This window comes from Pezoporus wallicus, unplaced genomic scaffold, assembly GCF_028554395.1.
Source record: "Pezoporus wallicus isolate ANWC-B61680 ecotype Strahan unplaced genomic scaffold, APGP_CSIRO_Pwel_v1 contig_6364, whole genome shotgun sequence".
NCBI classification, from domain to species: Eukaryota; Metazoa; Chordata; class Aves; order Psittaciformes; family Psittacidae; genus Pezoporus; species Pezoporus wallicus.
Window position 1 is genome coordinate 1 of NW_026639198.1, and position 117589 is coordinate 117589.

The 117589-nt window shown below is 52.0% G+C and overlaps 8 protein-coding genes and 2 pseudogenes across 16 annotated transcripts; 6 read left to right on the forward strand and 4 right to left on the reverse strand.

Annotated features, from left to right (window-relative positions):
- The first annotated feature begins 7973 nt into the window (after positions 1-7973).
- Positions 7974-31421, forward strand: LOC130601656 (transcriptional repressor CTCF). Of its 3 annotated transcripts, XM_057413862.1 has the most exons (12): positions 7974-8068; positions 10169-10249; positions 18720-19509; positions 20175-20345; positions 21394-21527; positions 22951-23071; positions 23908-24057; positions 25270-25430; positions 25847-26029; positions 26392-26527; positions 28697-28864; positions 29853-31421. In XM_057413862.1, the coding sequence occupies exons 1-12, from the start codon at positions 8015-8017 to the stop codon at positions 30032-30034; spliced, it is 2331 nt and encodes a 776-aa protein (XP_057269845.1). In that variant the 5' UTR covers positions 7974-8014; the 3' UTR covers positions 30035-31421. The 3 variants fall into 3 exon arrangements, with proteins under 3 accessions (XP_057269845.1, XP_057269846.1, XP_057269847.1); XM_057413863.1 differs by lacking the exon at positions 10169-10249 and having other exon boundaries at positions 18717-19509; XM_057413864.1 differs by lacking the exon at positions 10169-10249.
- A 5330-nt stretch (positions 31422-36751) lies between these two features.
- CARMIL2 (capping protein regulator and myosin 1 linker 2) lies at positions 36752-60391 on the forward strand. Of its 2 annotated transcripts, XM_057413871.1 has the most exons (40): positions 36757-37198; positions 38303-38394; positions 38544-38594; positions 38804-38863; positions 40067-40188; positions 40868-40965; positions 41535-41605; positions 42200-42273; positions 43194-43269; positions 43346-43434; positions 43776-43870; positions 44219-44305; positions 44540-44649; positions 45017-45094; positions 45420-45496; positions 45586-45690; positions 46150-46219; positions 46403-46484; positions 47481-47577; positions 47882-47939; positions 48436-48608; positions 48802-48870; positions 49493-49586; positions 49662-49757; positions 49928-50056; positions 51028-51141; positions 51276-51451; positions 51901-51988; positions 52366-52482; positions 52936-53002; positions 54071-54372; positions 55990-56093; positions 56464-56860; positions 57085-57204; positions 57498-57534; positions 57707-57775; positions 58492-58776; positions 58925-59032; positions 59340-59450; positions 59530-60391. In XM_057413871.1, exons 1-40 carry the CDS (start codon positions 37117-37119, stop codon positions 59682-59684), a joined length of 4485 nt encoding a protein of 1494 aa, XP_057269854.1. In that variant the 5' UTR covers positions 36757-37116; the 3' UTR covers positions 59685-60391. The 2 variants fall into 2 exon arrangements, with proteins under 2 accessions (XP_057269855.1, XP_057269854.1); XM_057413872.1 differs by lacking the exon at positions 57085-57204 and having other exon boundaries at positions 36752-37198.
- On the reverse strand, positions 60270-68173 carry ACD (ACD shelterin complex subunit and telomerase recruitment factor). Of its 4 annotated transcripts, none has more exons than XM_057413876.1 (14): positions 68097-68173; positions 67284-67413; positions 65968-66092; positions 65280-65370; positions 65049-65110; positions 64821-64865; positions 63895-63929; positions 63362-63525; positions 63090-63177; positions 62899-62979; positions 62372-62542; positions 61456-62159; positions 61014-61087; positions 60270-60816 (listed from the first exon to the last, which is right to left on the reverse strand). In XM_057413876.1, exons 2-14 carry the CDS (start codon positions 67389-67391, stop codon positions 60756-60758), a joined length of 1809 nt encoding a protein of 602 aa, XP_057269859.1. In that variant the 5' UTR covers positions 67392-67413; positions 68097-68173; the 3' UTR covers positions 60270-60755. The 4 variants fall into 4 exon arrangements, with proteins under 4 accessions (XP_057269859.1, XP_057269857.1, XP_057269860.1 ...); XM_057413874.1 differs by having other exon boundaries at positions 63090-63174; positions 65031-65110; XM_057413877.1 differs by having other exon boundaries at positions 62372-62470; positions 65031-65110.
- Positions 68174-71911: 3738 nt separating this feature from the next.
- On the forward strand, positions 71912-73726 carry LOC130601659 (C-factor-like). The gene is given in 6 exon segments (XM_057413870.1): positions 71912-72127; positions 72467-72518; positions 72697-72884; positions 73141-73173; positions 73175-73300; positions 73424-73726. Coding segments are annotated over 6 exon segments (654 nt in total). The 5' UTR covers positions 71912-72064; the 3' UTR covers positions 73616-73726.
- A 669-nt stretch (positions 73727-74395) lies between these two features.
- On the reverse strand, positions 74396-78453 carry LOC130601674 (C-factor-like; annotated as a pseudogene).
- Positions 78454-82633: 4180 nt separating this feature from the next.
- AARS1 (alanyl-tRNA synthetase 1) lies at positions 82634-97331 on the forward strand. The gene is made up of 20 exons (XM_057413888.1): positions 82634-82812; positions 83435-83623; positions 84848-84993; positions 85781-85972; positions 86413-86557; positions 87390-87535; positions 88096-88204; positions 88302-88452; positions 88817-88941; positions 89715-89859; positions 90492-90670; positions 91224-91337; positions 92106-92312; positions 92886-93070; positions 93501-93609; positions 93976-94089; positions 94369-94488; positions 94957-95043; positions 96644-96757; positions 97102-97331. Exons 1-20 carry the CDS (start codon positions 82669-82671, stop codon positions 97285-97287), a joined length of 2907 nt encoding a protein of 968 aa, XP_057269871.1. The 5' UTR covers positions 82634-82668; the 3' UTR covers positions 97288-97331.
- A 70-nt stretch (positions 97332-97401) lies between these two features.
- EXOSC6 (exosome component 6) lies at positions 97402-98904 on the forward strand. The gene has a single exon (XM_057413900.1). It carries the CDS (start codon positions 97469-97471, stop codon positions 98345-98347), a length of 879 nt encoding a protein of 292 aa, XP_057269883.1. The 5' UTR covers positions 97402-97468; the 3' UTR covers positions 98348-98904.
- Positions 98905-99686: 782 nt separating this feature from the next.
- On the reverse strand, positions 99687-105967 carry LOC130601672 (RNA-binding Raly-like protein). 2 transcript variants are annotated; one of them, XM_057413903.1, is made up of 7 exons: positions 105915-105967; positions 103227-103305; positions 102005-102055; positions 101599-101747; positions 101149-101262; positions 100819-100976; positions 99687-99931 (listed from the first exon to the last, which is right to left on the reverse strand). In XM_057413903.1, exons 1-7 carry the CDS (start codon positions 105949-105951, stop codon positions 99926-99928), a joined length of 594 nt encoding a protein of 197 aa, XP_057269886.1. In that variant the 5' UTR covers positions 105952-105967; the 3' UTR covers positions 99687-99925. The 2 variants fall into 2 exon arrangements, with proteins under 2 accessions (XP_057269886.1, XP_057269885.1); XM_057413902.1 differs by lacking the exon at positions 99687-99931 and adding an exon at positions 100114-100172.
- A 976-nt stretch (positions 105968-106943) lies between these two features.
- Positions 106944-112115, reverse strand: LOC130601669 (C-type lectin domain family 18 member A-like). 2 transcript variants are annotated; one of them, XM_057413898.1, is made up of 12 exons: positions 111653-112115; positions 110979-111233; positions 110211-110435; positions 110047-110144; positions 109501-109622; positions 109302-109409; positions 108485-108577; positions 108261-108367; positions 108020-108149; positions 107846-107942; positions 107643-107734; positions 106944-107484 (listed from the first exon to the last, which is right to left on the reverse strand). In XM_057413898.1, the coding sequence occupies exons 1-12, from the start codon at positions 111686-111688 to the stop codon at positions 107447-107449; spliced, it is 1401 nt and encodes a 466-aa protein (XP_057269881.1). In that variant the 5' UTR covers positions 111689-112115; the 3' UTR covers positions 106944-107446. The 2 variants fall into 2 exon arrangements, with proteins under 2 accessions (XP_057269881.1, XP_057269882.1); XM_057413899.1 differs by having other exon boundaries at positions 110979-111070; positions 111653-112113.
- Positions 112116-115217: 3102 nt separating this feature from the next.
- Positions 115218-117589, forward strand: part of LOC130601670 (fibulin-7-like) — a 3066-nt pseudogene continuing 694 nt past the window's right edge.

A 117589-nucleotide genomic window follows, 5' to 3' on the forward strand; every position in this document is an offset into this window, starting at 1 on the left:
CTCGCCGACTTAGAGCGAACCTCTGTGGGGACTGGGCCCGGCGCCCTCCACCCGCTGCCTCCCTCGGCGTCTGGCCGGATCCTGACCGCAGTGCGGTGGCGGCGGCGGCTGCGTGTCCCGCTCCTGCCGGCCGCCGCCTCGCTGCGCTGCGTGTGCTGCGGAGTGAGAGGCGCTGCGAGGCGCAGAGCGGGACTCGAGCTCCCTCTGCAAGGCAGGCTGAGCAGCGCCATGCAGCACCGGGACGCGGGCACGGCTGGGGGGCGCCCGCTCTCGCCGCGCTGCCCGACCGACAGACATCCCCCCCCCCTCCCCACCGTCCAGCTCCGCTTCTCGCCGCCTTCGTGTCCGGGGAGCGGGTGTCCCGGCCCCCCCCCCCCCCCCCCCCCCCCCGGTTCCGTTCCGATGGGCTCCCGCGGTGGCTTCATGCCGCCTCGGCGTGTTGGGGAGCAGGGGCACACTGGAGCTGCCACCGACCCGGTGACAAGCTGTGTCTCTTGCTTCGACATGGCCCAGGCCGCAGGGGCTCCGAGGCAGCCCTGAGACGGCCGCAGCCGCGCTCCCGGTTAGGGCCGGAGCCTGAAAGCGCAACACGAGCCATGGGTTTATTCCCTCTATTGCATGGGGGGGTGGGGTGAGGGGGAGCACAAAAGCCGGTTCTTTTTGTGATGGAGAAGAGGAAATCGCACATACTCTGTGTCCAAGCAGCTTGCTTTTTGCTCTACATCAACTGAAGATTTCTTCAGTAAATGTGTTTATATGGTGTCAGATTTGGCCTTGCCTTAGGTTTACGAAATGACTCTGGTACAGCGGGTTTGTCACGTTGTGTGGATCCTTTTCTGTTCAGTGTAATCCTTAGGACTTGCCTGTTTATGAGAACAAGCTTGCTTTCCTGTTCATGCCTTCCTATTTTTGTTTTTTATCTAGTCTTCCTCCCTTAAATAAATTAAAGGCTGCTCTTCACCTCCTGCCAGTTACTGAATTCTGGTAATACACTCCAGAGGGGTTTATTAGAAGCATCTGAAATACTGTTTACCACTTACAATGCACGTGGTTTTTGTTTCAGTGTAGGAAGTATGTAAATCTTTTCTCATTCCAGTTCAGTCTGCTTCTGCAGAGTCTGTTGAATCTGCAGGAGTCCATTTGGCGTAAGAAATAACTCCATATTGTAATCAAGCTGCTGTTCTTGCTTAAGCCTTACCTAACATTTTATTTCAGAACAGAAGACATCATTAAAACTGGAGGAAGGAGCTATTTTAGCATAAACGCAAAGCAGTGTTGGGGGGTTTTAGGTTGATATATTTTTTTACTTCCAATTTGCTTTTCTTCTGGATGTACAGGGCTAGCTCTATTTTAATGTCCTCCCTACTTACAGTATACTTGGAAAGGTTGTTAGGATGCACAGAATGGCTTTACTAATGCTCTTGAAACTGAGTTCCTACAGCCTCAAGTGGCCCTGCAGCTGAAATAATACAGTGAGGCTCATCCAATTCGGGCACAGCTTGTAGAAGTGTCACTCCAGCTTGCTGGCAGCTCCTGCCTGCAGCGCTACTGAGGGAAAGAGCTATTTCAAGAACTGCTTTCCTTAGTAGCAGGCTGTGTCTTGAATATGAACCGTGGCTAATCTGTGTTGTTCCCAGCTCTTGTGCTTGCAGGTTGATACCTGCCTGATGCAGTGCCATTGCGCTTGTCTTGAAAATGCCAGAAGCTGACCCGTGTTTAGTCAGCATTTACCAGGAAAATCTAATTATATGTGATTACTGACTTCCTGAGACATTTCTGTGTCTTCCTTCATCTGCATTTTTTCTCTGCCCCTTGTTACTTTGTGTCCAAGATCTCCTGCTTTTCTGATGACGGTTTTTGGAAGTCAGATACTGAGCGTTATTAAGTTCATCTGCCCTCTGAGAAGAGCCGGGCTATTCCTTGCTCTTATGCCTTGTACTTTGGCAGATTCCTCATCACTTGTGACAGCAAGCTAGCTGTTCCTCATCACTTGTGACTCCTTGCGCTCTTCCTGCTGTCTGAACAGTTTTTTGTACATCATCTATTTCAAATACATTTATCAAATATATTTCCATAAAAACTCTATCCTGGCAACTCTTGCTTCTCTTACTTCTTCTTTACAAGCGAGGGAATGCTTGAGGGAGTAACAGCATTAGGATTGCAAATGCTGCTTCCTCCTGTGCTTGTACATGCTCTAGAAATATATGTAACAGAAATGAGCAGCTACTGCTGCTAGCTGCACCACTACCATCCATGAAGGCTCACACAGAACTGCTGGCCTTCAGCTTCCATGCTGGATCCGCAAGAAACCAAAGCTTTGACTCTGGTTGTTTTGTTTTGACTTACTGAATGCTACTGATGTGTTTGTCTAACTTTAAAATTTTGTTCATCCATCTCGCTGTAGTTCAGATGCCCAGTACAATCTTCGTTGTACTCAACCTTGAAATTTCAATATAATATGAAGCTCTGCTGTTGTACAGTGCTACCTGCCCTTAAAGATGCACACAGGTACAGGAAATGTCCCTTTTTTCGATCAAAGGTTACATTTACGGTTCATAAAAATGGTTCAGAAGATGGCTTTTGTTCTTTCAGGTTTTTTGATGAAGCTTAGAAGTCCTGACTGTAGTTGTTGCCTTTTTTGTACTGAAGGATACTTGAATTTCATTTAAAACACTGTTCTGCTGCTTGTCCCGCTTCTCTCCAGTAATCATTATTCTTCCGGACTTAAGTGAGATATGCTTATTCTAGACATATTTAATATGAAAACTAAACAGTAGCTGTTCAGCTGAGTGATCTCAATATTTTCTGATTAACAAAAATAACCTTGAAGGGTAGAATAAACATGAGGTGAGTAGTGAGTTTTATGTTTCAGATTGTATCAACATTCAGGTATTTATATGCTGAACAACTTTGTTTTGGTATCTGAATTAAACCTAAAGTGAAGTTTCCCTTATTTAGGTTATGAAAACTTGGAAGGTGTCAAGTCTTAATGTCTTTCCAGTATGGTTCTTAACAGGTGAAATACAGAAGTAGCACAGAGACAGCTCTCAGGAATGGCGCAGTTAACATGTGTTACTTAGGGGAGATCTGTGCGATAGAATGGATTCCTGAAGAATTATTCTTTAACTATCCCTATGGATAAAGTTGTGAGTCCTAAATGTTTAGAGTTGCATTTCTTACATAAAGCTTTTAGAGGCCCTTCAGTTCAAGCCTTCCCACTTTTTGGTGTCAGCTCCTTGAGGATTTCAGTGTGCGGTGTGGAGGTGATCTTAAGAGATGAGGTATGTTTAAAAGCACTAGAAATGCAGTGATCAGTTAGGGTGTGCTGACCAGGTAACACAGGGGAGAGCTGCTTTACTTGTAGCAGTGCAGCAAGCTTGGACTCAGGCTATTTTCTATACGCTCCATAGTTCAGGTAATGTGCATAATTGTTTGGTCTGTCAGCTATCAGTGTCATCTTATTTTTTGCCATAGCAACAAACTGGTGAAGTGTCTAAAGCCTCATGAGGCTTTTCCTGAAAAGCTTCACTCAGATGTCAAGAGACCGTGAACTAAGGTCAGGTTCTACTGAAATTCTTCTTTTACCTCCCTTCTGTTTTTCCCCAGAATCTAAAACTTTTTGTTGACATCATTGAACTTGTCAAATTCTAACAAAACAGAAGCCAAATCACAGATTGTTTGGCGTGTGAAAGACGCCTTTGTCTGTATTAGTATGCTTCATGATTATAAGCCTGTATGTGTCTCAGACACATACATCAGAAGGTAAAGTAGCAATCTCTAAACTAGAGGAGAAAGTAGCTTGGTTCGATTCTGTAAGGAATTCTACTTGCCTTTACTGAGATAAGAAAGTAATCCTTGCTCTCTCTTTCAAGTATTTAGTTAGGTTGCTGTTCGGCAAGATTCTGACATAACTCTGTGGTGGTGTATTTTGTTGTTTTGCTTTGTTTTATTTTTAAATAACTCCAAAACCAAACATAAAAAACACCCCAAACCCTGCCACCAGAGTACATTGAGAGGTGAGAGAGATGTTTGCCATGGCCAGTGCATATTTTTCCCCACTTTTAGCATTGGAATATCCCTACCTGTAGTATTGGAAGGGATAATGTTCAGTTGATGCACTTTGGAACACTAGGGAAACTCCAGGAGGTTGGAGAAGTGCTGGTGTATCAGTCTTGAAATGGAGTGGATAAACATGGCAGCTAGTAGTGTATGGCTAGTGCTTTATGGTGTTAATACATCTGTAGCTTACATTTTTACCAGCTCTCCTATTTGTTCTTAGTACAGGATTGAGTTAAGGAGAGGATGTAATTAATCCTAGTAAATAAGGCTTTCAGGAAAAAGGCTTGTTAAATTAATTATTTGACTTTGTTAAAGGTATTCCTCTTGATGCTGAGGGCCATAGGGAATACAGAAAATTGCTACTGAGTATCAGTAAATGCTGTTCAGGAACCATCCAGGGGTCTACAAGTCTGAATAGTTTCTGAGTATGTTCAGTAAAAACTGGTAATGGCTTGTCACAATTTGTTTTCATTCCTGATTTTGTTTTGGCAAAATGTCTGTTGATTTAAAACTTCAGCATGATGAAGCTGTGGTTCATGGAGAGGCAATCAGCGCAACAGTGTAGCCATTGCTATCCTCAGGTGAAGTAGGTGCATTGGGATGTGTGTGCTAAGGCTGCTGTGGAACAGCTGTACACCTGGGAGTTCGGCAGTTCAGCTGAGATTAAGTCAAGGCACATGGTGTCCTGAAAAACAGTGGCTGAACTGTATTTTGGAGTCACAGTGGATAAACAGCTTGAACATTAGTTTCCAAGGTGATTCTGTGACATTGGGGCTAGTGTAGTTCTCAAATGCATTAATGGAATGAGCAGCGTTTCTTGCTTTTGTGGGGTGAATTGAAATTATTACCAGCACACTGTGTACGTTCAGGCATAAACATTTTAAGAGCCCCCACATTACTGTCTGCAGGGGGGGACTGATCTCCAGTTTGATGGAGACCTAAGTAAGTGACGTGCGGTGAAGTAGTAAGGATTTACTGTGCAGCTTCTTGAAAAAACTGAGAGGTGACTTGACCAGAGTCTGCAGGTAACTCCTGGCAAGACAATACTGGATATTAGTGGGCTTTTTTTAATCTTGTTGACAAGCACAACAGGAATTTATAGTTTCAAAGATAAGTTCAAATTAAAAGTCTTAAGTTTTTCACAGTGAAGGTGATTAACTGCTGGGTTATGATATGAAGAGCAGCTGTATATTTCTGAATTTCTTAACAACTTTAAATCAAGATAGTGGGAAAAAAAGTCTGAAAGTTGCTTCAGGCAGCTGCAAGGTACTGAACTTCTTTTGTTTCATTTATGTTTAGAGAACTGTGATTCATAAGAAGTCAGACTTGGTGATCAAATGAGAGATGATCATGCTACAGAAAAAGGATGGGGAGCAGCTCCTCTTTCACCAGCTTCCCTCTTTTTTTAACAGACATAGACTTAGGACTTTTCCTTAGAAATCTAGAACATGATCAAGCCATAAATCTTCTGGAGAAAGCAAGCAGGTATTGATAGCTGTATTGGAGATCTCTCAAAATAGTGTCCCATCTATTTAGTCCAGATATGTGACTGTAAAAAATCCTGATCTGTGAATGTAGTATTGATGAGGTGTTGGTAGGTTAAATGTTACTTCTTCTCTGCAAGGGCATGGTGGTGGCTTGTGTTCAGCTTGCTGTCTACCAAGCAGCCCCGGGACCTGGTCGGCTGTGCTGCTCTCCAGCCAGCCAGTTCCAAGCCTGTATCACTAAAGGAATTCTTCCTTCCCAATTCACAGCATGGAAAATTCTCAGTGGGGTTAAAGCAAGGTGATTTTCATTGACTCCCCTTCAGAAAATATACCTCTGTAAAACCATTTAATTTTTTGTTAGATAAAATTTACTGAATTATATGTTATATTGTATTCTTATGTATGTGTGAAATTACTTTTCATGCAGTGATTCTCATTTTAAAGTGAATGCCAGGTAGGATACTGACTTAATCGGGAATGAAGCTGGGGAGAAAAAAGCTGTGGAAAAGGAGTAAACAGTACTTCCTTTTGAGCTCTGCCAGTGCTTTGTATAGAGACCTGACACAAGTGTTTGACACTTCAGAGCTCTTCAGAATGTCATAGTGAGTAGCCTGATGGGCTGAGCATCTCTAGGTGGAGATTGCTGAAAGCTACAAGTACTTTTCATGTATCACATGTTAATATTGTGGGAAGGGGAAAATGTAACCTTGAGAACTGTCTCGGGTACAAAGCTGAGCTGCACATAATCCATGTGCTCCTCTGGATGGGAGTTTCAGCAGAAGCATCTGATGATTGAGTTTGGGAGCTCTGGTTTCTTGAGGCTGTTGGTAAGGAGGCAGATAGGGTAGCTCTGCTGCTGCCACTTGTGATTTGCAGCAGCTCAGACTGTGTCCACTCTGCTGCTCAGGGGTATGGTTCCTAGCACTTGCATAACAACAGCTTTTTAGGTAGATGCGGTGAGTTTTGTGGTGAGCCTGCAGCTTGTAGGGGGAAGAAATGGGAGAAAATACACCACAGTTGATAGAAAACGTGTTTTGGTAAGAGACTGTAGGTTCAGAAATGGATCATAAGGACCAAAGCTTGAGGTCCCTAATCCCATGGCTGGATGTTGGGATAGGGGTGCTTAACTACAGACAGGACTCATTTCTCTCTCTACACAGTGTTTCCTGCTTGAGCTTTTGGAGACAGATTGCTGGACTAAATGGACACTGATCTGTACTTGTAGGGCTCCTTTTTTATGTTTGTGTTGAAGAAGGGACAGTTTTATTTCCCAGCCTATTGATAAAAGCTAAACAAGTGAATTTACTTTTGATGTGTTGGGAATAATACCAAAGCATTTAGGGAAGTAAAAGTCATGGCTTCCCTGAATATGAAAGGAACTGTTGTTACCTCCTCTCGTTCCAGTTGTATACTAGCAAGTAGATCACCAAGTAATGAGGTAGTCAGCTAGATTTGCTTTGTGGGGGGCAACTAGATGCAAGTGGCTGTGGAAGAACTGCAGCTCTGAGTTTAAGCCTTTGTGGGCTTAACATTTTGGGGTAAATGGAGGCTTTCTGAAAAGGTAGTTGAGATCACAAGTACTTATGGCAGCGTTTGGATATTTGTAAGCATGTTTTACTCTCCTGAATCAGAGCATTTGAGAAACACTCCTGTGGAGCTGCTTACTGCTTTTGGGTTTGCAGCATGTATGCACACTGAGGACTGAAAAATATTACAGATGAGAAGTAATGTACTAGCTTGTAAATGTTTTAGTTCTGTACATGTATTTTAAGGATAAAGTAATCCTTAATTGATATCCTTAATATCCTTAACTGATAAGGATAACAAAGGTAGCTTTGCAGCCCTGCTATAGGCTGTTGCATGGGCTGGTCTTCCTCAGGAAAACAAGGTTAAAATCGTGTTAGAGCTGGTTTTGTTATTTTGTCAGTAGTGCTACTTGTTTCATTAACCGTACTGAAAGAGATATACTTGCTCTAATCTACACCCCTTTAACAGTAAAAGCTGCTTTTGTGCTGTGTTTTGGTATTCTGCAGCACAAGAGATTAAAACTAGCTGAAGTAGGTATAACCAGCTCCAAAATGTCATGTTGCACTCTTCACTTGACATGAGGCATACAGAGGTTTAGGTTATATAACTGAAAATGCTAAAAGAGTTTGAGAAGAGGTAGAGAGAGGTGTTTGTAAAATGAGTTCATTCTTACTCGTGAAAAGTATTAAAGCCAATTAAAATACTTTTGGGTTTGTTTAAGGCTTTTTCGGTAAGTGAGGAGGTCCTCAAGCAGTTATCAGTGCTGCTCTTAGAGTTGCGGGGCTACATGTTTTCTGTTAAACAAGCATTACACATTCAAACAGTGCTTTCCCCTCACCCCCTTCTCTTCCCTTTTTCTTTTATGTAGTTTCACAGTACAACTCATCTCTTCTGTTCCAGAGTGTGTTCTGACATCAAGAACTGCATGAAGAATAGCCAACATGAAGAGAGCAAATCAGTCCAGGCAGAAGTGCAGAAGCGTCAAGAACCTAAATGTAAATTAAGGGGCTTAAAGTGTGGTACGCATTCCGTGTGAGGCAGTACTTTCCTGACTGCTTAAAGCTTACACTGTGCTGGGAGAAACTCCCTGGGCCTGCTTCTCTCGTGCCTGGCCTAAATGTTGGGCACGCCAGAGACCTGGTCTGGGTAGAAATAAGTATCTTTTTGGCTGGGTGAGTTCTGGCCTAGATTAGTTTTCTGCCCAATTAGCTGCAATCTTAGAAATGCTTGTGCTAACGTGAGGGATAGTTGGGGTGACATGGATAGGAACATGTGGGCAGCTTTAAAGCGGAGATGGCTTCTCTGACAAGAGTGTGTGTTTGAAAATGAGGCCTTTTTTCCTCGAAGGTCAAGTGCCTTTGTTAGATTTTTATTTTTTATTTTTTCTTCACCTGCTTTGAAGGTCGATTTTAATGGCACATTTTAGGGCTCAGTGTATGATAATGCGAGTCCAGATTAATTATGTGTGTGCTTAAAATGTATTAAACTAGGAACTTTCGCATGAAGGCCACTGTATAGTGTTCACCTGGGTTTGATTCTGTTTGTGTCTGTTCCAACATTTATTAATTTGGATAAACTTCTCTGTGATCTGTGATTCCAAAGCAAGGATAGCTTAGGCTCTAGGAGTTTGTCTAGTCCACCTCCCTTTGAACAAAGCTCTCTTGGAATTTCCTGTCTGTGCTGCAGCAACAGTAAACTACACCTCTACGTTGGATAGCCTGACATTAAGTTTACTAAGCACTGACTTTAGTTTTCCTTACATGCATCAGGGTGTAATCTGTGAGATGACTCACAGTTCCTGCATGGGCAGCTGTTCATGGGACCCATGTCACCATCCCAGGGATGAGCACATCCTGCTGGTCTGATTTGAAGCCTGAATTCCCTTGTCCAGGCAGAGTGTCACTACTTAATAAGTAGTGACAAGAAGATAAAAGGAGCAGCTGTTCCTCAAAAGGTAGTTCTTGAATACTCATTCATCTAGATGAAGCCTTAGAGGAAAAGAAATACCAAACACTTGTAGCTTATTATGAAATCTAGAATGCCTGAAACTTGTTGCATTGGTCATCTCTTTCTGGGTATGGAATCAGAAGCCAAAGAATCCTGCTCTGGTCAGACTGATTTTGAAGAAACATCTTTTTTTGCTGTTAGCAGTTTGCTAATAGCCTAAATGAAAACCTCGGTTCATGTGTGATGGGAAAAATGACTGCAGACACTTGTTGAGAAAACTATTAACCTTTTCTAGTATCTGCCATCAGTAGTAAACTTTACTTTTGGTGGCAGTGGATTTTACAGGCTGTTTTAACCTGAAATAGTTTTCCTTTGTTCTCAGCTTATTACCTGCAAGTATTCCAGTGGTCTTCTGTGAGCTCTTTCATCACTTTTATATTATGAAGAACTTTAAAAGGAGGGACTGATTACTTTTATGATCTAGCATCAGTTGAAAAGAAATTCCTCTGTGACTGCTACTTTTAAAGTGTAAATCTTTCTGTATTTTACACCTGATAAAATTGCCTGTTTGTCCTTCTGAAATGAATTGTCAGGTTAGCAAAACAGAATAGCTTTCTTAATAGATTAAGAAGGGAAATATTTCCCCAGAAATTAATGATATTAAAATGTTTCATTCACATTTCCCCACTTTAACTAGAGAATTCTGTGTGTGACTAAAGAAATAGCTCATCTGGTGAGACTGCACTAGCAGTTATTGGAAGAAGTAGGGAAAAACTGAAATTTAAAAGAATGTTAGCTAGGAATGGAAGGAGAAATTAAGGAAGAAAGAAACAAGTTTTAAGAACATTTACTAAAATTTTCCCTACTACCTTCTCAATAAAATTTGAATTCTCCAAATCTAAAGGAAAAACAAGGAAAAAATGGTTCTTCCAGAAATAAAGCTGAAAAGCTTCTACCAGACTGTTTTCTTTATTAAGGATTACCATGTCAGGTAAAGTTAGTTATAGCCCAGGTGAATTCAACATGGGTAGGATTTGTTATTGGCAGCTGCAGGGTGGTGGAAATTGATGTGGTGTGAATATTTCTTCACAGTGCAAGTTTGAGGCATTTGGCATTGTTACATGTTGACATTTTCCTCTCCACTGCAGGCTACAGTTTATTACAGCAGAACTCGCAGGATTAGTTCTGGAGGAGCTGTGACCATGGGGCCTTTACCACTTTACCACCAGGTTTAAGGATTAAGGCGGACTTTGTGATGCAGACAACTGAGAGATACGGAGTTGAATTTCCTTCTGTCTTTCTGGGAGACCCTGTGTACATACTCCATTTTCGTGTGTTGCACGTATTCTCTCCCCTGAGTTCTTGATCCATAGTCCCAGGCTAACTTTATCCTAAGTAATTGCAGAAAGTCACTTGCTGACTGAAAAATAGGGACCAGTGCTGAATGAAAGATCTTACCACTTTGAACTGTTTCATGAGACATGCTGTTAGAAAGAGGTCTGCTCTGCACAGGAGCAGCAACTAGGAAGATTATTTTGTAGGTAGGAAGGAGGAGGCTATCATGGCAGGAGGAGGCTGGAGGCAGTTGTAGAATTGTCACAGGATGCTTTTTGATCCTATTTCTACATCAAGCTGACTGTGGGTAATGAATGTCTTGTAGCCATGGAGATGGTGACTTGACTAGGCCCTTTGGAGCTCATAAGGGTAGAAGGTAAAGATCGCTTTGGTAATGTCTGGCCGAAAGCAAATGTTATCAAACATCTTTCAAACATCTTCACATAAGCAGAAGTAAAAGGTAACTCTCATTCATAATGAACTACTAATTGAATAAAAGTGTGTGGGTTTGATCACAGTTAAATGCTATTGGATTTAAACAGGAAGGCACCCACAAACTGGCTGTGACCCAGAAGGCTGCAGGATTGAGACAGTAATTGACCTGTAGACTGGGTGGGTGGCAGAATAACATGGAGGGGAGGGACACATCTCAGTATAGCCACCTAGCTTTGGGACACAAGGTTATACTGGTGCTAGGGTTTGCTCAGAGCTTTAGGCTGGTGGCAGTTTGAACCTGCTCCCTTATCTCTGCCCAAGCATTCCTGCAGGGAATTGGATCAGGAACATGTTCTAACATAGTGAGCTGGTTTTCTCTGCATTAGTTTTCAGCTGGTATGAGTTGATCAAGTTTATTCTGGTGAGTGAATAATTCTATCAATGCGAAGGAAGGGGAAGGGGAGAGCAGCTCTTTCGGCAGCAGAGCTGCTGTTTCCTGTCTTACAGGGATTAGGAAGCCATTATGGGAGTTGAGAATCTGGTCTTATATCTGGTTGATGCAGGGGGAAGGTGGATTCCTCTAGATGGTAATTTAGTGTAGGGATCCACTTACAAACTTTAAATCACGCTCTGGAAAGACGTGCTCTTCTCCCTGCCCTATTTAGGAGAAGACACCTCAGGCACAGACACCTTGGTTAGATAACCACCAGCAGGACTTCACTCGTTCATCCCTTCTAGGTTTCTTGCTTATCCTTTTCCTTACTCTCTCCAAGGTGCTAAAATATTTCTCAGTACAATTGCTTAATAGCCTTTTTTTTGTGTTTGTGTGTTGTTTTTTTTTTTAAAGCTTCAGTAGCTGTTTGTGAACTAGTATATTTGAATTAATTGGTTGGGTTTAGTGCCTATGTTGTAAGTGGCAAGGAGGAAATGAGAAAACAGCTGAAGGTGAGCATAGAAATTACAGCCACTGGATATTGAATTTAATGCAGTTGGCAAATGAAAGCTTTAAGTTTCCAGCATGAGAAAGTTGCTTAATATAAGAAACCTATCCCAGCTTCTTCCTTTTTGCTCCATCTTTCATGTTTTGCGTGTAATAGCACTGAAAATACTGTACTCCCATGTTGCTCACAGGATGCTGCGTGTTCCTTTAAGCTTTATGAGCTTTATCAAGTATGTTTCACATTTCTAGGCTTATCTTTAAAATGAAAAAAAGTGAAAGTTGGTTCCTAAAGAAGTGAACACAAGATTCTTAAGCTTTTGTTACAGCTATTATTTATAATTGGATGCTGTTAGTTATCTGCATTTCTGCGAGCAGTTAACAGGAATGGATGAGACTTTAGTATGAAATTTTCCTCTATATAATCTGACTTCTGGACAGCCTGTGGGTCTTTGGTTTCATGCACAACTTAGATTCAGCTGAGCCTCTTCTCTTGAGTGTTGTACATGGCTAAGCTACTCCTAGAACCACCTTGAATTCAAAAGCTTTATAGCTGTTTGTGAAGTGCTGAGACCAAGGTAGCAAACTCTGCCTGGGGATGCATAGTCCTGCTCGGAGCTCTTCAGGCATCTTCCTGCCACTTTCCACATTGTGTCAGGACTTTTTGACTGGAGTGCTGCACCGTGTAGAGAACTATTGGAATGGTTTTAAACCAAGAGTGTGGACCTTTGAGAAGAGGTCGCACATCCAGCTAGTTCATGTTCTGGATTTGATACTGCTTCTGATACACCCAGTAGATTAGGAGCAATTGCAGTGAATATTGAGTAAGAGCAGTGCTGGGAAAGGCTGTACTTAGTGCTTTGTGGTTTATATATGTCTGTTTGCTTTAGAGAAAGCTGTATTTGTGCCATGTTCATCTCTTGTCAGGGAAGCCCTGCTGGAGGAGATGGGAAGGCTGTCTACCTTTTAAACTGCTCTGTCTTTGACTGTGCTTAGTTGAGAGGCTGTTCAGAGGAAAAATATGACTGTCTCACAGTGGGGAAGGAGAATGGCCAAATTCTTCTTCAGTAACTTTGCATCTGCTAATGTTTTTAAATACTTAGACATACATACTGACTGCAAGAGCGGGGGGGGGGAAGGAAAAAATACCTGTTTGTCCCATTGGATTTTTTTAATCTTTAAGTGTCAGAAATACTGAATAACTCTAGTGTTTTAGGTGAAGATTTTGCTTATTCCTCTCTTCAGTTTTCAAAGTTTCCTAGGACATGCAGGGGAAACATAAGTCTCCCATGTTTTAACACTCCCATATCAATTTTAATAAGTGGCAAATCCGGAAGTGTCAAAGCCATTACAATTTTGGAGTGGGATGTGGATGTGGGTTGACTGAATTCAAAGTCTGAATGTGTTGCAGGACTGCTTTTGGAGTTCTGTTGTGTTTGTTTTTTTTTTGTTGGTTTTTTTTTTTTTTGCTTGCACTAATGTAGCTGCTGCTATTTGCATTATTTTATGAATGCCAAAAATTTGATAACATTTGGCTTCACTGTTTCTATTGATTTTTATTTGGTTTCCTCAAGTGAGCTGTACATTACAGCACTAAATCTACTCTTCAATTGCTTTGCATGTCCCACAGTTTTTCAATGAGGCTGTACTTTGGCAGAAAAATAAACATTTTGCTGTTATTTGGATCATGAAGCTTGATGCAGTTCAGGGTTTGTTTTTGTAACATTGGCTGAGAGGCAGGCAAACGCCTCCTGATGACAGTAGCTTTATAATAAATAACCCATCTGAAAGAACATGCGGCAGCCATCCTAATCTATAAACATTCTTCTCTGGGTTTGTACTGTCTGCACTGGTGTTTGCAGCAAGTTGTCTTCAATGCTTCTCCAAGGAAGATTAAAGCTGTTGCAGACTGCAGTAATTGAACGCTGTGTTTCACAGTCTTTTTCTTTTGATTGTTTGGTTTAGTTTTATCAGCCGTGTTGTACTGGAAGCTTTTTTAAATCTTGTTCCTGAATGTTAAAGAAGCTGAAAACATTCAGGCTGAGTGTTTTGCTAGTTTAAGTGTAAGGCTTTTGAAGGGGACCCAGAATGGCAAAATGTTTTGTAGTTGTGCTGCAGTCAGTAGGCCTCTTAGCATTGAATTACTTTCTCTTGAGCAACCTTCTGACTCCTGTCATTGGCATAGTGTCAGTTGTGTCAAATGTGCACCCCCTCTTATTTCTGCCTGTTTAATTTTTACATGAGCTGCCTATAAATTATTTGAGAAATCATAGGTCTGTTGTTAGGACTTAACATTTTACGTGGCTCGCTGCATTGTGACAGAGCATTGAGCTGTGACGCAGTGTTTAGTGACAGTCTCTCTCATTTTACTTGATGGATCCCATTGGGCAAGCACAGGATCATAGTATCATAAATGTTGTGGGTTGGAAAGGGTCTTAAAGACCATCTAGTTCCAACCCCCTGCCACAAGCATGTGTGCGAAGACTATCTCAAGCTGGGAATTTTGATGGAGATTTCAGTTGTTGGGTCTTTCCTTGGTCACTCTCATTGTAGAAGCTCTTTGTTTTTTTCAGTCTTGATTTACCAGATCATCTTCTGTTAACTTCCTGCTTTGTTTTCCTTTTGAGATTCAGTCACTGTGGAACTAAGCTGTTGGTAGAAGGTACAGTAACTAGTAGGAAGAGCATTGAAGATAAAAGCCAGAAATAAAAGACTAGGAGAATGACAAGATACGTATTTGGTTTTTATTCCTAGTGTTCCATGATAATGGTCTTAGTTGTAGGAAACAACACGTCCTCTGAAAAAGGTTTCCAGTATTTTGGAACTCTGGTGGCTCATTTCTAGGAGTGTAGATCTCTAAAAATTGAGGAAGATCCACTTAAATTAAAATTGCTGAAAATGGAAAATCCTCAGCAAGCTGCAGGATCCTGTCCAGTGAGTTGGTGGCATCTTCTGGTGACTCCTCCAGGAAACATAAAACCTTCCTCTATAACCCGCTTTATGAAAAAGGAGGATTAAGGTAAAATAAAAAAAAAACCACAAAACAAAACAAACGCCAAAATCTTTAAAGCAGAGTGATTTAGAACTGACAGGAGCAGGCAGTGCAACCCTTGCTGCAGCAGGGATGGTGTATTTTCAGAGAGCTTATTTAATAGGGAAGGGTCCATGCTTTTTGCCAAGCTCTTTTTCCTCTCAAGTTTAGAAGCCATCCTGTGTTTCCCAGTTGTAGCCAGAAAATCCACACTTTCCTGGGAAGAAATCTTGGCAGCTCGGCATGAGTTTTGAGCTGGCCAAGACATCTGTCAAGATTCTTGTGTAATTTCTGTGTCTTTATGATACATTGTTAGTATAACTTGGAGAGGTTTGTAGTTTTCTTTAAAATACTGCGACATTTGCCCTAGTGGCAGGAGCCTGGTTTTAAAACAGTAATTTTCATATTAATTTACTGAAAGGAACAGCCTGTAGTGCATAGCTTGAAGTAAATGCTTGTCCATATGCTGAAATTTGGAGTACTGGAAGTGAGTCAGAATAAACCAGAAGGAATGTAATAGGAAGTGACAGGAGGCTGCGATGTGGGAGGACACCCAGTCTTAGCTAGGTCTGAGCTTTGGGTCTGGCCTTCACAGAAGTATGTGTTGAGGACAAGAAGAAGTGGCTTCAATCTGCACCAGGGAAGGTTTAGACTGGAGATAAGGAACAGTTTCTTCACTGTGGTCAGGCATTGGAACAGGCTGCCCAGAACAGTGGTGGAGTCATTGTCCCTGGAAATGTTAACAAACTGTGTAGTGAGACAAGGAGGCACAAAAGTACAAAATGTAATCAGTTCTAAATAATGTTAAGTTTGATGGCTTTGTACTGGAAAATAACTGTGGTGCTTGCACGTAGTTGACATAGTGTCAGGACCTTAGCACAAAAGGTGTGAGAAAAGCAGAATAGAACCTGGGGATGGGGAGTATCTGGGACTAGCAGATGTCCAGGGTGGGCACAGATAAACTAACTGGTAAGTAAAAGGACAGGATGATTGCTCCGTTTGGGTGTTAATAAACCCATTAAGCTGGTGTAAGCATCTACTGGGGAGTATCCTGGACTAGCAGATGTCCAGGATGAGAGCAGTTAAACTAACTGATAAATAGAAGGACAGGGTGATTGCTGTGTCTAATGTTAATTAAGCTGGTTATGAACATTGTTGAGAAAAACGACCCTTAAAGACCACTATCACATTTTTGTATGCCTGCCAGAAACTTTCTGGAAAATGATGTAATAGGCTCAGTGACCATATAAGGATGACCTGTATAGCAGTTCAGGGACACACGTTAGGAGAAGATATCCCCCGTGTCTCCCGGCGCAGCAGTAAAGAATGCTTGCTTGTCAACTTGAAACTCTGTTGGCGAGTTTGTTCCTGGAGTTTTTTCCGAATCAGTAGGCAAGGCCTTTAGTGACATGGTTTAGTGGTGGCCTTGCAGTGCTGGGCTAATGGTTGGCCTTGATAATCTTGGAGGTCTTTTCCAACCTGGTTGATTCTGTGATTCTTTGGGCAGTGATGCGTATAATCTCTGGAGTAAGAGGTAAGTGTCCCTTAGATCAGAGAGGGAGCTGGAAGAAATAGAGGTGTCTTAGTTTCTTTACTGAATGCTTGTAAGAGTCCTTTCACTTCCACACACATGTCCAGCTCCATTGTGAGCATCCTTTAAATGAAGTCTTGCCTGCAGGCATTTCTTTGGTATTGGTGCAAGCCTGCATTCCTTGGCTGGCAAACTTCCCTCACAGCAGAGCCACATGCTGCAGTCTTCAGGTATGTGAGTGACCCATTCCTTGGTGAACACAGGATTTGCTGGTGTGCAAGTGTGTGATGATGCCTTTCTGCTGATTCCACTGGAGTGGCTTTTGCAGGTAGAGGACACTGGCAAATCTTGGCCTGTTGGTTGGCTTTAAGGTGAACCTAGGCTCATTGCCAACTTTGGTACAGGCAATAGATGTGAAAGTCCTTACGAGAGCCCACTTCTGCTCAGAGCTGCCTGTGCTTGTGTGAAGGATGCCGATCTCTGTTCCTCTACAAGGCACCAAAATGGGTGCCAAAAGGCTCTGCAGATGGGATTTTGCTGTTTTTTCCCTTTCCGCCTTAAATCTTTTGCTATTACTCCTACAGCTATTTACCGTATTCTTATTTTATTTATCTCTGTCCTTCCTTTTCAGAGACTTTTGGTCACCTGACAACACTTTTCTCTCTCTCTGAAAATATTTGAGATAATTGAAACACAGTTTGCTCTGATTGCAGTTGCTGTAGGGCAAAGACCAGCGCTCTGTTTGGATCATCTGCTGGCTAGTGTCGAGTACTTACATCATCCTGTGTACTTTAGCTGTTTGTCCATATGGATTTGCTCTGACTTGACAAGCTGATGGGCGGTGGAGGGACGGAGACTGGATCCCTTCAGAGTGCACATGGAGCCATATGTCGGTATTTTTGGGTGTCTGGTGCCCTCTGGAGACTGCTGCTGCCCACAACAGGATGAGTCGAGACTGCTAGAGTAGATGACCCTAGTCTAAGCAGGGTGCAGAACAATGAGCTGTAGTGGTATCACGGCAGAAGTGCTGGGCACTAGAAGAGGCAGTAGAGCAAGGACTCTAAAAATAGTAACAATTACAGGTCTTGTAATTGTGATGAAGACTGACACTGTGTTTTATGTTTGTGTATTACAAGCTTGTGTGTTTCTGGAATGAGAATGCAAGGTGAAGTGTAGATACTTGAAAGTAGTGTGGTGTGAGATTCAAATGCTGAGTTCCCAAGACAAGTTCAACAGATTCTTTTAGCTGGTCCGAGAGGCCAGTCATTTTCCAGTAGGAAAATATGGAAGGCTCTTACCAAATCAGGATCAGGGATCAGAACTTTATCATAACCTTCGTAAGGAAACTGTAGTTTTTGTTACTTGCTTCAACAGTAAAATTGATCTTTAAATTTTAACAGTTAAGTGAGGATTATAATAAATTGTACCTTAATGCAGGGAATATATTTGATATGGTGGTGGAATCTGCTTTCATTTTCCCAAGTAAACCACCTGAAACAGAGGTAGACTTATGAAATGCTCCTTTACTATAATCCTTCTTACTTTAATTTGGGGGGAGAGGGGAAAATAGCTGCTGAATCATAATTTCTTCTAGCTGTGATTACTCTTGAAACAACCTTCCTGCGGAATGAAAATACAGGAGTTTCATATTTTACCCTGACTGCAGAGAATAATGCTGGATGAGGAGGAAAAAAACCTCAACCTTATGCTTGTGTGCACCAAAATGCTTAGTCTCAGTATTGTCGATTTGTGACTACATATAGATTTTTGCCCAGGTATCATGAGAAATCATTGAGTCCATATCTGAGTCCACATCGTTTAAATTGAAGTAAAATTTTACCTGAGCCTTCTCTGCCTGTTGCAGCTCACTCGGCCTGAAGAGGGCATCGTGCAGCATCCTCTGCTTTGGTGCTCAGTTCTGTGCGCAATGCTTTGTGCTTTTTCTTCCTGAAAAAGTTCTGCAGTTCTTGCGTGTCACGCTTTCTTTAAGGTTGGCTTTTTTACTTTTAAAAGTATGTTATTTTTGTGCCTTTAAAATTTACAGCCAAAGACTACCTCTGATATTGCTAAGCTGTGTGAAGTGACAAGATCAGTAAGGAATGATACTGCTGTACCTCTTGCTTGTGGGATTTGTGGTCTTTGAGAAATTGGAACATACATATCAATTTCTTTTCCTTGCTTTCCTTCCTTTCCAAGAAACTGGTACAGTTTTCTCACTTCAGGCAGCATTCTGTGATTGCCTTGGTTCCCAGTGCTCATAGGCTTGTGGAGACTCTAGTTCTCAAATCCTGCTTCTGCATATGATGACAACACAATACTGCTGATGAGCCCATTGCTTTCAGTTAGGCTGCTTGTCCCTCTGTGGGGTTTATGCAGTTGTTGAGCTCCACTGGGTGGTGTGTGGCATTCATTCTCTTGTTTTTACAGCAGGAAGGTGAAATGGAAGGTGAGGCAGTCGAAGCTATCGTGGAGGAGTCAGAAACTTTTATTAAAGGGAAAGAGAGAAAAACCTATCAAAGGCGCCGTGAAGGTGGGCAGGAGGACGATGCTTGTCACATACCACCAAACCAAGCAGATGGGGGTGAAGTAGTGCAGGATGTCAACAGTGGTGTGCAGATGGTGATGATGGAGCAGCTGGATCCAGCTCTTCTTCAAATGAAGACTGAAGTAATGGAAGGTGCAGTGCCTCAAGAAACAGAGGCCGCAGTGGATGACACGCAGATCATAACGCTTCAGGTTGTTAATATGGAAGAGCAGCCTATAAACCTTGGGGAGCTTCAGCTGGTTCAAGTACCTGTACCAGTGACTGTACCTGTTGCCACCACGTCTGTGGAAGAACTTCAGGGAGCTTATGAAAACGAGGTTTCCAAAGGAGGCCTCCAAGAGGGAGAGCCCATGATATGTCACACCCTCCCTTTACCAGAAGGCTTCCAAGTAGTGAAAGTGGGTGCAAATGGTGAGGTGGAGACACTGGAACAAGGTGAACTTCAGCCACAAGAAGATCCCAATTGGCAAAAAGATCCAGACTACCAGCCACCAGCCAAAAAAACAAAGAAAAACAAAAAGAGTAAGCTTCGCTACACTGAGGAAGGCAAAGATGTGGATGTCTCTGTGTATGACTTTGAAGAGGAGCAGCAGGAGGGTTTGTTGTCTGAGGTCAATGCAGAAAAGGTGGTGGGCAATATGAAGCCGCCTAAACCAACAAAAATTAAAAAGAAAGGTAAGCTCCCTGTCTGCAAGTGGATTTTGAAAATGTGTTTGTTATGGTGGGACCCTGCAGGATGATTGAAGTGACTGAGAGGTGCAAGTGGGAGGAAAGCCCAGTGACACCTAGTCTTTATACAGTATCACTCGGCTCTCTTGTTTCTTCCATCTCTCTCCATCTAGGCTATAAAGGAGCTCATTTTTCTCAAGCAGGATGCTGTGGCACTTGTGTTCCCATAGGACTGCAACTGAAAAGGGTTTTCTCTTTGCTGCAATACATATGTAAGAGTTTGTGTACACGTGGAACCAACAGTATCATTAGTTATACTGTTATATATAATTAGTTCTGTGGGGTTTTTCTTTACCAATTGCTGGGGAAGGTAAGATGGTGCAAAATGCAGCAATAGGTATGTTTGACTTTTCTTAAAGCTGTATGTTAAGGAGCCCTTTTTAGAGCAGAGAGAGAACACTGAGTGCTGGCATGCATACTGATGAAAATTGAAGCCAAGCCAGCCATAGACGATGACTGTTCTGAAGGATAAGCAGTTGGATTTAATGATACATGCTGGTTTCTTGTGGTAGTGACACCTCCAAGAATCTTTTATTTTCCCTGCTGATCTCTTGTGTTACGCAGTAGACCACAGTACTGTCAAGGGTAAAGATTATTTCCTTCATGGCTAGGTGTAAAGAAGACATTCCAGTGTGAACTGTGCAGTTACACTTGTCCGCGTCGTTCCAACTTGGACCGCCACATGAAAAGCCACACTGATGAAAGACCACATAAGTGCCATCTGTGTGGCAGGGCTTTCCGGACAGTCACATTGCTGAGGAACCACCTCAACACTCACACAGGTACTCCTGCTTTTGCACACCTTGTTTCTCTAGGATCTGCTCTGTCATTAGAACAGAGTGAAAACCAGGATGGATTTATCTCAAATCCAGTTCCTCTCATGGAACAGGCTGAAAAGGAAGAAACCATATGAATGGCTTGGGTTGGAAAGGACCTTAAGCTCATCCAGTTCCAACCCCCTGCCACAGGCAGCACACCTTCCACTAGACCAGGTTGCTCCAAGCCCTGTCCAGCCTTGCCTTGAACGCTGCCAGGGATAGAACAATTTCCTTGGGCAGCCTGTGCCATGTGTCACCACTTTCACAGGAAAGAATTTCTTCCTTATATCCAACCTAAATCTCCCCTGTTTAAGCTGGAACCCACTGCCCCTTGTCCTGTCATTACAGTCACTGACGAAGAGGACCATGCAGTGCTGTTGTTTCTTATACAAATGAAGTTGTATTCTGCCTAGCCAGGTGAGGTGCAGAGTTTGTCTAGTACACAAGTATAAAACTGATCTTGGGCGTGATCAGACATCACCTGAAGTTGTAGAGATGTTCCATTTGTCCTGGGCATTAGTACTTGTGTTATGAGCTTTGTGTTGCTGCTGCTTGCAGAAAAGTAAGATGAGAACAAGACTGGAGCTAGACATAAAGGAATTGAAAATAAAGATAAACCTCTTAACCCCAAGGAGTTGATAAGAAACTGGACCAATAAAACTTATGACTAGGAACTGTAGCACATTTCTGTTGCTTCTTACTAAAGCTTCTGGCCTAAAACTACAGGTAATTGAACTGTAATTACACTTAAGGTGGTTGTAACCTTTCTGTTGAAAGAAAAGCGTAATCTATATCCCTTGTTTTTTTTTCTGCATGCTTAAGTCTAACTAGGTGGATTGAAATTTATGAATCATCAAGCGACAGAAAAATAAGGGAGCTTTTCCTCACTGAAAGGGTATAATGCCCTACTATTTTCAATCCAGTACTTAAAATATGGGACAGTTTGGGATGTTTTTTTCCTTTTATCACTAAATCTCAATGTCACTGTCTCTTCTTTTGCTGCAAACATTAGGTACTCGCCCTCATAAGTGCCCAGACTGTGACATGGCCTTTGTGACCAGTGGAGAGTTGGTTCGGCATCGTCGCTACAAACATACCCATGAGAAACCATTCAAATGTTCAATGTGTGATTATGCTAGTGTGGAGGTATGTTGGTTGCTACAGTACTGAAGACTTCCTTGGAGGCTTCAAAGCTTGTTCACCATCTGTTAGACACTCTGTTCTTAGCTGTTTTTTCTTTGGTGCTTTGCTTCGAAGGCTCTGAGCAAAAGAACTTGTAAATCAGGTCTGCTCTTGGAAGCCAGTGGTGGGGTTTCCTCAGTTAATGAGAGAACAGTTTGAGAACATTTATGCACAGAAATCCTGGGTGATACCCATTCCTCCTTGGAGACAACAGTTGTTGTCATTGTTTCTTAGATTACTTGGCCTTTAAGGTGATTGCAGGAATTGTTATGTGCTCTAAGCTGAAGCAGGCAGCCATCTCCTGCTACATCTGAGTGCTTTCAGACTAAAGGTGAGGCCTTCCACTTTAGAAGTATGCCTTTTTGCACATAGTCTGTTTATGTCAGTAAGCTGACTGTAGCCAAAGCTAACCAGCATTTGTCTCAATGCTGGTGAAAAGTAGCTTTGCTAATACTGGGTGATTGTCACATTTATTCTCAATGAAGCTTCCTTGAAAATCACGTGTTCCTTGAAAGCTACTAATGCTTGCCCCTGTGCAGCATTGTTTCCTAAGGACAGCTTTTATGTTGTGATAGGAAATTTGAGCAAGATGATGAGCAACATAATTTAGAAAGAAAAAGGGATGTCTGCAGTGGAAGAAGGCTGCAGTGGGAGAGCTGGAGCAGGGGCTTTTTTTCCTACCCACACTGTGGCTGCAGTGCTGTATTTTGAATGCTGAATAAATTATGTTGTTGTGGTTTTCATAGTATGAATTAGGAAAGAATAACCAAGTAGGCCCTTATGTGAGCTCATGCTGCGTTTTGTAGACAGAGGTTGATGGTTAGCATCAAGGTCAGGCTGGAGCAGAGATTGCATTAACATTTGTGTTCAGTTGCATTTGTACCTTCTAAATAAAAGCAAAAGAGGAAAGGAATTAAGTCATTTTGTTGATTGCAGAACTAGATTTTTGTTCTTCTGGGTAACAAAAGGATTTATCAGGTTTCTCAAAGCAGCTGGAGAGGACCCAGTGAAGCACCTGTGGAGAAAAATACCCTGTGCAGGGCAAACTGATCTCCACAATGTTTCATGGGGTCATGCTTTTTCTCAGAAAACTTTGTTTCTCTCCAGGATGCTTTCTAATTTTAACATGTTTTAAAATGCTGAGATGGTTGATAACAATACTCTAAATTGAGCTGCACTGAGTGTGAGGCAGGCATCAAACAAGGCTCAGAATGAGGTTGGGAGGTGGAGTGGGCAAGGGTGAGCGGCTCTGCAGTGTGAAAGTGGCATTGAAACGTTTGGTAAAACAGGGTAAAACCAGACTGCCTTACCTCCTGACTGATTTCTGGTATTTTGGTGATCTGACCTGCTCCGCTCTGCTAAATTCAGTCTTATTCTTGACTTCCAGGTTAGCAAATTGAAACGCCACATCCGCTCTCACACCGGAGAGCGTCCGTTCCAGTGCAGCTTGTGCAGCTATGCCAGCAGGGATACCTACAAACTGAAGAGGCACATGAGGACCCACTCTGGTATTAATGTCATGGGATTTTAGTAGCAATGCTGAAGCTGTGTACAATGTGTGCTAATGCTTAAACAGCAGAAGAAATGCTACTTAGTAGCATTTAACATGCATGGTAGTTTAACATAAAACCTTTTTAGAGTCTGCAGCTGAACAGTATGCACTGTGATTTGTAAGCACTAGTAAATTCATAACCTGCACTGAGAACTGAGCTTAGTGGACTCTGATTTCTGAGTTTGACTGTGAAGTGGTAAAATACAGGCACTTGTGGTAGGAACAGAAGAAACTTCTATTACCAGTGTTTAGCTTCCAGCAGAATATTATAGCCATTTGCAGTGTCATCTTGAGTGTACTTGCAAAACTATCTCATGCGTGTTAGTAAAGACCTGAACTTTACCTTCAATAGATATAAGGATGGTTTTAGCACAGAATGCTACTGGCATGCTACATTAACCAAATTGCTAAAATTGAAGGGAGGGGTGAGGAGGAAATGCCCTTGCGTGTATACATGAGCGTTCAGAACCTCCACCTCTAAAAAACTCTGATTCCACTTGTGTCTTCTGGCAGCATGCTTGTAGGTCTTAATGCATTTCTGAGACTAAAGGGTAATAATTTAACTCATTTCCTTAAAGACTGAACTCAAGTCTCTTTGCAGAAAAGAGCATGCTGGAGCTAAAACCTCTAGAGAAAGACACATAATTGAGCTCTTTTCTAGAGTTACTATTTCTATCAATTAGCTGTCTGTTCCAAGTTCTGGGAGTTTGTTTTGTTTGGGGCTTCTTCTTGGTGAAGTTTCTTTGTAACAAAAGTATTATATGTTATATATTGTCCTATTTTTTTGTGAAGGAGAGAAGCCGTATGAATGTTACATCTGCCATGCTCGCTTCACTCAGAGTGGGACCATGAAGATGCACATTTTGCAGAAGCACACGGAGAATGTGGCCAAATTTCACTGTCCTCACTGTGATACTGTTATAGCGAGAAAGAGTGACTTGGGTGTGTATCTCACAGAAGTGTCTCCAGAATTGCAGCTCACATAACCCAACTGCTGTCTCTTGTAACCTAATACTTGTGGTAACTGTACAATGTGAAGCTCAGGCTTAGATGTGCGGCTGGTAATACACCCTCTTAGCTAGCTTGCAATAGCTGCTGTGAAGTAATAACTTTCCGTTTCTTCTCATTACTTGAAAATGTAGCATGTTTTCCAAGCGTACAAGGCAGGCTACTGTTTTCAGCCCATAGGTGCAAGGCATTTATTGAACTTGGACTGAGATGACAATTGCATATGGATTGGGGTCTGAATAACCATAGAATCATAGAAAGGGTTGGGGTTGGAAATGCCCAGAGCAGCTGAGGAGAAAGAAGAAGCCACAGTTTGGCAGAACTTTCTGTCTGCGAGCAGAATATCACCCAAGTAATGAGAAGTCAGGCTCCCTTCCAGTAAAGGCAAATGTAACTTGCAGTTTGTGAGGATGGCAGTCAGTTGATGTCAGGAGCAAATATGCTGATTTACCACAGAGAAAAACTGATGCTAGCTATGATTTTTTTCTTCTAATAATGCTTTAATGTAAGCTAGCTTGTGCAGCTGTGGTATGCTCATGGAGGATTTTAAAGAAATCACTAAAACCTCTGTTGGGAATTATCTGCTGGTATCCCTGTTGCCTTCTAGCCCTGTCACTATGACTTCTAATCTTGCAGGAAATCCTGCTTCCCCCATTGTATTAGGTGGTCTGTGGCTGTATCCAAGCTATTCTGAGTAGTCTTAAACATAGATGAGGCCCTTAGTGACATAGTACAGTGGTGGACTTGGCAGTGCTGGCATAAAGGTTGGACTTCATGATTTTGGAGGTCTTTTCCAACCTGGTTCATTCTCTGATTCTGTAACAGTCCACAAGGCACTGTAGACTGACAATAACACGTTATCAAAAGCAAGTGTATTGTACCAGCAGAGTTTGTGACTAATAACCAAACCTAGAATCCTGTGGAAAACCTTGGAGTTTTCCTGCAAACCGTTTCTGTTTAGAAATTATGTTCGTTGCTCCTAATTACAAGTCTTTTAGGTCTTTAGTTGCATTCCAAATTAACTATTTCACTTTTTTGGCTTGAGCTCAAGCCTGTGTGGAGGGATGATCCCAGAGGGTACTTTAGGCTGATCTTACCTGCTTGGAAAGCTGTGGTGGTTAAAGCCTCTGATTTGTTTGCTCTCAGGTGTCCACTTGCGAAAGCAGCATTCCTACATCGAGCAGGGCAAGAAGTGTCGCTACTGCGATGCAGTATTCCATGAACGATATGCCCTTATACAGCATCAGAAGTCTCACAAGAATGAGAAGCGCTTCAAGTGTGACCAGTGCGATTATGCGTGCAGACAAGTAAGCTGGTGGGAGTGGTGTTGGAATGGGAGCTGCAAATAGGAGGTGGAGATGTTGGCTGTTAAGTTCGACAAGCTGTCAAGATCAGATCAGCTCTCTAAACCTGTGTGAAGGAAAGCTCAGTGGCATTTGCTTCTTGATGTAGTGCTCCCCTATAGAGAAGTGTCTCCTAAGCCACAACCTTGATTTACCTGTTGAAAAAGGGGTAAGAGTCTCGATAGGATGGAAGTAGCTAGTACAAAATATGCCATCAGTAAGGATGTTCTCACATTCCTGTGGAACCATCCTTTCCTTGATATTGAGGAAAATGTTTTGGCCTCCTTTAAGCTGAAAACTTCGTCTTCTGTATCCACGTCTTGAATTCTCATGCTCTTGAATTCTCATGCTGCTTATCCCATTTTGCTTGTCCCTGTCAGGAGCGGCACATGGTCATGCACAAACGGACCCATACTGGAGAAAAGCCTTACGCCTGTAGCCATTGTGATAAAACCTTCCGTCAGAAACAGCTTCTTGATATGCACTTCAAACGATACCATGATCCCAACTTTGTCCCTGCTGCCTTTGTTTGTTCCAAGTGTGGCAAAACATTCACTCGAAGGGTAAAGGAATACATGAATTGTGGGTGGAATTGGGGTGGAATGAGGCTTTTAGTCAAGGGGAGGGTAACATGGAAGGGAACAAAAGGAAAGGCAGGAGAGGCAAAGAGCACAGTATTGATTAAATACAGCATTTTTTGCAGAGAGGAAAAGGGGTATAATTCAGAGGTAGTAGTAGCACATACTCACCTTGACATCATGAGCAATGTGAAAATACAGCTTTATTCATAAAAGTTAATGTAATTTACCCCCCAAAATAAATACATAAGTTACCAGAAATGTGCTTGAAAATACAGAGCCAGAATATCTGTTCTTGAATTCAGTGCATGTTGTGTTTTTTATTGTGTTTTTAATCTTCTGAGTAGAACACAATGGCCAGACATGCTGATAACTGCTCTGGCCTAGATGGTGGGGAAGGAGAGAATGGAGGAGAGACAAAGAAAGGCAAACGTGGCCGAAAGCGAAAGATGCGGTGTAAGAAAGAAGACTCTTCTGACAGTGGTAAGAAACAGCTCAGTACAGTATGAGGAAACAGGCCTGAGATTCACTATTAGTTTGCCTGTTCTGCAGGTTGGTTCTGCACTTGAAAGGCTTTTATCTAGTTGTTAAGCATAAAAAATTATAGTGAGGGTGGTGAGACACTGGAGAACACACTGCTTAGAGAAGCTGTGGCTGCCCCATCCCGGGCAGTGTTCAACGCCAGGTTGGACAGGGCCTGGAGCAGCCTGATCTAGTGGAAGGTGTCCCTGCCTGTGGCAGGGGGTTGGAACTGGATGAGCTTCCAATTCTAACCATTCTGTGACTGCCTGTGAGGGGTTGTACAGATTCTCTTCCAAGACAAGTAGTTGAAAAAACAGGGTCTGATGCCCTTTGCTTTGCTGTGCAGTTGCTGCCCTTCCCACTCTTCTGTTTGTGAAACTCTCTGCTAATGTTTTCAGTATCCCTAAAGAAACCCTGTGTTTCTGTGGTGCACTGCTATGAAGTACGTGCTTCCGCTTCACTCCTATGGGATGGCATGTCCAGACAATGCCCATTGCTGAACTGCTTGACCGCTTCTGTGGAGGAAGGCTTGCAGTGTCCAAGAGAACAGTGGAAATAGTGCTGGCAGTCTGTGGACTGTTACAAAAGGTGTGCTGAGGCAATTAAAAGGGTCAAGGAGCTGGTGGTATCTTCCTTCATGGCTGTGTTTGCATGTATGCTGGTATTGAGGAGATGGTTTTGGAGGACTTCTGACTTCCTGAACAGGATGCCAGAAGATGGATTAGGTGCAGTTTTTAATAGGGTGGCTACTGTAAGCTTCTCAAGAACAGAGATGTGACAGGCTGTTCCAGCAAATAATGATCCCCTTACCTGTAGTACTGTCTGTGAAGAAAGAACTTTGGCATAGTCTTCCTCCTAGCAGAGAGATAACTTAGTCACGTCTTGAACAGGAAAAATCTAAGTAGAGTCTCGAGACCAGTCAGTTCTGAGATGATTTTGCAAAAGCAGTGTTGCTGATTAATTAGTCTTTCATCTGGAGTGCTTTAGGTACTTAATCAAGGAGTGTAGGTTGGAAGAACAGAGATCTTTCTGGCTAGAGAATGTGCATCTGAAATTCTTCTGTGGCACACAGGTTTTATAGGATGAGTGTGGTCAAATGGCTTGTTCAAACCTTGACTATAGAATTCAGTGCTTAAGCTCACGTTTGTATGATATCTATGACATTTGACAAAAAATGAATACAATCTGTTGAATAAAGCATTTGTAACTTTTTAATTTAAAATATGAAAATATCTTGGAGGCAGAAAGCATAAGATAACTACCTTGATGGAAGTTATTTTAAAATGTGGGATTCTCGAGCATCTGATTTTTAATATCCGATTTATAGGCTTTCTGGGAATTAGCCTATTCTAAAACCCGCAGTCTTGTTTAGTTGATGTGGTCTGGGTTCAGAGCAGTTGTTTTGGAGAAGTTAGTCAGAAGTCATGCTTGTTTGGTGAACTGAAAGAATCCCTTCAGCCTCAGATGGGTTGACCCTCAGGAGCCATTTGATACATGTGAAAAGTTGACTAGTGTGAGTTGAGTAGTGGTGAGGAAGAGGTCCTAACCAGGTTTCTAGGAGAGCTGCATTATCCAGGGGTATGTTTCTCTCACAGATCTGCGGTTTCATTTTTTTTTTCCCCTTCAGTCAGATAAACAGAGTGTGCCTTATGCAGCGGCTCTTTTATTCATGAGTGAAGCCATTCTTCTCTGCTGTGGACACCCTTCCAAGTTTTAAGTGCCATAATTTTGCTGTCCAAACAGTATTCCCCTGTTCCAACACCTGTTACAGCATTTTGTCTGTTTTTGGTCTTGCCCCAGATGTTCTGATGGGCCTTGGAGTAGTCCAGCAGTGTAGTGTTTTTTTCCCCTCCTGCCATTGTCTCTGTGAGCTCCTTTGTGGATGTGCAGAGGAGCTGCTTTCCTGTAACCTAACAATTCTGTTTGCTTTTGCTTTCTGAAGGACAACTTGTTCTCTCTAATGTGTGGGTGACAGACTAACAGTCTGCCACCAGTACAGGTCTTGGTTACTGCCTTTGTCATCAAAGTTCACTCCTTTTGGATGAGGATTTGTGGATGGTGGTTCTCTGTAGATGGATAGTTTCATTCTTGTTTAAACTGCAGACTGACTTGATACCATGTTTCTTACAGAGGAAAATGCTGAACCAGATTTGGATGATAATGAAGATGAAGAGGAGACAGCAGTAGAAATTGAGGCTGAACCAGAAGTTGAGCAAGAGGCTCCTGCACCACCTCCTAGTAAGAAACGAAGAGGAAGACCACCAGGCAAAGCTGCCACCCAAACAAAACAATCCCAGCGTAAGTCACTAACCGAAACATGTTACACTGCTTGCTTGAGCTGTTTTTTCCTCAGATTTGGCAGCTTGTAGGAGAACTGCTCCCCTCAAGTGAGCTTATTGAAAAAGTAGCTAACTGTAGTTGTCTCTCTGCTAAGAGCTCACCTTCCATGTGAAATTTGTCGCAAGGGATTCCTGGTTATGAGGAAACACGGGCTAAAAGGAGAGGACAGTGTTTTGTTAGTATTATTCCATTTTAGAGATGTGCAAACTGCTCACTTCGTTTTGTGTGTTACAGTGTCTCTACTAAGTGTATACTAAGTGTATACAGTTCCTGGTAAAGCAGCTATTAGTCCATTCCCTGTAGTATTCGTACCTGAGGACACTTTTGTAGGTATTATCACGAAACAACATGCTTCAGGCCTGTAGTTCTGAGCACAGCATCAATGCAGATGTTGTTTCTACTCTGCCGTGTTTTCTCTGTAAGTCTAGAAATCTGTAACTGCAAAGTGAGTAAATGAATTCTAGGAACAAAGCAGGAAGAGCAGATTCATTTATTTGAGGGATAGTGGCTTCCCCAGCAACTTGCTTGACTGCTCAGTGCTACAGGCATGGTGTATGTCCTACCTGGAATTACGTTTTTATGCTGAATTCACCACTATATTCCCCTGAATTTGAAGTTTTGCCTTATGCCCATACATTGCTATGCTCTTGTTTGTTGATTATTTGGACAATGGTTTTTGTAGAGGAATATCTTAATATCAAAAGACATACTGAAGCTTCTGTAGTGGTGGCACATCTTCATTCAGGGTGAAGGAAGTAGATGCTTGATGCTTGAATGAATGAGGTGAGTTAAATCACTGATGTGGGAATGTGAGCTGTGGGCCTTTCCATGGAAGAGTCTCAAGTGTCTACTGAGAAGTTACCTGATAAGGCTTGCAGGCCAGCTTTGAATCACTTTTAAAACCCTATTGCTCCTCCCATTTCCCCTTTGTGTTCTGCCCTTCTAGCTGCAGCAATCATTCAGGTTGAAGACCAGAACACTGGTGAAATTGAAAATATTATAGTTGAAGTAAAGAAAGAACCTGATGCGGAAACAGTAGAGGAAGAGGAGGAAACTCAGCCTGCTGTAGTGGAAGCTCCGAATGGAGACCTCACTCCTGAGATGATTCTCAGCATGATGGACCGGTGATGGAGGAAGACCACGTTGGCTGACTGAACTGGCCTGGGCTGTGTTTAAGCGGCTCAAATCTATTTTTTTCCTTTTATCTTTTTTCTTGGCTTTGGGAAATGCACCAGTTTAGACCATTTTACCAAATATACTGGGAAATAAAAAGTTCAAAATGATGTTAGAATGTGATTTAACTAGAACTTGCTGTTTTATGTTAGCATTACAGGATCACGGAACATTAGGAAATACTTTGGAGTCCTTGAGGGTTTACTGTGAGATGCTTGATTTAGTTTTGCTCTGAACTGCATTGTAAAGCTGGTCCAGGGGCCGTGGTTACATGCATCGAGTTTTAATACAAAAAAAGCAGAAGCCTTGACTAGAGTACATGGTAAACCACTCCGGACTTGCCCTTCCAGTTCCCAGAGTCCTTGAGCATCTTTCTCTCCATAGTGTTTTTAACTGTAAATGCAGACTTGGGAGGGTTCTAGACTTCTAAAAGGTTTTTTGCTTTTCCCCACTGACTATCTCCGGTTCTCCAAGTCGGCTGCACACAGTAGTTTTGGCATGCTCCAACTGGTTTCTGTCCTTACTATGCTTTGCTTTCTGCAAAGCATTTCTGTAATGGTCAAGCTTGTAAATAACTTTTTTTACATTTTAATCTTTTTCCATTAATTAAGAGGTATGAAAAAATACAGTTAAAATAAACACCATTATTTTAATTCTTTTCAAACTAAATGACAAGACAAATGGATAGAGTGTAAATGTTGGAAAAGCTGTTGATAACCAGTCGTGTAGAGAAGAGACATACCCAGACTATTGCTTGCAGATCAAGAGAAGCCCACACCTAAAATCTGGTTTTGAGGCACAAAAAAATGGCATTTGGAACATGGATAATTAACAACCTTTTTGAGTTACGATATCACAACTACATTTTCTTTGCTCTGTCTTGTAGTTGTATTTAGTGTTTATGAATCCTATGTTAAGGCGGAAGTGGTGATTTCTAAGTGGGTCACTGCAGCCCTCCAAACCTGGGCCAAGGAATTTTAATAGGTCAGTAATTCCACAATTTTGGATCTCTTGATAAAGACAAAAAGGAATAATGTGAAATACAAATAATGCCTGTATATGAACCGTCACATGTTAAAATATGTAAGCTTTTTATAGAGCCTCAGTCTTGCTGATTTCAAACAAATTTTTCTTCTATGTATTGCTTTTAAGAGAGCTATCAGTTTAGCTATCAGACTCTAGGTTGATGCATTTTTGTACTTAGCTGTACTGTGTGATATTTTTCATTATTTTAGGAAGCCAACATGGGGAATAAAAAATACTGTTATAAAATATGTAATGGGGTTTGAAAGCTGGGAAGGAAAATATACTGCTGTACAGCTAATAAATAATAATGGATTAACATGTGTGCTCACTGCCTGCTTTCTTTGTGGCTGTTCAGGGTGACCTAGCAGTGATCTCCAGACTGCAAAGCCGCATTCTGTGAGCAGGGAGCAGCTCTTCTCTCACCACCATAGGCCAGCCTACACGTAATCCAAGTGTCAGGGCTGTGGTGAAGCCAGGGCATGGTCCCTGTTCCTTACACTACCTCTGTTGCATAGCGGTAGAGAGAGCTGAGTTTGCTCAGCTGGGGCTGTGTGAAGGAGTTTATAGTGGAAAGGCGTTGTAAAATGTCACCATTTGTAGCTGAACTGGAAATGGTATGGAAGTTCTTGTTGCTCTTCATTTTGCTTATGTGCAGCTGATGGTTTAAATAGCAGGAATGTTACTTCCTTTTCATTCTGGATGGATACTTAGGTGCAGCTTCTCTGTTGTATCTTCTTAGTTACCTGTGAAAGCAGCTGAGAGACAGCTGAGAGTAAGCAGTTGGGTAGCTATACACTGTTAAGTTCAGGGTAGTACCTCTTGTACCACTGGCTTCAAAACAGGAGTTGCTGAAGATGGCACAGCATGACTTAAAATAAAATCATTAAAATGAAATCAGAAGCACTAGAGTTGCTAAACTTAATTTTCACTACAAACGTGAGAACTAGAGCGGGTGGCCCTGCACCTGTGTGAGGCTGTGGTACGTGTTACTAGTTGTGTGTGTGCAAGACTATGTATTTAATTCTAAATACATAGAGTTGGGGTTGTTCAGCCTAGAGAAGAGAAAGCTTTGGGCAGACCTTAGGCACTAGGAGCTGCTGTAACAGGGCTGCAAGAAACCTGAAGAGGGGCTTTGGACAAGGGCCTGTAGGGACAGGACAAGGGGGAATGGCTTTAACCTGACAGAGGGGAGACTGAGATGAGATCTTAGGCAGAAGTTCTTCCCTGTGAAGGTGCTGAGGCCCTGGCACAGGTTGCCCAGAGAAGCTGTGGCTGCCCCATCCCTGGCAGTGTTCAAGGCCAGGTTGGACGGGGCTTGGAGCAACCTGGTCTAGTGGAATGTGTCCCTGCCTGTGGCAGGGGGTTGGAAGTGGATGAGCTTTGAGGTCCCTTCCAGTACAAACCATTCTATGTTCCTGAGGGATGGTTCTTGAACTTGCCAAGAAAAGCTGCCTGCAGGTTGATGCCTGGGATCCTGTTTCAGCAGGTGGGTGAGGTAAATGTCAGGGCTGCTTCTGCAAGGAAGGATAAATCCTCGTGTGCTTTCTCCGCTGCACAAGGACCTTGTGTACTCACATCCCAGAGGTGCTTCAGACAGGCAGTGCTCTGAAGGAGATGTGGTTTTGGGTACTTTTAGAGCTAGGGAGGCTTTGTGGTGAGCTGCAAAACTAAAGGTGTCCTCGGATCTCCGGTAGTGTCACCATCATCTCTTAAGCACTGTGGCTCAGTCCACCACTGACAGTGAAGGATGCTGCAGTGTCTTTGGTTTGGCTTTGTTTTAACTGGTGACCTTTGATAGTGTCCCAAAGAGGTGTCACACATGCTCTGACCTGGTCTCATGATCTGCATTGAGCACTGCTGCAAGACAGCACAGCGGCTTGTACTGTTGTACCCAGGTCTGAGTGAATCCAGGGCTTGTATTTTCAGCTCTTGGTATTCAGAGAGATGGTGGGCTAAAAGAAAGAGAGTCTGAGAGGTCTATTTGCCCAAGGACCACAAACGTGGTTGCTTTCAAGTAGTCTTTGGTCTGCTGGTGGTGTGTTGTAGAACTTGGCAGCTCCTGCCCTGCCAAGCACAACCCACTGCTGCAGCAGGCCTGAGAAGAAGAGGCTGGTCTCCAAAGGGGCCTCTGGAAGAAACCATTTCTAAGGACCTTTTTATGGTGGACTGCTTTTTGAACCTTCTTCAGAGACCCAGGCAAGGGTGAGTGGGGATTGGAGCACTCACCCTGTGGCCATTGTCTTCTTTTGCTCAGCCTAGTGTGTTATTTGGTGGTCTGCTCAGTTGGCCTGGTTTCTTGGTGTTTGCTCAGTCAATAGTCCTGCTATGCAGCCTGGTTTTTATTTGAGTTGGGCTGCGACCAGTATCTGTGCTTCTGTGCCTTTTGCAGGCTTCTGGTTTGCACTTGGTGGAGCTGCTCTGTAGAGGTGCAGAGCAATCACAGTATCACAGTATCACAGTATGTTAGAGATTGGAAGGGACCTCAAAAGATCATCTAGTCCAATCCCCCTGCCGGAGCAGGAACACCTAGATAATGTTACACAGGAATGCGTCCAGGCGGGTTTTGAATGTCTCCAGGGAAGGAGACTCCACAACCTCGCTGGGCAGCCTGTTCCAGTGTTCCGTCACCCTCACTGAGAAGAAGTTTCTTCTCAAGTTTAAGTGGAACCTCTTGTGTTCCAGTTTGTACCCATTACCCCTCGTCCTATCATTGTTTGCCACTGAGTAGAGCCTGGCTCCGTCCTCGTGACACTCCCCCTTTATATATTTATATACACTAATAAGGTCACCCCTCAGTCTCCTCCAAACTATAGAGACCCAGCTCCCTCAGTCTTTCCTCATAAGGGAGATGTTCCACTCCCTTAATCATCTTAGTTGCCCTGCGCTGGACTCTCTCCAGCAGGTCCCTGTCCTTCTTGAACTGAGGGGCCCAGAACTGGACACAATATTCCAGATGGGGTCTCACCAGGGCAGAGTAGAGGGGAAGGAGGACCTCTCTCGACCTACTAACCACCCCCCTTCCAATACACCCCAGGATGCCATTGGCCTTCTTGGCCACAAGGGCACAGTGTTGGCTCATGGTCATCCTGTCGTCCACTAGGACCCCCAGGTCCCTCTCCCCTACAGTGCTCTCTAACAGGTCGTTCCCCAACCTATACTGGAACCTGGGGTTGTTCCTGCCCAGATGCAGGACTCTACACTTTTCCCTTGTTATATTTCATCAAGTTATTCCCTGCCCAGCTCTCCAGCCTGTCCAGGTCTCGCTGGATGGCAGCACAGCCTTCTGGTGTGTCAGCCACTCCTCCCAGCTTAGTGTCATCAGCAAACTTGCTGATAGTACTCAATTCCCTCATCTAAATCGTTGATGAATATATTAAATAATACTGGTCCCAGTACTGACCCTTGAGGCACTCCACTAGTTACAGGCCTCCAACTAGGCTCCGCCCCATAGACTACAACTCTCTGGCTTCTCTCCTTCAGCCAGTTCACAGTCCACCTCACTACCTGATCATCCAGACCACACTTCCTCATTTTAGCCGTGAGGATGCTGTGGGAGACTGTGTCAAATGCTTTGCTGAAGTCAAGGTAGACCACATCCACCACTCTGCCATCATCTATCCACCGTGTTATTTCCTCATAAAAGGCTAAGAGATTGGTCAAGCATGACTTCCCCTTGGTGAAGCCATGTTGACTGCCCCTCATAACCCTCTTACCCTTGATATGCCTTAAGATGGCACCAAGGATAAGGTGTTCCATCACTTTCCCAGGGATGGAAGTGAGGCTGACCGGTCTATAGTTACCCGGGTCCTCCTTCTTGCCCTTTTTGAAGACTGGAGTGACATTTGCTTTCCTCCAGTCCTCAGGCACCTCTCCCGTTTCCCAAGACTTGGTAAAGATGATGGAGAGCGGTCTAGCAATGACTTCCGCCAGTTCCCTCAGCACCCGCGGGTGCATCCCATCTGGACCCATGGATTTATGGATGTCCAGATTGCTCAACTGTTCTCTAACCCATTCCTCATCGACTAAGGCAAACCGCTCCGTCGACCTGACTTCATCTAAGGTCTCAGGGGTACAGGGCTCTTCAGGACTGCCCGCAGCAGAGTAGACAGAGACAAAGAAGGCATTCAGTAACTCTGCCATCTCTGTATCTTCTGTCACCAGGGCACCCATCCCATTCATCAGTGGACCTACATTGCCTCTGGTGTTAGTTTTATCTGCCATGTATTTGAAAAAGCTCTTTTTGCTGTCCTTGACCCTTCTTGCCAGGTTTAATTCTAAGGAGGCCTTAGTCATCCTAGCTGCTTTCCTACATCCTCTAGCAGCAGCCTTATATTCCTCCCAAGCGGAATGTCCCAGCCTGGTCCTGAGGATGTGGATACAGGGCAGTGTCTCATGTCTGAATGTTTATGTGGACAGAGCAGCCCTGCTCAAGCCCAGTGATGGAAAAGCTGTGTCCTGGACCATGAAGGAAAAGCCAGGGCTAGCGTGGATCGAGGGAGCATTGCTGCCTCAGCTGATTGCTCGGCCTGGCTGCCATCTCTGGCGCTTGGGCTGCTCTCCTGAGGCCGTGTGGAGAATGGCATCAGAACGGGGGGGGAGGGCTGAAGCCAGCTCTGAGTGACTGTTGCAACTTGCCAGAGGCTCGTTTGACTTCCAGAGGTTGTGAACTCGCCATGTTAGACCAGCTCCTTCCACATCACTGAGCACAGGTCCAAGACTGCTTCTTCAGCCAGTGTCAGATTGAGGTTTTGCTGATGCCAACCATGGCGTGTTTTCTTCTGCCTCACTGCAGGAAAACTAACAACATCTGCTACTACTTTGTCTTCACATCATTGTAGAAATGATTCTCCAGGTGAAGAGAAGGCAGTTGTATATCGGGGACATCTTAGGGAGCTATGCAAAACCTAAGGAGGTCTTCAGCAGGAAGTCAGGCAAGTGTGGTAGGCAACCAATGTGGATGAGCAGGAAGAGGAAAATGAAACATGCAGAAAAGAGAAGGGGGGAAACAGGCTGCTCTGAAGGCACAGATGTTGCATGAGCATGCAAGGATGGAGTTGACCGAACCAAAGCTCAGCTGGAGTTGGACTTGGAGAAGCATATGAAGGACGGAAGAACAGCTTCTCTATTAAGAAGGGCTTCAGCAGCAGCAGGGAGACTTCAGAAAAATGCTGAGAGCAGATCTGCTGCTGCGCCCCAGTAGCTTCCTGAGCCTGGCAGGGCAGAGAAACCCTGGGTACAGTGAAGTCCTGCATGGGGCACAGGACAGCTTTCTGCTCCACTCTGGAGTGCTTCTGGCCTTTGCCTGGTCCAGAGTGGCAGCAGACTGGTTGATGTGTTCGCTCCAAAGAGGCCACCAAGTCTTTGCCCCTTGTGTTTGCTTTGGGGCAGCAGCTTTGTCGTTTTGACATGATACTTGAGTCACTCCTGCTATGGAGAAGCTGTGCCTGCAGTGGGCACCAGCACCCAATCCCATCACAGAATCCCAGACTGCAAAGGACCTTAAAGCTCATCCAGTTCCAGCCCCCTGCCATGGACAGGGACACCTTGCATTAGACCAGGTTGCTCAAAGCCCCATCCAACCTGGCCTTGAACACTGCCAGGGATGGTCTCCCATTGCAGATGCCTGCTGTGAGATGGTGGGGCTGGGCTGGAAAGGGTAGAGCTGTTCTTTTCACACCCTTTTCACACTTCAGGCAGAACCACCTCAGGGAGCTGCAGGACAGGGTTAGGCCATGGACCTGGAACTGTTGAAGGCTGGCACCATGGGGAAATGCTGGTCTCCTGGCTGGGAGGCAGCAGTGGGGTGTCCTGCTCCTCCGGGTGAAGCTGCACTGAGAAGGGCTGGGCAGCGATGCCAGTGGCTGTGGGCACCATCGCTTTCACTTTGCTTCTTTGCTCAGGCGGCAAATCTCATATGACGGGGCAGGAAGAGGCACTGAGTGAGCATTGGGAGGGGGAGGAGGCACCTCCGTGCTTCCTCCCAGCCAGCGCCTTCCCCACAACGCGCAGGGATGCTGCTGGGAGCCCCGCATCACCCACACCCTGACCGAGCCATGGCCGCATCCCACAGAGCCATCCCCACCGAGATCCAAGGTAAATCATCGCTGTTGCCAGGGCATCATGAATGTGGGCAGTGTGGTATGGGGCCTCCTCAGCCCAGGTTTGCTGTGCTGGGGGTGGCAGAGATGCTTTCCGGTTCCTCAGCAGCAGCAGCTGTGGTTCAGGGGGGTCCAGGCAGGGTGTGAGGCACAAGGGCTGCTGTTGTTCTCAGAGCTCGTGTTGATTTTGGTGCTTGGGCCAGAAGCATCCCTAGATAAGCATCCCTGGCTCCTCAAGGACGTGGTTCTGCACAGCTGAAGCTGTTGTGTTTGTGGGTGCAGCTCCCTGGGGAGGGACAGCCTCAGTTCCCCAGCAGCACAGGAGAGGTGCAAAGTACCCTTGCTCCTGGCATTCTCTCCTTTGGTTGAAAAAGCAAAAGTTCTTGGGTCCTGCAGACTCATCAACTCCAACAAGGGGTAGGAAGGAGCCAGATGGCTGTATCTCCATGATCCAGCTCCACCATGGTGTGCTCCTGGGATGTGTGACTCAAGCCACTGAACACGGGGGCTCAGCGTCATGAAAACCTGTTGCTTTGGATGGTGATGGGCAGTTATGGTTCTAGTCCTGTTTCTCAGCTGGGAATGAGAAGAGGTTGCAAGCAATACTCACACTGGTCCACAGTGACTGGTTTGTAGATATGGAGAGGTTGGTACCATGACCGCCTGTGCAGGTTGCATCCCCAAAAACTGGAGATGCAGAATAAATCTCTGGGTGCACTGTGGGGAGGAAGCACTTGGGTGCAGAGTTGCTCTCCAGTGGTATATTTGGGAAGGAAGGAAGAGAATCCAGGATCCTCCTGTTGCTCAGCACCAGCTCCCAGTAAGCAAGGCAACATGTGAGTGTAAACCAGTGGCCCCAAATCCTTGTGCTTGGTCATGGCTGCAGAATATGACGGGGAGGTGGATTTATCACCTGAGTGGTAATCAAGACCCAAACCCAGTATCCAGTGTGGCTTAGCTGAGAGAGCAACCATCAGGTGTGTGTGGAGAGGGGTTGATTGAGGTGGGGTTGCAAGGGATGGTGTCCCCAGGGACAGCAGGGCTGGCAGGAGAGGAACAGGGGTGTCCCATCACTTCATGCAGACATTGATCTTCTTAGAGGGCATCACCGCCTTCCTGGGGACAAAGGAGGTGCTCCTGGTGATGAGCGTCCAGCTGCAGGTGAAATCCAAGTATGACGACTACATCTTGGTATGTGCAGAGTCTGGCCTGGCTCCTGCTTTCCAAGCTTCCCCAGGCCAGCTCCCAGCCATTCCACAGCTGCAACAGGGGCCAGGGGTGGCTCCTGTGTCACCACTGTCTCTTGTGACTCCAATGTCACACTGATATCCCCTGCCTAGGTGCTGACGCCCTGGCGAGCCTATGTGCTGCCAGTGACACTGCCAGTGAGGGTAAGTGATGAGTGGGTCCCAGGAGGGTCTGGGTCTGGGAAGCCCCCTGGATGAGGATGAGGATGGGGTGAAGGGGAAGAGGGCTGATAAAGGCTGGGGGGCATGGCCAGGCACTCCTCAGGCCATGATGAAGGGAGGGAGCTGAGGTGCACTGTTGGATCCGCCTTCTCCATCAGTGCTGGATCCAGTCCTGCTCCTCTCACCCACAGGTTCACAGCAGCTTCAGCTTCCTGGAGGTGAGGGAGATGACAGTGCAAGAGCCCAGCTTGGTGAGTGCCACCAAACACTGGGACAAAGCCCTCTGGGGATCCACCACCCGCCATGGCAAACCCTGAACTGGAGCTCACTGAGGAGCCTGGGGCTGTCCTGTCTCCCCATTGCACATCAAGGGTCACCAGTGATAACCTGTGAGAGCTCCACAGGGTATTTATCTCTGAGACACCCCTAAAGAAATCCCCTTATGGCCTTGCCATGGGTACCATCTCAGGGCTGGAGGTGCAGGGAGGCACTCACGGGTGCGGGGGTGAGCGTGGGTGCCTGTTCCCCTCTAGCAGATAGTGCCTGACCGTAGCACCTCAGCTCAGCAGGGACAAGGTGACAAGCTGCTGCTGGCTTACAGAGGCAAAGACAAATTTAGCAGGAGGGTGTTTTAAATCCCAGTAATCCTCTTAGGAGGAGGCGTGAGCAGGGGGCAGAAGTAGCATGTGGGAATTGTGGAGGAGAGGAATGGGTGCCCTGGCTTGGATGTGTCAGCCAAAACAGGGCCATGGTCCTCCTTAACCTCTTGTCTGTCTTCTGCTCATTAAAGCCTCAGGGGCACCCACGGCCCCAGCCTCCAAACAGGGTTTCTGCTGCATGGCTGCAGGGGAGAAATAAAGGGGAGCTGGGTAGAGAGTGAGGGGTGCTGGGGGTGAGAGCCCAGGGTGAATGGGGTGAAGACATTGGCTGGGCTATGGAGAGCCCAGGGGTTGTTACCCTGCAGGCAGAGCCCCAGGCAGCGGTGGCAGCTCCATCCTCCAGTGATGCCAGCAGATAACTCATCCTGCTCCCACACCTCAATCAGCCTGTAATTAAATCAGGGAGCGTGTTGCCATGGGATTTTTTTCCTGGTAGGAACTAAAGAAGTCTCAAAACCCAATTAGACAAATTCAGGGAGGAAACCTCTGTCCTCCAGCTGAGGCAGGGTCAAGGCTATTCTCACCCTGCTGTCTCGGGCTGCTGCTGCATTAGCTTGGCTTGAATTTGGAGGAGGTTTCTGCCTTATTGCAGCACATTTTGATCTCTTTGATGTATTTTATCTTAAATTCTTGGTGCTTGCAGCCTCACCTGTGCTCAAGTGCACAGGTGGGGTTTATAAGCGGCGCCTGAGTGTTTGCAGCAAGGAGCTGGTGGCTGTCACTGCTGTGTCTGGGGGCTTGGGGACACTGTGCTGCCAGCTCACTTGGACGTCTCCCACCCTTTGCACCCTACAGGTTGTCATAGAAACAGATACAGCATCTCATGCCTTCCAGTTCATGTCCTCTGATGATTTGGAGCAACTTGTCATCCATGTCACCATGTCTCTTAAGAAGGTCTTTCCAGACTCATCTCCTGGGTAAGGGTCTTCTGCTCCTCAAGGGTAGTTGTGCAGGTACCAGAGCAACTTCTTTGCTCAGAAAAGCCCCACATAGGGTGTCATAGGATCATAGCATCATAGATTGGTTTGGGTTGGAAAGGACCTAAAGATCATCCAGTTCTAACCCCCTGCCATGGGCAGGGACGCCTCACTCTAGACCATGTCAGCAAGCTCCATCCAACCTGGCCTTGAACACTGCCAGGGATGGAGCGTTCACCACTTCTCTGTGCAGCCTGTGCCAGGGCCTCACCACCCTCACAGGGAATATATCTAACCTATATCACAGGTTATATCTAACCTGAATTTTCCCCATATGAGTTTGAACCCATTACCCCTTGTCCGATCGCTACACTCCCTGAAGAAGAGTCCGTCCCCAGCATCCCTATAGCCCCCCTTCAGATACTGGAAGGCTGCTACGAGGTCTCCATGCAGCTTCTCTTCTCCAGGCTGGACAGACCCAACTTTCTCAGCCTATTGATGGGTTCAAACTAGCCCCTTTTAACAGCAGAAACCCCCTGTGGTGAAGGCCAGACCCTGCTCCCTGATCATATCCAGATGTTTCTGGCAGCCCTACACACAAGGGCTGTAGCTAAGCATAAAGTGGTGGGGATGCTCTTCTCCTAGCCAACCATCACACACCCCTCTGGTCCTTTCCCAGGACACTGCTCAAGAACTTCCCACCCAATCTGTATGAGAGGATCCAGTGGATCACGGACTCACTGGAGGAGATGCTGCAGAGCAGCCCTGCACCCTGTGGTGAGCCCCCAGCACCTCCCCGTGTTGTAGCACACTGAGGGCCATCACAGCTCAGTGTTCATCAACATGAGCTCTGCTGTCAAGTTATCCATGGTGGCTTAGGTTAGAAGGAGCCCTGCTAGTGGGATCTGGTCCCCACCACTCCATCCTATGTGGCAGGAGCAGGATTGAGAGGATGTAGTTCCCCAGAGAGGAGCAAGATGGCTGTGAGGCAAGGTTGCTTGGTGCCCACCCATGAGGACATGCAGCTGTGGATGCTTCACCTATCTTATACAGCATGGCTCCAGAGCCAGAGGCTTTTCCTGGAGCTTGGTATGAAGTAAGATACCTCCATTGTCATCACAGCAATGCATCTTGCCTGGTATCTACACAGATCAAGGAAAGCAAGATACAGCCCCCTGGGCTGTGGAATCACTTTTGGGCTAGCAGTAGACCACACAGGACACTCTGGTTTCTTTGAGGAGGGAAGGGAGAGCTCCCACCATCCCTCCTCTGCTTCATGCTCCTCCCAAGGGTCTCCTCCATGTTCCCACTGGAAGGTCTGCCACCAAACTCCCTTCTCTCTGCAGGGGGGTTCTCGGAGACCTATGCTGCTCTGTGTGATTACAATGGTTTTGCTTTCCGCGAGGAGATCCAGTGGGTAAGCTCTTCTGTCCCATGGAGAAGAGCTGGTGGCCGTGTGTCACTTGGTGGGCAGGGAAGCAGGATGCTCATGGGTGCCTCCATTCAGCAGCCTTATGCAGTTTTGCCTGGCTTGAGTTATCTCTGATCCTTAGTGGGGTGGAATCAAAGTGCAAGTGGGAATGAGATGCTTTGGACCAAGTTGTTTCCCAGACTGCCACTTAAGGAGAGCCCCTGGAAACCTGTGGCCTTGCTGGGTGTCCCTAGCAGAGGAGAACCCCTTTGGGACCACGCCATGGCAGGTCTTCCTCTTCCTCTGGGACATTGACTGCAGCCCAACTCTCCCTACACCCCATTCCCACCAGCTTGAGGGTGCTTTGCGTTCTGCTGTCCAGTCCCTACGAGTGGTCCAGCACCCACCAAGCCATGCCACTAACCTGGGACGCATGCCCTGCCAGCAACAGCACCAGGGTGGGGTTAGGCTCTGGCTTTATGCAAGGGGCTCCCAGGGGAGGATCCCCAATGGCTCAGATCTCTCCAGTGACACTGGGCACACAAGCCCTCCCCACCGTCATGTGCTGAGCCTGATCCATGTGTCCATCCATCTGAGCAGGACGTGGACAACATCTATCACAGCCAGGACTGCCGAGAGTTCAACCTGCTGGACTTCAGCCACCTGGAGAGCCGGTGAGTGCCCTTCTGTGCTGCCCATGGATCCCATGCCACACCAGCACTTGTCCTCATCCTCCCTACCCATGAGAGGGGTGCCCAACTCAATCCTCTGCTCATGCTAGAAGCTTTGTTCACTTTATACACTTCAGGCCCACCCCATCTGCAGGCTCACCAAATGTGGTGAGCCCCATCCCATGAGGCTATGGTCCCAGCAGGCTGGGCAGCATCACTCTTCATTTTTAACATTTAATTAAGCCCATGAGCTGCTTGTGGAGGTGAAACCCAAAAGACACGGCAGCTTCTTACCACTCGTGGCTGTCAGGGTTTCCATATGCAAAGCAGTCAGTGCTGCCCACCCCCAGCACCCCAGACATCTGTTACAATCTTATAATGATGCAACTTTATGATTTTAACAAAATAGATAACAGATAATCTTATAGCAGAGCCATGAGCTCAGGCAATGCCCAGTGTTGTCCCCATAGAGCTCTCAGCCCCATCGCCATCCCAAGAAAGACGGAGCAAGGACTCAGCTCTGCGAGAAGACAGCGGCGGGGCTGGAGTCGAGGTTCTGGGCTGAGTGTTTTGGGAAACAGGATCTGTGTTCACCTAGCCAAAAGGAGATGGTTTTAGAGGTTTCTTTGGACCAGGAAGTCAAAAAGAAACTTGTTTCCACCCAAGCAAGACCTGTATTGTTCTTTACATGCAATTAAAAAGGCCAGAAGCATGAAAATAGTTTGATTTATTTTATTCTCCCTGAGGGAATAATTTGGGGAAGCTGAGCTATGTTTGTGGGCTGTTTTAACCACGTGGGTCCCCAATCCTGCCCTATTGAACACTGTATTTGAGCATCCTGAGGTTGGGTATCCTGGGGCACCCATTTGGGACCAGGCTTATCCTAGCCTGGCCCTGACTCTCTCATCCTTGTCACCCTGCAGAGACGTGGCTCTGAGCGTGGCTGCTTTGTCTTTCAACCTGTGGTTCACCAAGCTCTCCTGCAAGGACTTCAGGCTGGTACGTGCCAGTGCTGTGGCTCTGGGCACACTGGAGCTGTCCAGGTTTCCACAAGGGTTCCCTTGTCCTCTGCCAGAACCAGGAGATCTCGGAGCAGCTGCTCTACATGCTCAGCAAATCTGTGACGCTGGAGGAGCTGGTGCTGGAAAATAGCGGATTAAAAGCGTAAGCAAAGGCGTCGCAGGGTGGAGGACCATGGTCTTGGCAACCTGGAGATGGTCCCCTCATGTGCATGGAGTGGAGAGGTCCATGGACCTCTGTGCTAGGGGGGGTGTTGGTACCTATCCCCTCCAAAACATGCTCACTGGGTGCAGAGACCCTGGAGGCCAGCAAACATCACCCACCCTTGGAGATGCTCTGCTTTCTCCTGCTGGCTCCCCAGATGGAGGTGGTTCTTCCATGGGGGCAGGAGCTGATGGCACATCCCCAGAACGATGCAGGGTTGTTGGCCATGTGTCCTGGAGGTGGCTGTACCTTGGTCAGATGGGTGACCTTTCTCCCCACAGGGACTTTGCACAGAAGATGGCCCAGGCACTCAGCAACCATCCTGACTCTGTCCTGCACACAATTAACCTTGATGGCAACCAGCTGGAAGACAGAGGTACCCAACTTAGAAACACAGAGTCAGCCAGGTTGGAAAAGACCTTTAAGATCATAAAGTCCAACCGTTCCCCAGCACTGCCAAGGCCACCACTGAACCATGGCACTGAGGGCCTCATCTACATGGTTTGTGAACACTTCCAGGGATGGTGACTCCACCACTGCCCTGGGCAGCCTGTTCCAATGCCTGAAAACCTTTTGGGGAAGAAATTGTTCCTCATCTCCAGTCTAAACCTCACCGTGAAAGCTGATGCTCAAGTCTGGATCCCAGCAGCAGTTTCCCCCTGCCCTCAGGCTGTAGCTTAGGATGTGATGCACACTTACCTCAGGGCTCTCTGCTCCTTCATAGGGATCGCTGCCTTCAGCCGGCATGTGGAGAGGTGTCCCAAGGGTCTGCAGAGCCTCAGTTTGGCCAGGACGATGCTCACTGCCAAAGGTAGTGCCCAGTAGCCCGCTCACTGCCTCTGTGCTGGTGGAAGGCTGGGCACGGCAGCAGTTGGGGTGAAGCTGGCACCAAAGGGTTGGTTAAAGGGGCTGCAGGAACGCACTGGAAAGGGCATCTTCAGGGATGCGCTGTCCTGCTGTAGGGAAGTGCCCGTTCCTTTGCTCCACGGCTGTCCCCATTGCAGGGGACTCATGGGCATTCATCTCTCCTCCTCTCCTTGAGCAGGGATGAGCATGTTATGCAAGGCCCTCGCAGATAACAAAGCTATCGGATCCTCCCTCCGGCACTTGGACCTCTCTGGAAACCCTGGCTCCCTGGCTGGGGATGACACGAGTGTGAGTGCTGTGATTGGGTGACACTGTCAGGGCTGTGTCCCCAGCATGGTTTGGATGGCTTCAGTCTCCTGGGTCTGCATCCTGCCTTTCAGCACCCAAGGGATGGGGAACTCACATTCGCATCCCCTCCTTGCCCACCCCAGAGCAGCAGGGGATGTACTGGGGACATCCTGCTGCATTTGCTTGTGGGAGAGTGGTAGATGGAGCCAGGATGTGAGCAGTGTGGGTCTGGGTTCCCCCGAGCCAGATTCATCCCTGTGCTCTGCAGGAGAGAGAGGGCAGGCTGGAGATGAGATTTATGGGCTGCAGGAGGCTGGAGGGGGGTTTAGGGTCCTGGGCAAAGCTACTGACCCCTCTCTGCCCACAGAAACTGCAGAACCTCCTTCAACAGTGCCACTCACTGTCCCATCTCAGCCTGGCCTGCACGGACTGCCCCTTGGATACTGTGAGTACTTATGGAGAGGGTCCCAGCAGTGATCCATCCCCAAATCCATGCTGTGCTCCTGGAGGTGCTGCCACCCCATCCTGTTTGACACAGGGCTGTGGTTACAGTGTGTGTGGGGGGCAGCCCAATGATCTCCCACTTTGTGCCAACTGCCACGGGCAGGCTGGGGGTCTTGGGACTCAGCAGGAGAAAGAGGGGAGCCCTAGCATGGGGCAGACCCCTTTAGCATCCCTGATAGCTCACCCCACGCCATTCCTGGGCTGTGTGAGGGGCTGGGCCTTCGTCAACACAGCTCACATCATTCCCCCCCCCCCCGCCCCAGCAGCTCTTTGGAGCCCTGGTCCACGGATGCCACACCAGCCTCACCCATCTGGATCTCTCCAAAAACGTGTATTCCCACAAGTAAGGCCCTGGGACAGCAGGGAGGGGACTGTGGTACCCAGGTGGGTGCCAGGTGGCAGATGATGCCACGCTGTGCCCATCTTTTTCAGGAGGGTGAAAACCACCTCCTCTGGCATCAAGGAGTTTTTCAGCCAGGCCTGCGCCCTCAGGCACGTCTCCCTGGCTGGCACCAAGCTGCCAGCAGATGCTGTAAGGTGAGAGGGAACTATGGGTCCACGAAGGGGAATGGATTCAGGGTGAGCATGGTCTTGCAAAGGGAGCACACTCTGCATGTTAAGAGGGGTGGTGAGGAGGATGGATGAGGCAGTGAGAGGGAGAACTCTGGGAACAATGCTCCAGGAGAGGTTTAGACTGGATGTTAGGAACAATTTCTCCCCCAAAGGGTGGGCAGGCATTGGAACAGGCTGCCCAGGGCAGTGGTGAAGTCACCATCCCTGGAAGTGTTCACAAACCGTGTAGACGAGGTCCTCAGCGGCATGGTTTAGTGGTGGCCTTGGTAGTGTCGGGGAGCAGCTGGATTTGACAGTCTTGAAGGTCTTTTCCAACCTGGTTGATTCTATGACTTTGTGATGTCTTCTCCAGCACCCGCTCCCACCTCTGGTGCTGATGTTTCCGTTGCTTGCACTGATGAGTGGCTTTGGTGGCTTTTCCAGGGCACTGCTGCAAGGGCTGGCGGACAACAGCCACATCAGTGACCTGCGCCTTGATCTCAGCAATTGCGAGGTGAGAGCCAGCACCCATAGCCTAGCTGGAGGGTCCTATTGTGGTGCTCAAGGAGGTTGCTACCTGTGTGGGAAGCTCCATGCCCCTGTCTGCCGTGGGGCTGGGGTGACCCTCCCGATGGCAGGATCTCATTTGCAGGGCTTCCACTTCCCCTTGTACTGATGTCTTGCTGTTTCTCCCAAGCTGAGATCAGCGGGGGCACAAGTCATCCAGGATCTCATTCCAGTTGCCAGCTCCATCAGTGACCTGGACTTGTCTGACAACGGTAGGTTGCTTCATCCCCACCTGGGGGAGGATCCCCTCCATCTGCAGGTTCAGCCACCATGGACCAGCCCAGACCCGGGGGCACCTTGAGAGTTTGTAGTAGTCCCCAGGGAAATGGGTAGGGTCTGCTGCACTCATTGCTTCTTGACAGCACTGACTAATGCAGCATTAAGCTGCACTTATCACCTGTGAACATCCTTCCACAGCAGAAGCTGCAGCACTACAGGCTGTGTCTCATGGGGATCAAGGCACCCAGTGGCCAGCAGTGGGCTCATGCCTGAGAAATTACCACCTTATCAGGCTTTTATGGTTCTTAATCCCAAAACCAACCTTCCCCAAGGCAGGCAGTCCTTACATGTGCACTTCTTCCTCTGCTGATGTCCTTCCCAGCATGCCAAGCCTCTTCCACCACTTTCTAGAGCTGCATCCCACGTGGGGAGTGGTGGTGGTGGCCCTGGTTTAGGGGAAGGTGTCTCTGTCTGTGGCAGGGGGTGGGAACTGGATGAGCTTTAAGGTCTCTTCCAACACAAACCAGTCCGGGATTCTATGAAGCTCTTCCCACTACTCTGCAGGAGTTTGCAGCCTCTACTGATAACCTTGTCCTATCATGGCCTCCAAAACCATGGATGAGTAATCCTAATCACAAATATTACCTCTACCAGCTCCTAATCTGAAAGGCCCCAAACCTTAAAGCCGACCATGCAGCTCAACAGCCAGATGGCTCTAAGAACACTAAGGTTTGGAGTCCTTCAGAAACCTGTTCATACCAGCAGTGCTCCAAAAGCTCACTCCTGTACCCACAATCTCCATCCAACCCTTGCCAAAATATGCTTCTATTTGTTGCCTTCCCAGTAGATAAGCTCTGTGCAGGAGCGACAGTCCTGTATGTGAGTCTTGATGGCTCTGCAGGTCTCCTACAAGGGACCACCTTGGTGTCACCTCTGTGAACTGCTTGGAACATCCTAACATCCTGGTGAGTTTCTCCCGTGTCTCACAGGCTTTGACCCCGACATGGTGACACTGGTGCTCTCCATTGGCAGAAGCAAGTCCATTAGGCACGTGTCTTTGGGGAAAAACTTCAACATCAAATCCAAGTAAGCACAAAGCTGCAGCACAAGGGCCAGGAGCCATCCTGGCACCCTGCCCCCACCTTGACTCTCTCTGCCCATGGGCTGATTGGGAATGCCAGGGATCATGGTCCTGCCTGCTCCAGACCAGTGGGGAGCCTGGGGCCACGGGGGCTCCATCTCCTGCTCCTGGCACAGTCCTCATGTGATGACAGGGACATGTCACAGCCTTGGAGCAAGAAGAGGAGAGAGGATGGAGCTCTGCCTGCTCCCCTGTGATTGGGGGTATGTGGGGAGATGCATGTGTAACCTCGCCTTGCCTCTCCCACAGGGAAGGGCTGTTGGACGTCCTGCACCGCATTGTCCAGCTCACCCAGGAGGATGACTGCGTAAGTCCAGCTTGTCCTCAATCACCCCATCCTGCATCCTCTGTGCCTGGGTGCTGTCCTGATCCCTCCCAGCACAGGCTGAGAGCAAACCTACCTCCCTCCTGCTGCCATTCAAATCCTTCTGCTCTTATTCTCCTGGGTCTGAAGCAGATGCTCAGACAGAGAAGCGAGAGCAGTTCCTGTTCATCTGAGAAAGCGGGAGCCTGAGTCTGGCTGAAGGAACAGAGGAGATGCTTGGTGTAACCTGGCTACAGCCCAGCTTCCCAAAAAAACCCTCTTTCCTCCTTGCTGCCTGCCAGGGATCTGAACTAAATCCAGGGGGTTGCCTCAGCACCCATCACTATCCTCTTTCTTGGGGTTCAGTGTGACTTGGGCTCTCCAAATCTAGCTTCAGTTGCCTGCACCGGCTGCCAGACAGGGATGCTGGCTGTGTCTGCAGGGGAGACATGTCCTGATGTGCCCTGGCCACCTCTCCCCCTCCTTGTCCCCTTTCTAGCCCCTCCAGTCCCTTTCAGTGGCGGAATCACGCCTCAAGCTGGGAACCAACGTCCTGCTGAGTGCCCTGGGCAGTAACACCAGCCTCACCGCTCTGGACATCAGCGGCAACGCCATGGGGGACACAGGGGCTAAGATGCTAGCCAAGGCCCTGCAGATCAACACAAAGCTCAGGTAGTTTTACAGCCCCTTCCAAAGTCCAAGTTTAGGTTTTGCATATCAAGGTTCAGATTTTTACCCCATTTCTAGGCTTTCTTGTGCCTGGAGTCAGCCTTGGGCTCACTATTCCTGGCTCATCCATGGATGCGCACCCTCCTTGGGGCTCTATGGGTGCAGGCAGGGCTCACTCAGGTCCTTCTCTTTGCAGGACTGTGGTTTGGGACAGGAACAACACAACTGCTCATGGGCTCCTGGAGGTGGCTCAAGCTTTGGAGAGGTAAAGAAGGAGACGCTTGGTCCTCATGTTTTGTATCACCATGCAAAAGAACCTATGGTACCAGGATGTCACCATCCACAGGGCCTTTTGCCCCTTGAAGCAGCATCATGCAGTGTACAGGTCCCAAGGGAGCTGGTCCACAGGTTCGGCCTTGCAGCCAGCAAAGCAACCTGCCACCAATTTGGTGATGACACCTTCATTACCCACCTCAGGGTCTCCCACGGCTCTGCATCCTAACCCAGCAGACAAGGCAACCCTCAGCAAGCATGGGGGATCTGCTGTTGGTGAAGATGTGACACTCCCCTCCTCCCTGTGCATGAAAGATGGGTAGAGGTTGTCCACCTGCCAAATACACCATCAGATCTGGTGTCTGGCCATGCGAGTCCTCTAAAGGTGTGAATAAAGAGGGATGGATGGAGAACCTGGGCAGGTGGTCACTGCTACCCTGTTGGGGTTTGTGATGGCAAACCATCACCAAATCCATCTACAGGGCTGGACCATGGGGCAATGTCTGGGCTGCTTTTGGGTGGAGTGTTATGTCTGTGGGGACATGTACTGTGGGGATGAGCCCCATGAGGCTGATGGAGGCTCATCATGGCCACATGAGGCTCCCCTCCTACAGGAACTACACCCTCAAATGCATGCCCTTGCCAATGAGTGACATGGCACAGGCATACCGCAGCCATCCCGAGAAGACAGAGCAGGCTGTGCACAAGGTAGGGGACATGGGCTGGGGGACATGGGGCTGGGTGCCCCAACACCCACTGCTCATGGCCTCCTGCCCACTGCAGCTCCAGTCCTGCCTGACAAGGAATCAGCTCCGGCACCGGTTGCCTGTGTGCACCTCACGGCCACAGAAGGACATCCTCACCACCTCTTCCGAGCAGGTTTGCATGGGACCATATGGTATCCCCAGTTATTAGGCAAGGATGCTCTGGGGGGCTGCAATCTGTCTGTGCCCCTATTGCCCCATCACTACATCCTCTGGGAAAATGATGGTGAGGAAGGGAAGCGGCAGCGCTGCTCTGGGTCATAACGCAACCTCTCTGAACTCCAGATGGTGAATGAGACCTGCCTCAGTGTGCAGAAGCATGTGGACATGCTCAGCATGTGCGTAGGAAGGGAGGTGGAGGAGGACATCGTCTCTGCTGAGGAGGCTATCAGGAATGCCAACCTCTCCGTCAGTGTGAGTCTGCTGCAGCAGAAACCCCACAGCAAACCCGGCTTTCATGTGGGATCGAAGTGGGATATCAATTAGTTAATGACGTAATTAACCACCAGCCACGGAACACCAAGACCCTCAATGCCCCAGATGCACATCACCAAGGGCAAGCTGTGAACTTCTGAGTCCCCTTCAAGAACAAGGCCCAACATGTCCTTCATCACCTTCCCCCAGGGACATACAGTTGCATACACCCCCTGCGATTGGGGTTTACAAATGCAGTCCCTCTTCAGCAAGAGCCCCCACCCTGCTCATGCACCCTCCATAGGAGAGGCGGGTGCTCCAGCTTTGGCACACCCCAAAACCCACAGATGCCCATACTGGTGAGAAACTCTCCCCACATCCCAGAGGGGACCCTCCTTGGGACCCCCTCATCCCACACTAGATGGGCACAGTCCAGTGATGAGGATGCTCTATCAGCCCATGATGAAGGCCACTGCATTGGCTGGGTGGCTCCTGGTGCTGTCAGCCCTGGGCTGATCCTCCTGATTCCACTTCTCTCTTCTCATCACACCTTTGCCTCCTCTGCTTCTCTTCAGACCACCTCCTTTTCTTTTTTCCCAACTCTTTTGGTACCCCACTGGGTACTTAATCCAGTGGCGATGATAGGATTTAAGAGGACAGTACTGACGGTGGAAAGGTGGTGAAAAGAATGAGAAAGGGTCTCCCCTGATGTGGGCAGCAGCATGGTTGCATGAAGGGGCTGAAGGTCAGTGGGTAGTGGGGAGCAGCTGAGGGTCCATCTGGGGAACACAGGGACCCTGAGGGGCCATGATGCCCAACCCTGACCCACATAGAAGGTGGCTGGGTCTCCCCAGTTGTTGTAGACAATGTTCTTCCATGGGGCAGCCACGGATATGGGCTGTATATGGAAGGATGGAAAGCAAGAATGAAGTGGCATGGGATGATCCACACTGTCTCTCTTCCCATGGCAGATCCTGCCCCTCTTGTATGAAGCAGGAAATAGCCCATACCAGAACAACAAGCTGCAGCACAAGCTGGAGTGTCTCACAGAGGAGGCATCACAGACCTGCGGCCAGGAAATCCAGGTGGGACCCCTCAGGGAGCTGCCAACAGCATGGGATGATCGTTGTCCTCAGCCCAAGGATAAGAGACATAGCATCTCCACATGAATCCTGATAGAAAATATACCAAAACCTCCCCTTTCCTCCCCAAACTCCAGGCAATCATGCAGGCAGTGCTGGACACGGTGCACAGGCTGTGCCCAGCTGTGGTGCAGAAGAGCAAAGTCAGGGACCAGCTGGTCAATGCCATGTCAGAGAGGATCTACCTCCAGGACCACCTCAACCTCAGCACTGTCCTGGACCAGATGGTCACTGATGTCTTCAGCAAGCTGAAGTGGGTGATGTGCGGTTCTTCATTCTCACTCGGTGGCTGGCTCTCACCCATGGGTTTAGATGAGGATTTGAGGAACTCCATACCAACTGTTCCCTTCCTTATGTGATGGTGTGCTGGGTCCTGCTGCTATGTTTTTCCAGCTGTGGTTTTGCTTCCTGTTTGGATCTGGTTCAATGTTCCCTAGGGAAGTCCCATGACATGATGTTCCTGCAGGCACACCCCTGTGGCTGTCAAAGGGGAGCCCTGACCATAAATGAGGGGATGCACTTGCGTTCTTCACCCCAGACAGTACCTGCTCCCATTCCTGATCCCAGCAAGCAGGAGCCCATGGTGTTACCCTGGGTGTCCCTCTGAGTGCATCCACCCAGCAAGGCTGTCAGTGGGGGGGCTCACCCTGTGGCTTGCAGGGCTATGGGCGATGGCCCTGACACCCTTTTTCCTGCTCCCAGTGAAATCAAGCTGTCTGTCACCTCCGCCGTGGCTGACTGCATTATGGATGCTGTGCTGGGAGATCTGATCACTGCCCAGCGCAAACTGGTGAGCTGCCAGCACCTCGGCAACAGGAAATGGGATGTGGGATGTGGGTCTGGGTACCCCAGCATTGCCCAAGCACCAATCACTGTTATGGTCACGGATTTGCTGGCTGGGAAGCAGGACAATTCCCACTCAAGTTGGTTTTGCTACCAAGTAATCCTCTCCTGGTGCAGTCACAGCAGCATTAAGGTCCTGAGTGAAGCCACCACATGGTGGGGGGTGCCAGGGTGAAGCTGGACACTGGCTGCTCATGCCTGGGGCTGGCAGCCTGCTAATCAGGCCTAAATCCGCTCACAAATCCCGGCCACAGGCAGGGAATGGAGCTGCACGAAGCACACAGGGCGGCTGGGGATAATCAAAGTACTTCCTAATGGTTTTAGGTGGAGAGCTTCCCCAAGCAGGGGCTCAACCTCCCCACGCTGCTGCCAGAGCTGGCTGAGGATGATGCCGTGGCACTGGCGAGGGGCAGGAATCCTCCTGACCCTGCTGCAGAGGAGGTAGGGTCTGACCCCGCTGCCATTGCATGATGCCTGGCTATAACCGCCTCTTATCCGCCTTAACGGATGATGCCAGGCTTAACGGGGCTGCATGTACCGCCAGCACCCCCCTAGGGCAGTGCCAAGGCAATTAGTGCTGGGAAATGGCACTGCTGGCCTGCCCAGCCATGCTGCCTGCACTGCTGGCAGTGGGAGCATGTCCTTGTGGTGGTCCAGGCTTTTCTGGTTGCTTTGGGAACTGGGATCCAACCTGGCACAGGGTTCTGACCAGAAAAGCAACACATCTAGCATCATGTGTGGTTTCAGTGCTGGACCAAGATGAAGGGATGCAGCCCTGGGGGTGATGGAGGGGTTGCACCCATCCCTGTGGCTCTGGTGCACCATGCCATGGATGCCACTTGCCATGGCCAGCTTGCCAGTGCTGAAGCCACCAGCACCCCTCTTTCCTTGCAGTACAAGATGGCCCTGCGGAGGAAAACCAAGCATTTCAGGAGCATCCGGCCCACGCCAAGCGTAAGAAGTAAGGTCACTCTGCAGCTTTCCCTCTGACACAGCACAGGGTGTGCTGTGCCATGGCCACGGGGTGTGACAGAGCAGGGGGGGCCAGCAGAGCCCCATGATGATGGGCAAGGCCCCCATGGTGGTGAGCAGAGCCATGATGATGCTACAGGCAGCGGGCAGTGCCTGGCAAGGGTCTGCCTGTCCCCTCTGGGGAGTCTCTCTCAGTGTTGTGGTGTGGGTCCATAGGCAAAGATCACCTTGAACCTGCTCTTCTGCTGGTCTTGGGGGTCAGCTAGCAGTGGGGTCCCTTCCCATAGGGAGGGGGTGGGAGGTTTGTCTGTGGCATCTCCCCCTTACCCATCACGGATCACCCTGAGCATGGGCTTCACCGAGCCACCCAGCACCCTGGGACCCAGCACAGGGGAGGAGATGGTGCTGCTGATGCTGCCTCATTGAGCCCTGCATGCCTGGGGGGATTTAGAGGGGCACAGGTAATGAGCAGCTGATGGGCAACTTTGGCTTCTACGGGTTTTCCCTGTGATGTGTGTTTGGCTTTGGCTGAAGCAGAGCTTGCACTGGACCCCCATGCCTGGCACCTGGGTTTCCTCTGGTGTCCCCAAGCCCAGCAGCATCCTGCCTCCCATCCGCTGGGGGGATGAGGAGCTGCCTGCAGAGCAAATGGTTGTGCGTTGGTGGGTGCTGCTCCTGGGGCCAGCACTGGTGGTACTTGCACCACACAGTTGCTACTTGCTGCAGGGATTTCTGCCCGAGCATCTCCCCTCCCCCATCCCCCCAGCATTCTTCCTCCTCATTCCCCCACCATCCTCCCTCTTCCTCCGCATCCCCCCAGCATCCCATGCACACACACTTCCAGGGACCGCAGCAGGAACCATCCCTGGCTACGCCACAAAGCCGCTGTCCCGGAGCAGCCACGCAAGCTCTGGCTGGGTACGGCTACGCTCCGTCCCACGGCACAGCCAGGGCCACGCTGACCCTCCGCGGGTGGGTGAAGGTGATGATGATGGTGACGATGATGATGAGGCCTGGAGAGGCTGGTTGCCAACCGGGACCCTCTCGCCCTTGGTAGGTGTCTCGGAGCTGGAGCCGGCGGCAGGCAGGGACGCGAGCGGGCTCCGAGCTCACCGGGCGCCGCCGTCGCTCAGCCCCGCCGCGCCGGCACGCCCTGCCTCCACAAAGGATGCTGAGCCTGCGAGCGGCTCGCTCCCCTCCACGCAGCCTGCCACCGCCGCCACCAGATCCCTTATGGACCTGCCGACCGCCGCCGGATCCCTCATGGACCTGCCGACTGCCGGCGAGAAGCTGGAGCATTGCACCAAAGCCAGGCCCCGGCCCAACCGCCGGCATAAGCAGCCGCCCAGCAAGCCCAATGTAAGCAGGGAGCAAACCGTTGGTAAGGGTGGATTTTCGGGGGGGGGGGGTGTGGGGGGGTGTCCCTTCATTTTGTCACTTGGGTGGGTTATTGCAGCTGGTATTTGTGGCAAGACAGGGAAATGAGATGCGGGAAGCTGCCGCTGGTTTATTATCCTGCATTTCGGCTGCTGCCGGATCCTCCTCGGGGAAGGGGGGAGTCCAAAAGCATGGGCAGAGGGAGCTGGGAAGGGGTGAGGAAAATCCTTCATCCCCTTTCCTGCTGCCCACTGGGAGATGCCAGCCGGTGGGAGCAGCAGGGATGGAAAGCTGCAGAGTTTGGGTGCAGAGGGGCCAGTGCCTTCAGCAATGGCTTCAGATGCTGCTCTCCTCCTAATTTGCTCCCCCTCATCAAAAACCATCGTCTCTCAAGTGCCAGCAGCCACTATGGCTCCTGATGATGCTGATGTGGGGCTCTGCAGGACACAGCAGGGTGGATATACACCCCCCCCCCTCCCCCCCCAGTCAAATGTTGAGCACTGGGGATCCTGCTTTTTCAACCCCCTTCCCCAGGAAAAAGTAACTTCTGGGTGCAGTCAGTGGAGAGTCCGGCTCCGTCGCTGTCCCCAGGGCTGGATCCTGCTGGCATTACCTTGTCACTATGCCACCATGATGCAGCTGGATCCTTCCACCCATTGGAAAGCCCTGGCTTGTATGGCTGCAGTAGTGCTTGCCCTTGGACAATGGTGGAACCACAGGGCCGGAGGAGAGGCAAGAGCCATTTCTTGCTTGGGCAAGCCTTGAGCAAGGACAGGCTTTGACAGATGCAACATGACAGGGAGAGCAGATCTCAGATGGCTGGAACAGCTCCTGAGCAGCATCAATCCAGCCATAATGAAAAGTCATTATGGATTGAAATGCCACCGGTGGTGGAGCACTTCCATCTCACCCATAGGGAGCCACCAGTGCAGTGCCACATGCCAGGGTGAGGCAGGTGCCATGGTGGAAGGCTTGGCCCATGCTTTGCCATGGGGAAGGAGTGGGTAGCCTTCATGCAGGTGGTGTTGGCACTCCAAGGTTGGACTTGAGGATAAGCACCAGCCTGAAGGATGCAGATGTGGGTCCACACAGGTCACATGATCCATCAACCACAGCAGCATGGGTGTCCCTCCCTTGGAGCACAGATGGAGAAAGCATCTCTGCCAAAGGCTTCTCCCATGGGGACAGTGGGGTCAGAGACCTGGCCCAGCCCTAGGACAGCTTCAGCAAGTTTTACCATCATGTGTCAAGGAGAGGAGGAGGCACCTTACCTGTGTGTAGCACAGGGGTGCCTGAGCATGTAGGAGTGCCATACATGTGTGTGGAGCCACCAGCACCCTACAAGTGGCACCCAGCAGGGTGCAGCAGGCTATCAGGCAGGGCAAACAGTTGTCAGGAGCTCCTGATGCCCCAGGGATGCAGTAGGATGATTAGAGTTGGGATGCAGCTGATAACACCATGGTCTGGCTTTCATGCTGGATCCACAGTGAGACAGAGGGTGCCAGCACCCATCCTGCACGGGCACTCACTTGTCAGTGCACAGGTATGGGTGACACATGTTCATGTGTGGAAGTCTCTGATAGCTGCACTTGCTCTCAGGTGCAGCCCGTGGCCTGTGAGAACAGCGAGGACAGGAGCATCACCCGCGTGGATGAGGGGCTGGAGGACTTCTTTGGCAAGAGACTCATCACAGGGGAGCTGCCGTAAGCCCAGGGGGTGCTCAGGGCCCCGCACCCATCCCCAGGGCTTGGACAAGACCCCTGCCTTCACCTTCCCTGCAAATGGTCCCAGTGCCAAGGAGATACTGGGGGAAACATCGCACTCAGGGGCACTACCGAGGGCAAGGCTGATGGGAGAGGGCTGGGATGGCAGCCATGGGGCAGAGAATGTGTCCAGCACCCCATGGCCATAAGACTGGGAAGGCAGTGGGGCATCACCTACAGGGTCCCATGCTGGGAACATCATCTCAGGTGGGATTTCCAGGGTCTAGATCCATCCCTTAGAGGTGGGAGGGGATGAGGGAAGGAAATGCAGCCCAGAGTTCACCTTTCCCAACGCTCCATCTCCCTCCAGCCCCACGGCTCCAGAGACCTGCCCTGGATCAGCCCCGCTGGCTCCCTCCAGCTCCCGCACCCTCAAGAAGAAAATCGGGATTTTTTTTGCCTTCAAGAAACCCAAATCCAGCCGGGGCTCGAAGTGTGAGAAGGACCCCGAGGGCGCCCCCCGGAGCAGGCGCTCGATGCTCAGTGACATTTTACGAGCGCCCAGCAAGGCGAGCGAGGCAGGGAAGCCCCTGAGCAGATCCGAGGAGGGGGAACTCGCTGCCGAGCCCCACACAGAGCCTGAGCACTGCCAGACCCCTGGCTCTGCCCGCCGGATCAGGCCCAAGTACTCACGGGAGGGCAAATCCCAGTCACTCATACTGCTGTCCGGGGAGGATGAGGACGCACTGGGGGTCAGGCAGGACAAGGTAAGCACCGCCACCGAGCCACCGCTGCTGCTCCGCTCACCTGGTGGGTGCTGCTTCCAGGCAGACCCAGGTGGTGGGGTCTGCCAGGCACCACATGAGGACACTGGAGTGGTGGCTGGGTTGTGGCCATGCCTCCATCACTCAGGGGTATGGCTGGGGCTGGGGACCTGGGTGGGTGCTGTGGTGGGTGCTGTGCCTCTGGCAGGGCTGTGTGTGTCCTGCAGAAGAGGCAGCTGGAGAAGAGCTACGGGGAGCTGCCCGGCTCCTTCGAGCAGCGTGTGCAGGTCATGCTGCACCGCATCGGCATCACCAAGGGCCAGGCTGCCGAGGGCAAGAAGCAGCAGGTAGGTAGAGGACAGATCCTGCACCCAAAGGGTGGGTGGAGGCGGTGGTCCATGGGGTGGGGGTGCCTGTGCCGCTGCTGCCCGTGCCCTCTCTCCTGTCACCTAACCCTCTTCAAGGGGAACGAAATATGGACTCCCGCTCACTGCATGGTGTCTGTCTGTCCCTCCTTCCCTGTGTGCACCCATCCCCTGCAGCCACCCCAGAGCTCAGCAGCACCCTGCCCTCTGCATCCATCATCCCTGAGGGTAATGCCACCCTGACCCCCCCTCACCAGGTTTCTTTCCCCTTGCAGAGCAAAGACAGCGAGATCAAGAAAGCTGGCTCTGATGGTGAGGAGTTGCATCCTCCCCCCGGCACCCAGGGTGCCCTGGCACCCATGGGTGGGCACGGGCATGTCCCCTTGGGCACCCAGCTATGGGCCCCAGCACTCCCTCTCACTTGGTGCTGGTGGCATGGGGCAGACCCAGGTCACTGATGCTGGCTTGTGTCTTGTGCTTGCAGGGGATATTGTGGACAGCTCTGCAGACTCACCCCCATCCCTGAAGGTCCGCACGCACTCTATGTCCACAGGTAGGTCACTGAAGGGGGTTATGGGAGGGTCACACCCGCCCCCAGAGCAGAGGGGTCTATCCCCTCTGCTAGCACCAAGGAGTGCTAATGGGGACTGCTGGGCACAGGCATGGGCATTTGGGCAGGGACCCACCCTTGGGACAATGCCCAGTGCTGGTGACGGTGGATGGAAACCCAGTCCCTGGGGTGGCTGCATACTGGTTCCAGCACATAGGATGATCCCATCCCCTGGGGTCTTGAATCCTGTGCTCAGTTCTGGGCCCTCAAGACAACAGAGACACTGAGGTGCTGGAGCGGGTCCAGAGAAGGGCAGTGGAGTGGAGAAGGCTCAGGGGTGCCTGTATCGCTCTCTGCAACTGCCTGACAGGAGGATGGAGCCAGGATGTGGCTGGTCTCTGCCCCTAAGGAGCAAGGGGTAGGACCAGAGGAAACAGCCTCAAGCTGCACCAGGGGTGGTTTAGACTGGATGTTAGGGACAATTTCTTCCCCAGAGGGTGTTCAGGCATTGGAACAGGCTGCCCAGGGCAGTGGTGGAGTCACTGTCCCTGGAAGTGTTCACAAACCATAGACGAGGCCCTTGGTGACGTGGCTCGGTGATGGCCTTGGCAGTGCTGGGGAGCAGTTGGATGTGGTGATCTTGAAGGTCTTTTCCAACCTCACTTACTCCATGGTTCTATCCTTACCGCACACCCGTGGCTCTGTCCCACCCCCCACAGACACACCCTTCCACAGCCCGGCTGCCGTGGTGGAACCCCAGCCAGCCTGGAGACCCCTTGGGAAGCTGCTTCCCGCTGAGCCGCAGGGCACCAGCTCCCAGCAGCCCCGGCATTCCTTCATCCTGGCCGATCTCAGCACGGTGCCGGAGCTGGGGCCCCGGGAGGGCTGGAGCAGCAGCCTGCCACGGCTGGGTCGAAGTGTGCCAGTGGCCTTGCCACGCAGGGTCAGCCACGGCGGGGAGGCGGGGGCCAGCAGCCACCTGCCCACACCACCCGACACTGAAGGTAAGGATGTATGAGCCCATGGGGTCCTTCTTCCCACTGCTGGCCTGTTCCTTGGAAATGATGGCAAAAAGGGACCCAGCACTGGGTGTAGAGAGGTCTGCCAGTGAGGTTGGGGTGCTGCAAGCTCCCCATTCCCACTGCTTCTCAGACAACCAGTTGACGCCACGGCTGGCAGTGCCATGGGGGATCGGCCGCCGAGCTGTGTCCATTCATGAGGAGCAGCTCAGGGAGCCTGAGTGCCCGGCGGAGCTGGGAAGTAAGTGGGGGCTGGAGTAGGACCACGAGCACCCCTCACACCCCACCCACACCAGAGGAGGGAGGTGCTGGCTCGGTGGCATTCTTTTGCCTGGTGGTGCTACCTGTCCCAGCTCATGGGTGGCCATCCACGGTGCTGGGGTGATGGATGATGACATCATTAAACCGGGAAGATCACATGGGAGACTTGGCACTGGGATTGGCTCCTGCAGCAGCCTGGCTGCCTGAGCTCTCAGGCAGAAAGGGGGAAAGAGTCAAGCAATGGGGCTGGGTGACCATAACGTGGGGCTGGGTTGTGTCTCTCCCAGTGGGCAGTGTCCCCCTGCGCCTGCGGCGGTCACCTGTGCTCAGACGAAAAACAAAGCATGAGTCCCTCCCGGAGCCAGACAGAGAGCCCAGAGTGTCCTTCAATGCTGCAGGTGAGATAAGATGCTCCCCTCAGTTGCAAGGTTTGGGGTACAGAGGGTTCCTCTGCACTCACACCAGCACACTCCGTAGGGGCCGCGCTGCAGGACTGGCCTCATGCCGGCCTAGAACAGCTGCAGGCTGGAGCAGGCACTGCCGGCGAGCGGCCACGAACTGTTGGGAATGCACAAGACTCAGCAGCCATAGACCAAAGACCAGGCCGGGGGCAGCCAGCCCTGGGACAGTGAAACGCCTGCATGCTACTGCGCTGCTCCCAAGAAAACCCTGCAAGGAAGCACACTGTGCTGGGGGATTGGCAGCTGGGGCGCAGGAATGCTCCATACCAGGCCAACAATGGCATCACTCACCTTCTGCTGCAGGGATGGACATCACCCATGAGGACAGTGACACCCAGGGACTGTGCCAGAGCCCTCAGGATGCTCTGAGCACATCACCTAAGCAGATGGCCTCCTCTACCGCTGCAGGGGTAGCTGGTGGTTTTAGGATGCAGCCACTTTGAGTACATGTTATCAGGGCCCTTTCACCACCACAGCCCCAACCCCACCAGGTACCAGCCCCTCAAGACGCAGGTTTCCATCGGCGGGACCATGACCCACAGCATTCCAGCATGCAGCCCAGTGCCAGCCCCACAGCTCTCCCAATTGCACCAGCATTATCTCAACACCCAAGCAGCTTTCTCCTGTGTTGACCTCCGCTCTGGACCAAACCCATTCCTTACACGGATATTTATGACAAAGCAGAAAGATGCTTCTTTTTTGTTTAGTTGTTTTGGGTTTTTTGCCTTTTTTTTTTTTTTTTTAATACAAGAGCTGTGTATTTAAAAAATATACAATTTTTATTTTTCATTTCTACAGCATAACCCTGTGGGGTATTTTTTGTAATGAACAGTGCAGGACCCTATGGAAGCCCACCAATAAAACATCCAAACTCCCTTGCTGCCTTCGGAGCGGAGATCAGATTGGGGGGCTGACAAACACAGCTCTGCTGCGGTGGCACTGTGTCACCACTTGTCCCCATCTGCTGTGCCAGGGAGTTCTGAAAGGATGGAGAAGGTGAAGCGGGAGAGGGGAGCCAGCACCCCTGAATGGGTGCTTTCCCCCATTCTTCAGCACTGAGGGTGCTGGCCTTTGACAGGTCATGTCAACAGAACCTCTACAGCCAGAGCCTCTACAGTCAGGCCAACCCCACTCAGTGGGCCCCTTGGGGACAGGGGTCCTGGTCCTCCATCCTTCCTCCAATTGCTCTTCAAGTTAGCAGCCTTAACTTGAACCAGTGAAGAAAGGAAGGACAGGCTGGGCTCAGGAATCCACATCCTCCATCAGGACCCAGCAAGCCCACTTCAGCATCACCTTTGAGATCCTGTGAAACCACAGCAGGGGAGCCAGGTTGAGAAGGGACCTGGCTGGGGACATGCCACCACACACCGGGGCAGCCCAGCAACAAAGGGTAAGGCAGAATGTGGGGACCTGCCACAGGGATGCAAGTGGCATTGCCTGCATACCATGGGACCAATCGTGGTGGGGACAAGGGATGGCCACACAAAGTGTGTCACTGACCTGATAGATCTTATCTGCTCGCAGAGCTCAGGGCTCGGTGCCTCATATTTGTACTGGAGTGGCTTCTTCTTGTACTGCAGGAGTGAAGGGGAGGGCGAGGTTGGTCACAGAGCCCAGAGCACAGCCCCAGATCCCAGGAAAATCCTGGAGCCTCTCCCTTACTTTTCCTGCTCTTCCAATCTTATTTTACCCAGATAGCTAGAAGATCCTCCAGCAAGTGTTGGATTCCACCCAGCTTGGGCTCAATCCCATCCTCACCCAGTGCCTCACATCCTCCTTCCATAGGGCTGTGGCCACCATGTATTGACAATACCCGCCTTCAACTCCTCATCCCCAACAGCCAGGTGAGGAAAGGCCTTTGGGGATGGACCCCAGCAATAGGGGGGACCCAGAGAACCTCCCAAGGCTCCCTCCTCCCCAGGGAACCCCACCTCATCTTTACCGGCTGCAGAGCTTTGCGCTGCACTGCCTGGGAGCTGGGGCCACTCACTACAGCTGCTTTCTCCTCCTCCTCCTCGAGCTCCTTTCCATGCTGCATCCCTGTCTCCTCTTTTCTGCTCTTCTTAGCACCCTGTGTGCTCACAGGCTTCAGCCTACTGCCCATCTCTGTCCTCTTGCACCTCCGGGCACCTCGGGGATGCTGCTGCTCATGGTGGGCTGGCTGTATTTGGCCATCTCCTTCCAGCAGCTTCCTCCTGGCACCCACAGCACCTCCTCCCAGGAACCTGACACAATCCAGACCATGCTCCAATGTATCTGGAGGGAAAGTGGTGACACTGGAGTCTGCCTGCTCCTGGTGAGGCATCCCTTCGGGCAGGGCTTGCAACCAGCTGCTGGGCAAGATGGGAGTAACTGGAGAAGGAGGCGCTGGTGTTGCCTTAGAGCTCCCCAAAACCTGTGGTCCTTGGGAAGGACTGGGGGCATCAAAAGCTGCCTCCATGGCTGATGGTGCCTGTGTGGTGCTGGTCTCCACCAGACTGGCATTGCCATAGTTGCCAAGCAGGGGAGAGGAGGTCTGCACTGGCACTCCTGGTAACCGGCCCTGAGAGGATTCCTGACTACACAGCTCCAATGAGTCCGAGGTGTTGCTGTCAGCAGCCACATCTTGCTTGGTCTTCAATGGAGGGCCTTGTGAAAGTGTCTTCTCTGGTAAAGAATAAATGCATGGTCAGTTTGGGCAGGAGAACACTGGAGCTCAAGGATGCAGGCACAGGCCAATGGGAACACTACAGCACTACTTTTTAGCCAGAGAAAGCAAGGCAGCAACCAGGATGAGCTACATCCAGGATGAGTCACGCAGTGAGAGGAGAGGTGCTGTCTCGGGCCAGCAGGGTAGGCTGGGTGGCATGGGGACTCACCATCTGAACAGCTCATGGTCAAACATACTGGGGGGAGCCTGTCCCAGGGGGTGTCCATAGATCCCTCCGGGCTCTCCGACAAGGCCGTTGACGCGACAGCTGCAATGATGAAGCTGGGGGTTGACTTCAGCAAAAAAGTTTGATCTTGGCCCACTCCCAGCCTTGTGGTGGCTACAAAGAACTGTGCACAAGCTCCTGCAGCTCCTTCTGCAGCAAAGCTTGGTGACACAAGCCTGTCCTGGTGATGAATCAAGCTCCTGCACTTGGGCAGACTTGTCCTCTGTGATGGCATCAAAGGGACAAAATCACTCGTGTTCACAGCACAACAAACCAAAGCTGCTCAGCTCAGGAGGCTGCAGGAATGGGACCATTCCCTGCCTGCTCAATGCAGGGCTGTGAATCCTGGTCTGCCAAAGACCTGGCCAGGCCAGTACCTCCTCTGCTCAATCCAAGGAGAAAATGGGCTGAGGGAACTGCAGAGGAAACTACAAAGAGACTGGATAGGATGGGGAGGTCTCACTACTCACAGCTGGGCTGGGATATGATACTCAGCTCAGTCAGCCCCATCCTGCCATCACCACTCTCCCTGGGAGTTGCTTCACTTGTCTCTGCAATGAGAAGGACATTGATGGTCACATCCCAGAGCTGGAGGAAAGGGAGTCATCTCCCCACTGAACTGCCCACCCACATACCCTGCAAAGGAAGCCACTGCACTGACCTGCCCTGGAAGAATCACAAGCAACTGCCCCCTCCTCAGGAGGGACCACCAGGATATTGGCCGGGACCACGAAGGTGTCCTCACCCTGCTGAAATGAGACACTCTGCATGGTTCTCGTTGGGCAGCTTACTTGGGACACAGGAGCACACCCATAACTGGTGGCTGAGCCCACCTCTCTGCTCAGCAACCCTCCAGCTCTGCCCTCCTCTCACCCTTCCAAGCACCACGAGCTGTCACAGTGCTGCTTCAGGTGTCACAGTAGCCAGACTCACCTCTTGCTTGCGCGCTGCCTCCCACTGTGTGACCTGAACCTCGTCCTTCCCTGTTGCCGGTATCATCTTGGGCACCCCTAAATCCAGGCATTCCTCAGCACTTTCCTTCAAATCCTCCAGATGGTTTTGTCTTATGGCATCAATCAGCTGAGAGATGGATGACTCTGGAACAAGAACACATGAACATCGGTGAAGAACACACCTTAACTCAGGCAAGCCTCCCTTACAACAGCTTTTACTCTGCTGCATGACTGCCGTGTGCACTAAAACCTGGTGAAACACAAAATTCTGCATTTTCTTTGCTTCTAGAAACTCTCTCCTTTCTCTACACAGGTCCTGGAGCAGCAGCAGGTGTGCAATGGCCCACACTGCTTTAGCTGTCAGCACTATCTTGACCTGCTTTAGGGTTAGCAATGTTGCCTTGTGAGATCTGGTCAGGTTTGTGCTACCCTTATCTAACAGGGACCAAGGTAAGTAAAGCAGAGACACCCACCAGGCACGCAGAACATCACATGCCCCCCATACCTCTTTACCTGAGCTGGGGCTGTCACTTTCAGGAAGATTCCTTCTGCAATAACAAAGATGACAAAACCAGGTTAAGGCTGAGCACATGCAGGCCAAACAGCCCTCTGAAGCTCTCTCTAACAGATCAAGCACCCTGGCTTGAGAGAAGCAGCTTGTGGAAGTAATGGATTCCCCACTGGGTGCTGGATCTAGCCACCAGTCTTTGCTCAGGACCAGGATTTCCCAGGAATACCCATCAGGAAGCCTTGCTCCTGAAGACAGACTGAGACTTGTTCCTGGAGAAAAGAAGCTGCATGGAAAGCTCATAGCAGCCTTTCAGTGTCTGAAGGGAGCCTACAAGGATGGCGGAGAGGGACTGTAGCGACAGCACAAGGGGTGATGGGTTTACACTTAAACAGGGGAGATTTAGGTTGGATACAGGGAAGTTCTTCCCTGTGACGATGGTGAGGCCCTAGCGCAGGGTGCCCAGAGAAGCTGTGGCTGCCCCATCGCTGGCAGTGTTCAAGGCCAGGCTGGAAGAGGCTTGGAGCAACCTGGTCTATCAGAAGGTGTCCCTGCCTGTGGCCTTTAAGGTCCCTTCCAACCCAAACCAGTCTGGGATGATATGATTCTACAATGGAGACCTCTGTGGGTCTCCAGAGTTGGGTTTCCAAGCATGAAGACTGAGCTGTGTGGGGCTCACCTACCCAGCCACGCAGCCCATGGCTGGGAGGAACAAGTTTCCTACAGGTGTTTCTTCCCAGCTCAGAAGAAGAGGCTGGGGATGGAGAGCCCTCTGCATGGTCTACGTGGCTCCGTCACATCCTGTGCTAGGTTATCCATCAGCTGCCATAAACTAAACCTGCCCTTGCCAGGCTGCAAAAGCCTCAGCCAGAACCATGCTCTTGTCATGGTACCTGGATATGCTCCCCAGCAGTGGCGAGCCCATACTTACAGCCAGAGCTTCTTTACCTTCTGCATCACAGAAGGCTCCTTGTTCCTGCAGTAAGAGAGAAGCCAGTTACCAATTCCCTTTGAATCCTTCACAGCTTGCAATGGAGATAACTCCCCTTTCAAAGAGCAGAAAGTCCCCACCACAACCAGGTCACAACAGGACTCCCAGTGGGTTGAAGAAGCCCCCCCGGCGCCAAGCTCCCCACTGTACCCGTCAGATGACTCCAACCTCAGCTTCTCTATGGGCAGCACGATGAACTTCTGGACCCGGAGGTAGAACTCACAGTCCTCCTGAGGGGAAAACAGAGCCCATGAGTCACCTGCAGTCCCAGCCCTGCTCCCTCCTGCCCCAGCTCAGGAGAGAGAAGAAAGGCCACCCATCACCTGCCTCCATCTCCTGGGAGCAGGTAAGTATGCAGGAAGCCAGGAATAAGTTGCTTCCACTCATAAGAGAACTCACCGGCCTGGCTTCCTCCTGGAAACACACTGTGTACTTCTGTAAGACAATAATTCTGCAAATGAGGCTGGGAAGTCTGATTTGCGTGTGGGTGCTAGAAAAAGAGCAGAGCAGGAACATCTTGGAGAGATGAAGAACGGAGCTGGATCATCCAGACACACAGAGGAGCTGCCCCAGCAGTTACACCAACTACATCAGGGCATGGATGAGACAATCAGATAGGGGTTGCACTACATGAGCTTTGAAGGTCCCTTCTAACCCAGATTATTCTAGGATTTATGCTGGAACACACCCCAGCATGAGCGTCAAGGACCAAGGGCTCCTGGCTCCTGCAATTTATTCCTTGCTGCTTATCCTTGGCTCTAGGGAAAACTGATGAAGAAGCAGCCCAAGCTCCCATGTTAATGCTCTGGTTCCTTTCACAAAATCCACAGGCTCTTTAGTCCTTTCTAGTCACATCTACATGTGCACCGCAGCTTCTGCCATCACCCCCTGCCCATCCCAGCCCGCCAAAACCAGAGCACCGAGCATCAGTCTTCTGGTTTCCCTCCCTTGGCAGCTCTTTCATGCAGACTTCCCACCCTATGATTGCTTTTGCTTAACACAACCTGAAACAATGCCAGGCATAAGCCCCACTAGCAGCTGTGGAGAACCACTGTCCCAGCCACAGCCTAGGCATGGTGGAACGCACTTTTTCTCTGACTGCAGAGCTTCGGCTGCAATGACCACACGGATGTAGTAGGACCCATCTGAGACCTGCAGGACAGCATCTTGGACAGCCTCAGGTTGGCCTGGCACAGTTGAGTCACACAAGACCTATGAAGAGATTGAGGAAGGGAGAAAAAGAAATGTCACTTACGTACTTCCCTGTGAACAAGGCCAGGACACACAAGCCTGGCTGAAAGTCCAGAGTCTTGGGAAGGAAGGTCACCAGCCACTATGAAGCCAAGTGGTTTTTACCCAAACCAGCAGCAAGAATCCAGGCAAAAAGGCTCTGGGCAGGTTGGGGACACATGCTCTTCTGCCCAGCACAGGGAGACAGAGCAGCAGTAAACAGTAGTATCACGACAGCTGTTCCCTTCTGAATGGTGTAGCAACCCTGAGCCTGTATTAAACCATGTCCATACTGGGTCAAAACAACCCCTAAGGGAAGTACTAAACTGCTCCTCCAGATCTCAAACCTGCCTGTTCTATGGGCTGGGAGCTGTGGATCAGTCCTGGCCTGTTCCAGTCCCTCCAGCAATAGGCTTCTCCTGGTACCTGCCTACAACTTGGTCACAGACATCACATACGTCATCCACCTGACTGGTGACGCTGGAACATGATGCACAAAGAAGGAATGTGAAAAGACATATACCATCATATAAGAGTGCCACCTTCATTTATAAATGGTGTGCATATGGTCTTTCATAGCTTCCCACCAAGCTAAAAAGATTAATCCATCATAGAATCATACAATCCCAGACTGGTTTGGGTTGGAAGGGACATTAAAAGTCATCCAGTTCCAACCCCCTGCCTCAGGAAGGGACACCTTCTGATAGACCAGGTTGCTCCAAGCCCCGTCCAACCTGGCCTTGAACACTGCCAGGGATGGGGCAGCCACAGCTTCTCCGGGCACCCTGCACTAGGGCCTAACCACCCTCACAGGGAAGAAGTTCTACTTCATGTTACTTACTGTCAGGGCCACCCATCAACTGGCATGGTACAAGGAAGGAAGAGATGCAAAGAGGAGGAGGAAGAAGGCAAGGCAGCCTGTGAGTGTGAGGCTAGGAGGAAAGATGAGCTTGGCGACCACAGACATTTCAGATGAAAGCAGGTCATACCTACCAGAGGTGCAGAAGTTAGAGAAAGCTGCCAAAAATGGGCAAATCAAAGCTCCTCCAACTGAAAATGAGGGATTCCGAGGAGGAAGGGTCACCCAAACAGACACCAAACCGGGAACCGCTGAACCCTTCCAGGAATTAGGATTTCAGATGTTGGAGCACTTTAGTCCCTCTCAATACTCACCCGCAGCACCTGCCCAGCCAGGAGATTCTCACTGAGATCCATCTGTTCGTAATTCAGGAGGAGGTTGTTGACCCAAGGCTGCAGGGTGTAGACTTTAGGAGAAGCCATATTCTTGTTCTTGTACACAAACCTGAGAGACAAGGGAAGAGGCACCAAATCATCAAGAGCAGGACACAGCAAAGCTCCATCATCCCAGTAGTGATTTTGCACCTCAATTACAGCCACAACCCCAAGAAATGGCTCCAATCCAGCCCCAAGCTGGACACCCATTCTAAGAGAGCTGTGCTGGGTGAAAAATGGGGTTGATTGAAGAATAGGGCTGTTAGGCTTTGTTAGCTTCGATAAGCTTTGCCAGAACCACCTGGTGGTTACTGATATGACAACGATCCTGAAACAAAGTGATGAAGAAATAACCACCAGGGGTCCCAAAGCCCACTACCACATTTTATTGCGTATGCGGGAAGAATTCTCCAGGAGTATGATGTAAGGTATGTAATCTAATGAATATGTATGTTTAAGGACAATGTAATCACAGCCGGGTTGATGCTAGGATGAGACACGCTAGGAGGAGCTATCCCCCATGTCTCCCGGCGCCGCAGTAAAGAATACTCGTCAACTTCAGCTTTGCAGTCGAGTTCCGGGAGAGCTCTCCGAATCACGGGGAAGATGCGCTGCCGTGGGGAAGCGCGTCCTGCAGCACCCACTCCTAGCCTTTTGCCAGTTTCCCGCCAGGTCAGGACAGCTTATTTTCCAGCTCTCCCCATACAGCTGATCATCCTCACCAGTAGTTATTTTCCTGTGTCCAGAACTTACCGGTCACTGTCCTAACCGCGAACGCGGGCAGGGGACACGCTTTGCTGGAGGAGGACCATGCAGAGGGCACGGGCAGGGGCAGGGTTGGTGAGGTCCCCTCTGTCCTTACGGCCCCCCCAGCGCGGCTCCAGCCGCCGCCGCCACCGTTGCCCTGCGCGCCAAGCGGAACCCGGTCCGCGACCCGGAAACAGGAAACGGGGCGGGGCGCCTCCGAGCGCGCCACTTCCCCTTCCGCAGCCCGGCGCCCTCCTTCTACCATCCGCACCCAGTTGCGCAGGTGCGTCGGTATGGTGGTCCGCGTCCGCGTGCATGTCCGCCGTTCCCTCCCTTTGTGAAATACGAACTCACTCCTCTAAACGAAATATCAGAGTTTTATTGAGGGGCAAGGTCAACGAAGCAAAAGCCCCAGCGCTGGGCGCATGACCGTAGCCAGAGGCACAAGCGATTAGCATTTGTTACAGGTTTATATACTTTCCCTATTGCATTAGTGACATGCATATTCATAATTCCCACGTATAGGCAGGGAATATTATAACTAACTCCCGGAACTTCCTATCATAAGCCTCCTCCTCTTGGCGTCTGCAACTGCTCTCCGGTGACTGTGGGCGGGGGTCTTGAGGATGACGTAAGCAGCCTTCCTCGCGGCGTACTTTTCACCTTTGGCACAGTCGGACGCCCCAGTAACCACACAACTACCTGAAACCGGCCATATCTGTAATTCTTCTGATAGCTGGCAAAGATTTAAAACAGCGTGACCTTCCTGCAAAATTGATTGCAGGATAGGCAGACGAGGAGCATCCCAAGCTAGCAGATGTTTGGGAGGCTCTGTCTCTTAACTGATAACTAGAAGGATGGTGTGAAATAACTCATTCATGTTTAGTGGGGCCGCTAAATCCCGTTGTCTCATCACAGGCTTACAACACAAACATTCCTCTTTAAGGCTAAAGATACTTTCAAAGACTAGTGTGAAACAATTAACTCATGTTTAGGGGGGCCACTACATTCCACAGACTTACAACATAAACACTGCTCTCTTTCCACAACCTAAGTTAAGCTAAAAAGTGCTTTAACTCTATGTTCTCCAGGCACTAGATTTTCTTATATCGAGTCTTCCTGGCCCGTCCCCTCCTTCCTTTTGCCTTTACAAATTCTTTTGCTATGTGACTCCGTTTTGCTCAACAGTTCTGGCCCTTTTTAACTTGTTGTCTAATCTTGTGTCTTTAGCGAGCTTTGTTTCTGTTATTGTAAACTGGTACAGTTATATCCACATAACCACACCTATGATTTGCGAAAACCAATACATTTATGTGTTTATGTGTGAGTTCGGAGGCACAGACCCAGAGGTAGAGTGCAAGCTGGATCATTTATTGCAAAGATTACACGATATTTATATGCTTCCAAGCAATTAGCCAAGTACATCTGTGCTTGCCTTGCGGTTACATAGGTGAAAGGTCTACCTGATTTTCCTATCGACATCCTCTTTCCAGTTCCAACGTCCTTGTGCCTTGCCAGTTCCAGCATCTTCCAAGTACCAGTCAGGGATGGGTCACTCTTAATTGCCTGCTGTAGTTCCTCCTTCCCATGGTCTCTGACAGTTTCAGTACATTCCAACCCCCACATTTATCACACTGGCAAAGATTTAGAACAGTGTGACCTTCCTGCAAAATTTATTGCAGGCAAAACAGGACAGGCAGACAAGGGGTATCCCAAGCTAGCAGATGTTTGGGAGGCTCTGTCTCTAAACTAACTGGTAAGTAGACGGATGGTGTGAAATCATTCATTCATGTTTAGCAGGGCCACTAAATCCTGTTACGTCACCACAGACTTACAACACAAACATTGTTCTTTATCTTCAACCTCAGTTAAGCTAAAAGTACTTTAACCCTATGTTTTCCAGACACTAGCTTTCCTCGTATCAGTGTATGTGTCCCCCACCAGCACCACACACACACTTTTCTTTTACCTTTACCAGTTCTTTTGCTGTGACTCCATTTTGCTCAAGAGTTCTCGCCATTTTCAACTTACTGTCTAATCTTGTGTCTTTAGCAAACTTTGTGAACTCATACAGTTATATCCATATAGCAACACGTATGATTTGCGAAAGCCAATACATTTATGTGTTTATCAGACCATTCACGTCTGCATCCCCATCACTATCCCTGTTTGTAACCCTATCCCCATCTGTATCCTTAACCTTATCCACACACCCATCCCTGTCTGCATACCTAGCCCTGCTCACATCTGCATCCCCAACTCCATCACCATTCCTATTCCCATTCCTATTTGCATCTCCAGACCTATCCCCATCTGCATCCCCAGCTCCATCCACATCTGTATCTCCATCCTTGTCTACATCCCCAACAGCATCTCCCTCCTTACTTGCATTCCCAACTCTTAAGAGCACCCCCAACACCATCCACATTCCCAGCCCCACCCTGACTTGTATTCGTATTTGCATCCACAATCAGATCTACATCTTCAACTCCATCCCCATCCCTGTTCCCATCCCTGTCTATCCACAGCCCCAGCACACAGCAGGCTCCTCATCTTCCAGGCTTTTCCTGGGCACACACCCTCTTTTCCCTGTTGTTTGTCTGACATTCTGTTGTCGCTTCCCAATCAGTGGCTCACACGTGATGCCAAACCACCTCTGCAACACTTGCTTGTTTTCACATTTCTTCCCTCCGCTCTGGCTTCAACAGTGCTGAGCAGCCCCAGGCTCTCCCCAGGCAGTCACCTGCCTGCTCTGCTGCTGTTAATAGTCTTAATGACCTAGAGAACATCTCCTAACTAGCGTAAATATATCTCCTGAGAAGTTATGAATGTTCCATCCCTGGCAGTGTTCAAGGCCAGGCTGGACGGGGCTTGGAGCAACCTGCTCTAGTGGAAGGTGTTCCTGCCTGTGGCAGGGGGTTGGAACTGGGTGAGCTTTCAGAACCCTTCCCATCCAAACCAGTCTGTGATTCTGCTATTACAAATGGTCTGTGCAGAGTCTGAGAGCAGGAACCACCATGGGATGCTCATGGATGTTCATCAGCCTATGGAGACGAGCATGTGGTGCTTCTCAATTGACTTTAAGCACAGCCGGAGCTCATGGTGGATCTTCAGGCCTGTCCTGACACTCCTGTACCACTAGTCATATATTTTCCTTGGAAAGCAGCTGGGAAATCAGTCCATCACTGCCTCACTGCTGCAGGAATGAGCTGGGACTACCCTGGGATTGGGTATCTCTCATCTCTTGTGTGTGCCCTGGGGGAGGAAACTAAATTTTATCCTTCTGTGACCTTCACCACGTAAATACTACAGCTGTGATAGAGCAGACCCTCAGGGGTTGCTCATGAGGATTTCCAAGCAGTGCTAGTGGGGTGCTGGTTTCTTCAACCAGAACCCCACCACTAGGGTGAAGGGACACTCACATGTCCCAACTGCTCCATCCCCACCCTGCCTTTGGTGTTCCACAAGTTAAGGCCAACAAAGTGCACTGCGTGGGGTCAGCCTGTCACTCTTGCCTGGCTGACATGGGGCAACGGGAGGGACAGAGCCTTGTGTCCCATGAAGGATGGTGCCAATGGCAAGGGGCATCTCGGCACAGGAAAGCAGGACATGTGGTGGAGCAGGGAAGGTACAAAGGGCAGCTTTCCAGGTATCCTGCCCAGGGCACTCCCTGCCTGGGCAGGATACTCTGCTCCTTCTGTGTCATTCCTTGGCTGCTGGTAAAGGTGGACCATGGATATGGACCGTGGCCAAAAAAAAATGGGGTACAGGCCGAGAATTTCCTAGAGGCAAGGGCTGATGCAAGCCCTCATGGGAAAAAGTGAGATAACCCAGTAGCAAAAAGCAACTGCGGAGTCAGGGTGAGAGCAGTGCAGTAGTGACAGAGCAGCACTTCAGGGCTTCGGATCCACTCAGTGCTGGTGACTGGGGCCAACCGGGGCATCAGCCTGGGGCTGGTCCAGCACTTCCTGGGGATGCCAACCCCCCCCCAGTGGGTCTTTGCAGCCTGTCGGGCCCCCACGGAGCAGCGGGCGCAGGTGAAGCTGGGCTGGACGCAGCGGGCGCTGCTGGGGACGGGGCACAGGCTGGAGCAGGCAGGGGCTTTGCCAAGGAAGGGCTCCAGCACCGGTGGCACAGGGCAGGGGTGGGACACGGTGGCACTGTCCGTGCATGGGATGTGCTGAGGGGACAGTGGCCCCTGGTGTGAGCAGGAGGCATGGAGCGCTCACCATCCGTCGGCAGGAGCTGGAGCAGGGAGCTGGGTGCGAGGCGAAGCAGGGATGGAGCCGTAGCAACACGAACTGTGCCTGGGGAAGGCTGAGCCTGTGCGCAGCCCCTCCTGCCCTTCCATGCCCACACGACCCCCTCTCCTGCAGGAGCTGCAGCGTTTGGCCTCCAGGCACCGAAACCTGGTCATCATCCCGCTCGGTAGGTGCCCCGAGCCGGTTCCTGCCCCGGTTCCCCTCTCTGCCCAGCACCACAGACCTGGCGAGTGCTCTGGTGCTGTGCACCCAGAGCTGGGAGGCAGCCGTTCCTCTGGGGACACCAGTGCTACCATCTCCAAGCCAGGATGTGAGGGTCTGAGCTCCCTGTGTCGGCTCTGCAGAAGTCACCGACCCTGCCAGCATCAAAGCGGCTGCAGCCCAAGTCGGAGAGCGCTTGGGGGACTCGGGGCTCACCCTCCTCATCAACAATGCAGGAATGGCGATATTGAATACACTTGATAAGGAGACACTGGAGGACATGACCCACGTTTACACCACCAACACGATTGGGCCCTTGTTGATGGGCCAGGTGAGACCCTCGCCCAAGCTGAGCTGTCCCGTGGCAGCACCAAAGACTGGTGGGAGGGGTCCTGCCCCTGCTCCATGTGATGAGAAGCTTGTGGAGCTGTGGGCTGGAGCACAGAAGCTGGAGCCTGGTGGGCTGGGGCAGTGGGAAGAGAAGGAAGGATGCTCCAGTGCTGGTGCCGGCGCTGACCGCTGTGGAAGGAGCTGGTCCTGTCCCCTGTGCCACCTCCATGTGTGCTTTTGTCTCTTTCTCCCTGCAGGGCTTCCTGCCCTTGCTGAAGAAGGCTGCCCAGGGACAGCCCTGGCTCACTGCTGAGCTGCAGCAAGGCAGCCATCATCAATATGTCCAGTCACGGAGTTTCCATCTCTTTTCCTGCTGGTTGGGATCTAATGCAGATTGTCTCATACCGCTGCAGCAAGGTACCACCATGCTGTACTGGGGACAGATTTGCTTCCCCTGCCCTGTCCCTGCCATGGGGTCTGCACGTGACCCCTTGCTGACACCCTTGTCCTCCACTGCCATCCCTGCCCTGTCTGCTGCAGGCTGCTCTGAACATGCTGACCAAGTTCCAGTCCTTGATGTACAAGGAAGATGGTGTCCTCTGTGCTGCTCTCCACCCTGGATGGGTGCAGACTGACTTGGGGAGCTCTCCAGGACACCAGTTGGAGTTTCACCATGGCTGGTCAACCAGAGCCCCTGTGCTCATTCTTCATGGGAGCGAGCTGCTGCTCTGAGCTCCTGACCATGACCTCCCTGCCTGTCCCATTGCTGCCGGGGCATCTCCCCCTGCCTTGGTACTGGGTGCCTGGTACCCCCGTCCTCTTGACTCCCTGCTCAGTGCCCTGCTGGTGGCTTTCCCTTTGTCCTTGAACAGCAACTTACCCTGCTCCAGGGCAGCCTTAGCCAGGTCTCAGGCATGGCCCCACAGTCCCCAGTGACAGTGCATGAGAGACTACAAGGGATGCTGAAGGTGCTCTCCTCTCCTTCTTTTTGAGGAGACCGGCACCTTCCTGGACTGGGAAGGGAATGTTGTTCCCTGGTGAGACGCCAGCCTGGATTCTGGCAGCTGGGCCCTGTGCTGCTGCTCCCACCCACCCCACATCCTCAATAAATCCCTGCCAAGAGCCACCAGCTTTGCTGTCTGCTGACAGCTATATGGGGCAGCCCCATCCTAGGTGCCCAAATCCTTATCCTGGTGTGTTGCTGTGCCCACTGTGGCCCACCCAACCCACAGCTGTCTCTTGTGTCTGACAACGGAGCTGGGGCAGAGCCCCTGCCCCAGGAGGAGAGAGATCTTTGGAGCATCCATGGGGCTGCTTTTCCCCCTTCCCAGTTGTGGGACATCCCAGGGTTGTGTGTGCCCTGCCTGAGATCCCCAAGGCGCACAGGGAGCAGCTGCCTTCTCCCCTCAGTTGGGAGATGCTGTGGTCAGAGGCCGGACAGACAGACACACAGTGCTCAGGCTGTTGGTGGGGAGGTTGAGGCTGAGGATGCAGATTAAAAACAAAGAGGCATCAGCTCCCGGTGTTTACAGAGGTGGGGGTCACAGGGGGACTGCAGGGCCACGTGTGGGGTGGGGAAGGGAGAAGAAGTTGTTTCCCACACCCTTCCCATCTCGCTGGCATGAGGGTGAGCAGAGTGACCATGCAGAGGGGTGAACTGGTGAGTAGGAGGCTACAGCATGGGCAAGAGGCAACAGTCGTCTGCCTGTTACCAGGGCAGGCTGGTCCCTTCCCAGTCGAGGAAGGCTCTGGAAGTGTCCTGCGAGAGGCTGGCCAGCACAGTCAGGATGCCACGCATGCTGTGCTCCACCATCCGCGGTGCCTGCAGAGGGGACAAGGTGCAGCATCAATGCCATGGGCTGTAACCAGCATGGAAAGCAGCCAGCTTTCAGAGATGACCTTTAGAGAAGCTGCATGGAGACCTCAGAGCAGCTTTCTAGCATGTGAAGGGGGCTGCAAGGATGCTGGAGAGGGACTCTTCATTAGGGACTGTAGTGATAGGACAAGGGGTAATGGGTTTAAACTGAAACAGGGGAGATTTAGGGTAGATCTTAGGCAGAAGTTCTTCCCTGTGAGGGTGCTGAGGCCCTGGCACAGGTTGCCCAGAGAAGCTGTGGCTGCCCCATCCCTGGCAGTGTTCAAGGCCAGCTTGGACAGGGCTTGGAGCAACCTGGTCTAGTGGAGGGTGTCCCTCCCTGTGGCAGGAGGTTGGAAGTGGATGAGCTTTAAGGTCCCTTCCAGTTCAAACCATTCTATGTTCCTGAGGGATGGTTCTTGAACTTGCCAAGAAAAGCTGCCTGCAGGTTGATGCCTGGGATCCTGTTTCAGCAGGTGGGTAAGTGTCAGGGCTGCTTCTGCAAGGAAGGATAAATCCTCGTGTGCTTTCTCAGCTGCACAAGGACCTTGTGTACTCACATCCCAGAGGTGCTTCAGACAGGCAGTGCTCTGAAGGAGATGTGGTTTTGGGTACTTTTAGAGCTAGGGAGGCTTTGTGGTGAGCTGCAAAACTAAAGGTGTCCTCGGATCTCCGGTAGTGTCACCATCATCTCTCGAACACCGTGGCTCAGCCCACCACTGACAGTGAAGGATGCTGCAGTGTCTTTGGTTTGGCTTTGTTTTAACTGCTCTAGTGGAAGGTGTCCCTGCCTGTGGTAGGGGGTTGGAACTGGATGAGCTTTAAGGTCCTTTCCAACTCAAACCATTCTATGATTCTATAATGATCCTGGGGAGCAGCACCCATAGTGCTCATGGGGGTATTTTATTTACTGCCACAGCTCTGCTGTTTTTGCTGGGTTTGCAGGGACAGGGCTGGTTATCTGTGCACTTGGCACACTGTAGCTTGCTGCCTGTCTGCACCGGGAGATGGTCCTGAAAGCTCACAGCATCACACAACATCCCAAAGTGCTCGAGAGCTGGAGGCACAGTGGGGGTCTTGCTGACCATACCCTGCACAGCCCAGAACCTTCTCTGTTCCCATGTCGGTCTTCACCCAGCCAGGATGGATAGCTGTGCACAAGATCCCCCTGTCCTGGAGCTCCGCAGCCAAGCACCTTGTCACCATATTCTGGGCAGCCTGGAAGAAGTAGTGCCATGCCAGCATGACCTGGGGTATGGGTGGGCTGGAAGGGGGACTTTTCCCAGCCACAGGGTGGGAAATAGGACCTGGCCGTGGGGTACAGCATTGGCACAACCTCCTTGAAAGGCTCAGTCCTGGGTCCTGCTGTCTTGGTCTCCAAGCTGACACTTGGAAAACCAGGCAGGGTGTGTGTGACCCCTCCACGTGCCCTGGGCATGCAGAGCATCCCCAGCACTGTCCCTGGCTCCTCACCTCACTGGCACGGTATGGGTACATGGGGCCTGGTGCACACCAACGCACAGCCCGATGGAGCCCAGCTTGGTGGAGACGTTGATGATGGCAGCCCTGCTGCAGCTCAGCCCCTCTTGCCCTGAGCCCTTCGCTGCCTTCTCCAGGAGTGGCAGAAATCCCTTGCCAAAGACACAGATGCTCTGTTAACATGGGACAAGCCTCGAGCTTGAGGTGCGCCCTGGAGGTCTCTGTTGCAGACCACGGGAGAGACACCTCCAGCAGAAGGACAAGGGAGGGGAAGGATGCCCCAAGGAGGGTCCAGGCTCAAGCCTTTCCTTTCCCCAAGGAAAGAGCAGGAAGGAGCTCCAGATAGAGAGCAGCAGAGCACTGGAGATGCTGGGGATAGGCTGAGTTGCCTCCCTGCTCCTTCAGGTGGGTAGAGGCGACCCACGGTCCTGGTCTTGTCTCATCAGTTCTACTCATTTGAGAGAGCCAGAACCCACCCAGAAGCCACCTTTGCCATGGAGAACATCTCCCCAAGCAGGAGAAACCCAAAAGGTACCCTGGCAACCTGGAGGGGCCCAATGGCATTGGTGGAAAACACAACATCTCCTGGGAATCCAGAGAGTGCAGCATGGTGTGCGAGCTGACACCCGCGTTGTTGATGGGCAGGTTCAAGATGGTCCTTCAGATGAGACCCCACAGCCCGCACGGCCCCATGGATGCTGGGCAAGTTCACAGTGTCTGCTGGGGCAGAAAGCAAAGTGGAGGAGAACTCCAGTGGTTCAGCTTCCTGTGCCTAAAACAGCTACAAGAAACCCGGAGAGGGGCTTTGGACAAGGGCCTGTAGGGACAGGACAAGGGGGAATGGCTTTAACCTGACAGAAGGGAGACTGAGATGAGATCTTAGGCAGAAGTTCTTCCCTGTGAGGGTGCTGAGGCCCTGGCACAGGTTGCCCAGAGAAGCTGTGGCTGCCCCATCCCTGGCAGTGTTCAAGGCCAGGCTGGATGGGGCTTGGAGCAACCTGGTCTAGTGAAAGGTGTCCCTGCCTGTGGCAAGGGGTTGAAACTGGATGAGCTTTAAGGAGCTTTCCAACACAAACCAGGCTGGGATTCTGATTTTTTTCAGTTTGTGGTTGGCTTTTGGGTTTACTTTTAAGGAAGTGCATCCCCTCCCAGGTGCTCACCCCATTGAAGTGGCCATTGTCGATTTAAAAGGAGTCATCTAGACACATTCAGGATCTGAAATGGACTGGTTTGACCAACATTAAACTTTATATATTGTCTTTTAATAACCCTAGTACACCACCAAGCCCTTTAGAACCATGTGTATGGACATGCTGGAGTATGGTTTTGCTCCCATGCACATTTCACACACACAGGTGTTTTGCAGGTGCTAATCTGATGGGCCTGCTGGATTGGAGAGACAATCACAAAGGTGGATTTTTTTTTTTTTTTGGTAACATCAAACCATCGTCCATTAGTGCTGGGCAGCTAATTCTTTCAGGGCCTGGAAACAAAGTGATGGAGCAAGAGAGGAGGTTAGAAGTCACCAGCGGCACGGCCCTGCTCCCACCCCAACTCCCTGGCCACCCCAGCTCAAGCTGGGCCGTGGTGGCTTCGCTTTTGTCAAAGTGTGTGGAGCTATTCTCTGGGGTCAGGGCATCCCTGTGGGCAGGAGGAGAAGTGTACTGCTGGGCTCAGGCACTGCCCCTGTCCTGGGTGATCCCACTATGGAGAAGGGGTTGGTTGGCCATGAGCATGGCCAGAAGGACACGGGCACCATGTCTGAGGATATAGGTACCATGTCTGCTCCTCCAGCCTCATCCCACCCAGCTAGGTTAGGGGTTGGGGGTTATGAGACCCCACCAGAGCAGCCCTGTCCCTAGTGCCAGACTAACCCAGCCAGGGCCGTGAGCTGGCAGGCTGCAGGGACCGCACATTCCCACCACCTGCCCCATTCAGGACCATCCCCACGTCCCACACCTTCACTGACCTTCCCTCGTGGCCCGCCGGGGTCACGGCATGTGGCGAAGATGTGCTGCGGGGGCCGGGGGCTGGCAGCGAGCTGCCTCACGAGCTCCAGCCCGATGCCGCGGTTGGAGCCTGTCACCGGGACGCTGCGAGCCAGCGCCGCCATCCCTGCGGTGACACACTGCGGGACTGGGAGAGGAGCCGGGCACAGCCCAGCGTATGGCTCCAGGCGCCCATGGGGACAGGGACGATGCCAGCAGCAGCCCTGGACCCTCGCCTGCCCCAGGCACAGCCAGGGTGCCAGGAAAACCCCGCGCACAGGGCTGGATGGCTCCTGTGTCACACAGTCCTTCCCCGCTAAAGCCCCAGCTCCCAGAGGCACTGTAACAATAGCAAACAATAGCAGAATTGTCACCTCTAACAAAAGCTTGGAAAAGCACTTGGAAACACCACCAGGAATAGGAAAACAGTTCCACATAACTGTGGCTGGTAATCTTCCAGTCTGAGGGGTGAGTTTGGGATGGCTGAAACCAGGGATGCTAATCCAAAGCCCAGCCCAGGAAGCACAGGAAGAGCATTTCTGACACTGGAAGCTTAACTGGTGCCAATGCTTTCACGGAGAGAAGATCTTCAGCTCCCTGCAGCCCTGACCACCCGCTGCTGCTGCGCCAAGCACACAGCCATCACCCTTCTCCTTCCTGGAGGACAATGCTGGATGCTCCTTAGCTCAAGAGGTGCCTGCAAAGCCAAGGCTCCTGTGGCACAGACATGCTTGGGGGCATGGATTTTCAGGAGGCAGAGGTAAGGTGCCAAAAGAAACTAAGAACTACCATGTAAAAAGCCTCAGCTGAAACAGAAGAATTGGTGAAACCTGAGTTTAAGGGGGGTAAGGAAATAAGAAGTAAGTAGTGGGGAGGGGGCTGTCACACCTGAATGTGCCCAAAGGGACACATCTGTTGCCCAGCCTCACTCAGCCTGGTGGAGGGGACAGAGCTGACTATTCCCCAAGTATCTGAGTGGTTCCAGATCTGACAGTCACCAAAGAAATACCCAGACCAGCAGCTGGGCAATGGTGAAGGGGCTCCCACTTGGAAGGTGTGTTTTCAGGGGACACAGAGCATGGAGGGGAAGCAGCAGTGATGTTTCCTTCCCTCTTGGTGGGCAGACTGCAGCCCCCATGAGAGGTAAGCATGCTGGGTATGGATTTGGATGCTGTTAGACACAAACCCACTGTAGCAGGCATTGCTGAAGCTATAATCATCTGCCCAAGCAATTGTGCGGCACAGACCTGCCCGCTCCTGCTGCTATGTGCACACAGCGTCCAGAGCTGCATTCCCATTAGGAGCCAACAGGACTGGAGTTTCCACTTTTCCTTCCAGGCTCCTTGGTAAAGAGACCAAAATAAAGTGAAGAGGGCTGCCGGCCAGCATCGAACTGGGAAGGCAAGTGCAAGTAACCTTTGGAAAGGGCTAACTGATGGCAAGAAAGGCCAAGAAGGACAGAAGCACAGACATATTCATGGCTCAAGAACCACTGCTTGGGCAGAAGGGATGCTCTGGGGAAGAGAGGACACCAAGCCACCAGATCCCAACACTGCAGAGGCACCTGGGGACCACTCATGTTAGAGAGGACTCTGCTCCAAGAACTCTCAGGAGGAGCAGGGTCACCAGTGACTTCAGATCAGGTTAGCCAGGGGTTGAACCAGACCTCACAAACCTGCAGGGGCCCCACAGTCTTCCTGAGCTCCCTTTTGAGACAAGGAGGCACAAAAGCACAAAATGTAATCAGTTCTAAGTAACCTTAAGTTTGATGGCTTTGTAATGGAAAATAACTGAGGTGCTTGAAGGTAGTTGACATAGTTTCAGGTCCTTAGGACCTTAGTACAAAAAGTGTAAGAAAAGCAGGAGAGAAAAACAGGACCTGGGGATGGGGAGTATCTGGGACTAGCAGATGTCCAGGGTGGGCACAGATAAACTAACTGGTAAGTAAAAGGACAGGATGATTGCTATGTCTGTAATGTTAATTAAGCTGGTGCTTCAAAGACTGCCAGAAGTGATGAAGATTGTTGGGAGAAGTAAACGACCCTCAGCGACCACCACCACGTTTTTATATGCATGGGGGAAACTTTCTGGAAAATGATGTAATTCATCCGTAGCCTCATGAATATGTATGTATGCCCAGGGACTATGTAAGGATTGCCTGTGTAGCAATACGGGGACACAGGCTAGGAGGAGCTATCCTCCGTGTCTCCTGGCGCTGCAATAAAGAATACCAACTTGTCAACGTGAAACTTTGTTGGAGTGTTTGTTCCTGGAGTTTTCTCTGAATCACTTTCAATGCTTGACAGTGATTTTTTTTTTTGTCAGTGTGGCACCCACCACATTTCACTGTATGACTGTCCTCACAGTGAATTTTTTGTCAACATGGCACCTCCCCTGTTTAGGTGCCCTTGGATTGCATGTCCCTACCCCATCAACTCCCCAAATGTATGACTAGAGCATGTTCCTAATGAGTGACACCCACCCCCCTGCACCTCTTAGCCATGACCTTGTCCTCTCAGACCCATGCAAAGGCACTGTAGCCATTACATCCCACAGCAGGGAAGCTGACAGGGCTTTGGTCACTACCTGCAGCAGCCACCATCCCCAGCCAGCTCCCTGCCCTTCACATCCCCTCCTTAGCTGCTTTTGCAGCCCACTGCTGTCCCGATACCAGAAGTGAAGGACCTGGAGCACAAGTGTGATGGGGAACAGCTGAGGGAACTAGGGAGGTGGGGTGATGGTGTGTGTATTAGTCTGGAGAAGGCTCAAGGGTGCCTGTATCGCTCTCTACAACTGCCTGACGGGAGGATGGAGCCAGGAGGTGGCTGGTCTCTGCTCCCAAGGACTAACGGATAGGACAAGAGGAAACGGCCCCAAGCTGCACCAGGGGCGGTTTAGGCTGGATATTAGGGTCAATTTCTCCCCCAGAGGGCGCTCAGGCATTGGAACAGGCTGCCCAGGGCAGTGGTGGAGTCACCATCCTTGGAAGTGTTCACAAACCATGTAGATGAGGCCCTCAGTGCCATGGTTCAGTGGTGGCCCTGGCAGTGCCGGGAACGGTTGGACGTGAAGGTCTCTTCCAGCCTAGCAGACTCCACGGCTCCGTGACCCTACACCAACACCGCAGCAGGACTCGCACCCCCAACACGGCAGCTCCCAGCGCCCCTTCGCCGCCGCCGCCGCGTCACGCGGGCGCCGCGCCCCGTCCCCCATTGCATCAGCCGGCGAGAAGCCCAACCCCCGCGCCGAGAGAGGGGAGGGGGCGGGGCTTTACCCGGAGCCGTGGCCGCGCAGCCAATCGGGAGCTGTCGCACGGCGATGAGCTCAGAGGGGCGGGGCGGAGCGGCCGCTGCGGAGGAGCGCATCTAGGGGCTGCGGCAGCGGCAGCGACAGCTGCGGAGGTAAGGAGGTACGGCCTGAGGGGAGGGGAGGCGAGGCGAGGCGAGGCGAGGCGAGGGCGGAGGGACGGGGAGCGCAAGCGGCAGGCAGGCCGGGCAGGCAGGGCGGGCGGCAGGCAAGGGGGCCACGGCGGACAACGCGAGGGGGAGGGGGAGGGAAAGGAGCGGTGGTGTCGCCGTGCTCAGTGCTGGGGTCAGCCGGGGCCGCCGGGGGATGCGCGTCTGCCGGCTGTGGTTGGCTTCTCGCAGGGCTGCCGGGCCCCCGCTGCCTCTCGAGGGCACTTGAGACCAGATGGAGTCTGCTCGGAGGCCCTGCTGCTCCCGGCAGCCGCTGCTGCGCCGATTCATTCCTTCGCTGCTCGAGTTCTGCCTTCCCTCCTTCATGCAACGCCTCGCTGGCCTTGGTACAATGAGGAATTGTCCCTGCACTAGAGCAGGGTGGGGGAAGCTTGGCCCTTCAGACGATCGCATTGCGTTCCATCGGCAGGGTACAGCTTCGTGTACGCTCTAGGCTGTACAGGAGGTGTCACCCGTCTGATGTGTGTGCGGCAGTGTGGTTCCTCTCCCGGGAAAGCACCCGGGCACCTCTGGAGTGACCCTGCTTTGAGCAGGAGGGGTGGATGACGTGATCATTTCCAAACCCAGCCCTTCCATAATCCTGTGATTTAATCACCTTGAATGGTTTTAGGACTTGGCGATCCCCCGCCATGTCTTCAGCAAAGCAAACGCAACCTTTTACTGAGTTCAGTATCCAGGTGAAATTGGTATTTTAAAGCCACATGTTTTCAAAGGACAAGTAACTTGATGTAGAGAGCTCTAGAAGTCGGGGAGGAAGTTTGCAATCGGGCAGCACTGTTTGGGACAGGCTGATGGTTGAACTGAGGAGTCAGTGACAGTACTTAACCAGTGTGAGGAGACCCATTCAGGAGATGGAGGCAGTGATCCTGATGTTACTTCTCGAGCTGACTGACAACATGTAAGAACCTTATTTGTTGTTCCTTCAGACTGCACCAAGGCCTTGCTACCTTCCGCTTGCTTTGGACAGCTGTAACTTGCAGTTTCAATATGGAGACTATGCTAACAGCAAGCCAGATCCGGCAACAGTTTATTGACTTCTTCAAGAAAAATGAGCACGTCTATGTGCACTCATCTTCTACAATCCCCCTGGATGACCCCACACTGCTTTTTGCCAATGCTGGTATGAACCAGGTAGGATTCCCACTCTGGTACTGTGGTCCTTATGGACGTGTCCTGTATCAGTTGACACCTGTGAAGCTGTTTTATGTGGAAGACTTATTGTTTTCTCCATCTTCCTTCTGGTCACACAGAGGTGATTGGTGTGTCTGATGAAGCCCACTGTGCTCTTGCAAAACTGGCAAGAGTGCTGGAAGAGGTTCCTGTGTCTGCTGGGATGACTGTGCAATAATGGGAGCACTGCCAGTCTCCCTTCTTTGACCGTTTGTACTACAGCTGGTCCTGGCACAAATGGCTGACAGCAGTTTTAAAGAGTGGCTGAGGCTGGGCTGCTGAAAAAAATTACTTTCTTTTGTCTTTGTTGGCTGGGAATCTGTCTGCTTTCATTCCCGTTGGAGATCCTGGGGTTTGGTGTACTCCAGGAACATGTGTGTATGTAGGAATGCTAAGCTCTAGGCAGTGCTGCAGTCTCCTCACAGGCAGGAAATAGCAGGCTTGTTTCTGAAAGCTGCCTTGGGTGTATCCAGGCTAGTGGTAACATGACATAGATAACACTTACCTCCTTGCTGTTGCTTCCAGCATTTGAAAACAGGCTCTTGGTGGTTATCTTGATTGCCCTTTTTTTCTTTCCTTTCAGTTCAAACCCATTTTCCTCAACACTATTGACCCGTCACACCCACTTGCTAAACTGAGCAGAGCCACCAACACTCAGAAGTGCATCCGAGCAGGCGGCAAGCACAACGACCTGGATGACGTTGGGAAAGATGTCTACCACCACACCTTCTTTGAGATGCTGGGGTCCTGGTCCTTTGGGGATTATTTCAAGGTAAAATAGACCAGGTGCAACTCTGAATCTCTTGCATGAAGTTACCCGTCTCTGAACTCAGCAGTTGCCAAGAAGAAAGAGAATATCTTGGCCCAGAGCGGTTCCTAAGGCACATGTGGCTCCTTTGGAATTAATGAACTTGGAAGTTCTCCTGAACCTGCAGAATGTTTTGAGATTAATTACTTCGGGCTTACAAAGCTGATTATATTAATATTGTGGTTTAAACCCAGCCGATAATTTTCAGCACCAGTAGCTGCTCGCTCATCCCTCAATTGGGATGGGGAGAATAGAAAGACTTTAAACCCGACTGGTTTAGATAATATCAGTTTAATAACTAAAGTATAATATAATACTACTAATAATAATGATAAGGGAAATTATAAGGGGAGAGAATATAAAACTTAAAGGGAAAAACCCAAGAAACCCAAGTGACACATAAGGCGATTGCTCACCACTCACCAACCAATACCCAGCCTGACATGAGCAGCGATCTGGCCTTCTGGTTGACTCCCTGCAGTTTACATACTGGGCATGATGTGCTGTGGTATGGATGTGCTAGCCCCTTTGGCTAGTCTGGGCCAGGTGTCCTCTCTGCTTCCTCCTCTCTTCCTGTGTCCCTCCTCACTGGCAGAGCATGAGACTGAAAAGTCCTTGATCAGGGTAAGTGCTACTGAGTAACAACTAAAACATGGGTGTGTTACCAGCATTGCTCTCACACTAAAGCCCAGACGCAGCACTGCACCAGCTACTGGGAAGAAGAAAGATAGCTGTTATGGCTGAACGCAGGATAATTAACTCTGCCAGTTTGGACTCTTCAGGCAGAGGTTTTAGTGGCTGTCCTGTGGGGACTTGCATGTGCTGAGAGACAATGATGGACCTTCAGACAGGAATGATCATAAAATAATGGTGTCCTTTCCCAAGCTCCTTGATAATACAGTGTTCGAATTCAGAAAGATAGTGTTGAGAACACAGAATAAGAGCTGAATTAAAAGGCTTTTGAAGGGGCAGTGAGCATGCTGAGAGTTAACTTATCTGCCTCTGGAAAGCCACATGAGATGCTTCTCATGACCTATTTGCTCCATATATTAATCTGCTTCCTTCTTACATCAGAAGTCTGAAAGTTTTTGGCTGTTCAGCTGCTGATACCTACAGTAGCCAGTACTCTACATGTTGAAGAGAAACTCTTCTTGTATTCACTTGCTGACCTCATCTTTCCTTCTGCAGGAACTTGCTTGTAAACTGGCACTGGACCTTCTCACCAAGGAGTTTGGCATCCCTGTTGAAAGACTCTATGTTACTTACTTTGGTGGAAATGAGGCGGCAGGACTGCAGCCAGACCTGGAGTGCAAGCAGATCTGGTTGGATTTGGGGTAAGGCCTGAGGAAGGTGTGTGTCTTGTTGAGCAATAGTCAATCAAAGAAAGATGGTGTGTATTCTGTGGCAGAGCACATGTAACAGGAAGTTTTAACAAAATCAAAGGATCACAAATGTTTGCAGGGTGGTGGTGCTGCAAAACAAAAGGGAAGTACTGGTATTAGCTAGAAGATACCGAGAGCTTTCATTTCAAAATCTCTTCTGTAAGCTTAAGAGCATAAGAAGTGCCCACTGGGTCAGATCACAGCACACTGTGCTTCCTCTAATGCTTGAGAAGATGCTGTTTTTACAAGAGCAGGCATGCCTGACTGCTGTGCAGTCCATTCACCTCCTCTCCCCCCAGCATCCAGTCACTGGATTAACTATGTTAGACGGCTAGCCATCTATTCCCTTTAGCTTCTGTTTGGGGCCCTGCTCCTTCAGAGTGTGTCTGATCCTGTTTTTCTGAATCTGAGTCATAGTCTCCCTCCCAGCCTTGTACGCTCAAAATTGAAGAGTCTGACTCTTTTCTTTACTCTCTTCCTAAGGTAGCTGTTCCATTCAGCAACCCAGGAGCTCTCCCTCCAGCTGGGACAAGTGTCAGGTGCCAGTATTGACTTGATCCTCCTCAGCAGGAGTCATGAGAAATTAGTCCTCTTGGATTAGCCTCTCTCAAGACTCCTGACAGTTTATCAGCTCATCCAGGGAGTTAGTGAGCTGAGGTTTTTCTGGTACAGTTCTTAGTTTGGGAAATTCTTGCCTTGCTGTTAGTGTCTCTTTTTCAATAGGAATTTCTTGCTACAGGCTGGCTGAGGGCAGGATTCTGCCTGGCAATATGAAGGATAACTTTTGGGAAATGGGAGACACGGGGCCCTGTGGCCCTTGCAGCGAGATCCACTATGACCGGATTGGAGATAGAGACGCTTCACACCTGGTCAATCAGGATGATCCCAATGTCCTGGAGATCTGGAACCTGGTGTTCATACAGTTCAATAGGTGAGCCAGACCTGTTTCCCTCCCGAGGCTGCTTCAGCTCAGATTCTGTATTCTTTTACCTTCCCCTGGTTTGCTTGCCATTCGCTTTTGTCCAGGATCTGTGCGCTTTGTGATGCTCTGTGCCCTGACTGTCCTGTATAAAAGAAGCTGGTCACACTGGCTTTGGGGACAGACTGGAAGTATTTTCTTAGTTATCTGCCAAGAGTTCAGTAGGGCATAAGTGCCATCCCACTTGGGGTCTAGATTGTCACTGCGGGTCTTGTTAACTGTATTTTATCAAAGTTGTCCTTTGTGTGGCTTGTGCATGGGCTCACATCATAATCTTGATGGCACAAAATCTCCTGGAGATGAGGATTTCCTCATGGGAATCCGTGGCGATGGGGTTTCCTCTGCAGAGCCTCCATCCATCACAGCTCATCTTTCTTTCTGTGGCTGGGCAGGGAAGCTGATGGGGCACTGAAACCTCTTCCTAAGAAGAGTATTGATACTGGGATGGGCCTGGAGAGGCTGGTCTCTGTGCTGCAAAACAAGATGTCCAACTATGACACTGACCTTTTCCTTCCTTACTTTGAAGCCATCCAAAAGGTACGAACTGGGGGGGTTGTGTCTGGGCCTGACCCAGCTGCCTCCATTCCCTCAATCACTGAGGAGATGCATGGGGTGGTTGGGCAGGGCAATTACATCTGCAGGTCTCTGCTTCCCTGGCTGCTGGGAGCCCCAGGGGATTGTACTTTCCTGAGGATAGGAATGCAGGCTGGCACATGGGACATACTTCCTGGGGAAAGTACAGGACAATGAGCTATGTAGCTTTCCCAAGTGTTTCTGTGAACAGTCCTGGTGTGCAGTCCTAGGTCCTCTCCCAAGGAGATGCTCTGCAGTCCTGTATGGCCAAGTGCCATCTTTGTGCCATGTGGAAGAGCATGTGATGCTGCTAACCCAGAATCAGAGTTTGTCCTCCAGTTACCCACCTGGAACACGCTGATCTATAATAAATCCCTTTAGAGAGGAGGTTTCTGCCATAGACCATGACAGTTTGCTGTAGAACATGACTTGGAGGGCCATGTTCCTTGGCTAGGCAGGTTATGCCAGGACTCTGGTCCTCAAGCCAGTGTGCACAACAGATGATTTCCCTGTACTCATGTTCCTCTCCCTCTCTCTTGTGTCCTGGACTCTAAATGTTGAGATAAATTGGGTTTGCTTCCCTCTGGTGTTGCAGACCCTGGAAGTGCAAGCTGTGGCACCATGCAGAGTCTCTCAGCTTTCACTTCACTTTCCAAGGGAGGCATGCCTCCTGGGTGGCCACAGGCAGTGGAATGGTGGGTGGTTCGTGAGGCACTTCCCTGTTGTTTGGCCATGTTGCTGGTCCCCACCATCCTGAATTGCGCCCTTTGCCCACCACCTTCTCCTCTCTGCACAGGGCACAGGTGCCAGGCCCTATATGGGGCAAGTTGGTGCTGAAGATGCTGATGGAATAGACATGGCCTACCGTGTGCTGGCTGACCATGCACGGACCATCACACTGGCCCTTTCTGATGGGGGCAGACCTGACAACACTGGCAGAGGGTAAGAAGGGAGCTGCTGCGATGCTGCCGCTCCCATTCTGTTCAGGATGGCTTCCCCAAGGGCACTGGGATCTCCAGGATGTCTTTGAATTCATCATTGAAGCAGTGGATAGCAGAGTGTGGGCTTGGTATATTTGGTGCTTCAATCCCTGTAGTAAGGTCTGCTCAAAAGGGCAAGACACACAGGTCTGAGGGTTCTTGTGCTTCCCAGTCCTGTTCTGTCAGCCCCAGAAAGGATCACTGGACAGACAGGCACAAAACCCTGCTCGGTGCAGTGCTGCTGTCAAAAAAAAACCAGTGAAGTTTGGGCCAGGGGGCTGTGCTGTGGTGCTGCTGGACTCACAGGACGGACTCTTAAGCACACAATCTGGGTGATGGAGCTGGAGCCTGGCACCTCACCTCTGGCTTGCTGCTGCTGTGTGCAGCTGCTTGAGAGAAAATGTGGTAAGGGAATCCTGTGCTTTTGGTCCTGGGAAGGGGTGCTGATAGGTGGATGCTGGTGGATCTTCTGCAACAACTCAGAGGTGTAGCATGTGCATGAGGGACTCTGCTGTCTCCTAGGTACGTGCTGAGGCGGATTCTCAGACGGGCTGTGCGCTACTCCCATGAGAAGCTCAATGCCCCCAAGGGTTTCTTTGCTACTCTGGTTGATGTGGTGGTGCAGTCACTGGTAACTCCTTCCCCCACTCCACTGTATGTCCTGAAGACTTCCTCTGCCGAGACGTGCAGATCTCCATGCTGAAGGGTTAATGCTCTTGCGCCTACAGGGAGATGCCTTTCCTGAGCTGAAGAAAGACCCAGATACGGTGAAGGATATTATCAATGACGAAGAGGATCAGTTCCTGAAAACACTCAGCAGAGGGCGTCGTATCCTGGACAGGAAGATCCAGAGCCTGGGAGACAGTAAAATCATCCCTGGTAAGGCTGTGTCATGTCTGGGTGCAACAAAAAGCGTTTATTATGTGTGACAAAGTTCAGGATCAAAGTTTGACAAAGTTTGGTTGGGAATTGAGAGATGGTGGAAGGTGTAGGGGGGTGTAGTTGGAGTCAAAAGACCATCTCTCAGAGCTGCCCCCCACATCTCTCTTCTGGCCTGTGTTCACTTGCTCAGGTTTCTCAGCTGCCCAGACACACAGCATGACAGTGTGATCTTTGTGCTGTCAGAGAAGAGCCTTTTAGATGTTCACCAGAGGTTTTTGCTGTCCTACCATGGTGCATAGCCAGGGAAAGGAGCAGTGTCTTGTGAAACATGGGTGCTGACTGCTCTGCTTTTTCTCTGAAGGTGATACTGCCTGGCTGCTGTATGACACCTATGGCTTTCCTGCGGATCTCACTGGGCTGATTGCAGAGGAGAAGGGCCTTGTTGTGGACATGGAGGGCTTTGAAGAAGAGCGGAAAAACGCACAGGTAGATGGCAGCTCCAGGGGAAGCTGGTCTCTGGGTGGGCAGGGAGGATATCCTTTATAGTCTGCAGTAATGAGTTTGTTCCTTTCTTACCAGCTCTGCTCACACCTTGTCTGTCCCAGCACCCTGGAGGAAAGACCAGGGCACAGCACCACAGTTGTTGTGGGACATGTCTTTTCTGTGTGACTGAGGCTGATTTTACTCACTGTGAGGCCCAGGGCCTCAAGCTCAGCATTCAGACAAGAGACAGCAAGAGTGCTCGGAGCACCTCCCCACTGTCTGTTCTGGATTGGTAATTTTGAGACTTCCCTGTCTGAGGAGATGTGGGTAGGCAGGCCGGTAGCTTGGGTGCCTCTCCTAATATGTTTTCTGCAGCAGCAGGGAGTGGCATTGGCCAGCTGGCTGGGTACTTGCCTTACCCTTGTTGGGCTCAGGCCTGCTTTGTCTGCATGCTGGTAGCACTAGAATAGCCTGCTGTGAAGCCAGAAGACAGGAACACTCCAACTGCTGGCACACAGCTCAAAGTGCATGCCCCATCCCTGGCAGTGTTCAAGGCCAGGTTGGACAGGGCTTGGAGCAACCTGATCTAGTGGAAGGTGTCTCTGCCGATGGCAGGGGATTACAACTGGATGAGCTTTAAGCTCCCTTCCAACCCAAACCAGTCTAGGATTCTACGAAGTGCAAAAATGAGGAGCTGTCAGGAATACAAGTGAGATGTGGTGTGCATGGGCCAGTGCTGAGGTATTTTTTCTCACTTTGGTGCTTGTCGTTTTCAGCTCAAATCCCAGGGCAAGGGTGCTGCAGGGGAGGACCTCCTCATGCTGGACATCTATGCCATCGAAGAGCTAAGGGCCCAAGGGCTCGAGGTGACCGATGACTCGCCAAAATACAGCTATACTTCAGATCCCAGTGGTACCTACGGTATGAAAAAACCTTCACAGAATCATCCTCTGCTGCCAGACCTTTGCTGGCATGTACCTCAACAACATCCCCCTCTGGGCTCACTTTTCCCAGGATATGGAGGTGGGAGTGGAAGCATGTGCAGGTGAATAGCCTGCTTGTTACTAGTCCAGCAGGGAAGGAGAAGGACAGGCTGTTCAAGGGCTGCAGATCTGTTGTTGCCAGCTTGAGGTGATTCCTGTTCCCTGCAGCTTTGTGTCTCCACACCCCGATGTTTGTGTTTCTCGGCTGCTAGTTTGCCAGTGTTCAAGAGACTGCAGTTTCTCCTGGGTCCGCTAGAGGGTCCTTGGCTTACTTGCTCTGGCTTTTCCTGCTAAATCTTCCATTGGGTGGAAATTCAGGAGGCCCCGGCTTGTGTGCTGCTGACTTTTAGTGGATAAGTGTGGAATGAGGTGACAGACCCTGCCTTGGAGAGCACTGAATGAAATTCCCTCTTATTCAGCTAACCGTTGCCCTAGTTCTTTCTCCTGCAAATGTGGTAGCTGCCATGAGCTCCTGCAGTAGGTGGGAGGTGTTGCTATGAAATTCTGCTTCTGTGTAGTGTCTGCAAGGTTTTTCTACTTTACTTATGCTGCCTTTTGTCCTGGTGACAGATTTCGGGAGCCTTGTGGCCACAGTGAAAGCCATCCGCAGGGAGAAGATGTTTGTGGAGGAGGTATCCACTGGTCAGGAGTGTGGGATAGTGCTGGACAAGACCTGCTTCTACGCCGAGCAAGGCGGGCAGATCTATGACGAGGGCTACGTGGTCAAGGATGACAACGGCAGGGAGGATGTGAGTGGGCCTGTGAGCCTTCAGCTAGACTTGATCTGACCTGGGGCCTGGGCAGAGGAGGAGAATGGGCAAGGCAAGCTCGGGCAAGGCAAGCTCCAGCAATGCCCTGTCTGGCAGGTGTCAGGCATCGCACAGGTTTCCTTTCCAGGGATCCAGTGTGGCACAGATGTGCTGGAATTTGTTCCCCTTGCTTCTTGGGGAGCTGCACTCTGTGCTGCAGCATCGGGCTGTTGCCAGAACCTGTCCTGTGGTGGTGGTGTTGGGATTGCTGTGCAGGACAGTGCTTTCCAGCTGTGATGGGAAGCTGAAGTGGGGAGCTCTTTCAGCTCTCCTGTGTCCCATAACCGTGCCCCATAACTGTGCCCCATAACCATGCCCTATCTTCATTCACTTCTCTGCTTTGTGGCCATGTGTGCTGTGACTGGGTGGAACTCAGCTTTTTTCTATTGGACACAGCTGAGACCTGTCCAGTTGCAGCTCAGACATCTGGCTGGACTGTGCATCCCTCTTTGCTCTCCCTCTCTGCTTACAAGGTGCCTTTCACTCTGTACAGAAAACAGAATTCACAGTAAAGAACGTGCAGGTCCGAGGAGGCTATGTGCTTCACATAGGAACTGTGTATGGAAACTTGAAAGTAGGAGATCAGGTCCATCTGTCTATTGATGAGGTGAGTTAAGACATAGCGTAACACATGGGCTCATTTCTTTTTTCCCTGGATTTTGCCCTTTTCGTTGGTGGTGCTCTGGGGGGCTGGTGTTTCAGCCTCCTTTTCCTACAGCACAAGGTACAGGCAAGCCGTGTGGCCTTTCAGTCTGGCTGTCTCAAGACCTCTCCTGCTTGTGTTTCTCCCACCACAAGGCAAATAATGCCTTGGAGCCAAATGGCTTAGACCCACACTCGCTGGGTTTTGCTGAGCAGCAGCAGCAACACATTTTGGATCAGGACTGGGATGTAGAATGTGTATGATACCCGCTGTGTTTTGAATGACAGTGGGGAGTCTGGGCTGCCTGCCCAACTCCAGACACTGCTCCCATGGTCTCAGCCTGCTGTGTGCATGCTGGGTTGAGCCTAGTCTGCAGAATGCATTTCCCCTCTCCCTAGAGGCAGCATCTTTGGAGCAAGAGGGAAGGCTTCCATCTTGCAGTGCTTCTCCCTGCCGAGGAGCAGAGGTCTGTGTCTGTGACCTAGTCTGTCCTTGGCCTCTCTCCAGACAGGCCCAGCAAGGGGGCTGCTAAGAAAGAGTCATGCGCAAATTTGGTGGGGAACATCCTGCTCCCTTAGCTGAGGCTCTAAAGCAGCAAGTGTGATAAGTTCCTCTGCTCTCAAGCCAGTTTAGGTTTCTCTTGGAGCAGGACATTGACCTCCGCTTGTGCTGCTAGAGGTGATGTTGGCTCCACAGTGCAGGATCCCATCTAATAGTGGCTTCCTCCATCAGACGAGGCGGAGGCCAGTCATGAGCAACCACACGGCCACCCACATCCTCAACTTCGCCCTGCGCTCCGTCCTGGGGGAGGCTGACCAGAGAGGGTCGCTGGTTGCACCAGACAGGCTGCGGTTTGACTTCACAGCCAAGGGAGCCTTGTCCACCCAGGAGATCAAGAAAGTTGAAGGGATTGCCAACCAGATGATTGAGGAGGCAAAGGTGGGTACAGCTGCCAGGTTTGATATGCTCAGGAAAAGTCCACCTTTTGGGTGATCTGGGGTACTGGGAGGTCAGCCCAGCAGAAGTCTTCTGAGCTGCCAGTGCAGTCGTGTGCACAGATTGGCGTCACCTGAGATGGAAAACTCCATGTGGATCAGTAGCAAGCCCTCTGTAGGGTCAGAATATTTCCATGCCTGTGCTAGTGTTGCATTTAGCTACAGGAAGTTTGGCAGAGTAGTTTTGCAAGGGTGGCTTCATTTAGTGTACACGCGGCCACCCCATGATGTGTCCTCAATGGTGAGAGCGTTGCTTGTGTGGTGCCAGAGCAGATGTTGGAGGACCCTGTGCTTAGCATTAGAATGTACATGGGGAGCCTGAGCAGGCAGTGCTGTCAGGAACTTTGAAGGTGAGGTGTCTCTCCAGTGACTTTGGGTTTCCTGCAGCTCAACAAACAACAGCTCAGGTAAGGCACTTTTGGAGGAAGCTCTTTTGGAGGAAGTCGGGATTCCCTGGGCCCTCAGTCACAACTGACAAGACTGGCTCTTACCTGCACCCCTTTCCTGTCCTCTGCAGACAGTGTATGCCCAGGACTGCCCTCTTGCAGCAGCCAAAGCTATCCAAGGACTGCGGGCAGTTTTTGATGAGACCTACCCTGACCCTGTCCGTGTGGTCTCAATTGGCATCCCGGTGGAGGAGCTGCTGGCCGACCCCTCTGGCCCTGCAGGCTCCATCACTTCAGTAGAGTTCTGCGGGGGCACGTGAGTATCTGGAGAGGCCAGGGAAAGTGGCAAGGTGGCTGGAAAGGCACCCCTGTGGAGCCTGAGCTGTGCTGTGAGTGTCTGCTGGCCACACCCAGGGCAGATCTGGAGGTGGTGGTGATCATGATGTGCCTTTGCATTCCACATTTAAAATCAGTCTTTGCAGGCAGGAAAAATCTCTGCCTGTGCGCTTCCACTGCCCACACGCAGTCGTTGACAGTACAGAAACAAAGCCTTTGCCGCCTTTGCCTTGCTTACTTGTTTTCAGCAGCTAGGTTGGGGTTTCTGCCTGTCCCCATGCTTGCTTCCTGTCCTCATGCTTGCTTCCTGTCCCTGGCACGGTGGTTTTCTTGCTTCTGTGCCAGTTGCTGCTGAGGTGAGAGGTGGACTTGTGTCTCTTATTGTGAGTCTTTCTGGGTTCTTTCCAAAGGCACTTGCAGAACTCCAGCCACACTGGGCCTTTTGTGATTGTTTCAGAAGAAGCAATTGCTAAAGGCATCCGGAGGATAGTTGCAGTCACTGGAGGCGAAGCTCGGAAGGTGAGAGGAAGCAGGAGAGATCCTCTGGAAAATCCCACATATTAACCATGTGCCAGGGTTCCTTTTGTTAAAATTTGTGCAGTATCCCTGATGGGATACTCATTGCAAGGGTTCATGGGGGAGATGACTTTCTCTTTATGGAGGAACTTAGCATTCCTTCTGGCAAAGAATAATCCTGGGGCCTGTTTGCCAGCGTCACACCCTGGTTCTGGTCACAAGCTGCCTGCTTTGACTCTGCTGCTTCCTGAAGAGTTACTGACCTCCATCTGAGGGCTGCATCATTCCTTGCCCCTTCTCATGAGGTTGACAAAAGGCCAGGATGCTGCATCTCCCTGCCTGACTTTAACTGAGATTCTATTCTGCTAGGCCCTCAGGAAAGTCGACAGCCTCAGGAAGCTGCTGTCAGCCGTGGAGGCCAAGGTGAAGGTCCAGACAGCTCCCAACAAGGATGTGCAGAAGGAGATCGTGGATCTCAGTGAGGTGAGGATGGTATCTGTGATCTGCTTCCCCAAAGTGAATGGCACCTGGATGACCAGCACTGGGTGGTATTAATGAGGCCCAAGTTCAGCTTCCTGCTCCTGTCCACACCATTCTGTGTCCTGCAGGTGCTGCAGTCAGCACCTCATGCCTGAGGCTGGGAGAGGAGGGGAGCTTAGTGGGCTCTGCTGTTTGAGGCACTTGAGGTTCATGAGTGTGGTGCAGCATCTCCTGTCATGGTCACCAATACCTTTAACCCTCTCCACGACTCCTGTTTTGCAGACACTGGCCACTGCTGTTATCCCACAGTGGCAGAAAGATGAACTGAGGGAGGCTGTTAAAGCACTGAAGAAAGTTATGGATGACCTGGACCGAGCAAGCAAAGCTGACATTCAGAAACGAGTGAGCCCTGAAGGGAATAAAGGACAGTGCAGGAGGGCTGCAGAGGGCTGCTTTGGAAGCTCCACTTGTGTCCGGTGTGGAAGGGAACCAAGCTATGGGAATGTCCCTCATGCATTTCAGCCTTCCAGCTTATTCCAGAGCATGGCTGCCTCCATGCCTGTTTCCTGGGTTGAAATGCAGTGTTAGTCTTGGTATCTGGGGTGTTTCTGCCTTAGCAGTGCCCCTGGGGGCAGGGTTTCTCCTGGATCCCATCGGATTTTCCTGGAGGAGGGCTCAGAAACAGCACTGCTGCTGCCTTGCAGGCCACACACCCTGCCTCCCAGCATGAAGCTGCTCCAGGCTGGGCTGTGGTGTGTTTGGGCACCTTGGGAGTCTCTGTACTTTCAGGGAAGTTACACCTTCACCCAGGTGGTTCTTGTGTGCATACACCATGTGTGTGCTGCAGCATCTGACCACTGTTGTCCTCAGGTGCTGGAGAAGACCAAGCAAGTCATTGAGAGTCACCCTAACCAGCCACTGGTCATCATGGAAATGGAAAATGGAGCCTCAGCAAAGGTAAGGGAAGGTCTGATCACTCCTCAATGACCTTCCTCATGCCTGAGGAGCAGTTGGGTGATCTCTGCTCCCTGGGGGAAGGGTGGTGCTGTGTTACAGAGCTGGCGCTCTTGCTACCTGCCAGCCCTGAGCAGTGACAAGAGGGAAGTTACACGGGGGCTGTGGCATGGGGGACTCTTGGCCACTGGCTGAGCTTCCATACCTGATGGTGGGCAGGGACCCCAATAGAAACGGCACTGTGCCCTTGCTTATCCAACAGCCCTTACAACACGTAACAGGAGGGCTTAAGGAACTCTGAGCTGAAGCTCTGCGAAGCCACAGATGCCCTGCTGGATGTGGCTGTTGCACATCAGCTGTGGGAGTGGTGTCCTAGGTTGAGCATGTGCTCCCACCTCCTGGGCATTGCCTGCTGCAGCAGAGCTCCAGTTCTTTCCAGCGAGGGCTGAAATTGCTGCTTCTGTCCTCCTTGCTGAAGAGGCTGATGGTGCCCTGAGGTTGGACTACTCTGGTTTTCATGCCCTTGCTCTCTGTAGCCATCCCCATCTCTATGGTTTCAGTGCATCATTCTCCCTGGCAGAAGGGTGTATCCCATCGACGGTGGTGCTGTGAGCCCCAGCTAGAGCAGCACTGCTTTGCCTTTGGAGGGCCCGGCCCTGAAGCTCGGTGCAGCATCGTGTCTGTCTGCGCTAGATCTCCCTGGGATGGATAATGGGATGCATGGGTCCCCCCGGGCTCTGCAGTGTGCCTGCTGTGCTGACCAACCCTTGCAGCTTCTTCACACTGCATTTGAGTCCTCCAGACCTGCTGCAGAGCAGCTGCTCCCTCCTCTGGGAGCCACTTTCCAGGACACAGTGTTTTTCCCTCCAGCCTTGGCATTAATTCCGCCAGCTCCCAGATAACTGAAGATGGGAAAATGAAAACAGTTCCTTGCAGTAGTGAGGGGCCACAAGCCCTGGCTGTGTCTCCTGCCCCAGCTTCTGCCCAGCAGGGATGTGAGGGTCTCTTGTGTTGGAGAAAAGGAATACTGCAGGACACTGCTGGCTGGTTAAATGCAAGTCCAGAGCCCTGAGGTCTCCATGGAGGCTGGAGCCAGGGTGGGAGTGCAGGGAAGGTGTGCTGTAGGGATTGTGAGTCAGAGGAGGCCACGGAGATGCTGTGAGGGCTGGGGCAGCTCTGTTCTGGAGCCAGGCTGAGAGAGCTGGGCTGGTTCAGCCTGGAGAAGAGACGGCTCCTTAAGGGAAGACCTTAGAGCCGCTCCAGTGCCTGAAGGGGATACAAGAAACCTGGAGAGGGGCTTGGGACAAGGGCCTGTAGGGACAGGACAAGGGGAATGGCTTTAATCTGCCAGAGGGGAGACTGAGTTGAGCTCTTGGGCAGAAGCTCTTCCCTGTGAGGGTGGTTAGGTCGTGGCACAGGGTGCCCAGAGAAGCTTCGGCTACCCGGTCCCTGGCAGTGTTCAAGGCCAGGTTGGACACAGGGGCTTGGAGCAACCTGGTCTAGTGGAAGGTGTCCGTGCCTGTGGCAAGGGGGTGGAACTGGATGAGATTTGAGGTCCCTGCCAGCACAAACCAGGCTGGGATTCTGTGATTTTGTTCTACAGGCCCTGAATGAATCTCTGAAGCTCTTCAAGACTTACTCCCCCCAGACTGCCACCATGCTCTTCACTGTAGATAATGAAGCTGGCAGAATCACCTGCCTCTGTCAAGTGCCCCAGGTAACGCTGAGACACTTGTCTCTGCCTTCCCTGTTACTCAGTGGAGGATGCACAGCCTCCAGGCTGTCACTGTCTAACGCTACACAGCCAAAACTCTTGTGGGTTTGGCAAGAGCCACAACCCGTGTGCTTTGGGTTTGTTGCCAGGCTGCAGAAGACGGGGAGGTGCGATCTGGGGAGGGGAGGAGCCAGGCCTAATGTGGTTGTGGGCATGGCAAAGCTTTTGGGGGCTGTGGAGGTGGAAGAGCCTTTCCCTGTGGCATCGTGCTCACGGTTGCCCTTCTCTCACTGCTGGCGGGGTTAAGGTTTAACTCCCTTCATTTTTCTTTCTTTTTTCCTGCACAGGAGACTGCAAATAAAGGCTTGAAGGCCAGCCAGTGGGTGCAGGAGGTGTCGGGCCTGATGGACGGCAAAGGCGGGGGCAAGGACGTCTCTGCGCAGGCCACGGGAAAGAACGTGGGGTGCCTGCGGGAGGCCCTACAGCTCGCCACGGACTTTGCCAGGCTTCGGCTGGGCGAGCAGAAGAACTGAGCAGGGAGGAGGCTCCCCGGGCCCCACTCAGCACCCCATGCCCTCCCCCTCCTCCCTGCTGCCCACGTTTCCTCCCAATAAACGCTACGCGCCCGAGGGCTGCCGGTTCCCGTCTGCTTTGGGGGGGCGGAGCGGGCTGGGCTCCTCCTCTTCCTGCTGCGGCTCGCGTTGCGTGGCGGTCATGCCGGTGGATCACCGCCGCCTGTGCGGCCCGGAGGAGTCGCGTGCGCCGGCGCTGTGGGCTGCGGTCTGCGGGGCGGCTGTAGCGGCGGAGGATGGTGAGGAGGAAGGTGGGGATGAACCCCCGCGGGACCCCTGGGCCCTGCGGCCGCTTTTCGCTCGGGCCGCGGTGCTGAGCCAGGCCGACGGCTCGGCCTACGTGGAGCTGAGCGGCGGCACGAAGATTCTCTGCGCCGCATGGGGCCCGAGGGAGGCGCCCGAGCCCCCCACGGCGGCGGCAGCCGCGGCGGCGCTGAGAATGGGGCGGCTGCAGTGCGACTTCCGCCGGGCGCCGTTCGCGAGCCGTGGGGCTCGGCGGCGGCCGGGCTCGACGGTGGAGCGGGACGCGGAGCGGGACTTTGCGGCGGCGCTGCGGGCTGCGCTGGAGCCCGCGTTGCAGCTCGAACGGTACCCGCGGACCCGGCTGTTGGTCAGCGTGCTGCTCCTGCAGGACGAAGGCTCCGTGCTGGCCGCCGCCATCAGCGCCGGGGCGCTGGCGCTGGCTGACTCCGGGGTGCAGATGTACGACCTGGCCGTGGGCTGCGCCCTGTGCCGCGGGCCCGATCCCTCCGCCTCCTGGGTGCTGCAGCCAGAGGAGGCCGAGGAGCGGCGGGCCGCGGTCCGGCTCACCGTGGCCCTGCTGCCGGCCCTCAACCAGGTATCGGCCGTGCAGGGCACCGGCAGCGGCAGCACGCCCGAGGACTGGGCAGAGGCGCTGTGCTTCGGCCTCGACGCTTGCTACCGCCTCTACCCGGTGCTGCGGCAGAGCCTGCTGCAGGCCACCGGCCGCCGCCGCGGCCGCCGCCGCCGTCGCCGTGCCACCGCTGCCAGCACTGCCTGAGCCCCCGGGGGCCCGCGCTGGGGATGGGGCTGTCGGCTGGAGCCCATCCAAGCTGCCCTCGGGGTTGCCAGAGATCCCTGGTGCCTGTCTGATCCACACCTCATGCTGCCAGAGACACCCTGAGCTGGCCCTTGAGCAGCCTGAGACCTCTCAGAGCTTCCCACACAGCCAGAGGCTCAAGAATCTTGCCCAGGGACACTGGAGCTTGTTGCAGGAGACCAGACACAGCTGGTTCTGCAGGACACAGACAGCCCCACACGCTGCTGGAGACCCCCAGAACCAGCCTCTGTGCTGCCCCACACTGCCAGACGCTGCCTGACACCTCCCTCCAAGCAGCTGCCTGCACCACAGGACCTTGCACTCATCCCGGAGCAGGCCCAGGACCAGGGCTGAGACCTTCCACCATGACCATCCACAGAAGTCAGGGTGCAGGCAGCATGGGGCAGGAGCCATGTGGTGGCACAGACTGCACATCCCTCGGACCTCCTGCAGCGCTTGGGGGTGGTGAAGATGTGTTTTGTTGGGTTCTTCTTAGAATAAATAAGCTTGTTCTTATAGGAGTCTTCTGCCTGCATGGCTCTGCTGAGGCCTCTGCCAGTGTGGGCAGAGGAAAGATGCACTCGTGACCAGCTGCCAGGCTTTGGGATCACCCTGCTCTGCTCCCAATGTCCTTCCTCAAGGGGGGGTGTTTGGGGCACTGCTTTGGGGTCTGGTTGTTCGTGGGAATGGGTGGATGCACTGGGCTGGTGGGGAATGTGCTGGTTTCCATTGAGAAACAGGCAGAGCTGTGCTCCTCCTGCCTCTGGGTTGAGCTGGGGAAGACAGCATCCCAGAGAGCCTCCAGAGTCAGGCAGCCACCCCAGATTGGATACAAAAAGCCACACATGTGGTTCAGACAGTTAAAAACTTCATGAGAGTCGAGTAACCAGAGAAAAGAAATACAAATTCTTTTTTTTTTCCAACACAATACACTCTTACCAGACAGAGCAAATCAGAAACACAGAACAAATTCCTACCAGTGAGAGAAGGGTGACCTAGGAACTGGGGACACCAGACTAAGATGGGGAGTGTGGGGAAGGGGTGGACTGTGACTTGGGTGCAGGCAAGGAGCCCTGGCAGACCTGCTGCTGCTGACCACAGATGTGACCAGTGGGCAAGAGCCATGTGAGAGCAGGGGCAACAGGGAGCAATTGGGTTTGCGTTGCCCTGCTGCTGGTGTTGGAGTTGGGCTCAGCACCAGCCTAAAATTCCACAAAAGCCCCTTGAGTGGTCTGCGGGTGGTCCCTTCTTCCTCCATTCCACAGTGGGATGCAGTGGCTCCTTGGGCTGTACCTGTGCCTGCTGAACCTTTTCCTGGTGTGGATCTGCAGGGTGGGCTTGCCTTGGTGGGCAGGCTGGATGTGACCTGTGCCATAGGGGTTGGGACCCCTGGGGTGCTTTCTCTGCAGATTTCAGCACCCTGTGGGTGAGGAGATGCTGGCAGGCAGAGCAGCCAGGATTTGGGATGCTCCTTTGGGATAAGGTCGTTTTCTTCTTTTCTTTTTTCTCCTCCCTTCCCACCCCAGCCATGTCTTATCCCTAGGTCTGAAAACAGGAGGAAAAGAAAACCCAAGCACACTTGAACACAAAGAGTCCTCTGGCCATGGCTGGGAGATGGAGCTGCTGGTGGCAGGGCATGGCTGTGCTCAGAGCAGGCACCTCCCCGGCATGTGTGGCATGAGCTGGAAGCCTCAAAAGAAGTAGGAACACAAGATGGAAAGGGAGGGAGGCCTTGGCATCCCAGTGTGCCTACTGGCTCCTCTCATGGTCCAACGTGAATTTTTACCTGCAAGGAGAAATGCAGAGCATGGCTGCCCTTTGATGTGTGCCAGCAGTGGGATCAGACCCCTGCAGCCAGCTGGGGGATGTGAGTATGGGAGCAGACGCTTGGAGAAAGGGGATTTGTACTCCAAAGGGGGTTTTGCAGCTGCTGCTGCTGAAGTAACACACACCGAGGGGGTGGCTGCAGGGGGCTTGGGGCTGTCCTGGAGACACGGGTGGTTGCACCCTAGCACACAGTCAGGACAGCTTGGGGGAACCTGATGGAGCATCAACTCTGCAACCAGGTATTCTCCACCAGGGCACAGGCTGCCAGCAAGCAGGGATGAATTTTAGGAGAGTAGACAGCACAGCGCAGGACAAGGGCCTGTAGGGACAGGACAATGGGGAATGGCTTTAACCTGACAGAGGGGAGACTGAGATGAGATCTTAGGCAGAAGTTCTTCCCTGTGAGGGTGCTGAGGCCCTGGCACAGGTTGCCCAGAGAAGCTGTGGCTGCCCCATCCCTGGCAGTGTTCAAGGCCAGGTTGGACGGGGCTTGGAGCAACCTGGTCTAGTGGAAGGTGTCTCTGTCCATGGCAGGGGGTTGAAACTGGGTGAGCTTTGAGGGCCCTTCCAACCCAAACCAGGCTGTGACCTGTCCCCACTCTCACCATCTCCTCTGTGTCTGTGCTCTCCTCTGTGCTGTCGATGTTGCGCAGGTCACTGTGCCCATCAGCTCCCCTCCCCTCCTGTCCCTGTGACCACTCTTCCACTGGGGATGGTGACTCTGGCCCTGTCTCTAACCTCTTCCTCTCACTCTCCTTGGACCCTGCAAGAACAGAGACAGTAGAAACTAGGGGTACCTGTGCAAACATCCACCCTCTCCCCATAGGGTCCCCTTGTGCCAAGGGGCTGGACCCTGTCGTCCCAGCCTGGGGAAGGGGGCTGGCACTAGGAATGTGCCACGTGGGTGCCGGAGGGTCTGTGGCCTGTCCCCTCACCTGCCAGCCACTCTCTCCGCTGGTCCATGTGATCCAGGCTCTCCAGCAGACTGTCCACCTGTGCCTTGATCTGGCATAGCTCCCCCTTGATGGAATGCAGCTCTTCAGCCTGCACTGCAGGGGAAGGAGCTGTTAGGATCCCACCTGATTCTGCAGCACACCTGGAACGAGGGGACACAGCCCTCGGCAGCCACCTCTGGAGCATCTTCCTCTTCAGAGCACCCTCCCCACCCAGCATCCCTGGGGAACATCCTTGGAACAGCTCCATCCTTGAGGAACAGAGACAGGTCCAGAGGACAGCCACCAGCCCAGGGCAGTCCAGCCTGTGTCTGCTGGAGCTGAGGACTCACAGCGGCAGCACTGAGTGGGACCTCTGGGCACCAGCAGTGCTCTAATGCACCGAAACATGAGGGCTGAGCCTTCTCTTCCTCCCAGTCCCATCACACTCACACTTTGTCCGTTCCACCATGGAGCTGGTGCTGCTCCTGGCCTTGCGCTGTGGACTTGGGCTGCTTTTTCCCCCTGTTCCCATGTGAGTTCGTCTGGTCTTGACTGGGATGCAATTAATAAGGGGAGGAATCTTCTGATACTCATACACCCTGCAAGGGCACAAAAGTACAGCTTTGGAGGAGCAGCAGCCCCTGCCAGACAAGAAAGCATCTCTCAGGGGCCCTCTGTGGTGAAGAACCCCTAACCTGGGCATTGCCCACCCCACACACTGCTCTTGCCCCATGTGTTCACTTCCCAAAGCCTCCAGCCTAGGGATAAACACCACCAAGCCTCATGAAAGCAGGGTGATGGATGCCCATGGACCAAAGCCACATGTGCTCAGCACATCTCTCTCCTGGATGCTCACCGGTATGGGAAGTCATCCCTGCAGAGATCGTAATCCAGATCGCAGTTACTGCTGCAGGAGAGGGAGAGGAGAACAAAAGTCACTTGCTCTGCAGGGCCATGGGTGCTGTAGAGCAGCCACTTCTAACAGGGGCACCCACCCACCTCCATCCCCATCCCTAGGGAGCATCCTGGAGGATACCACACAAGCTGCAGCACACCCCGGGGACTCCTGGCTGTGCCCTGGAGGGGTTTGGCCTAGAGACAAACCAGAGTGTTTGTGGGGATGGAGGGAGCCCCCGAGGCAGAGCCAGCAGGCTCTGCTCTCAGGAAGCTGCATTCCGAGCCCCCTGATGTTACATTTCATGATCCAGGGCTCTGCGTGCTGCCAGCTTGCTGAGCTCCAGATTAAGAAGGGATCTGTCAAGGGAGAGCCTCCAATGCAGGCAGCTGAAGTGCCGGTAATGAATCATGCACCGTGGACCAGGAGCAGCGGGGAGCAGGAGGAAAGATGCTGAAGCTCATTTTGCTGCTTCAGCTCTCCCAGAGTCATGAGGCGTGGGATTAAGCCAAACTCAAGGGGAGACAAAGCACCCAGCTAGGGACACAGCAAGGGTTCTTCCTGGCTCAGCTCATGCCTCAAAGCATCCACTGAAAAGAGCCAAAGCAGCGGCTGCCATGCCCTGGGGCCGAAGGGACCATCGGTCCCTGTCCTGCCCGTTCTGCATCCCTGTGGCACCATGGCAACAGGCAGAGCATTTAGTTCAATCAGGGCTTCACAAAAAGCTCTAATGAGACAGAGACCAGCTCCCTCTCCTCCTCACCACGCGCCTGCCAAGCCAGGGAGCTGAAAGCCCACAGGAATGGGGACTGATCTGCTACCACCACCATCATCTACTGCCATCACCAGGGCCACTGCCACCACTGTGTGCTTCTGCAGGGGTGTCTGTCCCCTGAGGAACAGCACTGAAAGGCCAGAACTACACCAGCATCAACATTTGTAATGTGTGGAGACCATGGGCACTTCTCCCGGCACCTTCAGATGGGGAAGAGGGACCTCTATATCCCATGGATGGCAACCAGCAAAGGCTTCAGCCACCACCAGTGTGTCCAGGCCCCATCAGGATGAGGCAGAGACATCCTGCAGACCCGTGTCCACCACCACATACAGGCTGGGTTTGGAGTGATCAAGAACAGGGGAGGAAGAGGAGCAGGATGGGACAGACCCCAGCCCTTGCACTCACTGGTACAGGCTGCTGCCATGCTGCCGCTTCTGGCCCAGCCTGGCCCGGCTTGGCTTGGGCTCTCTGGCCATGTCCAGATCTGAGGAAAGACAAAAGAGCAGGATGACCAGTGGGAAGAAAAATGATGTCAACACCCTACCCCACACTGGCTTCATGAGCTACACTCCTTTCCCAGCTGGAGATGTCCCACTCCAGAGCATGAACCACTGTGTGCAGTTCTTGTGTCCTCAGTGTAAGAAGGACATGGAGCTGCTGGAGGAAGTCCAGAGGAGGGCCACAAGGATGATCAAGGGCAGGAACACCTCCCGTATGAAGACAGGCTGAGAGAGTTGGGGCTGTTCAGCCTGGATAACAGAAGCTGCATGGGAACCTCATAGCGGCCTTCCAGTATCTGAAGGGGGCCTACAAGGATGCTGGAGAGGGACTCTTCATCAGGGACTATAGAGATAGGACAAGGAGCAATGGGTTTAAACTGAGACAGGGAAGATTAAGGTTAGATACAAGGAAGAAGTTCTTCCCTGTGAGGGTGCTGAGGCGGTGGCACAGGTTGCCCAGAGAAGCTGTGGCTGCCCCATCCCTGGCAGTGTTCAAGGCCAGGCTGGAAGGGGCTTGTAGCAACCTGGTCTAAGGAAAGGTGTCCTTGCCCATGGCAGGGGGTTGAAACTGGATGAGCTTCCAACCCAAACCATTCTGTGATTCTGTGATCTGCAGGATGAGCTAGAAGATGTCAGTTCTTTCTAGATTTAAGTTTTTGTGGAGGATAGGAGTGGCCCAGGGTTGTGTCAGGACATGGAGCAGCTCTGGCTGTCCCTGCAGCAGCCCCATCCCCAGGAGCCTGCACCCATCACAGCTCCAATCAGAGCTGCAGAAAACACCTCTGGTGTTTCCCACCACCACCACCGTGGTGAATCTGCTTTTCCAATTGCTTTCTGGGTGGTTGGGCCATGTTTCCAGGAGCCTCAGGATGCTGGTGAGCTCTGCCCACCACGGATGGGTGCCAGGGATGGAGGGAGCCCCGCTCCCAGCTGCATCCCACTCCCAAAGACTGCCAGGACATCTATGATGCCGAGATGCAGATGATGTCTCCAGACATGCACATCACACCTCCCCAGTGATGCTCTTCACACCTTCTCTGGGATTTCACAGCCAGCACCAATATAAGCTGCAACAGGGAGGTTTAGACTGGATGTTAGGAACAGTTTCTCCCCAGAAGAGTGCTCAGGCATTGGAACAGGCTGCCCAGGGCAGTGGTGGAATCACCATCCCTGGAAGTGTTCACAAACTGTGTAGACGAGGCCCTCATTGACGTGGTTCAGTGGTGGCCTTGGCAGTGCTGGGGAACAGTTGGACTTGATAATCTTGAAGGTCTTTTCCAACCTGGCTGATCCTATGATAAAAGCCAGCTTTAATCTATTTTCTGAGTATACATTTAAGAGCCACCTCAAGAAATGCTTTGCTAACATCTCCACATACTTAATTATTTGGGGGGCTCAAAAACATCTCTGACCTCTGGGGTATGAGACAGTGGGTAAGATGCTGAGGGCTCCCTCTTGCACACTCCCCCTTGGCCACGGTATGTGCGAGGCACCACTGACAGTGCAGATACCGCTGCACCAGGAACCCCGAGCTGAAGCTTCTTGGGTCCTCTGGGAACACACCAGCTCCTCAGAGAGCTCTAGACTGCCCCAGGAGCATGCACACTGGCCACGGGTCCTCTCAAGCCCTGCATCTGTCAGAGCAAAATCCCTCCAATCCCTGCTGAGGAGTGGGCTTCCAAGCTGTAAGAAGCTGGCACTTGTGTGCTTTCCAGGTCTGTGGTGAGAACCCACAGCCAGTCCCACACCCCAGCCCCTGCGTGCCCTCCAGAGACACCGCACGCCTTGATACCCATGTCTGTGCCTTTTGTGATGAGGTCTGGGGGCCAGCTCTGCTCTGGGGTGAGCTGGGGAAGGTGCTCCATTTACCCTGTAATGCTGGCACCCATTTCTGTCCCCAGCACCCCAGGGAGGCGAAGCTTGCTGCTGGTGACACCCCTCTCTACAGCCCATCGCATCCATCCAGCAGAACCCCCTGCTCCCCTCCCTGCCAGTGTGACAGAGAGCTCAGCACCCCAGCCAGGGACCCCAGGGACACTGGCACAGGCCACCTGCACAGAGGGCGCTGTCCTGCTGGGGCAGGGGACCTGGGACAACAGGGCTTCGTCACCCCAGGGGCATGGGCCTGTGTCTGGGCTCCTTTCACTGTAGTGGCAGAGGGACATTCTGCTACTGGGAGGACATCCCTGTCCTGGGAGGGAATGGTGTCAGGGTCATCCCGGCACTGGGAGGACATCCCTGTCCTGGGAGTAATGGCACGGGGAAGACTAAGCATGCCGGTACCGGGAGGATATCCCAGCCCAGGGGAGGTACTGGTACCTGGGTGGAGGCTGCTTGGTACCCGGAGGAGGCGCGTGTCCGCGAAAAGGGACCCCGGCACCGGCCATGGCCCTGCCCGGAGGAGGGCTGTGGGCTGGGGGGACGAACGTGCAGCAGGAGATTGGCTGCGGGGCGACACCCCTGCTCCGGGCTGGGCTGCCGGCGAGCATGCCGGTGCCGGAGCATCCCACGGGAAGGGGTGTGTGAATAGGGCCGGTGCCGGGGGCGTCACCCGGCGGAGGGGGTGCAGGGCCGGCTCTGGGTCGGTACTCACATCTCCAGCCCGCGTCCCCGCTGCCGAAAAGGGTCATCCCCCCGTGGACCCGGTACCGGCACCGGACTGAGCTCGCCGCCACCGAGCGGGCCCTACCACCTCCGGGGGCGGGCAGGGGGACGCGGGCCGCACCACCCCGACACGGCGGGGTAGGGGAAAGGGGAGGAGACCACGCCCCACCCCTTGCGCAGCGATGCTTTGTTGCAGCACCGCGCCTCTCCGTCCCCATCCTCACATCCATCCTCATCCCCATCTTCACCCTCATCCTCGTCTTCATCCTCCTTCTCATCCCATCCCCGTTCCTGTCCCCATCCTCACCCTCATCCCCTCATTATCCCCATCCTCATCCCCATCCTCGACCCTCTCCTTATCCCCATTTCACCCCCCTCCTAATCCCCATCCACATCCTGTCCTTACCCCTATCCACGTTCCTGACCCCATCCCTGTCCCCATCCCCATCCTTACGATCCTCATTCCCATCCCATCCTCATCCCCTCCTCATCCCTATTCCCATCCCCACCCTCAGTCCATCCCTGACCCCACTCCATCCCTGTCCTTGTCCCCATCCCTGGCTCCATCCTTCCCTGACCCTGGCCCTGTCCTCATCCCCATCCTCCCTGGGCTCTTTACCCCACCTGGGACCTCCAGCCCCCTCTGACATGCTGGACTCTTGCCCTCCTGGCTCAGTTGTACCCAGCTTTGACCGGCTCCCTCCAGCCTTACAGATGGTGATGAGGCTCGTCCCCTTCAACAACACCCACCAGCACCAGGGGAACACACTTTGGGCCAGCATATGGGGTGCTGCAGCCTGGGGCTGGAAGAAACAGCTCTTGACTAACTCCACCCCCAAAACACCTCCAAGGTGCTGGAGACATGAGCCCAGCCAAGAAGAGCTGGTCTATGCTCCTCCATCCTCCAGCTCCATTCATCCACAGGTGGAACTAGAGATACCACCCTGTGCAGGCAGGATGTGGGCTGTCGTAGACAGAGAGACTGGTGGATCTGGGACAAGAGAAGAAGACAAACTGCTCTTCCCAAAGAAGAGGTCTTTATTAACCACGCAAGTGATGGTGAGGAACTGGGTGATAATGAAAGACAAGATCATGACCAGGAACCTGCGGTGTCAGGCTGGGGCGGCTCCCAGTGTGAGAGCTGAGCCAGTCCCCACCCTGAGACATGCTGAGGTTTGTGCCCACTAAGAATTCCCCCCTTGGCCCCTTATGGCATTTGCACCAAGGTTTGCACATGTCCTGGCTACCAACTGAGAAGAAGGATGCTGTTGGACCTGGTATCTCCCTGCCCACAGGGCATTCACAGCGTGATGGCAACAGGAAGGTGAGGGGGAGAAGACAATGTAGTTTTGGGAACGCTGATGTAAAGTGGATACACTAGGTCTCGTCAGTCCCCCATCTCCTGTGCGGGGGAGCCAGAAAGGGGGCCTTCATGGCCTGGGCTTGGCACAGGACTGGGGTCATCCTGAGCCACGGGCTCAGTACAGCAGCCAGCGCTGGCCAGGGCCTGGAGCTGCTGGCTCAGGGGTCTTGCTGCCACAGGGAGATGTGCTCCTGAGCTGTGATGGGGTATCAGTCAGTGTCCCTCACACCAGGAAGGACTCAGAGGTGTGAGCAGGGCTGGTAGCAGGGAACAGACCCTGCAGAGCCAGGAGCCTGCACCCCTGGGGCTCAGCACCCAGGGAAGGTGCAGGAGGGCTTCTAGCCACTCACTCACCAAACTGGCAGATGTACCGGTTCCGGGTCTTGCAGCGCTGGTCGTTCCAGTTGAAGGCAGCCAATGCTTGCATCTCCACACAGTTCCCGAACCTGTGTCCACATGTGCACGGGGAGGAGGTGTGTGTGAAGCCAGCCACCACGGTGGCACGATGGTGACACCACACAGAAGTCTGGTGTCCTGCAGGTCTAACAGGAACTTACCCTTGGTTGTCTGGCTGCCCGAAAGCGAAGCTGGTGAAGGAGGACGGCTCACCCATGTTCCAGCGGAAGGAAGCCTTAGACGTCTTGTAGGTGAGGCCTGGAGGAGCAGGAGGTGGGGTGGCACATCCACCAGGACCCCATGTACCCCGCATCCTGCCCACTGCCATCACTTACCAATCCAGAAGTTCCCAGTCTCAAAATCAGTGTCTGTCACCCTGTTACCGGTCTGTAAGCGGCTGAGGTAGAAAGCCAGGATGTCCTGGACCTTCTGGTTTCTGATCTGGGCCAACATCGCCCCTTTCTCCTGCAGGGAAGGGAGCAAGTCAGCCCCAGACACATGGCCCAGGCAGTGGAAAGGTTCATGGGAGCTGTGAGCTTGATGGCATTGTTCAGCTGGTGCATCCCAGGGACTCACTTGGCACTTTAGTTTGGCTCCGTAATAGGTGTCAGCCTCAGAGGACACCATGAAACAGTCGCCATCTATCTGCACGTCACAGGCGTGGAAGGGGAACTGAATCTTTGCTGGGGACACAGGCAGAAGGTGGGTCCCTGTGCCAGTGGCCCTGCCAGAGGACCCATAGCCTGCTCCGGGGGTCCCAGCCTGCAGATCCCTGCTGCCACCCCACAGCATAGACTCACTGCCGCACTCAGCACCGCCATAGCCCACATCGCAGAGACAGGAGCATTCCTCCTTCCTGAACTTGCCGTGGAGGCACTGCCTGCTGCACCTCACTGCAGGAGAAGAGCTGTGCTAGCTGGTGGGGGCTCAGCAGCCCCTGCCTATCCCAGCTGAGCTTGCTCTGCACAGCAGATGCTGCACTGAGCTGAGCCAGTGCATGTTTGTGCTGCACAATTGTGTAACTGTGGGCACCAAGCAGACTATGACTGCTGTGCTGGCCACAAAATCCTGGACTGGTTTGGGCTGGAAGGGGCCTCAAAGCTCATCCAGTTCCAACCCCCTGTCATGGACAGGGACACCTTCCACTAGACCAGGTTGCTCCAAGCCCTGTCCAACCTGGTCTTGAACACTGCCAGGGATGGGGCAGCCACAGCTTCTCTGAGCAACCTGTGCCAGGGCCTCACCATCTTCACAGGAAAGAACTTCTTCCCATGATCTCATCTCAGTCTCCCCTCTGTCAGGTTAAAGCCATTCCCCTTGTGCTGTCCCTACAGGCCCTTGTCCAAAGCCTCCCTCCAGATTTCTTGTAGCCCCTTTAGGCACTGGAGCTGCTCTAAGGTCTCCCCTTAAGGCGTGTTCTGTTCTCCAGGCTGAACAAGCCCAGCTCTCTCAGCCTGTCTCCAGAAGAGCTGCTCCAGCCCTCAGATCATGCCCATGCCCTGCACTGACACTGCACACACACGCACTGCACCCACCCTGTGCACACATGCTCTGCACTGGCCATACACGTGTTTCTAAGGCGAGGGAAGGCAGGGGTTGTGCGGGCGCCTCTCTCACCTTGGCAGTACCTTCCCGTGTATCCCGAGGGACAGGCGCACTGGCAGCTGCCCACGTCAAGGCGCCCATTGTTTCTGCAGCTCATCCGACAAGGGTTCCTGGGCACCTCTGGGCATGGCACAGACATGAGTATCAAGGCGTGCGGTGTCTCTGGAGGGCACGCAGGGGCTGGGGTGTGGGACCGGCCGCGGGTTCTCACCACAGAGCCCGCCGCTGTGGTCCCAGGACTTGAAGCATCCGGAGAAGCCGGCGGTGCAGAGGGAGCACCAGGGGCCCTGCTTGTAGGGCAGGACGGGCGTCCCCGACACCTCCCAGTTGCCCCTATCCCCGCAGGCAGGTGGAGCAGCGCTCACCACGACAAGCCGCGCTCCTTTCCGGACTAAACCACGCTCACAGACACCAAGAGACGCCCCCACCAGGGCAAACCCTGACCACGCCCACTCCCTAAAACCCCACGCCCACTCCGTCAACCAATACCCCTTTATGGCAAAGACCACGCCCACAACCCAAGCAAGCTCCGCCCGCACAGCCAAGTAACGCCCACCTCCGACGCAAGGTCACGCCCCCGCCAATCCCCGTGCATTCCCATTGGCCAGCCTATCCCTCCACCCGCCACACCCCGAGGAGGCCCCGCCCCCAGCAGCACCGTCCCGCCTCCTTCCCCCTCTGCCCGCCGCTCCCGCTGGCCGCGCGGCCTCGTTCACCGCGGTGCGTGCCCCCGCACTTTCCCGCGCTCAGCGCTTACCCTGGGGAGTAGGCGCAGGCGAAGGCCTCGCTGGGGCCGTGCCCGCCGGCACAGAGGCAGCGGCCGCAGCCCAGCCGCCCCGCTGTTGCCCACACCAGCTACGGGACAGGGGTGTCACCCCGGTTCAGCAGCCTCCGGACCCCCCCCCACGTTCCCGCGCCCACCTGGGTGTAATGGTGGCAGGTGGCATTGCGGGCGCAGCGCCCCGTCCCGTAGTCGTAGCGTTGGCCCTCGGCGAACCAGCGCTCCAGCACGACCCCGAAGCCGCCGGTGGCCACCGGCAGCAGCACCTCGCTCCAACCCAGCTGCGGCGCCGGCGGCGGAGCGGGGCCTTGCAGGCAGCTGGCTGCCCGCTCCCCTGCCAGCCGGGCCAGCTCCTCGTCCCACTCCTGCATGGGGGAGCGTGAGCCACTGAGGTCCCCAGGGACGGGCCCAGTGGGGGGGGAAGCTGCGGGACAGCCCAGCGGGTGTCTGGGGACCACCAAGGGTGTTAATGCTGGGGATCGCTGAGGGACATCAGGAGGTTGAACATGGGGGATGCTGCGAGGGGACTCCAGGGGACCAGCCCTGCCGTTGGTATATGCAGGTGTGGAGTGACTGGGAAACATCAAGGACCATCGTCGGACACGGAGAACACTCCAGGGAACCAGCCGTTCCCTTGGTGTGTGTAGGCGTGAGATGACTAAGGGACTCTGAGGGCCATTATGGGACATGGGGGACCCCATAGGGACCCCAAGGCACCAGCTCTGTCTTTGGTTTGCACCAGATCTGGCAGGGCCAGGGGCCAGCCCCACGCTGGCCAGCTCTTCTGCTCTGTTAGCTTGTTAATGAGCTACTGCATAGCACCCATGGGCTGCCCCCCTCCCTGGGAATGCTGTGGGAGGTGGATGGGGAGATCCAAGGGGGAGACACATGCCTGTGGGGGGGCTCACCAGCTTTTGCATGTTGGCGGCGGGGGGCTGCACTTTGCTTCTCAGCTTGTTGTGAAGCGAGAGCACCAGGAAGGTCTCCTTCACGCTGAGAGCTGGGAGGGATGACAGCAGGGGCTGGGGCTGAGGCACTGTGTGGTGCAAGTGCCTTCCCTGTATCCTCTGGTGTGCCCGATGGCTGCTTCCAAGGCCCCCTGAAGGATCCTGCCATCGGCCGCAGCCAGGGATACGGAGAAGGCACCCGGGTCTCCATGGAAACTCAACGGGAGAGAAGAAAGCGCTTTTGGGCTGGGAGCACAAAAGGGGCAGGGGCCAGGGGGGTCCAGCCTACTGAGCCCCCATCTCACATGGGTGGGCTGAGTCTATTAGGAATATACCCAGTTCCCACCACCCCCTCTGTCCTGCCAGCACCCAGGCTCCACCAGGCTGCACCCATCACTAGCCCCCATCATCAGCCCGCAGCACCAGCCCAGCCTCCCAGCCCCATCCCATCACCAGCCTCATGCCCCCCACTTCCAGCCCCATCCCATTCCAGCCCTCATCACCCACCAAGACCCCTGTTGCCACCCCAGTGTTCCTATTACCCACCTGGCCCCCTGCCTGTCCGTCCTGGTTTAGGGGACAGTGCTCAGAGTGCACCCTTAAATCTGCCATCCCCAACCTCTCTTCCAGATTACCTCCAGGAGCCAACGCAGACAACTTTTCTGGAGCATCCGACCATGTCTCACCCACCCTCCATGCCAGGAGGCTGCAAACCAGCAGCACCAGGAACTTCATGCAGGTGCCTTCGTTGTGGGGAACCAGACCCCACAGCTCCAAAGGGAGGATCTGGGAGAGACGAGTCACCCTGCAGCGGCTCTGGTGTGGGGCTGAGCTCGGCTGCGTGGTCTTGTGTGCTCTTGCGTGCTTGTGTGTGTGTCTGGTTGCAGGATTTGATCCTATTCAGGACTCAGACAGGCACCACTGGTCAGCTCAAACAAAAGCTTGACGGGTGAGTAATAGCTCTGTCAAAACAGTTGCTCACTGGTGCAAATGCAGCAGACAGCTCCCAGGGCCTGGGCTGCAGCCCCGCTGGGATGCCCTGCACCGGGGTCAGAAGCCTTGCTCTGCCCCAGCCCCACCGCCAAGCCAGGGTTAGGGTGGGAAGACAAGTGGGAGCTGGGATCCCAAGCAGCACCACTCTGGGGTGCTGGGAGAGTGGATGACAAGGGGATGAAAGCAGCTCAGGGACCCTGCTGCCAGCCTTCCTCCTGCCCCATGAATTAAACATGTTGGGAGGTAACACACCACTGCGGCAGGAAGCCAAATACCGGCTCTGGACAGCTGGGCAGCACAGATACAGGCTGGGAGGATGCAATGGCTGGGGACCAGCAGCAGGACAAGTGCTGGGCTCAGTGGGGGACATGTCTCATCAGCACCGGGGATCAGGCAAGGGTCCCAGAACCCACATTGCCAGGGGGTCTCATTAGCACCCATATGGCTCTACCCCAGGGTGGGGATCCCAGTGCCCATGATGGATGCTGCCATTGCATGGGGTAGATGTGTGGGGTTCAGACATCCCTGCTGGGGGTAGTTGGGGAACAGGCATATGCTGCTGTGGGTGGGAGGGACTTGGAGCATCCCACCGCCTGCTATTGGAGGTAAGCTGGATGTCAGCAGAGTCCTGAATACATCAGCACTGAATACATCACTTGTCTCACCATGCTCAGGATGAACCTAAACCTAACCGTGGCCTGAAACCCCAACCCTCATGCTAATAACAACACCAAACCTCATCCAGACTTTCTCTACATCTCACAGTATCACAGTATCACAGTATGCTAGAGATTGGAAGGGACCTCGAAAGATCATCTAGTCCAATCCCCCTGCTGGAGCAGGAACACCTAGATAATGTTACACAGGAATGTGTCCTGGCGGGTTTTGAATGTCTCCAGGGAAGTAGACTCCACAACCTCGCTGGGCAGCCTGTTCCAGTGTTCCGTCACCCTCACTGAGAAGAAGTTTCTTCTCAAGTTTAAGTGGAACCTCTTGTGTTCCAGTTTGTACCCATTACCCCTCGTCCTATCATTGTTTGCCACTGAGTAGAGCCTGGCTCCGTCCTCGTGACACTCCCCCTTTATATATTTATATACACTAATAAGGTCACCCCTCAGTCTCCTCCAAACTATAGAGACCCAGCTCCCTCAGTCTTTCCTCATAAGGGAGATGTTCCACTCCCTTGATCATCTTAGTTGCCCTGTGCTGGACTCTCTCCAGCAGGTCCCTGTCCTTCTTGAACTGAGGGGCCCAGAACTGGACACGATGCTCCAGATGCGGTCTCACCAGGGCAGAGTAGAGGGGAAGGAGGACCTCTCTCGACCTACTAACCACCCCCCTTCTAATACACCCCAGGATGCCATTGGCCTTCTTGGCCACAAGGGCACAGTGTTGGCTCATGGTCATCCTGTCGTCCACTAGGACCCCCAGGTCCCTCTCCCCTACACTGCTCTCTAACAGGTAGTTCCCCAACCTATACTGGAACCTGGGGTTGTTCCTGCCCACATGCAAGACTCTACACTTTTCCCTTGTTATATTTCATCAGGTTATTCCCTGCCCAACTCTCCAGCCTGTCCAGGTCTCGCTGGGTGGCAGCACAGCCTTCTGGTGTGTCAGCCACTCCTCCCAGCTTAGTGTCATCAGCAAACTTGCTGATAGTACTCAATTCCTTCATCTAAATCATTGATGAATATATTAAATAATACCGGTCCCAGTACTGACCCTTGAGGCACTCCACTAGTTACAGGCCTCCAACTAGACTCTGCCCCATAGACTACAACTCTCTGGCTTCTCTCCTTCAGCCAGTTCACAGTCCACCTCACTACCTGATCATCCAGACCACACTTCCTCAATTTAGCTGTGAGGATGCTGTGGGAGACTGTGTCAAATGCTTTGCTGAAGTCAAGGTAGACCACATCCACCACTCTGCCATCATCCATCCACCGTGTTATTTCCTCATAAAAGGCTAAGAGATTGGTCAAACATGATTTCCCCTTGGTGAAGCCATGTTGACTGCCCCTCATAATCCTCTTATCCTTGATATGCCTTAAGATGGTACCACGGATAAGGTGTTCCATCACTTTCCCAGGGATGGAGGTGAGGCTGACCGGTCTATAGTTACCCGGGTCCTCCTCCTTGCCCTTTTTGAAGACTGGAGTGACATTTGCTTTCCTCCAGTCCCCGGGAACCTCTCCCGTTTCCCAAGACTTGGTAAACATGATGGAGAGTGGTCTAGCAATGACTTCCGCCAGTTCCCTCAGCACCCGCGGGTGCATCCCATCTGGACCCATGGATTTATGGATGTCCAGATTGCTCAACTGATCTCTAACCCATTCCTCATCGACTAAGGCAAACCGCTCCATCGACCTGACGATCTGGACCTGAACATTTTGCACTGGCCATAAACCTAGCCTCAAACCTAACCTTAACACCACACCTGAACTAAACCCTGACTGTGAGTCTAATGCTAACCCTAACCCCAGTTCTAATCCTAATGCTAGATTCCACCCTAACCCTAAATATAACCCCAACCCTAGCTCTAGACCTAACCTTAATTGTAATCCTAACCCTAAACCCAACCCTAACCCTAATGCTGACCCTCACATTAACCCTGACCCTAATGTTAATGCTGACTGTAATGCCAACCTGCGCTCCAACTCTAGGCTGCAGCAGAGCCCTGGTGTCCCCCTCTAAGCTCCAGCCATGGCTGAGCTCAGCAAAACCATACCGAGGCCGGTGAGTCCTTGGTTCTGCCCAGCTCCCGTCCTCAGCATCCCCAGCCCCACTGGAGAGCCAGATCCCACCACTGATCCCAAATCCACCCCTTCTCCTGGAGATTTCCCCACACCTAGTAAACGCTCTGATTAGCCTCCTTCTGCAGCCCTGCGTGCAGGCACCCCTGGAGCTGCGGCTGGCTGTAGGGTGAGCCCAGCACCACCAGCATAGCAGCAAGTGCTGTGACAGCCACTGCCTGGCCCTGGCATCTGCTAGCCCTGTGACATGAAAGGCCCCAAAGCCTCTGATGTGCGGAGAGGGAAGGCAAGGAAGAGGCTGGTGCCAGTGCCAAAGGGAAATTTTCCTGCGTCTTGGCCTTGGCCAGGGCAAAAACCAACAAACACCCGGGCACGCGCTCTGGATAAGTCCCAGCGAGCGCAGGAGCATGGCAGAGCCACACCGACAGAGCTTCATCTCATCCAGCCCGGCACGATGCTCCTCGTCCTGCTGCCAGCCTGGCTGGCCATGGGCATCCTGCAGCTGCCCCTTGGCAGTGCCCAGGTAAGGACCCTCCTGTCCCCTGCCAGCTCCCTTGCAGGCTGGGGGCTTCTCAGCACCCACCTCTGACACCACAGCGCCCTGTCACCACCCCGGGGAGAAGGGTATGGCATGGCCACGGCACCCATGGGGCTGCCCAGGGCTGGGGAGGGATGATAGTGGGGCTTTTCACCTGCTGCAGCAAGACGATGCTAAACCCACCCAGAGCTTCTGAGCTGCTGCTCAGCACTCAAGCGCTGAGACAGAGCGTCTGAGGCTGGAGAAGACACAGGGGCAGGGGCAGACCCACTAGTGGGATGGGGAGGAAGGGGCTCTGCATCCAAACAAATCCCAAAGATGCTGCTGCTTGAGAGAGTACCCCCACACTGCGGCAGGATGGTGGTGGCACCCAGTGACGGGGATGTCTTTGTGTCCCCCCAGGAGTGCTTGAGCCAGCAGCAGGCACTCAGCACAGCGCAGCAGATGCAGAGGCTGCTGGCAGCATAGGAGGCTGCCCAACTGCGCGGCATGCGCAGCCTCTGGCAGCAGCTCCTTGTCCTCCAGAGCAGCCTCCAGAGATCAGCCACCAAACGTAATGGTAACCCCAGCCTGGACACTGGTAGGGGGGTGGTGTCCCCATGACACCAGCTCTGACCCCTGTATCCCCAGCAAGCAGCCTGGGCAAAGGACCCCAGCTCCTCACTGGGGATAGGGTCAGCTCCAGCTTGGCAATGTCCATCCTGCCCCGTGTGTGTCTGTCTGCAGAGACCTGTCCACAGCCGGTGCTGCCCCTGAACGGACTGGTGCTGGGCTGGAGCATGCAGATGGGCCAAGACATTCACTTTCTCTGTGATGCTGGTTTCCTGCTGGTGGGCTCCAAGATGTGCGTGTGCCAGCAGGACCACACATGGAGCAGCACCCAGCCCTCCTGCAAAGGTGGAGTGTGGTCAGGGTGCCAGAGGCTTAGCCCTTCCTGTGGGCTCCTCTGTCACCCCAAGCCATGGGGTCCCATTGTTTTGCTCACCTGGCTGCAGGGAAAGCAGCCCAGAGGCTGCAGCAATGAGCAGCAGGATGGAGCAAAGATGAGCTTCTCCAGCTGGTGTTCATGAATTCCTTCTCCCTAGGTATTGACAACTGCTCCAGCAACCCATGTGCTAACAGCGGGACCTGTGCGGATGGCAACCAGAGCTACACGTGCCTCTGCCCCCGGGGCTGGTCAGGCCCCAGCTGCCAGAGCCCCATCTACTCCTGTAGGTGTCCAGGTTTGGGCTGCAGAGGATGAAGATGCTCATGGGGACCATGCTGCACTCATCTCCTCCTTCCTGGGCAGCCCCCTGGGACCTCAGCCCCCAGCATCTCCCCATTCTCCATGCCCAGCAGTGACACCTATTTCCACTGCAGACTGGGTGACACTGAGCAACGCCTCCTTCAGCTGCCAGCCCCGCTGTGCCAAAGGCCACCCAGGCTCCTGGCACTGCAGCTGCAACCCCGGCTTCCAGATGCGAGACAGCGGCATGTGCCATGGTAAAACAGGGATAAGGGTGGTGGGGAGGTGGGAAAACTAAGGCTTGGCCGTAATGGGACCCCACTCTGAGCCCCTCCAGACGTGGATGAGTGCCAGCTCTTCCAGTCCATTCCCCAGACCCGGCTTTGCCTCCATGAGTGCCTCAACCTTCACGGCTCCTACCACTGCCTCTGCCCACATGGTTACCTCCTCCATGCTGACCGCAATGCCTGTGAGGGTAAGAGTGGTAGGAGCAGGGGAGGGAGCATCCCACGGGACCATTGGGACAGCCCTGCTCACCCCATGCCACCATTGCAGATGTGAGTGAGTGCACTGGGAAGCAGCACAACTGCACTCAGGGAGACGTCTGCATCAACACCTTTGGGGGCCACTGCTGTGTGCACCCCAAGTGCCCCCCACCATGCCACAACACCAGCTATGTCAAGACCTCTGCTTTGTGAGTACTGTGTGTGGGTTGGGCTGTGTCATCACCCCTGGTGATGGGTCCTGTGGTCCAGGGGGCCATATTGTGTGGCAAATTGCCTGGGTGTGGTTGGCACGCTCCCCATTGGTGGCTGCGGGTGAAGATGGGAGCACTCCAATACATGGTGGCTTTATCCAACATCCTATCCCCCAAGAGCCCCAGCTTGCGCATGCTGCCATGCTACACATCCATGCAGTGCTGTCAGCTGTCATTCAGCAGGCAACAAGCCCCTGGCCCCATTCTTGAGGCTGAATTGCTTTGTGGCTGAGCACAAGCCACCCAATCAGAGGAGCATCCTTGCTCCTGCTCATAGAATCAGAGAACAGTTTGGGTTGGAAG

Excerpts from the sequence above, each read along its gene's own strand:
- AARS1 (XM_057413888.1), top strand. The coding sequence starts at position 82,669 with ATGGAGACTATGCTAACAGCAAGCCAGATCCGGCAACAGTTTATTGAC. Across the intron at positions 84,994-85,780 it reads CAGATCTGGTTGGATTTGGG|GCTGGCTGAGGGCAGGATTC; the intron begins GTAAGGCCTGAG and ends TTCTTGCTACAG. Across the intron at positions 96,758-97,101 it reads GCCTCTGTCAAGTGCCCCAG|GAGACTGCAAATAAAGGCTT; the intron begins GTAACGCTGAGA and ends TTTCCTGCACAG.
- ACD (XM_057413873.1), bottom strand. The coding sequence starts at position 67,391 with ATGGCTTCTCCTAAAGTCTACACCCTGCAGCCTTGGGTCAACAACCTC. Across the intron at positions 61,088-61,455 it reads AGCGCAAAGCTCTGCAGCCG|TACAAGAAGAAGCCACTCCA; the intron begins GTAAAGATGAGG and ends TCACTCCTGCAG. Across the intron at positions 60,817-61,013 it reads GAGCAGATAAGATCTATCAG|GATCTCAAAGGTGATGCTGA; the intron begins GTCAGTGACACA and ends GTGGTTTCACAG.
- LOC130601672 (XM_057413902.1), bottom strand. The coding sequence starts at position 105,951 with ATGACCCTTTTCGGCAGCGGGGACGCGGGCTGGAGAT. Across the intron at positions 102,056-103,226 it reads CATGGCAGCAGCCTGTACCA|CAGTAACTGCGATCTGGATT; the intron begins GTGAGTGCAAGG and ends CCTCTCCTGCAG. Across the intron at positions 101,263-101,598 it reads CATGGTGGAACGGACAAAGT|TGCAGGCTGAAGAGCTGCAT; the intron begins GTGAGTGTGATG and ends CTTCCCCTGCAG.
- LOC130601656 (XM_057413862.1), top strand. The coding sequence starts at position 8,015 with ATGAAGAGAGCAAATCAGTCCAGGCAGAAGTGCAGAAGCGTCAAGAAC. Across the intron at positions 8,069-10,168 it reads GAAGCGTCAAGAACCTAAAT|GCTACAGTTTATTACAGCAG; the intron begins GTAAATTAAGGG and ends TCTCCACTGCAG. Across the intron at positions 23,072-23,907 it reads GCACATGAGGACCCACTCTG|GAGAGAAGCCGTATGAATGT; the intron begins GTATTAATGTCA and ends TTTTTTGTGAAG.
- EXOSC6 (XM_057413900.1), top strand. The coding sequence starts at position 97,469 with ATGCCGGTGGATCACCGCCGCCTGTGCGGCCCGGAGGAGTCGCGTGCG.
- CARMIL2 (XM_057413871.1), top strand. The coding sequence starts at position 37,117 with ATGCTGCTGGGAGCCCCGCATCACCCACACCCTGACCGAGCCATGGCC. Across the intron at positions 38,395-38,543 it reads AGTATGACGACTACATCTTG|GTGCTGACGCCCTGGCGAGC; the intron begins GTATGTGCAGAG and ends TCCCCTGCCTAG. Across the intron at positions 57,776-58,491 it reads CACGCACTCTATGTCCACAG|ACACACCCTTCCACAGCCCG; the intron begins GTAGGTCACTGA and ends CACCCCCCACAG.
- LOC130601669 (XM_057413898.1), bottom strand. The coding sequence starts at position 111,688 with ATGCTCCAGAAAAGTTGTCTGCGTTGGCTCCTGGAG. Across the intron at positions 110,145-110,210 it reads CCTGCCACCATTACACCCAG|CTGGTGTGGGCAACAGCGGG; the intron begins GTGGGCGCGGGA and ends CCTGTCCCGTAG. Across the intron at positions 108,368-108,484 it reads TGGCGGTGCTGAGTGCGGCA|CAAAGATTCAGTTCCCCTTC; the intron begins GTGAGTCTATGC and ends CTGTGTCCCCAG.